General features: G+C 42.5%; 1 long non-coding RNA gene and 2 other non-coding genes across 3 annotated transcripts; 1 reads left to right on the top strand and 2 right to left on the bottom strand.

The window, feature by feature from the left end:
* Window positions 1-47,599: 47,599 nt before the first annotated feature.
* LOC126014132 (uncharacterized) lies at window positions 47,600-129,927 on the bottom strand. The gene is made up of 3 exons (XR_007497565.1): window positions 129,866-129,927; window positions 111,911-111,981; window positions 47,600-47,690 (listed from the first exon to the last, which is right to left on the bottom strand). It is a non-coding gene; the product is annotated as an uncharacterized LOC126014132 (long non-coding RNA).
* Window positions 83,483-83,589, bottom strand: LOC126015005 (U6 spliceosomal RNA). Its single transcript, XR_007497915.1, has one exon. It is a non-coding gene; the product is annotated as a U6 spliceosomal RNA (small nuclear RNA).
* LOC126015159 (U6 spliceosomal RNA) lies at window positions 100,554-100,660 on the top strand. Its single transcript, XR_007498052.1, has one exon. It is a non-coding gene; the product is annotated as a U6 spliceosomal RNA (small nuclear RNA).
* Window positions 129,928-144,179: the final 14,252 nt, after the last annotated feature.

Genomic DNA, 144,179 nt, shown 5'->3' with positions numbered 1-144,179 from the left:
GTTGGTTCGAATCCCGGTGTCCCATATGGTCCCCTGTGCCTGCTAGGAGCTATTTCTGAGCAGACAGCCAGGAGTAACCCCTGAGCACCGCTGGGTGTGGACCAAAAACCAAAAAAAAAAAATAAAATAAAAAAGAAATCAATGGCCTTTTTATACACCAATAATGAAAGGGAAGAGAAGGAAGTCAAGAAGGCAATCCCATTCACATTAGGGCCACACAAACTCAAATATCTTGGAGTCAACTTGACCAAAGATGCGAAGGACCTATACAAAGAAAACTATAAAGCCCTGCTCCAAGAAATAAGAGAGGACACACGGAAATGGAAACACATACCCTGCTCATGGATTGTCAGGATTAACATAATTAAAATGGCAATACTCCCCAAAGCATTATACAGGTTTAATGCGATCCCCTTAAAAATACCCATGACATTCTTCAAGAAGTGGATCAAACACTTATGAAGTTCATCTGGAAAAATAAACACCCTCAAATAGCTAAAGCACTCCTAGGGAAAAGGAAAATGGGAGGCATTACTTTCCCCAACTTTAAACTGTACTACAAAGCAATAGTTATCAAAAACAGCATGGTATTGGAATAAAGACAGACCCTCAGATCAGTGGAATACACTTGAGTTCTCAGACATTGTCCCCCAGGCATACAATTTCCTATTTTTTTTTTTTACAAAGGAGCAAGAAACCCTAAGTGGAGCAAGGAAATCCTCTTCAACAAGTGGTGCTAGCAGAACTGGTTAGCCACTTGCAAAAAAGCGAGCATAGACCCCCCAGTTAACATCATGTATGAAGGTAAAATTCAAATGGATTAAAGACCTTGATATCAGACCTGATACCATAAGGTATATAGAACAACACGTCAGTAAAACACTCAATGACATTGAGACTAAAGACATCTTCAAGGAGGAAACTGCACTTTCCAAACAAGTGGAAGCAGAGATCAACAGATGGGAATACATTAAACTGAGAAGCTTCTGCCCCTCAAAAGAAATAGTGTCCAGTATACAAGAGTCACCCACCGAGTGGGAGAAACTATTTACCCAACACCCATTAGATAAGGGGCTAATATCCAAAATATACAGGGCACTGACAGAACTTTACAAGAAAAAAACATCTAATCCCATCAAAAAATGGGGAGAAGAAATGAACAGACACTTTGATAAAAAAGAAATACAAATGGCCAAAAGGCACATGAAAAATGCTTCTTGTCACTAATCATCAGGGAGATGCAAATCAAAACAACAATGAGATACCAGCTCACACCACAGAGATTGGCACACATCACAAAGAATGAGAACAATCAGTGCTGGCGGGGATGGGGAGAGAAAGGAACTCTTATCCACTGCTGGTGGGAAAGCTGTGTAGTCCAATCTCTATGGAAAGTGATATGGAGATTCCTCCAAAATCTGGGAATTGAGCTCCTATTCGACCCAGCTATTCCACTCCTAAGAACTCTTGTTCTTAGGGATATACCCTAAGAACACAAGAATACAATACAAAAACCCCTTCCTCGCACCTATATTTATTGCAGAACTATTCACAATAGCCAGGCTCTGGAAACAACCAAGATGCCCTTCAACAGACAAATGGCTAAAGAAACTGTGGTACATATACACAATGGAATATTATGCAGCTGCTAGGAGAGATGAAGTCATAAAATTTTCCTATACATGGATGTATATGGAATCTATCATGCTGAGTGAAATATGTCAGAGGGAGAGAGATAGACACAGAATAGTCCCATTCATCTATGGGTTTTAAGAAAAATAAAAGTCATTTTTGCAACAATCCTCAGAGACAATGAGAGGAAGGCTGGAACTTCCAGCTCACTTCATGAAGCTCACCACAAAGAGTGGTGAGTGCAGTTAGAGAAATTACTACACAGAGAACTTCCACAGTCATGTGAATGAATGAGGGAACTGGAAAGCCTGTCTAGAGTACAGGTGGGGGTTTGGTGGGATGGAGGGAGATTTTGGGACATTGGTGGTGGGAATGTTGCACTGGTGAAGGGGGTGTTCTTTACATGACTGAAACCTAATCACAATCATATATGTAAGCAAGATGTTTAAATAAAGGAAAAAAGTTTTGGATTTAGAAAGTTCATATCCTTTTAGTATAATAGGATAGAATAACTTGATGGTTTCATTTGTTGACTTCTTTTTCTGAGGTTTGATTCTTTGTAAAAGCATATATTTTCAAACTGTTCCTCTTTTCAGGCCAAAGCAGCGGTATTTTCTGATCATGCTCAAATATAGACATAAGCCTGCAAGTTTAAGGCAGCAGAGGTGGGCATGGGAGATGTCCTGTGGACACTTCTCTTAGAGAAACACTGATTTTAAAGAACAAATATGACCTTTATTAGAAGAACTAGCATTCCTATTTAGACAAGAATCTCTACGTTCTAGTCAGTCCTCTGGAGCAGGACTAAGGAGCTGCCTTTATAAACTACTTCCTTCTCTTTGATTCTCACCTAAATGAAAAGTTGAGACTCTGAAATCTAAGAGATGGGGTTGTGTATGGAAAAAGCACACTTTCTTCTTGAGTTTTGATTCCTATATCCTGTCACATGTGTTTTAATTTCTCTTCTGAAAACACACAGAGCAGCAGTGGAATTAGACCCAAAGCCAAAGGTTAAACAAAAAAAAAGCTTCATATTTGGGATCAGAAAATTGGCTTAGATTCAACAAGTTAGGGAGGGATGTGGCCCTGATTCTAATTTTTAAAGTGATTATGGAGTAGAGTTCAAAAATCACATGGACAGTTTCAGCTATACTAGAATATTCAAAGAAATGCTTGGGCTGGGGAAGGAGGTGGGAAGAAAGGCCCAACTTTAGGATCTCTTAGCTCCTCTAACTACCGATAACAGTATGTTTGCTTTGCTCCTCAATTTAAGGGACCTTTAGGTTGGGGTTCCAGTCCCACTACAGTATTAATGTTGACAGTGGACCATTATTTTTCAGTAGTGGAGATGGTGAGATCTGTGGGTACAGAGGAGGTGAGTACTGAGGCTTTCCCAAGGGCAGGTCTCCTTATTTTTTTTTTTTTCCCTAATTTCTACCCCCTCTTCAATCATAAAATTCAATGCAGACTGTGTGTTTCCAGACACACCTAGCCAATGATCTGACAGTGCAGGCCTGAAAGAATAGTGCAGTGACTGGAGAAGACTAGGGACACACCTTAGATTCATGAAGAGGCTGATTTTAATTTTTTTGTCATTGCATATTCAGAAACCTTCTCCTTGGCCAGTTTTTATTTTCACCACCCACACATTTAGTTCTATGATAACCCCTCACTCGTATTGGAACTTAGGTTCTTAAGTTTAAGAAGCAAAGGTTTCTTTCTCTTAATCTGGGCTGAAAGAAGGTGCTGTGAGTCTTTTGGTGAGGGAAGGAAATGTTGACTGCATTCTGGTGTCAAAATCTGCCCTATCCAGTGTAACTGCTTCTAGGATATAAAAAAATTCTATTAGAAAAGTGTAGCCAGGGGCTGAAACAGTGACACAAGCCATAAGGTGTCTGCCTGCCTTGCATGAGCTAGCCTAGGACGGACAGCGGTCCCATCCCCCGGCGTCCCATATGCCCATTTGGTCCCCCCTAGACAGGATTGGTTTTTGAGCACATAGCCAGGTGTAACCCCTGAGCATCATTGGGTGTGGCCCCCAAACCAAAAACCAAAAGAAAAAAAAAGAAAAGAAAAACCTAGCTAGAGTCCAACTTTTCAAATGTGGTTGCAACCAAAATGGGTTATGTAACTAGATATGGGAGCCATAAAATTTTCTTTTTTTATGTTTTGGGTCATTCATGGTAGTGTTTAGTGTTTACTATTGACCCTGTGATCAGGGATCTCTCCTGATAGGGCTTGAAATCCAGATAAACCAAGTGTCCTAGCATGAGATCTGTGGATTTTACCTCCAACTCCTAACTACATTGTTTGAGGCTCCTTTTGCAGAAGCTACCACCGGGCCACTGTGGCTGGAGAATCGTGTCAGGCAGGAAGTTCTGAACTGTCTGTTGCTCTTATAGGTGACTTCTTCGGAAAGTCATGTAGCTATGGATGGGACCCTGACGGTAGGTAACGTTTCTGCTTGAAACATGAGAAAAAGTACTTGGAAGTTTCTAGTAAAGTTTAAATTCACCTATGTGCCTGATCTGCTGGACTGAAACATGGCGTTTACCTTTTAGAAGAGATTACACTTGGTGGAGGGGATAGTAGGACCTGGGGCTCCTTGATTTCACTTCTACTTTCAAAGTGATGCCATTGGCTCTCAGAGAAAGGAAGAGCAGCCAGTGCTCTAACATGGTTCTGTGTTATTCTAGAACCTCCTCTCATCTCTGGGTCATTCCTGGTCATGGTACCCACAGACTGGAATCAGTCATAGAGTCCTCTCCACCCCCATAAAACCTGTAGCCTCCATAGGCTTTCATCATGGGAACTTCATTTCTAACACAGTCAAAAGTCTTGGCTACCTCTAAATACAGTTTGTACAACTTTTTGATTGGGGTTTCTTCTTTGGAGTTCCAACAGTGTTGGAAATATGGGTAGCTGGGAGGGTTATGTACACCAAATCAAGCCTGGGGAGTGATGGTGAGGAGACAATGAAAGATAAGAAATGTTCTGTAACTAATAGATTTCTCCCCAACTACCTGCAAAGCCAGAACAACACACAACCCCAAATTTTCTTCCAACTTGGCTTCCGCACGCACTATCACCAAAGTACCACCATTGCCCTATTCCCATCCCAAGTGATCACTTCTATATGTGATGTCTGAAAGCACAAATTTAAAGATATATCTGAGTTGAAGTCTCAACTCTACTATAGGTTGAGGACACCAGTCTCTCATGATGAGCTTTCTCCCAAGGTCATTATGAGAATCAAAACAAGTCAGGCTGTTCTGTACAAGAAGTGTTCAGTCAGTGGACATATTGATACTATTATAACCATAAGTGTATCATAGAGTTCTTTGAGGGGTATAGAGGGGCAGTGCAGATCAATCATTTGGTGGATGGTCCATATCCACTCCCTAGAATAAAGTTCAGAACAGCTCATTTTTAATTAGGCTGAATCACACAGCCCATGGCTTCTTCCCATTTTCTTGTAGGTCTCCTGGGGACACACAGGGTTCCTTGAAGTCACTGAGGAGTTCATGTGAACATGATGGCTATATGCTCACCAGGAAGTGTTGGAATCATTGAAGAGGTTTAGATACTGAAATCCAGCACAGGGTCAGAGACTGCATGTGTGGTGGGTGGAAATTACTAGAAGGAGGATTCCTTTTAGCCCCTGAAAAACTCCTTTCCAATGTTTTCATTTCTGGCTCAGGGATGCGCTCCAGGTGGCTTATTCTACCTCATCTTCCCTGGCTCTTATGGCAGGGTCAGGCCTATAATGCTGAGTTCTATAGATGCCTTGCACTGGATCCTGTGTTGGAAAGCTGAGCAGGGCTTCCTGTTGCTCTCATCACCCAATGTTGGGGCAAAAATCTTGACTCAGGGAAGGCTCATTCCCCTGGAAATTTCTGACCTCCTAGTTGTAGCTATAGGTTGCAAGACCATAGGAGCAAAGAGGGTATCCTGCATTCCAGGATACCTCCCTAGTCTTCCTCTGCATGTGCAGTGAAAGTCCTGGAAGGCTTGGGGGATGTGGGCAGTAGCTAAGATACCCTGTGGATGGGACCTGGAGCTATAGCACAGCAGGTAGGGCATTTGCCTTGAACGAGGCCCACCTGAGTGCAGTTCCTAGTATCCCATATGATTCCCAGAGCCTGCCAGGAGTAATTTCTGAGTGCAGAGCCAAGAGTAACCCCTGAGTGCTGTTGGGTATGGCCCCCTCAAAAAAGATACACCCTGTAGGGTGTGGTTTCTTGTTTCCAGGAGGTGCACTTGCAGTTGGGTTCTCTGGACTGCTCTCTTATGGGATCTCTCCCTATCCCTTCCCTAGGGTATTTTCTCTGCAACTTAGAATAAGTGGATATTACCATGGTAACCAGTATTTTAAATAAAAATAGTCCTACACCCCCGGTAGCCTGTCAGTGTGAAATGCGCCTATAGGCAGTGAAAGGCTGTTGGCATCTGCATCCAGGCAACTCCCAGCAGCAGCCCCCTGGCACCTGCAGGCCCAGTTCTGTGCAGAGGCAGCGTTCCTGGGTAGATTCAAAAGGAGGTGAGCAATTTGCACAGGTAGCTTGCCACCCCACCCTTGGCCAGGACACTCTGACTGTAACACTGCCAGATGCAGCAGAAGGATGGCTTACTGTTTTCAAAGTCCTTTTATTTTTATTGCACGGGAATTTTAAAATAGGTTCAAGGTGAGCTTTGTCTTGATGGTCTACTCTCAGGGGACACAGTGACAACAAGGTTTTCTTTATATGCCAAGTAAATGAAGCAGTAGGTAAAGACCTGGCAGATTGAGGAGTAGTTCTGGGAAGGCACACATTTACCAAAGTGGTGATGATGTGGATAAGGTATGCTTAGCTTTTTTCCTGGAACTTTGGGAGATCACCTTGTTCTCCCAACGGGAAAAGAAAGCAAGTGTATTGGAGTAGCAATTTCCTTCGCTTTGAACAAGGGCTACTTTGGGCAGCTTTGGTTCTTTATACTCTCAGTTTAACCTGGAAGCAATCAGAACAAAATAAACAAAACCACAGCCAGTGCTGGAGCAGTCACAGGAAAGCACAGGCTGTTGTTTTTGCACAGAAAGGGAATAACCCTTGCCAGGAACTGTGCACAGGCAAGACTGCATGACTGCATGACTGAATGACCTTGCCTATTATGGTCCCTACTCTGCTGTCAGCCTACTCTCAGCCTTCTCTGTCAGGAAATTTCTCTAACTCTTGTAATGACTTTTGGGATTAGATGCTTCATCAGAAGAGTTCAAGTGGGAAAGAGTTTTCAAAGGTATCTATCAATCTGGAGGTTTTTGAAGGGTTCCGCCAAGCCTCATGGGGCCTGATGAGGGGAAGTCTCTTCCTTCATCATGACAAGTGGAGAGCTGCTCCTTTTTGGAGAAAAGGGGGGCAACTACTATTCATCTCAAGCAAGGATTTGTTTTTATTTTTGGTCCATATTCGGGGTGCACAAAGATTATTCCTAATAGGGCTCATGGAACCCTATGCGTGCCAGGGTATCAATTTCAGGTGGGATATATGCACGACAAACACTCTTCAGGTACTGCACTACCTCTCTGCCCCCCAAGCAAGAACTTTTGAAAGAATTTGGGTTTTGTCTGTCTTGACTCCATGTCAAAGACTTTGAGAAAATTAAAATCATTCAGATTAGACATCATGATTGAATGAAGGTAAATTGGAGAAGGGGGTGATGGATGGTGATTTAGGTGGGAGAGTTAGGGAACATGCACTGGGGATATGGTGCTTTGAGCTCCTGGCAGAAATTGGGACAGGGCAGGCAATTTACCTTCTGTTAGTTTCTCTTGAACTTTATAGCAATTCAACTGCTGTGAGGTCCGATGAGATGACCTTGATGTTCTTTGGACAAAGAGCTGGCGAGTCTAATGGAAGAAAGAATTACTTCTCAAAAGCCCTACCATCTCCTCAGCCAATTAGATGCCTCTTCTTTAGAATTTGATTCCTAAGTGGGGTGGTCTAAGGAATAAAAATGGGTTGGTGTTTATTGAGGTTTCCAGTGCTGTGCTTAAAAAATGCCCTGTGAATTTTAAGAGACAGTGAGGTCTCAGGTTTCTAACCTTTAAGAGTTAAATTCTCCTGGCTGTCATTCAATTCAGAGATTCCCACAGTATTCCAGTAAATTCTTGATTTTTTCCTACGCGTACATTGACTCCAGCACTACAATTTATGTTAATAAAGCCACATTCAAGTGTGAGCGACCAGTGGTACACATTGGTGTCGATGTGGCTTAATTAATCCGAGTCTATAGAGTCCTGAGTGATTCCACTTGAAGAATTACACTAATATTAGGAGCACAGGCATCTTCAAATGCAGCCTGGTGAAATCCTCTCTCTGGTGCTGTTCTGTAGCTCAGCACATCTATTCAGATGGAGGGGAAGGAAGAAAGATGATGTCGCCTCATCTTTCTAGAGAAACCACCCAAGAAGAAAGTGGCAGAGGTCTGGATTTTTGGTGGGTGGGTTGGTAGAGGAACAGCTTATTGGAAGGTTTCAGAGGAGAAGCAGGACAGGGCCTGGGGATTCTCAAGTATCAGTTTGGTCTGTGGGAGAGTTAGTGGACAATTTTCATGCCAAGAATTCTCCTCTCAAGTTCTAAACCAAAGCATAATGTGGTCTCATCAGGAAGGATGCCCTCTACCCCAAGGGCACAGCACATCTTAGAGCTCCACAGTTGGAGGGGGGGGGCTATCAGATCAATGCATGCTTTCAGAGGAACATGAACACGTTTTCAGTCCACATGGAAATCCAAATGGCTCAGCTCTGGCTGGTTCAGAAAGGGCAGTCTTGGGGCCATTGGCTGGGCCGCCATCATGCCAGGTGCTTTCTCCATTTTCTCTTCTCTGGTCTATCCAGGCCCACTGTGGGCCCCCCATCCCCCAAGTCAACTATAACATTCAGTTCCATGGTGGATGGACAGAAAGCTGACAAGTTATTTGCTTCTTGTAAGTGGCCCCTAGTGAATGGCAGTGCTGGGATTTAAACCTCCTGCCTGGATATCCTGTGACTACATACAAGACTTCAATAAACCCTGGCCTAGCCCCATGATAAGGCCTCTGTTGATGCTCATTGTCTCCAAAGCACATGCTCTGTTGGCGGTCAGGGTTAAGTAGATTTGTGGGGTCTTGTTTGGGATTCATAATATGGTTTCCTTCCCTATGGGCCTTCACCTGAGCTTCCTCAAAGGTGGGTGCTGAAACAAAAATTGAGTGAGGAGGCATCAGGAAGCAGAAGTTGGGTGAGGGTAGAAGTTAGAGCCATCACCAAACCAGTCAGCCTAGGCCTGTGTGTCCCAGAGCTGTGGGGAATGTTTGCGTGTCTGTGCAGGACATTAGGAAGGTTTCAATTTCCCTTCCATCTCTGTGGAAGGCAAACCTGGGGCTGCTGCTCCCCATTCTTTCCAACAGGTCTAACCTACACAAGGCTGGTCTGGAACAGCACTGCAGACAGCATCTGAGGAACTGTACTTTTATTTGCAACTTTTACTTGCAAGAGAGCAAGTATACACAGTTTATGGCAAGCATCCATCTCCTGTTTTCAGGGTAGGTGCTCCTTAAAGTTTTGGATATAAGAGCAGAAGAGATGATTGCACACCAGCTAAGCCATTATGTCTACTTGTACTGTCATAATGAAATGACCACAGTCCACGGGGCCTTAGGAACATTTACTTTCTCCCTGTTCTGAAGGTCAATGTCATCATCAAGGCATCATTTGGAAGGCTCCCTGGCTTGTCAGGCCTCTCTCCTAAGTCTGTAAATAGCCAATATCTCACTGTGTCTGCAGGTGGTCCTTCCCCTGTGCTTGCCTTCCTGTGCCTCTCCTCTTACAAGGTCACGAGCCCTGTCAGATGAGAGGCCCAGACTTTGACCTCATCAAATCTCAATCACCTCTTTAAAGATGAAATCGCTTCTCTAAATTCAGTCCCATTCTTAGATATTGGAGATTAGGACTTCCACGTGAACTTCAGGGCACATAGTCAAGCGCATAACAGGTTATAATGAACAAAAAGCCTGGAGCTGAGTCTGCTTACTGGTACTGAGGTGGAGATAGATGGGGCCCCATAATTGGGAGTCAGAGACAAACCTTCCCTGAATGACTCCTAGAGTGGGGGTGTATTGGGCATTTTTTTCAAGGCACAAAGGAACTTCATGCCTCCAAGATCTTTGACTTTGGCTTCTCTCCATGGAAACCCAACACTAATTCTGCTTCCTGATATTTTTGTTTATCCTACTGCTGCCTGCTGCGGTGCTTAGGGGGGCCTGGTAGGCAGTCCTGAAGTCCTGATTGAGCTGTGTGACCCAGTGCTAGTGTTCCTCACCTGGGAAAGGTGGGCACTATGTGAGGTTCCTTTCTGTGTCCCCCACCTAGCTACTTTGCAGTGTTGATGAAATGCTGGTACATATATTTGCCATAAGGATTGGCCATTGGAACTACTGAGTCAGAACCATAATATTTACTCCTGTGGGTGATCTCATGCCATTATTATTATTATTAATTATTATTATTATTATATTTGGTTTTTGGGTCACACCCGGTGGCCCTCAGGTCCTCAGGTCCTCCTGGCTCTCTGCTCAGAAATCACTCCTCGCAGGCATGAGGGACCATATGGGATGTTGGGATTAGAACCACCATCAGTCCTGGATCGGCTGCAAGGCAAATACCCTACTGCTGTGCTATCTCTCTAGACCCATCATGCCATTCTTATAAATCTCAAAATGCCCAACAACAGGAGGCTGAGCCAATAAAGTGGGCTACCTTTTTCAGGGAAACATGCAGACACAGAAATATGGTCTTGGAGAGAATATTTTAATAACTTGAAAGCTTTTTCACCTTACACAGTAAAAAGACTAATAACAGAGCAACTTCATAATTGCTTTATTCATACTGAAGAATACAAACATCTGGAATAATAATAAAGAAGGAATAATGATTATATCTGTGTGATGAAATTGTGGATCTTTTCAATCTTAATTTTCTCAATGCACCATGCATAGTTACTGCTTTTGTGATAAGGCAACCCACAAAAACAAGTTATACTGAAAAAGAATTGACATTGTTTTGGCAGATGTCACTCTCTGGCTGGGCCAGGCTGTGCTTTTCCTGTACAGCCTCTGCATTGCATCAGCTTTTTTTGCCTTCTATGACCTGTCCTCACCTTTCTACTGAAGGTGGACAATAGATGGCATACGTGGGTGAGGTTTGAGTGAAAGCCAGATGACTGAAGGTGGAAAGGTTGCTGGGAAGACTGTTAACTGATTAAAGGAGGGGTTTATCATTGGTCCCTCTATCTCTTCCATCTTCTTGGAATCTTGCAACAGCAGCAACCTTTCTGTGGTCATCAGGCAACAAAAATCGTGGGACCAGAGAGGCAATGCCTGAAATTTTGGTGGTATTTTTGATGATGTAGTTCACTCTAAATAGCCCATCTCCAGCCTCCATGCTGTCGATAACACCTGGTACAACAGCTCTGGCAATCATAATTATGGTTGTTTTGGGCCCCAAATCTCAGAGATTAGGTCTCTCTGGTTGGTCTAGATTGCCCTTTGCCTGACTCTCTGGTGGAAAACAGGGGTGTCCTGACTATGGGGCTACTAGTTGACATCACTCTCTGATTTTGTTTGATGCTTCTAAGAGGAGAGGGGGTACTTTAAAGGTATTTTGCAGAGGGGTACAAGAACTAAAGGGTAGTACCTTTGCATGCCAACAAAGAGCCAGGCACTAGATGAGGCAGTCAGCTACCCTCAAAGCATCTACAGTATGCTGGGCATTGTGCCAGGTGCTGTAGGGAAGGCAAAGACCTCCACAGACCCCAACCCTGTGCATATGGAGGATAATGCAAAGTCATAATTCATTCCTTACTCATGAGTGCACAAGGTGCCAGGTGAGTGTGGACTGAGAGCCAAATTTGTGCTGGGACTCCAGAAAGGCAGACTGCAAACTTTTGTGTGCTTAAACTCAGCAAAATGTACGCAAAACCCCTGGTCCCAGCCCAGCAGCACAGTGTCCCACAGGAAGTCTTCCTTATGAAAAGAAGGGTGTGGTAAGGGGAAATGGAGGCTGCTTATTCTCCAGCGGTGACAAAGTGGACCCCACAGTCTCTCATTTGACACAATCTCCATGCTAAAGAGTATCTGGGTGCTGCAGTAGAGCATGTTTATCCAAGTGAGGAAGCAAGAGTCAGAACAGCAGGGGATTTACTTTTAAAATTTAGAAAGTGAGTCTTCGATTATTCAATATACAGTTAAAGCCCTAAACTTTCTACACTGCTGTCAATGGCAGGTTAGGCTCTTTGATAAGTTGGTACTAAAGTTATCTTTTCCCCTGTCTATTAGTTTTGTTTTGACTCTATTTTAGTGGTTTTCAAATTCAAGGATGTTAACATCCCCTGGAGAGCTGGTTAATACAGCTTGCTGGGCCAGATTTTCTGATTCAGCAGAGTTGGGAGAAGAGACCTGGAGGATTTTCATGTCTAACAAGTTCCAAGTTGATGCTGATACTGGTAGTTCAGGGGCCACCCTGGGAACTGTTTCTCTTTTTGATCTTAAGTACAAGTTTCTCTGCTCTCATGAAAGCAGAGCTCTGCTGTGAAAGTTTATGGGAAGGTAGAAAGTGAAGAATGAATCACCAAGAATTTATGTGGAATGAGGCCAGAGCGGTGGTGCAGCGGTTGGGTGTTTGCCTTGCACATGGCTGACCCAGGATGGATCTGGGCTCGATCACTGGCGTTCCATATGGTTCCCCAAGCTAGGTGCGATTTCTGAGGAGCAGAGCCAGGAGTAGCCCCTGAGCATCACAGGATGTATCCCCAAAACAAAACAAAACAAACAAAAAATAATTTATGTGAAAAGTACGTTGAACTATCACAGTTCCCCCAATTTATTTATTTATTTATTTATTTATTTAGGTTTTGGGGTCACACCCAGCAGGGCTCAGGGGTTACTCCTGGCTCGACGCTCAGAAATCGCCCCTGGCAGGCACAGAGGACCATATGGGATGGCAGGATTCGAACCACTGTCCTTCTGCATGCAAGGCAAACCTTTACCTTCATGCCATCTCTCCACCCCCCCAAATAACTTTCTGAATTATAGCCTCCACATCCCCACTAATATACAGTCAAAACAGGATAGCTACCAGGAACACACAGTCCATGGAAGTACCTGGGAGGGAATAGGGTGAGGTTTAGTTCAAGATGTGTATTGTCTTTAAAAGGAGCTGCTGCAAAAACTCAAAGAAAACCTCTCAAAGTGAACTTCACTTTTGCTACACAAGTGAAATGACTGAATTTCTTTCAGTTAGTCAAAAGAGGTACTGGCGTAGGTCTTTTGTTAAAGCAATATGACACAAATAGAACTTCCAAGAAGTGGGGGATACTTGTACTCACTCAGGAAATTGTTTCTTTTAAAATTTTATTTTATTTATTTATTTAGGCCACACCTCAGGAGTTATTCCTGGTTCAGTGCTCAGGCATTATTCTTAGCGGTGCTCAGGGGACCATATAGGATGCTGGGGATCAAACTTAGGTTGGCCATGTGTAAGGCAAATGCTCAACCTTCAGGTCCCAAGAAACTGTTTCTAATCCCAGCTTTCCCAAAATGTATTGATGGGGCCAGCCTATAGTATTCATTTTGAGAGGATAAGATGGTTCATGTATAAATGTGTTTGACATGTTCTGGACAGCACCAAGACTTTTTTTTTTTTTTTGGTTGTTGTTTTTGGCCACACCTGGCAGTGCTCAGGGATTACTCCTGGCTCTGTGCTCAGAAATCTCTCCTGGCAGGCTTGGGGACCATATGGGATGCTGGGAATCGAACTTGGTTTGGCCAAGTGCAAGGCATAAGCCTTATCTACTGTTTTATCACTCCAGTACCAGGACCAAGATTTTGAGAGAGTCCTGCAGTTTGGAACAGAGCTGGGTGTAAATGTAGAGAAACCAAGGCACTTGCATTAAATAGATGTGATAAGATCTGAATATAGATTCTGAACTCAGAGTTTCAGACAAGCTAGATCAGGTCATCAAATTTTCAAAACAGTGTCAGGAAGATGGATACTGCAGAGTCTCTCAGACCAAGGGAATCAAATCTACTTAAGAAGAGCATCTGGAATATGGGAACATTCTGGAGGAAAGCAGATTGTTCTCAGCAAGGCAGGATGCTTGGTGGGAATGCTGCCACACTCTGTGCAAGTTTGGGGCTTTGGTGGGGCTGAGATCTAGGAAGGCAGGCCTAGGGTTGTGCTCTCCCAGTCTGGTCCTTGGAAGTAACTCAGTTTTGGAGACCTCTACTGCTGTCTCCAACATCTGGAGGTTGCATACATCTCAAACAAATTTATCAGCTTAACTGCAGAATTTGGTAGAGCTTCCTCTGGATTTGAAACCATTCTCTTTCTCTCTCTTTGGACTGAACCCATTTCACATTTCATTAGGGTTTTAATCAGGTTTTATGATGACATGCTTTAAACAAGGTTAGATTCTTACTTTTTAGAAAAGGCTCACATGAGTAGAATTGCCTGGTCTTCCTGTTTGGAGAAACCAGACCAAGGAGTGAGAACAGATGCCCCAATAGACCTAAAGGTTCATCCCTTTAGTGACCCTTTTGTGTCCCATAAGGAGCACACTCAGTGGTGACTCAGGGCATAGACTCTGGGGCCAGACTGCCTGGATCTGTGTGTTCTTGTCATGGGGGCCACATGTCAGAGAGTTATGGGCTCTCCCATTCAAAGACCCTTGCTTTTCAGGATCATCTCAGGGTACATACAGCTCTATGACAGAGACTGTCTTCTCTCTAGGAATGTCCCCTGGGATACCACTTGTATTGAGTACCCCATGCCCGGCACAATGACTCTATTTGAAGTTACATACATGTCACCACATGTCAAAACAAAGGCTTTAGCCACCACACTGTGGTGTGTTCCTGGCATCTAGGAGGACATGCTTGGTTTTGGGGCCCATATTCTGTTCTCACAGCAGGAGGCCGGCACTGCACACAGGTCTTGCTTTGCAAGTGCAGGAGAAGGTATGTGGGATCCGGTAGAACGAACGGTCCAGACGCAGACACGGAAAGCCAAAGATGCCAGGTTCTGGAGATGCTTGGAGGTGCCCGATGTGGACCTGATGGATATGGGGATCCAGCAGAGCTGCTGCCCAAGATGTTGCATATGGTGGGGTACGACCCTGGTGTTGTGAAGTAGCCGTTCTCTGACAGGCAACGGCCTGATTCACAACACCAGCTGCCCCGCCCCACCCTGTGGGCTCAAATTCTCACAGGAGGCCAGGAGTTATGAAGTCATGGTGCTTCTGCATGAATACAAGTGGGAGAGGAGATGGAAAACAGTCACAGGTTATAAGTGGCAGTCAAGCACTTGATTCTCCACTTGATCTCCCCTCTCCCATCCAACCAGCTTCACTTTTCTGTTGGTTCTTAGCCTCTCTTCTTTGTCTCTGGGATGGGCTGGGGTGTCAGCAGTTTCAGGGAGCCCTGGGCATAAATGTATCCCTGCACTGGGAAAGGGAGGTTCTCCTGCCTTCAACTAAGCTTCAAAGGAAAACACACTCCACTATTTGTAAGTTTCTGTCCTGGAAGGCATGATGGTTTCTAACATGCTGTGTGTGTGTGTGTCTCTGTGCGTGTGAGCTCCTAAATAGTGCTCAGGAAGCCTGGGGTCCTTTTGGTGAATCTCAATCAGGATGAGATGCTGCTGTGGACTGTGTGGTTCTGGGAACTTCTGGCCACCCCAGTAGATTATGCAGTGCCAGGGGCTAAACCTGGCTCAGTTTAAGGCATGCCTCAGTATAAGGCATGCAAGGTACATACTTTGTATGATCTCTCTGCCCCTAAAATCATTTCAAAGCCCAGGGGTAACCAAGGTCAGAATCAAAATCTTAAAGGATGAGAAGTCACTTTCAAACTCAATCCTCCCAAAGCAGTGAGGGACAATCCAAACACAATGGCAGAGGGTTTAGTCTAGTCATGCAAATCAACTATAGCAGAAAGAGGCTGAGAGATTTGGGCAGTCAAAATGCACAGCCCTGCCTCTTAGAAATCCCACTTTTCGGATGGGACCCAGGGACTGAGTGTTCTCAGGAGCATTGAATGGAAAAAAAATGTACCCAAACCAAAGTTAATGACAATAGAATCAAGAGACCCAAACTATAATAAGCTATATACAAAAATGCACCTATTACACTAGCAGTCCAGGGGGCTAAGAGGGGAGGTATGGAAGGCATGCTGGAAACTATGATGCAGGGAGGTCAACACTGGTGATGGGAAAGGCCCTAATTCACTGTCACTACATACCTGAAACACAACTGTGAAAGACTTAAAATTCATATTGTTTCCAATACAAAAATAAATAAATCCCACTTTTCAAATGTACCTGGATTCTCTCACTGTTATGAAATTACGATACATAAACTGACATGAATAAACAATATTTGAAGCTTAATCCCATTTCCAGGTGCTGTTAAACGCTCTGAAATGAACAGTTCTTTGGCCCCACAAGATTCCTGCCTGCTTGGGGGTTCAGTTACCCAATCAGGAAAAGCTGCATTTTCCACTCTCTGCCATCTCTCTGGGAATTGGCTTTATTTTAAGGACGCGGAGCTGGCAAGTTTCTAATACTGGAGGTGGCACAGAAATTCTGCCAAAGTTCTTGCATTTGGAGCGGGTGGTGGGGGAAGGCAGAAACTTACGAGTAATTCATTAATCATAGCTCAGTGCTATGTGGTGGAGGCCTTCTGCATGACTGAGGAGCTCAGAAATGGCTGGAGTCTTCTTCTCCAGTCAAAGATGCCCTGTTGGGTTGTGGGGGCAGCCTTTTCACTGCCAAGTGGGGCACTGCCATCACATGTGTGCGGCTCATGGCTGGCAGACACTCTGTGTTGGGCAGGGAAGATGTGGAGACTGAGTCTCTGGGGCTGTTCTAGACATGCCCCAAGCTAAGTCTTGAGTTGGCTGCACATTCCCTGAGCATCTTGGTCTGTTATAGGTCAAAAAATGGGAAGCGTGTGAAGGGATATGCAACTCTGGTTGGTGAGCAGCAAGAGAAGCCAGGTTAAGGTGTCACTTGCTCCAGTCCAACTCAAAAGGTAGTTTCCCAGAGTAGTCTTAGCAAAGGCAGGGAAACTATATTCATTTAGATACCATATCTGTTGAAGGGACATGAAGCAAAGCTGAGAATCTTGAGGTCTCCAGTTCCGCAAGTGAGGCATCAATTCTCTGGAATGCAGTATGGAGCAGGAATTATTTGTGCTGGTTGAACCATGAGATTTTTGGAAACAGGTTGCCCTGGGGATGCATTCTGCCTTTCTTCCTTGCTGCTGGTGTTTCCAGATCAAGTATTTGTGTGTGTGTGTGTGTGTGTGTGTGTGTGTGTGTGTGTGTGTGTGTTGTTCTGGAGAAGCAAGATAGTTTTTATTGAAACTTATTTGTTGTGTATGTAAATATTTTGGGGGATTACTATGTTACTCACCCTAAACTGATTGATGATTGTGCCCTACCCTAGGGTGTGACCTGGCGGGTACCTGATTCTGCTTCCACCATTGGTTGGTATCTGATCCCACCATTGGGTGGTACCTGACTCTGGGGTATAAAAACAAGGGTCTGTGGAAGGCTGAGGCTTTTTGGCTGGAACTGAAGCTGAGTCTTTGGACTTCAGTTTTGTCCTCCGAATAAAGCGAATATTTCCACGAGCCTGACTGTCTGCGAGCTGTTTACCCACCGTTTCACCTCAGAACCGTGGGCTAGACAGGGTGGCAGACGCGTGCTCCGAGCTGGAAGAAAGGGCCTCATCCTCCATCCCTCCATCAGTCAACCTCTTCAGGGGCTGAATTGCTACACTTATTTAGAAAGATGTATTGGTACAGAAAAAGAGAAGTGTGTGATCAAGAGAAAACAGGCGTCTCTAGAGAGGAAATAAGCAAGCAAGGAAACAGGAACAAGTAAAGGAAGTAGTAGGTGTTCAAGGAAGAACATCAAGCCTCCAGGGCAAGTGATTGAACCTTCTGAGTCTTTTTTTCAGTAAGTGGAAAACAAATCATGGAAAGACTGGAAAGCTTGAGGTGACAAATCCTACTGTGTCTCTGCAGTAGGTGTCGAGTTTTGGTAGCTAGATCCGCAGCTGTCAGGGAGTCTTCAACCTTTTTACTTTTCCATGTGGCCGAAACTTCTGAGAACTGTTGAGTTTCAGAAAGTGGCACTTAGCTCCTGGTAAAGAAAGGTGGGAGTCTGAATGACCACAGAGAAGGGCCCAAGTGTGTGGCAAAGTTAGGAGCTTTGAGGTTCAGACTGGAAAGGTGGTGCAGATTTCAATTGCAACTCAAACAGTCATGAACCCATGTGTAGGCTCTGCTTCTCTATCCTCACTTCTCACCAGGGTGCTCCCGCATCTCTGGGATCTAGTCTTCACATAGCAGCCTATGCAAACCTTTTAAGACATGAATCCTTGCATGTTACTCACTGGCTCCAAGCTCTCATTCAAACCATTCTCTCCCAGAATAAAGCCCCAATATATCCTGCAAAAAAAGTAAGAGTCTGGGGGTTCAGGACCTTCCACCCTACTCTGTGTTGTCTGTCCTATCTTTCACATCTGAAAACTCAAGGCTAGATCCTATCTGCAATGTTAACAGTCAGACCTTTCCTATGGGAGTTGCCTTCAGTGAACTTTGAAGGTGCCCTTGCTCCAGGACCGGCAAGGGTGACCTAAAGTGTGTGACCAGTAGGGGTGACCTAAAGTGGCTTTTAGCTGGATTGCAATTCTTACTTGTGCCTGAGTGGGTGCTTTCATTATTCTGCCATAGGTTCGACTTTACTAGAACTTAGCTCGTTTTTTTCCATTTCAGGCTAATCCCCCTCACCCCAGGATCTCAGTGGAGAGGCAATTTCTAGGAGAGATTAGATTTCTGGGGTTCCCAAATCCTACAGCATTTGAAGCAAAGTCTTTTCTATTGTTTTCCATGCTGGCCTGCGGCTGGCTGTCCCCCGCCTCTCCTCCACTTCCTACTCAGCAGGGGACAGCCAGCTAAAGCTGTTGTCTTTTTCTCAACATCATATAATGATTACCTGGTGTAGCAGTACTGAGGACATGACACTTGTCTAAGCTTTATAATAGCAGACATCTCAGTCCACAGGCTCTTTTTCCTGCCATGGGGAAAAACAGACAGAAATACAGGCTGTGTTTCCTCCTCAACCATCTCCCCTGAGAATCGAGGGCCAACAAGAAATTCAGGAAATGTTTGACATCTGCCTGGAAATCTGGCTGGCTCAGAATCTGGGGGATGGAGAAGGGAACTCGGGGCCCCACCCTGTGCTACAGCCTGCTTCAGTCAGCTGAGAGGAAATGCACCTGTGGCCCCTGGGATTTCGAGAAACCAGATCTGGGGATTGCTATTCTTCAAATCAGGCTGTTAAATATGCAAATAATCCCCCTGTGTGCTGGCAGCCTTATGTAGAGTCAGAATCTTTAGAGGAAGATGAGATCTCCCCCATGGGGCAGCACCAGTGTTCCAGGGTATATAGAAGGCAGCCAGGCATGAGTTTGGGGCTAAAGGGTCAGTGACACAAGGAATCTGGAGGACAAACAGCTGGCTCTTTTGCCCACAGCACCTGGCTGGGACCCTACATAGCCTCCAGAAGGACCACAATGGATAATACCAACTCACTTTCTCCCTTCCTTCTCACCTTGCTAGTCTTTTCTCTGTGCTTGCTGGACCCTTCCCGACACAAGGCTGCACTAGTGTCTCTAAGAGTAGCCCCATATTTTGAATAGGTGTCACACAGTTACTTACTTTCAGCAGGAGGAGGAGAGTGAAGATACATGCTCCCAGGACCTGGGTCCTCTCTTGTAGGAGCAGGGCTGTAGGCACCACTTGAAATTCCATGCCTTGGGTATCTCACTTGCTCACTCTGGTGCCATCTTGTCATTTGGGAATTCTGAATACAAAAATCAGACCAAATAACCCATTCCATGTAGGTATTTTCTGGTGTATTATACTTGTGCTTTTTAGTACTATTTTACAGATACTCATCTGCTCAATGGAGGAAGGACCTTGTGACACCTGGACTAGGCAGAAAACACATTATTTATTCTGCTCTGCTGGTGGTCACCTAAGCTGTGAACAGCCATTCAGGACTATGTGCCTACTCAGAGATTTTTAGCACAAATAACCCATCCAGGGCAACCTGGGAAGCCTGGTTGCTTTAGCCTATCTAGGTGATGCCTTCTTTTTTTTTTTTTTTTAATATCTTTACTTAAACACCTTAATTACAAACATGATTGTAGTTGAGTTTTCAGTCATGTAAAGAACAGTCCCCTTCACCAGTGCAACATTCCCATCCCCAATGTCCCAAATCCTCCTCCTCCCCACTTCACCCCTGCCTGTACTCGAGATAGGTTTTCTACTTCCCTCATTCATTCACACTGTTAATGATAGTTGTCAGTGTAGTTATTTCTCTAACTGCACTCACCATCTTTGTGGTGAGCTTCATATTGTGAGCTGAACCTTCCAGCCCTTATCTCTTTTGTTTCTGAGAATTATTGCACAAATGTCTTTTATTTTTCTTAAAACCCATAGATGAGTGAGATTATTCTGTGTCTATCTCTCTCCCTCTGACTTATTTCACTCAGCATGATAGATTCCATGTACATTTGTGTAAAGAAAAATTTCATGACTTCATTTCTCCTGATGGCTGCATAATATTCCATTGTGTATGTGTACCACAGTTTTTTTAGTCATTCATCTGTTGAAGCATTTTGGTTGTTTTCAGAGTCAGGCTATTGCAATGAATATAGGTGTGAGGAAGGGATTTTTGAATTGTATTTTTGTATTCCTAGGGCATATCTCTACGAGTGGTATAGCTGGATCATTTGGGAGCTCAATTTTCAGTTTTTTGAGGAATCTCCATATCATTTTTCATAAAGGTTGGACTAGACGGCATTCCCACCAGCAGTGAATGAGAGTTCCTTTCTCTCCACATCTCCGTCAGCTCTGCTTGTTTTCATTCTTTGTGGTGTGCGCCAATCTCTGTGGCGTGAGATGGTTAGGTGATGCCTTCTAAATGGCTTTTAAAATGAGATCTCCTGGTTCAAAGAGGCCCACTTGGTTTACTGAGCTTGTCCTAGAGTTTACTGGCACAGTTAATATTGCATGCAATTAGATTTCTCCGCTTCGGTCATGCCAGTCCATTAATTCAGCCTCTTGTCTGCTACATCTTTATCTTTGGCAGGTTAATCCTGCCAAATGCCTTTGCAGTAGCACATGTCACGCTGTGCCTATGCTCAACAAGGCAATTTTGCTAATCCTGTTGTATCAGCTTTGTGGTCCTGTCTGGTCAAGGCAATGGGGGAGAAAGTACATAGAAGGTTTGTGCCATTTTGATAACTCCGCCCCATTTTGTTTGATTTTTATCTCCTCTTTTTCTTTCTATTTTATTCCTTCCAAACAGAACCACATTACTTGAACCATCTTGTTCTGCCTCACAAATTGAGGGGGAAATAATGAAGGGCACTAAGACCAAATGGGTATATGAACATTGAGTAGAAATAAAAAATGATCAGACTTAAACACCAAATTCAAAGCCAATGACAACAGAATCGAAACCCAATCTACAACAAACTAGACACAGTGGGGACCACTTATACTAGCAGCCCAGGGGGCAAAGAAGGGGGATATGGGATGCATACTGGGAACAGGGGTAGAGGGAAGACAACATTGGTGGTGGGAATGCCCCTGATTCAATGTCACTATGTCCCTAAAATATTACTGTGAAAGATTTGTAATCCACTTTGGTCAAAATAAAAATTTTTTAATTAAAACATTTTTTAAAAAAGGTTCAATTAGATGGCTTGAAAGTTAACCACAGTGTTTGGACAGTCGCCAGTGCCAATGTCTTTCAGTCAAGAATGTCAAGTCTCTCAGTGAGCCTTCCAATCTTTCCAACAGCCTCACCTCTCACAGTCCTTGTGCTGAATAGGCACAACAAGAACTGCTGAAACAGAAATACTGCTAAATATCTCTCCTCAGTCATTACCTTTAGTCCCATCTTCTCTGATGTTTAGTGAAATCATTAGGGTGGAGCTATTAAAAGTGCATTCCTGAGGCTGGAGAGATAACACAGGTGATAAGGTGCTTGCCTTGCATGCTGCTGGTCTGGAGTCAATCTAGATCAGGGGTCTCAAACTCGAGGCTCGCGGGCCGTTTGCGGCCCTCAGTACAACATTTTGTGGCCCGCGGCCAGTCTTCAAATATCGCAGTATTCGCGATTATTCGCTTACCAAATAATCGCAATAAAAATCGCATTAGTAAGAAAAAAAATCGCATTAAACATTTGCATACCCCGAGCAGTTCCGTTCGGGGTATGCAAATGTTTAATGCGATTTTTTGAGATTTTTTTCTTACTAATGCGATTTTTTAATTGCGAATATTTGGTAAGTGAAATCCCTTATGCGGCCCTGCCTCACCCCGACTTTGCCTCCTGTGGCCCCCAGGTGAATTGAGTTTGAGACCCCTGATCTAGATACTATGAGCACCACTAAGGTCTAAGCCCTGAGCACAGAACCAGGAATAGCTCCTGACCATCATGGGGGGCTACAATCCCCAACACCCCAAGAACACATCACTTTCTGCAAATACCTTTCAAGTTTCTACCTGAGAAGTATCTTCAGGCCCCAAAGATGCACATTGCTACTACAGTTTATGGCTCAGCAAGGTATAAAACATAGATCCTGTATCCAAATTTGTCCAGGTTCAGATCTCATTTGGATTATCCTCTGGACGGCAAGTCTCAGCCGTACTTTATTCATGCACAGAATGGACATTGCCACCATACCTGCCACAGATGCCTAGTTTCAAGGATTTCAGTGAGTCGATACATGGCAACCATGCAGATATGGCGGCACACACAGCTGCCCTGGGTCAATGTCAGGTACTATTTGCACATCGTGTCATTTGCATATAGTCAAATTGTCATCTGCAGCTTGCTACAGTACAAATGCAAAGAACATGACCATATTCCTCTTAGGCAGGTCTTTCTGGTTCTTCCTTCATGAATGATACTTTCTCACCTACAAATTTAAGAAACGTGTCTAAGGAGCCTGTTATGCCTCCTCCCCCCAAACACACACACACACACACACACACACACACACACACACACACACACACACACACACACGAGTTATCCTTTAGAGGACTAGAGGAAACATTCCAGGGCAAATGAGTATGAAGATCTGTGATTAAATTATCCTAGGGACTGCCTTTTGGGCATGCTACTGTCACTCTGGGCAAGATGCTTCATCTCTGAATCCCTTACAATCCTCACCTTAGAGAGAGAGGGTGACTTGTAACTTGGTTCTACATGGTGAGATTATAATGATTAAGAGAAGAGGCACATGCAAGGTACTTGGCACAAAACTGAGAACTCAGTAATTGCCCAATAAATAAGGGCTATTATGGTTATAGAGTCTCCTACAAGGTGCCAGGGCTTCCTTCTCCAATCCTCCATCCATCTGCCTCCTAATGTCTCCACAGTCTTCCTGGAGGTGGTGTGAGAGCTACGTGAGATCCTGTGGGTAAAGCTGTTAGCATCAGGCTCAGGAGATGCGGGTTCACTTAGGGGCTGCTGTGAATTCACCTCATCCTAGCTGGCTTTTCTTTCCTCAGAGTTTGTGTGCATTCATCTAAGCCCAATTCAGACCTATGAGTGGCTCTTAAAACAAAAGTGTTCATGTATAGATTTGAAACTTCCCTTAAGCTGTGCATGGACAGCTGAGTATACATCCGGGTGTAAACGCATAGACACTTTTATGCTAACTTCAAGAGAGGAGGATTAAATCTATTGGGTACTAGAGATGTCAGAAGAGGTTTTTCCCTCCATGTGAGAGAGCATTTTGTTCCTGGGAAGGGCTGTATGCTTCCTTGGCAACCCAGCTGCCACTTATGCCATATTTTTCTGAGTTCTGCTTGATCTCCAAATAACTCAAGTCCTACCATGGAGAATCCTCCAGACTATCCTAATCTGGCTTGACATTTTGCACATCAAAATGTTAGTTCGATGGGGCCAGAGTGGTGGCACTAGAAGTAAGGTGTCTGCCTTGCAAGCGCTAGCCTAGGATGGACCACGGTTTGATCCCCTGGTGTCCCATATGGTCCCCCGACCCAGGATCGATTTCTGAGTGCACAGCCAGTAACTCCTGAGTGTCAAACGGGTGTGGCCCAAAAAAACAAAAAAAAATGTTAGTTACCTCACTAATGTCCAGTTGAGGCTCGACAGTATTGCTTTATCTATTAAATCTATTATTAATTTTAAATTTTATCATTTAATTGATATAAATTTTAATATTAATCTATATTTAGTAGTAATACACTTCATAGTAATATATTTAATCTTAATCATATTTAATATTAATCTATATTTAATCTATATAAATTGTATCTTTATCTAAATTTATCTACTAAATCTATTTATCTGTTAAGAGAAATAACAATGTGAAAGTACTAGAAAAAGAAAAGAACCTGGAGGCTTAGAAATGACAAAGTTGGAAGCTAGAAAATGGAGTTGCAGTGCAATGAGGGAAGGCCAGATCCACTGTTTTTCTGGCTACCTGGCTATGTGGTTGGTATATGGTTCCCTCTGGCATCAAAGTCAAGGGTTATCCTTGATAATTAGAACCCCATCAGCAGTTATTTGTTCCAATTTATTTTTCTTTTCTTTACAACACACACACACACACACACACACACACACACACACACACACACACACACACACACACACCATACCTCGCCCCACCCCATACCAAAACCATTTCTAGCACTTAGTTTTCCTTGAAAGGGAAGTCATTATAACAAACTCTCATCACCCCCTCAAAAGCATCAAGAACCCTAATACTCCTTTTCTTGTAAAAGTTAGGAGATTCCAGCATCTAGCATGCTCCACACATGAAAAAAAAAAAAAAAAAAACACCACAGAATCTAAGTCTACTTCCTTGCTTTTAATCCAGGGTGGGTTTGCCAACCTCTTGGCTAGAATGGGTTTGTGATATTTAGTCTAATTAGCACAGGATGAAATCAAGTGCTTAGCTAACTGAGCCGCAGTTTGGCCCTCTGGCCTCCATGGCACTCGCTTGTGCACCGACTCACCCTCTGTGTTGGTTTTGGCGAGAATTCCTGCTGAGAGGGCAGTCCAATTGGCATGGAACTTGGGACAGCCATGCTTACCTGGCAGATCATAAACATCTCTGAACTTTGCTTACTGAAGTAGTGGCAGCATTAGCTTCCCATTTTCTTTCCTGAGGCAGACAGTTTTCTGTTGGCAGAGGTGATGGCTCCTCGGCTGTGTGGATTGTTGTCTGCCTGCAGCCTTCTGGGAGTAGGGGTGGGAGAAAAATAAAGCTGGGAGTGGAATAATAAACAGCCCTGCAGACAGCCTTTTTGTGGTTGATTCAAGTTCAGATTTTTCCCTTTCACTGTGGAGGCCACAAAGCTTCTTGGAAGGCTTTGCTTCTTTCTTTCTTTTCGCTAGAGGTGCCTTTGATGTGTTACTTTCTAATTTTGTTGTAGTTCATTACCCACATTAGAGCTAGATAAATTCTTTTCTGGAGGTTCAAGGGATGTGCTCAAGTTCTGCCAGAGGGCTAGCAAGTGCTGAGTTTCTCTATTCAGAAGGGTTTAATGGGACGCACTTTTGACTTCCCTCTCAGCATTCTGCTTTCGGAATTCTTCAGTGAATTTGAAAAATGCTCAAAGATCGTTGAGTTTTATTCCTTTTTGAAAAAAATTGCGGCCATCGCAGCCAATCTACTTTTGGAAAGCATGGAGAAGTAGGAGTGGAAGCAGGAAGGTAACAATTCCACAAGCATTTATCAGAAGTGGCTGAGCCTGGAGGTGCTAAGCACTTCTAAAAGGGCTGCCTTTTCTCCCAGATAAAGCTGTTGTGGCTATTTTTAGGAACCAAGCGAAATGCAGTGAAACCTCTTTTTTTCTTTCTTTCTTAAGAAGCCCAAGATACATAAGCCTTGATTTATACAAAAAACATCAAGAGATCTAAGATGCCATTAAGAGCCATGTTTCTTTGGCACGCGGATGATCTGTACAAGATGACAAGATGTGACACACTTGCCAGAAAGATGTATTTGTTGTAGAAAAAAGGCACATGTATGGGGCTGGAGTGGTGGCGCAAGTGGTGGGACGTTTGCCTTGCATGCGCTAACCTAGAACAGACTGCTGTTCGATCCCCAGGAGTCCCATATGGTCCCCCAAGCCAGGAGAGATTTCTGAGTGCATAGCCAGGAGTAATTCCCGAGCATACCGGGTGTGGCCCAAAAACCAAAAAGAAAAAGACACATATGATGAAGGCAGAGCACTATACAGTACAGAAGGTAAGGCATCTGCCATACATGCAGCCAACCTGAGTTCGATTCCTGGCACTCCATATGGTCCCCTGAGCCTGCCAGGAGTGATTCCTGAGCACAGAACACAGAGCCAGAAGTGACTGCTGAGCACTGCTGGGTGTGGTCCAAAACCCAAAGTAATAATAGAAAAAGGAAACATGTGTACTGATGTGTCAAAAAGGATTTTTTCTGAAAAAGCCTCTGCCTCTCCTGCCAGCCCAGAATCCATATTGACAATAGGAGGATTAAGTCATGTTGACAATGGGAGGATTACTTCCTACAGGGGTGCTTGACAAGAGCCTATTATTAAGAACAAGACAGTCCCCTGGGCAATTTCTCTTCAACACCAAGTTAGCTCCCTTGCACACAGGTCAGGAACCTTTTGGTTCCTGACATAGTTGGCCAAAGTGCACATGCCGTTGGGATTCTGGTCAGAGCCCCACTTTTTCTCGGAGGGACATTCTGGGTCCTGGAGCTTCATGTCCTCTACAGGGCTCTCTGGCCATCGTCACAGCCAGGTCTTAGGTTCCTCTTCCTGGTTTTCCTGGAGGAAGAGGGCCTTGCAGAAAAAGGTTGGTTCCATGCACTGGTAAAGGGAGATTCTGTTTTTGGATGGAGGAGTACACTGCCTTAGGGCACCAGTCAGGTGCAAGGAAAGATGGTGAGGTGCAGACTTCAGGAGAGGATGAATTACCTCCAAACCCACAGCCCTGACTGACTACTAAGTACTCACGCAGGGCCATTTGGGATGACTTTACCCAGTGTCTTCCAAATATGCAACACTGCCCCAGGAATCTTGAGTTTCCCTCATGTTGCCACTCCTTATGAGAGCAGCTCAGTGATTCAACACTATCAGCTGCTAAAAGAGATGAGGGTCAATGAAGCTGTTTCCTTTGGGCCATAGATCACAATTTTTAGGTTTCTGCCCAGTAAGTAGAGATACCATCCAGCCATGGAGAAGGGGTAGCTGGTTATTCAGAGGTGCCTGAAAGTGGGATGGATCCATGTAGAGGGTAAACTTTGATATGTGATGTTCTTGCAGTGACTTTGGAAACACTATTTCAAAAATATCTGTGCAGGGCCAAGAGCAATAGTCCAAGGGGTAGGGTGTTTGCCTTGCACACATCCAACCTGGGTTTGATTTCCGGCATCACATATGGTTCTCCATGCTGTCCAGAAGTGATTCTCGAATCCAGAGCCAGGAGTTAACCCCTGAACACTGCCAGGTACAGCCCTCAAAATAAATAAATAAATAAATAAATAAATAAATAAATAAATAAAAGAGAATAAGGAACAAAGACCCCAAGCTTTTGCTCAGAGAATTGCTTCATGTTGGAATCCTGCAGGTTTTCCTGAGAACATTTAAATCTAGCACTGTGGTAAGTTGTCTTCCACCAGAAAAGGTTGTGAAACTCTTGCCTATGTTTCTATGTGGGAGGGTAGAAATCAGCATGGACACAACAAAACAGGCTTCCTCCAGGTTTGTGGGTACATCTCAGTTGGCAGACCTAGGATACCTGGTAATGAGGCACACATGCTTCAGCCTCAGTTTTTTTTTTTACTAATCAAATGAAGGCAGCAACACTCTTGAACCCCAAAATTAGACCATCATATGTCATATCTACAGCAGCAGCATTAGACAACTCAGCACCCCATCATAGGACTCAGAAATATACAACTGACCTATAGATATGACTGATTTCGTTCTGTCCTCATTCTGGGCATGAAATAAGACATCCAGTTTCATTCTCATTTTGTAAAAAGTTTCCAGAAAATGCACATTGTTCCAGTCACTCTAATTACCCTAATTTCACACTCAACTGATCATCAGGGTGGTGATTCGACCAACAGACAGCACCCAGTCCCAGTGACCTATTGTCTTAAATAGGAGGGGAAAAGGCAAGTGTGTTTGTGGGGGCTGCACATGTTGCCAGAGAACTGGTTTCTGGGTGTGGCTCCATCTTCTCTGGCATTTGCATATTTTTAAAGATGAGCACAGCAAGCTCTTATTTGACTCAATGCTTCTGAGCTGCATGCTTTCATGCGTTTTCTTAAATGCACTCAAGGGGACAAGTAAGGGCTTCCTGTTTGGGGGCTGAGGTGCTCTCTGTCTTTCTCCCACAATCCCCTCCCATTTACACCCTTAGAAAGAAAAAACAGATGGGATAATGGTTCAGAGCTCTTTCATCAAAGCACCAAGTCCCCATCTTCGCTGATGCAACTCATGCATTCCTCATTCTTACAGCCCTATGTTGGGAGAAGTCAGATGAGAAAGAGGAGAGGGAGGATAAGAAAGAAGTGATATGAGAAAACTGCAGTCTGTCTTCAACTGAAGATACCTCAGACGATTTCCTCCCCTTGTCTTTGAGAGGCACTCAAAAAGGACAGAAGAAAATGGAAAATAGACTGTTGTTTTGCTTTCTTTTTGAAGTAGGTGGAAAACAGAGTAGGTGGGAAACTTAAGCCATAAAGCTTAAGCATTTCTGGGGGTAGACTTTTGAGCTTTTCTGAAAATCAAAGATTAAGGAGGTCCAAGAAAATTTTATAAATGTCCTTAATTTCCCTTTAAAAGAATATTTGTTTTATTTATTTAGTTTTGGGGCCACACATGGCAGTGCTCAGGACTTATTCCTGGCCCTGTGCTCAGAAATCACTTCTGGCTCATGGGACTATAATGGGTACTGGGGATTGAATCTAGGTCAACTGTGTGCAAGGCAAGTACCTTCTGTACTATTGTTCAGGATACTATTTATTTACTTTTGAGTAATTACTTGGGCAACACCCAGTAATGCTTAGGGCTCACTCCTGGCTCAGTGTTCAGGGAATCATTTTTGGTAGGGATCTGGGGAGCTTAACCCCTAAATTATCTCTCTGGCTTCTCAAAGAAGTTTTATTTCATGGTTAATGCTTATTTTCTTGATTCCTGTGAAGGGCTCAGACCAATCAAATGAAAAGGTGATGTAGTAGACAGTGGTTCATAACACTGAGTGGAAGGTGGCAGGAAGGGGAGATTTAAGCGAGTGTGCTGCAGACCAGAGAAGGCTCCTCAGAATACCAGAGGCTTTCAAAGTCTTTTCTAAGTTAAATGGCCTCTGATGAGTACCCTGGACAGCATCTGGAAGCATCATAAAATTCTGATCTTGCTTTTTTGGTGGAGTTCTGGAGTCTAAAGGCCAGAGCTTCTCCTATCCTGGGTCTTCACTCTTCTACTGTGAGATACATCTGTACTGTGTCAAATAGGGGACTGGGTGATGAAAACCCAGCAATCCAGTGTCTCCATGAGGGGAGTGGTGGGCTCTGACTTCTCTCAACGCTCCTCCTTCCTATATACCTCCTCCAGCCTTATACCTTTTGGGTCTGGTTCAGAGTTTCTGACCACCAAGCATTCCTTAAGTGAAGGATGCTGTGATGGTAGATCTGAGGGACTCCCATGAACAATGGAGGGAATAGAAGGGTCATTTCAGTGAGATAGACTGTTGATAAATGCCTGAGATTTTTTTCACCTGTCAGGAGGGGATACTAACAAGAACCTCTTCTCCAGCTGTTGGAGAGAAGAAAAGAGATCAGCCTTGGGATCAAGTCATAGCTTTCTATCACCATTGTCATCATCTTTGGGGGCTCACTGTAGGAATGCCTCGATCTACAGCAATAAGCCCAATGAGTATAGAAGGATATTCCCACAGCTTACTGTGTCTTGGTGAAAATGGATGCCACCATTTGGAACATTATTCCCAAATAATGCCTCTGATCTCAGAGATCATTATGGCATCCAAAAAAGATGTCATGTTCATAGAGGTTCTTGAACATAATTTCCTTCAATATCAAAGATGAGAAAGAATTTATTTTAAAAATAATGAAAATATTTGGTCAATTACTAGCCAAGGGGAAAAGACACACTGGTTAGCATGTATGGTAAAAGCAATTATTTTTATGTTGGTAGGAGAGCTAAAGAGCAATGTAGGGTTTCCCCACTACTCCAAGAAGGTTCCTAAGTGGTAGGATTTGAGAGGTTGTTTTAGGAAACCTCAGAGAGCTCTTTACTGTGAATTTACATGGAAAAAATTAGCATCTCTAGACCTCTAAAGTAACCTATCCAATCATAGCTGACAGTGGGGAAAAGCTGTAGAAAGCCTTTTGATAATCATATAGGTAACTGTGCTCACCTTGTCCCTGGAGGGTAAGTGTTAGTTCTCAACCTTGCCAGACAAGGACCCTTCGTTCCCTTTGAAATAAGAGTCCACTACTATGTCCCCCATGTCCAACCTCAGGACTCAGTCATCCTAGAGCTCTTGCAGGCAGTGGATGTCAACTCATAGACAAAACTTCCAGGGCAAATGTGGGCAGAGGATCTTCAGAGGCTGCTCAGGAGACTAGTGCACCGAGCATGCTTGGGAATTCTTTCTTTGATCTTGCCTGTCCTGACTCTGCTTTCTATATTTTGCCAAGGAAGCTCAAAAACCTCATGGAACACAGAACCCCTGCTTGCAACTTTTAGTCGACCAGCCAGCAGAGCTATTACTAAGAAACATTTTCAGTAGCCTGAAATAACACATGAAATCCAGGATCTCTTTATACCATCCCCGTAGCGATGTATTCTAAGAACCTATTTCCCCTCATATTCATAAGGTTTCACAAAGAAATACTGCAAAATCCTTTGGGATCAAATTTTCTCTCTCCATTCTTGTTACCTGGGTCCTATAGCCTGGAACCTGACACCAGCTGTCTACCCCAGGGGTCAAGGTAGAGGCTAACTGATAACTCCCCTAGTCAACATCTGTTTTTTTTCTGTGCTGACTGCTCTTTGAGATAAAAATAAGTGAAGTCATGATGTTCAACTTGAAGATCAAATGCAATCCTCCCTTGACAGAGACACTCAGCTCCATTGTGATGTGTTGCCTGAGGTTTTCCTTTGATTTTGAAATGGAAGATTCCTTCTGATCATGAAAGGGTCCCTTAGGAATGAGCATGAGGAAATGCCCCAGCATGCCCTGAACCAGCAGTGTTCTGACCTGCAGAATTGCTTCTCAAATAGTCTTTAAAGGCAGCCACTCAACACTTCCCTGCCAGAGCCAGGAAGATGGCTCAAAGAGCTTAGTACCTGCTATGCATGCTGGAAGCTAGAGCATCATCCCTAGTACCCCATGGATCCTGGAAACAACTGAGTAAGAAGTCCAAATCAAATGCAAAATAAAACATTTGCTTTAAAACAAATAGAAAAATTAATTTATCAAGCATTATAAACTCCTCTTTAGGAGTTTGAGTTGTTACCACGGACAGCCTATGAGTTTGGTGCCCTGGAGAAGAGACAAAGATGCCTGAGAGCATCTGGCTTGCCAGTGTGGCAGTAACTGCTTCTTGTCTCTTGGGAAACTCACAGGGATCCAGGAAATGGTGGTTTTATTGACAATGCTGTGGATGAGGAAACGGAGACCTGGTTTCTTCATGAGCTGCTGGACTTCCAGGAACAAAAATGATAAGCAGGATAGTCCACTTTTGCTAGAGAAGGAAACCATATGTGTGAGGGTAGGAAGTGAGGTCAGGGACAGCCAGGGGCAGGAGGTGACTTGGCCTTGGGGCACTGTCTTCTAGCCCCCAGACATCAGACAACTGAGAGGATGACTGCTTTTTGCTGTCTTCCCAAAGTCCACGGACTCAGAAGTGAGATAAATTTAGCTCTTCTATCTTAGTCTCGCTACAGAGCACCTTCTTAAACATTGGTTTTTAAGAATGCCTGGACTTGGCAGCAAAATGAACTGCTCTGATAGTCTAGGAATTTGAAAACTCATTTTACATTTATCTGGAAGTGTTTAAATGGCTTCTGGAATTTACACAAGCCTGTGTATGGTTCCTACCTGCAAAATAAGCTCAGTTGAGTTGATGCTGCTCTCAGAAGCCTTGTATTAACTCAAAGTAATCAAAGCTCCAAAGCTTAAAACAGTGCCAGTTACAGAGATGAGAACTATCTGCCCAAACAATTTTTTTAAGGTAAGTAAGCTCTCTCTCTCTCTCTCTCTCTCTCTCTCTCTCTCTCTCTCTCTCTCTCTCTCTCTCTCTCTCTCTCTCTCTCTCTCTCTCTCTCGACTGAACCCAGATAGGCTGTGTTCAAGGTAGGTGCCTAACCTGCTATGCTATCTCTCCTGTCTCTATTTTTGGAAAATTTCTAAAATTTCAGGCTTGCTGATAAAGCTGGGGTTCAGTCAAACAGAGTCCTAAATCTCATTTTTCATTCTGTGAAGTCTTTGGAAAACCATGCCTGTTTCTGGAAAAGATTGGGATGGTGTCCTCTCTGAGGGAATCCAATCAGACAAGCACAGTACATAAATGCTTTTGAGTAGTGGTGTGAACAGCTGAGCCCAGCATATCACAATTGTATTCTACTGGTCCTTGAGACCCATTTTGGTCATCAGGAGATTAATTTTCTACATGCCCCAAGAATTGCTGCCAAGGTTTCTTTTGGCTTCAATATCTAAGAAAATTGGGTTGGGAACAACAGAATAAAACCAGCAATTAAAGAAACCAACAAACCCATGTAAGTGTTGATTTATATTTAATAAACGGGCATTTGCTACACCAAAGGAAAGGCCAATTTAATTCACAGGGCTTTAAACAGAGATTCTCACTAAGTAGAAGGCTGGACAGAAGAGTGTAGTGCCCTGTAAAATAAATCCCAATGGTGTGAAATCACCCCATGTGCTGTATTTCTAACCCCAGGTAGATAGGTCTGATGCAGGTAGGGTAGCCATAAAGGATTAGAAACCAAGCCAGTCATGGAGTCAGTCTTTTTTTTTTTTTTTTTTTTTTTGCTTTTGGGCCACCCCCGGCGGTGTTCAGGGGTTACTCCTGGCTGTCTGCTCAGAAATAGCTCCTGGCAGGCACGGGGGACCATATGGGACACTGGGATTTGAACCAACCACCTTTGGTCCTGGATCGGCTGCTTGCAAGGGCTGTGCTATCTCTCCGGGCCCATGGAGTCAATCTTTACCTCATGGTCTCTCTGCCTGAGCCCAGCAAACCTAAACTGCTCTTTCTTTATTCTTCTAGAACAAAATTTACCAGAGTGGGGCAGGGCAGAGTGACCCAGGTGAGCTTTTACATTTCAAAGAAAGAAGTTTGAGGGAAAGAGGAAGATGGGGGAATGTCTTTGTTTGGACTAATAGCTGGATGTCATCTTATAATATCATTCTTTCTGTTCAAAATCAAACCAAACAAATTTAGAAAGGCTACAAAAATTTTGTTCTGCTGTTCTCTGTCAGATTCAGGAACCTCATATCAAAAATTATAAAAATGATTGTTATTTAGCATAAGCATAGTAAAAGTTGGCTGTCAAAGTGTCAAAGGCTAGATTGAAACAACATTCTCAAAACAATTGGCTCTTTCCATATCTTTGTTTACTACATATCACCATTTTTTCATAAACTTAATCTGAAACATAAACATTAGAACATTTCTGTAGATATACTTAATTTGAAAATTCTTTAACATTTCTTAAACATTCTTACACCGAGCACTGTAATATGAGTCTATAGCATCCAAGTTCCTTTTCCATAGACTTTTCTAAACAAAATTCTAAGAACATATATATATATATATATACACACACACACACACACACACACAGTTTGAAAATAAATTTGCTAAAACATTCTTATAATGAGCACTGTAATAAGTCTATAGTATCCAAGTTCCTTTTTTTTTTTTGGTTTTTGGGTCACACCCAGCAGTGCTTGGGGGTTACTTCTGGCTCTACGCTCAGAAATCACTCCTGGCAGGCTCGAGGAACCATATGTGATGCTGGGATTCAAACCACCATCCTTCCGTATGCAAGGCTAACACCTTACCTCCATGTTATCTCTCCGACCTCCCAAATTCCTTTTTATTTTGGGTTAATATCTGGGTGTCTTACATACTATACAATCATCATATTAGTCAGTAATTTTCAGATAAAGCTCCAATCCAGAACTTGGAGAGTTTACAGGAGATGAAGGGCAAGCTGTGCATGCACCCAACATGGTTCCATCACTGATACATAGTCCTTCAGAACAGCTGGAGTGGCCTCAACAATCCCTGGTGCCACAGGGCCTAGGCACAGCCTAACTTTCAAACCCTAAGACTTGGCCAACCGTTTGCTGGCTGGCCAAAAATCACTAGGAATGTCCCCCTGAGCCCCCTGAGCACTGCTTGAGAGCCTCTTTACTCTCCTTGCAAAAGCAAAACCAAAGTTTCTGTTGCAAACTGTAAGTCTCCCCATTGTTCAGAGGAAAAGAGAAATTAGTTTACTGCACATGCCTGTCCTGAGGAAGGGAAGGATTTAAATCCTTGGGTGACCAAATCCTGCTGCACATTCTATTCTTCAAATGTACCCCACACAGGGGGTTCAGAATGTTGTCACAAAGGCAGTGTGTGTGTGTGTGTTTGTGTATACTTGTGTGTCTATTGGAGGGGTGAGATAATATGACTCAATCTAGGTTTTTTAGAGGGCTTATTTCTGTCAGGATAGAAAGGTGGGAAGAGTGGACAGAGCACAGATTTTACAACTGTTCAAAGACTTGCTGCAAATATTTTAGCTGTTCTGAAGGCTTAGACTCCAACTATGCAGCTGGCCTCTTTCCGTCCACGGAAATAGAATCTGCCTGACAAAGCATCCTGAGCCCAGAGAAATCCTCCTCCAAGGGAACTTAGCTCTTGGAAATCAGAGTTAATGCTTCGAGCTTAACAAACAACAAAAGGTCATCTTGTCTTGGCACCCAAGTTTTGTTTTTGGTCCGCTTCCAATCTGGGTGATGAGGAATGAGTTGGAATGAGTTGGAAAGAGATTATGGAGCAATTTACTCCCTCATCCTCACCCCAGCCAGACACACACCCCCTTCCCCATGCCTCAGTTCTGGCTGCTGGGACTTAATATCCAAGTCTGTAAGAGCCATTAACTGACACTCATCAAAACACTCACCATTGTTCACAGACATGAGCAGCCAAGAGGTGGAAATTACTTGGCATTTCATTTTAATCTGTATTGAAGACTTGCCTGACAAAACATATTTAGTCTAAGAATTGCTGGCTAGGGAATGAAGCTATGTTTATGGCTTGCCCCATATTTTTCTGTTCTAAAGGAAAGGAAATGATACTAGCCTTCACCTTCCCACCAGCTGCCCGTTCTCAGTCTCTATTCACTACCTTACTGTGTTCTCCCTCATGGAAGAATAGATTAGCAGGTTAGGGCATGGGTTAGCAGGGACTATACAATCTGTGGCTATGCACCAGCACTTGAGTTTAAAACAACAATAACAACAACCCCCAACAAAACCTTGAAAAGCTCTGCATATAATAGGGTGCTATTACCCCAATCTCCCTGTGGCAACTGCTGTGGCAACTAACTACTGGCCATAGGGATTGTGTACATCTTTGGAAAAATACAGAGTGGATGTCTTGTTAATGCAAGAACTTCTTTACCAGGGGCCAATGTTACACCTTGCTGAATTCTGATAGTGGATGAGCAGCTTCTGCACCCCTGGAAGAAGAGAACTTGCTATATACACTTTTTCTTTGGCTTCTCAACTTTGGATTTTTTTTTTATCTTTCAGGACACTTTTTCAGAGTATCAAAACATAAGAAAGTAAAGAAATCATTGTAAGGATGGATAGTGAATTTTTCTTTTCTTTTTTGGTTCTCTCTGGGTTAGGAGGAAATGCTCAGGATAGGACATCAGGTGTGTGTCCCCTATGGAGTGCTACAGCTGTCCATGTGGGGAGCAGGGATCAAAGAAAAAATAGACCTGGAATAAGTGTGAGCAGGAAATTGTGTATCTGGGTCTTGACAAGTTTATACTTCTGGGCATTGTAAGCTGTTCCTAAGAGGGCAGAAGAGATGGAATAAAATCTGTGCACTGGTCCTTTCAAAGTCCTCTTATTTGATGAATTTTATTTCATTATTTTTCTTATGTATTTAATTTTGGAAATGGTCTTCTAGGTATTGTGTGGAGAGCCAGAGGCCCACCCATCCTGGAGATTCTTTGCCAAATGGCTGGTGGTTTAATGTGAGGATTGGGGAGGTGATACTTCGGCACTTTGGTGCTGGGGATAACCCAGCGGTGTTGTGGGTTCTCCAGAGATGTACCCAAAGTTGTCTGGTAGACCTTGTGGTTCTAGGGAGAATCTTAATCCTTATACAATCTGGTCCCTATAAAATTTATTTCTAAGCTTTGAAACATCATAAGATTTGTAAACAAGAAGGTTGCCTGTCCTTGTTTTGTTAGTCTGGGTGTGGGGTGATAGAACCACAGTCTCTCCAGAGAAGCCTCTGTGGTCCACCACTGTGGGCGAAAGGCCAAGAAATTATGGGATTTCTGCAAGCTGGCCTTGAATATCAAAAAAAAGTCTCTGTTTAGAAACTCGTGTCCCTGCTGTTATGAATGAAGGATGAGCTAAAGAGAAAGTCATCAGGTAAAAAAAACCTGTCTAGGCCAATAGTGCCATAAGCATTGCAACCGCTATCTTTATATATTTCCTGATTCCACATTCTGTCTCCTGCCTAAAGTTTACCCTTAAAAGCCTTGTTTCTACCTTCAATAAATGAAGCCTATTGCTCTGATAATACTTCCTTGTGAGTGGTCTGTGGCTCACAGTCTTCCCTTCCTTTCACGAGTCCGGCCTCCGAGGCTACCGGCTGGAAGAGACCCTTACCCACCTTTGCATGGCCCTGATGCCAGAACCCTACATATCACCTAGAAATACAAAAGCAGGACTTACTCTAGCACTTCCATAGGGTCTTTGTCATTTGTAAGATTTTTTTGGAATCTGACATTGAAAGCAAAAGAAAGGACAAAGTTGATTGGTGAAAATAAGTGGAGAGAAGGTCACACTAAAGGTCAAACTTGAATGGTGGAATATTGAATATCTGAATGCTTGAAGCAACTCTATTATAAACAACTTTGTAAATCTTGATGTCTGAGTAACAAATAAACATGACTCAGTAATTGGCACTAATGGTTCCAGTCTAGAGGGGCTCTTCCACCCTTTCAAACTGTGAGCCCATAGGTCAAAGATGTGCCTTAAGTGGTAGAGCATATCATATGCCTTGTAGGTATCCATGCCTGATTAACATGTCAAATGATTGCTATGGCTCCACAGTAATAAGAGTCAAAAACCATTTCCCAGACAGTGTGAAGGAAGGCCATAGAAATCCCAAGAGTCATGTGACAGAGCAACTGTGGAAATCATTACAGAGTCATGAAAGTGCACAGTGATAACTGGTAGCTTGGTGGCTACAGTAGGTATTGACTCTACAAATATCAGAATCTGCTTGGAGTCCTTAACTTGGTGATCTTAGGTCAAGGCTGGATGAATAAACATGAATATGTTGAAGACTGTATGAACTCCTCTATAGTATAGATAACTGTCTACAAACATAGTGCAACCTGGACAGGCTGGTCCCAGAGGAAAAAAATCTATGTGAGGACCTGAGGCTGTTATCAATCTAGTCCTGGGCAGGTTCAGCCCACGTTCCTCACAGTCCCAGAGCCCATGACCTTGATGCATTCATTACTCATACTTTATTAGCCCTTTTGAGAAGAGGAAGACTACGACCTCTTCTGTTTTTCAGTCAGCAATTCAGTGTTACCTTTTGATGGGAAAGATAAGTGTTATTAGGAGAGACTTAAATATGGCCCGATTTGAGGAGCAGATGAAGAGACTGGAAATGACTTGCTAAGAGTTACAATCATTTAAGTACATGGCACAGTCACATCTGGTCTAGAAAGCATAAACAAGACTGGAACCCATCCTCAATTTGTAGTGTTGGTTTTTTTTTTATAAAATGATTTGATTAAACAAATAATAAAACTATATAGTTTCCCCTAAAGTGAATGAGTTGTCCTGTAAACACCATACTCCGCCACCACCAGGAATTAATTTCTTTTCTCTCTTCTTTATTTTTTTTTTTTTGATTTTTGGGTCACACCCAGTGATGCTCAGGAGTTACTCCTGGCTATGCGCTTAGAAATTACTCCTGACTTGGGGGACCATATGGGATGCTGGGGATCAAACCGAGGTCCATTCTGGGTCAGTCGCATGCAAGGCAAATGGAATTGTTCTCCAGTTCCTACTTCAGATTCAGATGATAAAATGTGAATAACTTATTTTGTGACCAAGGAATCTCAAGTTGCTTAGCATGTCCCTTTGATCATCAATAAATGTCTAGGTAGCCAACTGGCCTCTGTAATATACCCATCCTGGGCCCAATGGGAAAGAGAGAAGCACCAGAGTCAGAGAGGACATCTCTCAGAGGACAATGGGGGACAGTGATGTGAATGTCAGAACCATTTAATTTCTCACAGGCACATTCCCAGTTAAATTCTTCCTGCCTTTACTCACTGGAGAGTGGTTAAGACCCTTCACTACAGTTGGGAATGGGATCCAATCTATTCATCTCCGAACCTTTAGCTCTAAAAGGCAAAGAGTAGATATGCTTGGCATGAAGGAAGGAGTAAATGAGAAGCAACATTCATTTAACAAAATTGCCCAACTTGACTTTACCTTGATCTTGACTGACAGAACTTTAGCTTTGCACAGGTCAGGACTGTTAGGAAGATGGTCATGGAAACCCAATGAGAACAGGTCAGAACTAAACTCAGAATTATGGCTAAGTTGAGTTATTTATTAGAAAGATGTCCGAAGTTTTCTGGCAAAATGCCCAAGGACTGTGGAATAACAGCCTAGAATAATTGCTGTAATGTTTCTGGACTGCATGTTTATGAAAAAAAAATGCTGGAAATAACTTCAAAAATTAGGAAAGGGGGAGAAGAAGGGATTGCTTGTAGAAAGGAAGGGGGTTGGGCATTAGAAACAAAAAAAGACAGGCCAAGTGGAACTGCATTGTTCCATCCAGAATTCTAATGTGTGTGTGTGTGTGGGGGGGGGCATGGCAGCAGAAAAGTTAGGCCCTAGAAGGCTTAGACATAAACCTCTTTAATTTCAAGGACAAAGAACAGACTAGTTCTATGAATATTTCTTCCCAATTCAAGCAAGTGTAAACATAAATTCTGGCTCAGACATGCACTGGTCCCACCCAAACCTTTTCTAACCTAATTCACCATTGGAAACTTGTGTGCGAAGTAAGAATTTACTTGAAGCCAAGCAGGCTATAAATTTAATTTAATGCCTGAAAAGTGAACTTCTCATTTTCAAGTTTTGCTTAGTAATACCTTTGCATTTACAGTGAATTGACTCATATACTTCAGTCCTTAGCCCTTCAAGCTTTAAGTCAGCCTTTCCTTAGTTCAGAGCTAAAACTGGTATCAGTTAAAATAATCAACTTAGTGCATATTAATAAAGGCTGATATTTAAAATGCAAGCTTTCCCTTTTTGCTAAAGTGGTTTTTATGAGTTTTGCATTTCTTAACTATTTTTTTAAAAGGGAATGAGGAGAAAGAAATGAGTGTCAGACTCAAATGATGGCTTTATGATTTGAGAATGAGTCCCTAGATGCTGTGATAGCAAAGGACTGCTGTGTGCTGGGTGATGACATAAGGAGTTGAGAGTTCCTTGGCACATAGTATCTGGGATGACAGACTGCCCCTGCTCCCAACAAGAGCTACACTTGATCCTACCACACTTTGAATGACCACATCTTGAGTTTTTTTTTTTTTTTGTCTTCTACTGAATGAAACACTTTGGCACTAAATTATCTAAAATAATTTTGTATTTCATGATAAAAAATTGTCTTCATGTAATCCAAAGGAAACATCAGAAAGAATGCACATAAGAGAGATTCTTTGTTTCTTAAGAACTGTCAATCTCTGAAAGGCAAAAAAGGATGGAGAACTGTTTAAAATACCACTATTGGGACAAATGACAAAATCCATGTACTAATTGTGATGACATACCATATAAATAAACTAATACAATTGCCCTGATACAATAATGTTTTATGTGCTATTGTATCATTCCACTTGAATTGGAAACATGCATATAATTCGTTATGTTTTCAGAAAATATTAGCTGAACTATTTAAATAGGATCTATTTTTTAAATAGCTTAGAAAAATGTGTCTGTATATATGTTCATATGTGTATAAGTGTCCATATATACACAGACATATATACATGTATTTATTTTATATTTTGCATTGTTGTACTTGGGGATATGATTTTTCATTTTATCCTTTGTTTGAAAATAGGTACCTGTAAATATATTCAAGTATATTTCTTTTTCCAAATGAGAAAGCAAAAGTAATATTTGAGGTAACTGACTCATAGTTAATACTCATTTACTAAAATATTTCTTTAAACTCCAGTATTACATGATCACTGTAATTTTACTGTATGTTTCCTAATTGTGAACCATTTCCTCATTGTCAGTGTCTTTCTGAGAAGCCTCTTAGTAGGAAAAATAATTATTTTATAGGAAAATGGGTAAAATACATGGTTGATACTTTTCTCCTAAGAATATAATATGGGTACATTTACAGTCTAAGTTACATAATGCCCTTTGGTTTTTTTTTTAATCAAGTCAGACATATAAATTCTTGGTAGTTAACAGAGCTTCGTTCTACTCCCCCTTACTTGGCAATTCTGGAGACTACTGTAACTTGAAGTTCTTGGGCAGCCTACCTATCAATTATATATGGTCAGTCATCCAGGGGACCCCACTCTCAGTGAGCACTGTCAACACAAATATTGCCTATTGGACAGGAAAACACTCGCTTCCATTCAAATGGCAGATGATCAAAAGGCTGCAAGCATGAATATTTTGCTTGGCACATGGCCTAAAAATTCTAAATTTATGTATTCTATTTCTGCTTCTCTCTCAGATTGGATTAGTTACTAGGCAACTGAAGTATTTAATTTCATTTGCTAATAGTTACATTTTCATAGAGGCAGCTAGTGTATCTGACCAACGCTGCCAATATAAGCTGCCCAGTACCCAGCCTTTGGGGGCCTGAGGGACTCACTACTTCTGTCTAGTTACAAACAAATAATTCTCATTTTCTTGTACTTGACTTATTTGATGGAAAATGACTGTTTCTTTTGGAGTGATTTGCAGAGAACTTAAAAAGTTTTTTCTAAAGAATTTTATTAGATTTTTAGACCCAAAATGATCAAACACATCTTATTTATAGAAGGTAAAAGAATTCTTGCATTTGATTGTTCAGTGAAAGACACTGTAAATTGTTGATTCTCACAGGCATATGGTTGAGTGTGAGCATGAAGCCGGCAAATGGTCCTTAGCTTTCCCATTATTACAGAAAAAATTTTTTTTGTTCTTTGTTTTCCTCGCTTAAAAAATAAATCTTCTTTGTGGAGCATCCTAAACCCTAATTCCAAAAGCCAGACTTCTGGTTGGCGATGAACTGAGCACATACATTTTCTCTGTCTCCCCAAGAAAGAAAATGCTTAGCAGTTCTGAAAGTGCATTTTCAGCACTCCAGATATATACCACTGGAGACATAGAATGAGACCAATGCAAAGGGGGTAGACAAATGAGGAATGGAAACAGCTATTCAAAAATAAGGCCAGGACTCTGCTTAGCATAAGTCTGTGTTTTTTTTCCAATGTTATGAAAACCCCAAATTTGGGGGGATAAAAAGGACAGGTCCTGCAGCAATCAGAGATATTGGTTACGAGGTTTATCTACACACCTGCCCAGAACCTGTCCTCTCCTCCCCTAGGTTGTAGACAGGCTTGTTGCTTTCTGCAAGATGGGCCTGGTATAGAGGGTGTAAAGGGCAGTCCTTTGGGCCTGCTAAGCAACTGCACAACAGACAGAGGTGGGGCAAGAAGAGAAAAAAAAAAAAGACATCACATCCTGGAAATGAGTTGCAGAAACTGCTTCCTTAGGGAGTCCCAAGAGTCCATGCTGGCCTGTGGTTTTCTTCCCAGAGGTCCTGAAAGAGAACCTGCTGTCATGCACTCACTGAACATGAATTCTACTCCCACCTGCAGAGTGCAATCCTGCTGACATGCTGTTTGGGAACTCTAGCACACCACAACCAACTGTGAGCAAGCAATAAAGTGTGTATCCCCTGAAAAGCACTGCATCAAGTGTGCATGCTCTGCAAGCCCTGTGTGATCCCCTTTATTCCACAGTTACTGCAACAACAAAACAAAGGGAAGAAAAGAAGGAGTGGGAGCAATGATAAAGTATGGGTACATTGGGCTAAGGAGATGAGTCAACTGGTGGAGCAAATGCTTTGCATAGGGAGGCCCCGTTTCAATCCTTAGCACTGCATGGCCCCTAGAGCATGGCCAGGACAAAACCCTGAGAACTGATCTGAGAATAGCTCTGAGATACTGCTCCATATAATCCAGTGGGGAAAAGTGTACTACCCCTCTTTTATTTTTTTCAGCTTTCTAAAGTAGATTTTATCATTGAAACAAAATGATAACATTTTCCGATGTGGTTCTAAATGTAAAGAGAAAATATTTTAGACAACAAGTGAAGTGTAAGGACACAAAGAGAAGTAAGGTTTTTTTTTTTTTATAAATTCAAACTCACAGAATGTTATACAACACACTGATAAACTACACACATGTGCACAGGAAGAAATATTCAAAAGCATTAGATGAAAATGGAATTCTGAAACATGTTCAAATAACAAGACAAGAAAAAGAGCATACAAACTGGAAAGAAAAAGAAAATGGGTAACTTAAAGTTTGATATATCAATAACTACATTAAATCTAGATATATCAGTTGAAAGAGTTAATTGACTTAGGGAGCTAGCTCAAGTGGAAAAATACATGCCTAGCATTGCTAGACCCTGAGTTGGATCCCTGAAGTTGTGCACCCCGCACACCCCCAGGCACAACCAGGACTGACCCGTGGGCCCCCAAGCACTGCTGAGTGTGACTTCTATAAAAAAAAGTCAGAGTGAACCCAAAGTTGAACAACCAAACTTAAAGAAGTACCTAAAATGATGGCAGTCTGGGGCAGGGTGGAGGTATGGGAGGAACTCTGGGAATATTGGTGGAGAGAGGAAAAAACTGGTGGTGGGATTGGGGCTGAGACATTATGTGTCTAAAACTCAACTATGAATCACTTTGTAAATTACAGTGCTTTAAATAAAAATTTTTTAATGTCAGAGTGGATATAAAAAGCATGATTGAACTATATAATATTTACAAAATACTTCAAATATGAAAAAGTTAAATGAAAAGTCAATGGATAGAAAAAAAGCATATCTGGGGCCAAAGAGATATAGTAAAGGGGTAAGGTACATGCTTGCACATAGCAGATCCCAGTTCAATCCATGGCACCAAATATGTCATCTGAGTACTTAGAGGAGTGATCTCTAAGCACTGAACCAGGGATAAGCCCTGAGCAAGTTGGACATCGTGTCCTCCGAAAGATATGTTATCAGTATTAAAATGATTGTATGAATGGTTATACTGATATTAGATAAAGTGGTCATCAGCAAAGAGAACTTGCAAATATAAAGGATTTTACACAATGATGAAATGGTCAACCAAAGTACAACAAATCCTAAATGTATATGCACCAAACAACACAGAAACAAGCGAAAACAAAAACCTGATGGAATTGAAAGAAGGAGCCTAAATTTACAACTATAGCTGGGGAGACTTTGACATACTTCTTTCACAAGTTTAAAGAAAAATGACCAAAAACCAATAGCTGTAGTACTTAAGTAACATCCACTTAAAGAATCTAATCAACATTAATAGAACATTTCACCTGAATTACCAGAAGATACATTCTTTTCAAATGCCCATGAAACAGAAAAAATAAATATTTATAAAGAATTTAAAAAGTCTAAAGAATCATTACAAAAAAAAGTCTAAAGAATCAAAAGGAAAACATAATATGGCCTGTTTCTATGAGATTATTAGAAAATCCCAATGAACCCAAAACAAAACAAAGAATGAACAGTTAGAATTTATAAGGAAGTTCAGCAAGGTTACAGAATACTAGAAAATAATCAAAAAATCAATTTTTCTCAGTTTCTGTCACCTCTGCATATTTCTTATTCTTTTTATTTTATTTTATTTTACTTTTTTTGGGTTTTGGCCACACCCGGCGGTGCTCAGGGGTTACTCCTGGCTGTCTGCTCAGAAATAGCTCCTGGCAGGCACGGGGGACCATATGGGACACCAGGATTCGAACCAATCACCTTTGGTCCTAGATCGGCTGCTTGCAAGGCAAACACCGCTGTGCTATCTCTCCGGGCCCCATATTTCTTATTCTTATTTCCCTACTATGATTCTTTTTATCACATGCATGAGAGAGATCATTCTGTGTCTATATTTCTCATTCTGACTAACTTCACTCAGCATGAATCTGGATCTCTTCAGATTCATCCGTATCACAGCAAATTTTGCATGATTTCATTTTCTCTTATAGCTGAGTGGTATTCCATAGTGTATATGTACCATAATTTATTGGACATGTGTGTTGTTTCCAGTCCTCCATCTATTGTGAATAGTGCTATAATGAACGTAGAAGCACAAATGCCTTTCCTGAGTAGTTTTGTGCTCAGATTGTAGATGCCAAAAAGTAGAATTGCTTAGTCATAAGGAAGCTCAATTCCTAGCTTTCTGAGAACTGTCCCTATTTAATGCAATATTAACAAGAAATTATTTTATTTTCTAGATGCAGACAACGTCATTTTAAATGATTCATCTGAAAATAAAGATATTAGAATAGCAAAAAATTTACGCAGGAGAAAGAGAAACGCAAGAATTCATCATTTGGATTTCAAGACTTATTATAGAGCTTGAGTAACCAAGAGTAAGTGATACTTGTGAAGAAAGAGATCAATGGAAAAAAAATAGAGAATAGAGAAGCCAGAAATAAATTCACATTATTGCTCACAATAACTTTGACAAAGGTGCAAAAAAGTAAAGATTGCCTTTCTGATAAATGGTGGTGTTGAAACAACTGGACAGACATAAGTCACAACTTAAATCTCACAAACTTTAAAAAAAATTAAATGTAAAACTAAAAAACATAAGAGGGTATCTGGAGTAGGTATGATATGATATGGAGTAGTCATGATATGATACTATATGATAGGATACTACAAGAAAACATTGTTCATTGTACTTTAACAAAATTAAAACCTCTATTATACAGGACAGAAGAAAATATCCAAATGCTCCATATTCCAAAAAGGATCATTATCTAAAATGTACAAGGGCCTATCTAAGCTCAATGTAATAATAATAACAACAATTAATAATAATAATTCAATTAGAAAATGGGCAAAAGATGGGAACATACTCACTTTTTGTGAAGAAGACTTAGGGACAGCAAATGCATATATGAGTCATCGTTCAGCACAATGATCCATTAGGTAGATGCAAAACTGAGACCATGAGGAGCACTAACCACACATTTATTAGCACATACAGACAGAACATCATACACAGAGATAGCACAGCATGTTGGAAAACATGTGGCTAAATCTCTGACAATGCCTATGGGAAAGCAGGATGGCAAAGTCACTTTGGAAGGCAATCTAAAGGTTTCTTTTAAAAAATAAACATATACACAAGTACTAATTTCGAAAAGAAAACAAGCTGCCAAATTGTCCCAGGTAAATAGATCTGTAGGCTGAAAACTCTAAAGTCTTCTTGGAATAGGGGCAGGCAGATTTCCCTCCATTTCAGGGCTGCCATATCCAACCTCCTCTGATATATTCAAGACCCAGTATTGGGCCGAAGCAGTGGCACAGCGGTAGGGCATTTGCCTTGCAAGAGCTAACCTAGGATGGACCACTGTTTGATCCCCCGACATCCCATATGGCCCTCCAAGCCAAGAGCGATTTCTGAGCGCATAGCCAGGAATAACCCCTGAGTGTCACCGGATATGGCCCAAAAACCAAACCAAACCAAAACAAAACAAAACAAAAAAACAACCTTAGTATTATAGCTCCTGGAGCTCCACAGCCTGGAGCATATGCAGTTGTGATGCACTCATCCACATTTACAGTACTAATACCCCAGAAAGAATACAACAAAACTGATGGAAGAGTTGCAGTAGAATTCCACCAAGCTCAATAAGCAAACACATTAACACAAAAGTCTCCACCAGCAGTAACCAGCTCAGTAAATTCTCAATGACTTTAATCATGTCATTGTGAGATAGAATAACTATCACAAATTGACTTTTATTGATCTGTGTTATGAAGATTTTACTTGAGATTTTGTTGTAACATGATATATGAAGTAAATCTGTTTGTGCCTGCGAAGGGGACAGGTTTGGAAGGAGGGTGGGAAACTTGGGACACAGGTGGAGGAAAGGTCACTTTGGTGGTGGAAATTATATGGGAATATTGAATGTCTAAATGCCTGACAACTCTATTATAAACAACTTTGTAAATCTTGGTGTTGAAGTAACAAACAGACATGACTCAGCAATTGTACACCTGGGCATTTGTCCCAGAAAAATGAAAACTTACGTTCTCAAGAAAACCTGCATATAGTTGCTCAGCAACTTTACTTATAATAACTCTAAACTGGCAACAAGCAAAATGACCCTCTGTGTGTGAATAATGACACACAGTTCAGGCCATGCCTACCACTGAATATGACTCAACAATTAAAAGGAACAAACAACAACTTGCACAGATCTCAAGGGAATCGTGCTATTGAAATAAGAAAAGAAAGCAGTAATGGTCACGTACTGTTTTTCATTTATATAGCTTTCTTAAAATGACAACAATAGAGAGGTAAATGGGAGAGTGAAGACCAAGGATCATGAGGGGAAGGAGGTGCACGTAATTTATAAAAAGATAATATGAAGATCACTGTGATGATAACTTTGTCTACATTCGGTTTGTGGTGATGGCTATACAAATCTAGCCAGTTGATTCCATGATTGGTTGGTAATGGACTATGGTGATATAAAAAAATATCTTCATCCAGGGAACTGAATAAAGGTACATAGGACCCCTGTGTTCTATGTTTATAATATCCTGGGAACCTATCATTATTAGAATGAAAAGAGTTTTTAAAAGGTTACTAAAATATAAGCTATGTGAAATCAAGGACTTTATTGATTCTTCCATGTTCTCTCCATGGCATTGAAACAATATCTTACTCCCACAGCACATGCTTAATTAATTACTATTTGGGAACTGGATAAAAACTTATGTGATAGTATTTAGGTTTTTTTGTTCCAAAAACAATCACAGGATTATAAATGGAAAATATGTGGAAACACACACTGCATGTTGATCAGTGGTTATTTCCAATGATGGGACAGAGATGGGGAGGGAAGCAATTAGGAGGAGAGGAAGAAAGAAATAATGTATTTACAATTAAACAATACAGAGTAAAGACCACTTTCCCCACTCATTCACTCCTGTGTATCCCCAAAAAGGACCTTCTTCATCTGTGTAATCTTAAAACAAAGCATTATATGCTTATCTTTCAAGAGCGAATAGTAGATAATAAAAGAGATGTTGTTTCTCATGTGTTCATCCCACCGCTCTGAAAGATCTCATGTGGGGGAGATTTGGACAGAGGAGGAGATAGAAGAGAGAGGATGGATCATCAGAGAAACTCAGCTCACCATACCTGATATTTTCCTGGTCCTGGAAAATATCCAGAAATCTGCTGTTGAGGTCGATTCCGAATAGGCACAGATCAGCTTCCAGTTGGAAAATATATGCTACATGCCAAGCCAGTCCACGTCACTTGAAAAATTCTGAAAATCATTGATAAAAATTATATTATGTACTGTTTATCTCTCTGAAAGCCCCTCTTGCTTCCCAACTCCCCCTTGCTTTTCTGTCATGAGGCACAGTGTGAGAAACGTTTAAAGCATCTCCATCAGTAATAGTCCCCAATGCAGCCTATTAATTGCCCTCTGCAGGTGGCTATGCACATTTCCCTTGCCATTAGGGGAAAAGCACTGAAAAGTTCTCTTTTATATTATTCATCTTCCTGTTCACTCCTGCTTGGCTCGATCATGTCTTCGAGGTGCCTATTTTAGGTCACTCCTGAACTCGTGGACCAAAAGGCCATAGCCGACAGGGAACCTTAATTAATAACATTTTAATTTTACATGATATCAGATAGCACTTGAGGCTTTTCAGAGTGTTTTCCCCTCTATCTCTGCAAAAACCGCATAATAGCCCAATGAGGTCGGTCATAAAAACCTTCTCAAGGAATAAAATATTAAACCCATCATTTCATGTTTGGGAAGCGGATGAATCAGACACGAAACTGAGAGGTCTGTAGCCTGTGGTATCAGCCATGTGCGTGTTGTAGGAGTTGGGAAATAAATGATTTGTGACAGTCTTATAAGAAAGGAACCATAGCTGCATGAGGCATGTTCACTTTGTTCTTTCTGCTGCACATAATACCTCACCTGCGCACCTTTTCTTCTCCTTGAAAGTCAGTGAAAGAACTTGGCAGATGTTTATGAAAGTACCACTGTAATAATTTAGAGACCCAGCAATTCAGTGGTAGGAGGGCTTTACTCACTTTCTAAAGAAATTCTGCTGTGATTTTTTTTTCTTTTAGAATAAAGGAATCTTTTGGCACCCAGAACATCTATGATAGGATATATATAGCCTTTGGAAAAGTGAAACCCAAACACATTTTTGCTTTTAGGAAAAAGAAAACTGAAGAAGTACCACAAAATGACACAAATTTTACCATCGTTGTTAAAAGTCAGCAAATGGACTAAGATGGACAAAGGTTATGAAAGCACACATCACTTTGAACTTTATACCAACTTCTTGGTGGGAAACATGACTATTAACAGATGTGTGGGGGGGCTAGAGAGATGGCATGAAGGTAAGGCGTTTGCCTTGCATGCAGAAGGACCATGGTTCGGATCCCGGCATCCCATATGGTCCCCAAACTTGCCAGGAGCGATTTCTGAGCATAGAGCCAGGAGTAACCCCTGAGCGCTGCCGGGTGTGACCCAAAAACCAAACAAACAAACAAACAAACAAAAAAAATCAGATGTGCCAGCGTGGGATGGAAATGAAGCCATAAAATAAAATGTGTCAAAAACACACTAATAATTTAGGTATGTGTACATGCATACACAGGCACAGAGACATACACCACACAAAAGTAAATAGAAAGGAAGAAAGAAGTCCAGAGGAAAGGTGTGGACAGCATGGAAATTCTACCAAAGTGAGAATTAGTGAGGACAAAGACACAGGAATGAAACCTTCCCCAAATCTGATTTTAGGTGGCCATCAAAAATCTGTGGTTCTCCAAAGTGGCTACAACATGGTCCCTATGGGCTGCTGAAAAGAATGGCTGCAGTGCCCCCAGAGAGTCTCTTAATTGGTGTGGGGCAATTTGAGAAGACAGTATCTTGAGTCCCCACCCTCAGTCAAATCTTAGGAGCAGCAAAGTTTAAGTCATCCCAGTACCCCACAGACTTCTAGAGCAGCATTTTCAATCTTTTTGCACTGCATGCGCCTGTCCCACATACCTGCCCATGGAAAGACAGTTACAACTAAGGCAAGAGATTAGTGGTTTTCAAACACTTCACACCTGTGGACTGGCATAGGATCCACAGACCAATAATGGTTGAAGACCATCATTCTAGATACTATAACTTTGGGTGGTCTCTGTGCTTGGTCTTTGAATTACTGCAAACCTGGAACATAGGGAGTTGATATGACAGGAGACAGAAGGCCAGCTTTTGGGAGGGGTATGTGTAAACATGTGTTTACATGTGCTCTGAACTCTATCTTACAGGCCCTGAGAACAAGTGAAGACAAGAGTGTTGGGGAAGTTGGAGAAATGGCGAATGTGCCTAACATGTCTTTTTCAGTTTTAGAAACACACTCTCATTATTTTTTTAAGGAAAAAAAGACAATCTGAAAGAAACAGGGTTCACCAGAGCCACAATCACAGAAGTTGGGGGTGGGAGAATCATGTACTGCTGGGAATCAAACCTTAGCATTAGCCCTTTGCTCCCCCCACCCCTACCACAATACGCCTCAAATCTCTTGCTTCAAACATTTAGACATGGTCTATTAGGAACAAGAACTGAAGATGAGGATAGACAGAGGTAAGATTTTCATAACAGTTATCAGCATCATCTGAGTTATCTAAGCAGGAGAAATTCGACTTCTGGTGAGGATTTTCAAATATTAAGGCAAAAACCATCTAAGTTCTCATCACCCTCACGTTTTGTTGTTGTTATCAAGCCCTCTATCCCCATTACTTAGACAGTAATTAGAAAATAATTCAAGATTATTAACACTGATGATCATCACTAATGATGATCTCAATTGTTTCCATTTCAGGGGATAAATGTGTCTTCCGTTCTGCTGGTGTCAGTCTCAAAGAGCACCCTGAAACTTGCTATGCACTTAACTCCTGTAGATTTTACCTTTTCTGATGATTACTATTGTGTCTTCTATGCTGCATTATTCATGGAGCATTAATCTTCTTAAAAGGGATCTTTGTGGGAAGACTTTATTTTTTAAAAATCAATATGTGTTTCATAAAGGGAGTTTGGTTCCCATATGGCTGAAGGGCAATTGCCTTCATATAGACAAAGCTGAGGGTCAGCTCCTATTCCTCCTGTCACTTGGTGCAATCCATTTTCTGCCTCACTTTGCTAATAGACTCCTTCAAAAATGGAAGTTAATCCTTGGCAATGCCACATTAAAGCACTCAAGGAAGAATTAAATATTTCAGAAAAGAACATAGTGAAAAATGGAACTGCTATTTTAGAGTCTTTGAAAAGTTAAGTACAAGAGTGAAAAATAGAGTCACTGGAACTTGATAAAGTGAGTCTAAGTTCACGTTGAAGAGAGGATTCAAATGCAGGGAATCAACACACACCAGGCATATTTGTTCATAGAGCCTGGCGATACTCAAGGTAGGTGATTTCACCCCTCTCTAGACAGAGACAATGTGTTGGAGTTTGAGGGGCCCACTGGCTATTTGGATCTCAAAGGTGTGACAATAATGTGTGATGTGAAAATGAAACTGACCTATTTTCCTCTCCCACACAGTAACATAATGTGAAGCAAAAATTTTTTCCCCTGGAGGGCCAGAGAGACAGTATAGTAGGTAGGACATTAGTCTTGCACATGGATGGACTGGGTTTCCCCAGAGTTAAGGGTGATCCTTGGGTGCAGAGCCTGGAGTAAGCTCTGAGCACCTCTGGATGTGGCCCAGAAACAAACAAACAAAAAAAGCAAAAAAGGAAAAATAAAACCCAACTAACAATAAAATATTTTCTCCCTGGTGATTGGGAAGGAATTGGTTGTGCAGTTACACTTTGAATAGGGATATAACTCCCACAGTGACTGCCCCCAATATAATTCTACTCAGGCTCTCTGCACCTCAGCTGTCTGGTGACAGCAGAACAGGATGGGTGTGAAGAGAGAGAGGGGACAGAACTCCAAGTTTGGTCAGTGGTGCTCCCACCAGTTTGGATCACCTGATGGTATAATCATGAGATAGACTTAACTTGAATCTATTTTTTTTTATTTTTTATTGCTGAAGTCTGAAGCAAAAGCACTCTTTCCTCTATGACTTGGAGAAAAATCAGGTAATTGTAAAACGGCTGCAATCATTTTTCTATCCTGTGCTTTTACCATCCAATTTATTGCTTGGCTCCTCACAGCTGTTTTCCAGAGGCCACAGAAGGCGGTTTTAACAGATTAGCTGAGTCCAAAAAGCAGATTTGAGTATTTACATATTTATGGCTCATCTCCAAGAGGCAGGAGTGATGGGACTTCGATTGTTTTAATTTGCTGTACCTTGTCTTGCTCTGCCTTGAGGTGCTCTGAGAGCCAGGCGTTCCATCTGGGGAGGGGGGAAGAGGGGCTGTGATGAATATGCTTTGTCCCTAGGACACCTCTATCTATGACTTTATACTTGGACAGCTCAAAGCACTTTCAACTCTGCAGTTCTATTTTCCTCACCCTCAGGGTGAGGCAGAATGCCTAGGTAAGGGGGCTTCTGGACAACCCTATCTCACTTTGCCTTGAACAGGTCCCTCAGATTTTGTGGGTCTCCATTTGTGAAATGAAATGATAAATATTGTTTCATGGGAAAGGGAAAGAAATAGAAAGAGTCTGACTCCAAGAACCAGGAGGTTTTTATATCTTGGTTCTGTTAGAAAATTTAGATGTCTGCAAGCTACATGGATAATATAGCTCTTGACCCTCAAATGCTAGCCCTGAAGAATGATTTTTCAATGTCAGAAAGAGGACGCTTCTGCATGGCTCTACCTCACCCACATGTGGAAGATCTTGCCTATTTGAACCCTGCTACTTATTACTCTTATCAAATGCCATCTCCTTTGTGTTTTTTTTTTTATTTTATTTTATAGTGCTAAGCACTGAAACCAGGGCAAGTTAAGTCTTTACCACTGAGCTACACCCTTGACCCCTCTTCTATAAGATCTTTTCATTCTCTGCCTGCCAGCAACTTTTTCTTCTTCTTTGGCCTCATACTCCTGTGCATGATAAAGCCCCATGACCCACATATCTATTGGCATGATTTGTCATTGCTGGCCTCTGGATGGGCTATGTTTTATTATACCTTGTCTAGCCCTTCTACTAAGCCATATCTATGCTTTGGACTTAGAAAGTATTGAACAGTCTGGCTGAGCTGCCAGCTTGTTTACTCAACCCAAATAGCCCCATTTTTCAAGATTTCCCCAAATCTGGGTTTGGGGGTTCATAAGGAAGTGCACACCTCATGCAGTCCTGCATCAATGTACCCAATCACATGCTCTGCAAAGCCCTGCTGCTGAGGGAGCTGAGGAAGGATCCCTTAGCAGAAGTTTTGTTGAGGACCAAAACCATACCCAAGCAGGGCTGAGACTCTTCACTAGAGGACAATATTTTAACAAAAGCCCATAGGTGGCCTGGAATGGCAAACTGTCACACCTACCCAATAAGACTTACTCCAATTAGAACAGATGTACAGATGTACATTGCCTGAGACAGATGTACTTGTATTTCCCCCCTAAAATAAGGGAATGATTCTTCTGGAAGAGAACTAAAGCTCTATAATCTAGCATGAACCATAGGTCATGACCTAAAATCTATTTTGCTGGTGAGTTTGGGGATGGAGAAAGTCATTCAGAAAGAGGGAAGAGAATGGAAATGAGAAAAGGTATATTCTAGATAGTGTTTTTTCAATATTTAGGTGCCTACCCCTCTAGCCTAATGTAATAGGCTCCCGTGTACACATTCAATTTTCACATGTGGCCCATTGGGATATTTTGGGGGAACTATAGAGTGGGGCATAAGGCCCTGGCTAAGAAATACTGATCTAGACTAAATATGCTGACAAATGCTTTTTAAAACATAAAGTTTAAGAAGAGGCAGTGGTAGGGGCAGGGATGGAGAGCAGAGGAAGGATGCTGAATGCCATATATATATATATATATATATGCCTATATATATATATATCTATATCTTGTGACCTTAATTTTCACTTCATTGCCCAAAGGTTAGAACTAAGTAACAGGTAAAGGACAAAGTAGGTCCCAGCTTTTAACTGCCAGGAGCTGAGAAGCCAGAAAGACAAGGTTGTCTATGAGTAGACTGACATTTTGTACATGTGTGGTGCTTAAGTGGGGGTCTGGGAAATCTACATCTGCCCGAGTCTTGGAACACTTGACATCTAGGACAATTACAACTGTCCTCCAAGTTAAGAAGTGAAGCCTACAGAGGGAGAGCTATCTTTCTTTTCCTTCCTTCCTTCCTTCCTTCCTTCCTTCCTTCCTTCCTTCCTTCCTTCCTTCCTTCCTTCCTTCCTTCCTTCCTTCCTTCCTTCCTTCCTCTTCCTCCCTTCCTTCCTCCTTCCTTCTTTCCTCCTTCCTTCCTTCTTCCTCCTTCCTTCCTTCCTCCTTCCTTCCTTCCTCCTTCCTTCCTTCCTTCCTTCCTTCCTTCCTTCCTTCCTTCCTTCCTTCCTTCCTTCCTTCCTTCCTTCCTTCCCTCCCTCCCTCCCTCCCTCCCTCCCTCCCTCCCTCCCTCCCTCCCTCCCTCCCTCCCTCCCTCCCTCCCTCCTTCCTTCCTTCCTTCCTTCCTTCCTTCCTTCCTTCCTTCCTTCCTTCCTTCCTTCCTTCCTTCCTTCCTTCCTTCCTTCCTTCCTTCCTTCCTTCCTTCCTTCCTTCCTTCCATCCTTTCTTTTTGGGCCACACTCACTGATGCTCAGGGGTTACTTCTGCCTATGCGCTCAGAAATCGCTCTTGGCTTGGGGGAATCATATGAGATGCCAGGGGAACAAACCACAGTCCGTCCTAGGTTAGTGCCTGCAAGACAATCGCCCTACTGCTTGCGACACCCCTTCAGCCTTGAGAGCTGTCTTTTCTAAAATTTGTTGGTACCAACAAAGGGGTAGGGAGCAATGTTAAAGAGGTATTTAAAGGAACTCATGAATCCTCTGCTTCAGTTCTTGGACTCAAGTGATCCTGAGAAGGAAGAAAAAGGAGGAGAAAGAAAGAGGAAGAGGTGGAGGAAGAGGAAGAAGAGGCGGAGGAAGAAGATGAAGAAGAGGAGGAGGAGGAGGAAGAAGAAGAGGAGGAGGAAGAAGTTAAAGTTGAAGAGCACTTTAATGTGTGCAGGGGAGTAGAGTGGAAAAACATACAGTATGAGAAGAGAGTCTTTTAAGAAAGAAATCAGCAAACCACTAGGCCTATCTATTTACAATGCCCTGCTATTTACAGGCAATTTACAATGTGCATGAGAGGTTTTGCCTCCAGAAGCATCTGCTTTTAAGCAGCACCCAGCATGTACCTGCAAAGAACATCTCCTGGAAAAGCAGGTTTTCATGTATTCAGAAAGGATGTCAAAGGCGATGGGCTGGCGTAGGAGTGACAGAGTTGCTTTGAAATGGGACTTTATTTTCTTTAGTGGAATAGATGTTTACCTTTGGTTCTCCTATCTATGATCTCCTAGCTGCTACTGCTGCTGCTGCTTCTCTCACCCACCCTGTCCAGCCATCATTGGAAAAGGTACCAGCGACCTTAAGACTTACAGGGGCTACAGAGAATAATAGCACCATATCACGGAGCTGGTGGAAGAGAGAGCCTGAGGCCCACCCTGGAATCTATCAGGATTAGATTCCGTGTGTGTGTGTGTGTGTGTGTGTGTGTGTGTGTGTGTGTGTGTGTGTGTGTGTGTGTGTGTGTGTGTAACCATGAGGATTTCAGATCTGAGGCCAACCTCAATGACATGCAAATTTGGGTTTATTGAACAGAAATGAGAACCAGGCTTTTGCCCACCGGACTGCCTGTCCAAGAATATTACTCACAAGCACCATTTTGGTCTGACTTTTAGGGAAAAATAAATGAAGGTTGGATAGAGTTTGTGCTGATTAAAAACATAATCATCAACAACAAAACCCAACAAAGGAGATCCTTTCTAGTAGAGAAAGGATCACAGATCCTTGGACGCTCAGTTATGTTCTTCACCTTTGTGGGTTATGAAATCACTTTTTCTTTTCTCTTTAATGGTGTTTTTTTCCTACTGGGCGAACTGATCAGTAACATAACCATGTGTCTGATTGCAAAGTGATGGAGCTCACACCCACCCCATTCCCATTTTTGTTTTCCCTCTGGCTGCCTCTCAAAATTTCTCCCAGAATGCCCCTGATTACAGGCATGCCCAACTGTGCTCCTAACCAATAACCATGGTGGACTCAGGTTGCCTAGTGCTGTGGGTGTGCAGTGTCTTTTGCCTGCTTCTCTTCTCTCTCCTTGTTTTAACACCGGAATACTGGAGATTTGAATGTGGAAGGGTCTTCTCCCTTCATTGGTGAACTCAGGACATGGATTCCCTCATTCACCCTCTGCTGGCCTCTCACCACACACACTGGACTCTCTCAGTCCTTGTGACAGTTCTTTCCAGGTCCCTCAGGCCAGCTGCCACCCCGGGTACCATGCCAACTTCCTGGCTCCCTACTGCCACCTCTGTCCTTTGATACAATACTTCTCAAATTACCCAAATGATTGTGCCATCTGTCTCTTGCTGGGGCCCTGACTACTGATGCTGTGTTCTGGATGGTCATAACCTTCTCAAGGAGAACTCCAGAGGCGCCTGCTTTTTCCTTTGTTCTTGTTCTTCTGCAACTGCTTTGATTTCCTAGCAATCCTATCCAGAGTATCTAAAATGCCTTATTTTGCTCTCCCAATATTTCCCCCATTAACTTCCAGGGACATCAGTCCAGGGTAATTTCCTCTCAGCTCTCACCCCAGCATCACCTGGATAAAAATCTGTTATGCTAAGGATGGCCTAAGACCTCTAGGTTCAATACAATAGTCAAACCATCTGTGCATGGTACCTTGGCTATTCTATGGCAAGGGTCCTCAGGCAAAAAGATCAGGTTCCTTTTATCCTGCTGCTTTTTTCAAGACCCAGAAGTCTCTGAGTGGCACAGACCCCAGCCCAGTGATATACTAAGTCCATTTCAGGTCTAGACGACACCTCCTACTCCCGGCCTCACTGTCTCCCTGAGGCAATCTTCATTCCATGAAGCGATTTGATTCTGGACAAGTTGATTAGCTCCATAATACTATTGTGAACCTATTACCCACCGGTGCAACACTGATGCTGATGTCTGCATTGGCACAAGCCTCTTACCTGGGCATGAAATCTACTGTCTACCATCTTTCCAGCTATAGGTCATTCCCTCTCCCATCTGTAGAAGTCCTGCCATATACCCTTGCTGACATGGCACTGGTGACCAGGTAGAGATTTTCTTTTTTTTTTTTTTTTTTTTTTGGTTTTTGGGCCACACCCTGTGACGCTCAGGGGTTACTCCTGGCTATGCGCTCAGAAGTTGCTCCTGGCTTCTTGGGAGACCATATGGGACGCCGGGGGATCAAACCGCGGTCCGTCCTAGGCTAGCGCAGGCAAGGCAGGCACCTTACCTCCAGCGCCACCGCCCGGCCCCAGGTAGAGATTTTCTACATTTCATATCTAGTTAGGAATTTTCAGAGAGGTCTCTCTGACCCTTCATTTTCTATCCTATTTGTGATTAAGTCATGAATCACATCTACTTGCTGCCTTCATTGCCTACAAAACACATGTTTTACTTTTCAGTTGCCCTGACATGCCCTGCAGGTGTGACTGACTGCGTTGTCTGCATTTTTCTTAGCATCTAGCAGAGGACGATACACAGGGAAGGTTCCAGAAATAAAAAGCATAGTCTTCCATTTTGTGATATTTTCAGATACAAGATGGTGAAGGCCATTCATTGTGGGGTCTTTGTGTCCTGGGAGTCAGAGGTACATTGACATGCCAACCTCTGTTGTCTTCCAAATAGCTTGAAGTGAACTTCCTAATTTCTGGTTTCTATATAAATCTGGCCTCATTGCAACTGATGAATTACATTGCAAATAGAACTGGAATATAGGTTATGATTTACAGGACATTTTTCTTCAGAGAAGCTGAAATCTTTATCTTTCGATGCTTGTATAAGGTTGTCGATATCACCGTGCTTCGGTGTCAGGATCCTCTTTTCACTCTTCCCAGACTAATCTATACTCTCTAGAGCAGCAAGAGGACAGAAAAAAAATAGCAGAGGGATCATACCATTCTCTACCTCTCCAGCTCACTAAGACAGCACTAGGGCTGTCCTCCTGATAATGCCCCTCTTCTTAATCTTCTCTTCATCTTGCAGCACATGTGAATCCAGCCTATGCATTTCTGCTCCATAATCACTCAAGTTGCCCACAACACAGGAAGGACAAGAGCTATTCTTCTCAGCTGCTGGTAGTGCCCAAACATAGTTCATCTTTGAAGTGTCACTTTTGCTTTCCTTCAGGGAAAATTAACCCAAGAAATTTAGAGCAATGTGAGGCATTCCAAGGACTCATTTCTCAAAAAACCAAAAGATTCATTTTTGTCTAAAAGTTCTCAAAGCTATAATACCCAGACAGACCACTCTGCTCCCACTGTGGACTCCTCTGCTGGTGAGGAGGTGATAGGGCTCTGGCACCCACAGTGGCTGCAGATTTTGTCTCAGATTACCAACCTTTAGGCTACCCTCTCTACCTTGGGGACAGCTGACAAAGGGAAAGTTACTCTGATGTTGGAATTTGGCTTATCTTCTTTTAAAAGATATTGTAGTAATCCCAGAGTGATAATATTGGGGTTAAGGCATTTGCCTTGCATTAGGATGACCTTAGTTTTATCCCTGGCACAGTATATGGTCCCCAGAACAGGGCTAGGGGTGATTTTCTGAACATAGAGTCAGAGTAAGTCTTGCATATTTCAGCTATGGCCTATACCCTTCTACCCCCAACTTACAGTATAATATACAACTGTCATTAACTGTATTTTGTGGGGTTTGCCCATACCCGGTGGAGCTCAAGGGTTATTCCTGGCTCTTCTCTCAGGGATCACTCCTGGGTAGCTCAGAGGACCACATGCAGTGCAAGAGATTAAACCTGGCCAGCACGTGCAAGAAAAATATCCTACTGGCTGCAGATAATATAGCTATACTGTGGAAGACGTACTGTATTTTTCATACCATAAGATGCCCCTTTTCCCCCCCAAAGATGGGGAAAATGTCTGTGTGTATTATGGAGTGAATGCTGCCTGGAGCTGAAGCCTGATTATTTAAAAATGTTTTATTTATTTTTATTTATTTATTTTTATTTTTAAAAAGTTAGGTAAATGTGTTTAACCAGCTGTGGACCAGCATATTGTAAATATACTTTGGCCTTGCAGGCTGGTTGTTCCCAGCTGCCGTCTCTTGACAGTGTTTTGCATTGCACCATTTGCTTAGAATTTTTTTCCTTGTTTTCCTCTTCTAAAAACTATGTGCATCTTATAGAGTGAAAAATATGGTAGTAAGAGCAATAGCTCGAACCCCAGACCATTAGCTTTTAAGTGCAATTTCTGTGTCACCGAAGTACCATTATAATGGATGAGACCTTCACCACCATATAGCTCCTGAAAATTTTCATCTTTGTAAATGAAAACCCTGTCTCTACTATCCCTCAGTCCCATTCTTCATTCTGTTCCTAGGATTCAGGAACCTTTCCTGAGAGGAATTCTTTTGTCCTCTGTGTCTCATTCACATTGTGACATTGTCAAGGTTCATCCATGTGGGTGCAAGTATCAAAAGTTCCTTTTATTTGGGGTAGTGGGAATTCCAAAATGGTGCCCAGATGGTCTGAGGGGCCCCTCCTGATTCTCAGCCAACTGGGCGGAAGTTTCAATGTGAGGACCTGAGGATGTGGCGATGTTCACGGCATATGTGCCTTGACCACGTAGACAACCCCAGTAATACTGGGGGGGGGTGCAGGGAGCATGTGGAGCTGGGGACTGAACCAGGTTTAGGTCCCCCTACCTAATTAGTATAGACTAATTTCCTGGCTCAAAAATAAATTTTTTTTTGGGCCATACTCTGTGACGTTCAGGGGTTACTCCTGGCACTCAGAAATCGCTCCTGGCTCAGGGGACCATATGAGACACCAGGGATAGAACCAAGGTGGGTCCAGGATTGGCCGCATGCAAGGCAAATGCCCTACTGCTGTGCCATTGCTTCGGCCCCACCAGAAGGACTTTTAAAGGCAGAGTTTGTGGCCCTGTGTGGGTTGTCCACCTAATCCTGTTTATCTTCCCATCTATTTTCGTGATGTGGCTTGCTTCCATCTTTGATTTTCCCTCCAGTTTAACTTAGTCTGCCTCAACATAAATCTTCCCATTGCAGCCACTGAAGCAGGTGCTGCTGCCTGTGGCCCAGACTCCAATGATAAGTCTGATTCTTGCATGAATCTCACTTTCCTTGAGGATTCTTCAGCCCCATGACAATGCCCAAAGTGGCAGTCTATCTCTCCCAGTCCAGGTGGCCATGTGAGATGCACACATGTGAAAGAGCTGGTCTTGTCCCCGCTGCTACACTGACCAGGTTTCCCCGCTGCCCTAGCCCACCTCCACAACAAGGCTGAAGATTCACGCTGGAGCATCCAAGAATAGGCGACAGACAGGCTGCCTGCTGCTGCTTCCCAATGTCAAGGTGCTTCCTGTCAACTTCCCTACAAACTGCAGAAGATCCCCAGAGTTAGCCACAAGCATGGACGGCTCTGTGAGCAGAAAGAAGAATGCCAGGATGAATAATTTTAGAAGAGTGGCTGTTCTTAGGCTACTCCCATTGCCCTCATGCTCAGTGATTTCATGCGGTTAATGAGGTGGCAACACATATTCTCTGTCCTGCTGCTGTGTTTGGCACTCAGAGGGTGACATTATCATCCTCTTCCAGCTACAGGTCTCCCACTGGGTTAGACCTACCATGGTCACTGACTTGGCAATCACTTGCCAGTTTGACTTGACTTTGAGGGATGTGTATGTACATGTGGGGGCTCACAAGCATTGCTTTAGGGATCCAGGGTCACTCCTGACAATTTCTAGTCAATTGTGTGTGGGGGGGATTCAATGTACAGACTCCAGCTGCAGTACTGAGGCCTGGTGATTGATTCCCCCTCAGCCCATTGATGCTCCGGATGGTGCTATGGTGCTGCAAACTCTAGGTCAGCCACATGAAAGCCATGTTCCCCAACCCCTATTCTATTTTCTGATTAGCTTGCTTTAAGGAAACACTCCTTTATTTAAAAAAAGTTGATTGATTGGTTTCTGGGCCACACCTAGCAGCACTCAGGGGTTACTTCTGGCTTTGCACTCAGAAATTGCCTCTGGCAGGGTGGGGGACTATATGGGATGCCAGGAATCGAACTAGGTTTCTCCTGGCCTCATACAAGGCAAATGCCCTACTGCTGTGCTGTCTCTCTGGCCCCAAGGAACCACTTCTGACCAGACAGTGGAGTGCACTTGATTTCATGAAAACAAAGGTTTCCTCTACATTATCTGCTGGGAACAAATTTCAATTGACCTCTGAGGGCTCACAGCCATTTACTCTGTACAGAATTACTCAATATTTCCTCTCTGAAGATTTGTGCTTGGGTTTGGGAGGTGCAGAGAGGTTTGACACCATGGGAAGTTGTGTTCTGGAATCCTCCAGTTTCACAATGACCCAAAAACAAGTGAGCACTGACTGTTATGTATTGTGACATGCTGCTACAAATGTCCCACTTTTAGAAATCTGGTTCACCTTCTCAGAGTGTCAAGATGAAGAAACAATTGCACCCTATGAACTCAGTTTGCCCTAAGTCACCTGGTTATCAAGAGGCTCTCCCACCGAGAGTTGGGCCCAGCAGACAATGCTTATCAATACCACACAACACACAGCACCAAGTTCCAAGTGCCTCATGGAGCTTTGGAACCATGCCTGTATCTTACTGTCATGAGAAGTCACATGAGAAAACAAATGTTTTACCTTTCTACACATGCTGAGCTCTGCTAATCCCCATTCAGTTTTGAATGAATGTTGACTAGAGTCAGATTTTGATGGAAAGACACAAATCTACTGGCATTTTAGGAAACACAAAGGAGAATATTGGAAATCTTGTTTTATCTCCTTCCTTCCTTCCTTCCTTCCTTCCTTCCTTCCTTCCTTCCTTCCTTCCTTCCTTCCTTCCTTCCTTCCTTCCTTCCTTCCTTCCTTCCTTCCTTCCTTCCTTCCTCCTTTCCTTCTTTCTTTCCTTTCCCCTTCCCTTCTTTTCCTGTCTTTCCTTCCCTTTCCTTTCCCCCCCTTTTTTTCCTTTCCATTCCATTTCATTCCATTCCTGCCACACACAGAAGTCTCAGAGGTTACTCTTGGTTCTGCTCTCAGGAATCACTCCTGGTAGGCTCAGGGAACCATATGGCATATTCTGGAGATTAAACCTGATTGGCCACATTCAAGGCAAGCATCCTGCTCTCTGTATATCACTCTGACCCATCGGGGTCTGAGTTCTGATAGAGATGGTCTCTGTCACCAGGTGTAGCTGCCTACAATAGCCTTGGCCTCTACAAAATTACATATGTTTAAGGTGAAACCATAATAGAATATGGATGTATGTGGAGATACAGCCACATATGTGAGCACCTTCCCTTGGCATCATTCTAAAGTGGATTCCACATATCCCACATATTAGGCAGGACATAACGTTCTCTGACTCAATATTCTTAGAGTCTAATGAGGAAGGCAGATAAACAAATTCACTTTAAGACACTTTAAGAGGGTGGCTCCACAAAGAATAGAACCACTAAGTTATTGGCCTGAACTAGAGACCACTTGGAGCCAGGGCCAAACCCCTAGAAGGAAGGAAAGGCCAGTAAGTGGGTCTGGGACAACCAGGTGGGCATAATTAGCATATTTAAGGAAAAGGCACTAAAGCAAAGGGCTTACTTAAGGGGAAGGAAAATTTCCTAGTCAGGAATGTGAAAACTGAGTTCAGGGGTTAAGTGAGGGAGCAAGTTGCCTGAATGTGGACCCACACCTTCATTTGTAAGGCCTAGGAGTTTGCACAACTTTCTCCAGTGTCTCCTAACCCATAGGACAATGAATACAAACTCCTAATAGTGCAAAATCATATTTATAGGACAGTGAGTTCTCCTCTTATTCTCATACCATGGAGATTAGCCTTCCCAATATTTGTTTAAGAAAATGCTTCATGTTTTGAGGAGGTGACTTATGGTGTTTTGCGTGTGTGATCACTGCATGATCTGGAACAATGTCACATGGCTTAAAAGCCAAACACTACCCCCCAACCCTGTCCTCCAAAAATAAAATGTTTCATGGACTGAGCAGACACTGTGAACTTATTTATCTTGCTTTCAGTTAAAAGAAGGTTGAAAAGGACTCCTGATCCAAGGTCTGAGTTTTGCAGGGTCTCTGGTGCCCCAAATAGGCCTTGAAGCATGAAAACAAGATGATCTACCCTTTGGTTTTTTAGGCCCAAACTGCTCATACTTCTTGGTAGAAGATATATGAGAATGCATCACTGCTGACAGGCTACCATGAAAAAGCAGAGTATGTCCAGCAGGCTGCATGTTGAGCAGAAAAAGCTTTTTCCCTTTAGGGGTCTGTGATTTATATGCAGCTATAGTGTGATGCAGTGGGATGGGAAGCAAAGCTTGAGGAAATGGGTCATTGTTACCAAACTAATATGACTGATTTTAGGGAGTAGCAGAGAACCAAGAAGAGAAATCGGTTTCCATAAACAATTCACAAATAAATTGCCAATCGATGCAGCTCCAACTCCACAGCAAAGGAAAGGAGCTAGGGAAATACATAATCTCTTTTTCCTGAGCACATGTCAGCCTAGATGTTTGACAAGCAGGAATGGCAAATGGGTTTCCTGCATGCTTCTATTTCTCCTTGCTGGTGGTTCTCTATTGTGCCTTCTGCTCTTCACCGCTCTCCAAACATTCAATCTAGTTTGTGATCTGGACATGTCTAGTTATCTAGACAGGCATGCAGTTCACTTAGAATTTTAATCACTGTTCTCTTCATGGCTCACAAGCTTCTCTAGTTTTCTTTGCCTTAGTCCCTTGGCACAAAGAACCATAAAGTTCTAGACAATGTCATCGGGAATAAATTGTCTTTAAGATAGGCATCCACAAAAGTAATTGGGGAGGCAGGGGCCAATCACAGGAAAGTTATAACAGAATAACACTGGTTTCAAAGAGACTTAATTTGAGGTTCCTATAAGGTCCTTGATAAAACTTCTAGAAAATTGGCAATGTCAGGGAGCCCAGCCTCTCCTACACATGAAAATTGATAAATACACAAGAATAAAAATAGATCCAGGAGAGAGCTCTAGAGGCCACATAAGAAATTATAGCAACACAGGAGACAAAGCTCCTTATTCCCCACAAGAATAAAACCCTTTCAATAACAAGAGAAGGAAGACAGCTTGGTTTTGCCTGCACCATCCAATTCCCTAAGTTGGCACTGCTTTGAACCAAGAGAATATCCCAGCTAGAATTGCAGGAATGGAATGCATGACCAGCTTCTTTATAAAGCCTTTCAGAAAACACTCAAGGTCCCATATCAGTCTCACCTAGAAGAAATCTCACAGAACAGTGCTTTTATGTGCTAATAAAAATACCTGCAGATTCTGATTCAACAGATCTAGGATGGAATCTCAAATTGTGTGTTTCTCTGCAGACACCTATGGACCATGCACTGGGTGTAGGACTCTAGAGAACCTTCTGGAGCTGCCTCAATTTCAAATAAAAGTTTTGAGGTATATTGGGGCCGGAGAGATAGCATGGAGGTAAGGCGTTTGCCTTTCATGCAGAAGGTCATCGGTTCGAATCCCGGTGTCCCATATGGTCCCCCGTGCCTGCCAGGAGCAATTTCTGAGCATGGAGCCAGGAATAACCTCTGAGCACTGCCGGGTGTGACCCAAAAACCACAAAAAAAAAAAAAAAAGTTTTGAGGTATAGTATGAAGGAAGACAGAGGAGGAAAATTAGGTCAGAGTAAGAAATGAGTTCAAATCCAAGTCTGTGAGTTCTGACTCCAGGCTCTTCTAAGAGAATTGTGGAATTAGCCATAGAAAGGACAAGTAAGATGGTTGCTCTCTCATTATTGTCTTGGATCAGACTTTACTTGGAGTTAAGGCTTGGTTCTGAACCTCACTTCTGAGTCTATGTGAAGAATCTAAAACAGGTAATAAGAATTTGAAAAAATCTTTTCCAAATTGAACTTCTTTTGGGGGGATGGAAGGGAATGGCTCTTGAAGGAATCTGAGAACAGATTTTATGAGCCAACGCACTTAGAATCAGAGGAAAAGAATGCTTTCCTGTTTCTCAGTCACACAGGGACAATAGGAGTCAAACTTTGCAGGCACGGAAGCCACTTGCACTCATAAGATGTTTGATGATAATGCTCTTAGCACTCTTTAATGTCATCATGCCTAGCTGATCAGGGTCACAAATCATCAGAGGGGCATCGGGTCTCAATTTCTGGACCAGTCTGAATGACATTCCAAGTGGAGAAAGGAGAGTAAGAAAGAACCTCATCCTCCTGCTCTGCATCTCCCCCGCCTCCCATTATCAAGTCCAGATTCTCAATGCAATTCCCCAGCTGGTACAAACAACCAACTAGTTTTAAGTAACAACAGATTAGATGCCCCACTCTCTGCTTGCCTTCCGATCTAAAATGCCTTCCAGCAGGAGACCAGAAGGGACTAAGGAGGTGATTACAAAGAGAGAAGGGAGATATGCTTTGAAACTCCATCTTGGAGGATCAAACTAAAAGTCTGGTGGAGACAGACTTTCTTTGATGATATAAACTGCATGCAGGTTTCACTGCTCAGTGCTGGGGTGAGAGCACAGCTTACAGAGGGTATGCAGGAGTTGGGGAAAATGGAAGGTGTGTCCCCAACTACTAAGAAAAAAAGTGTTGTGGAAGGGAAATTTTTATTTTATTTGTGGATCACACTGGGCGGCACTCAGGGATTACTCCTCGCTCTGTGCTCAGAAATTGCTCCTGGTAGGCCCAGGGGACCATATGGGATGCCAGGAATCAAAGTCCATTCAGGGTTGGCTGCGTACAAGGCAAATGCCCTAACATTGTGATATCGCTCTAGCCCAGAAGGAAAAATTTTAACACTGAATCTTACCTCCTACATTTACCTTTGTCTCTGAATAGGCAGAGGGGTCCTTACTTACGCCTCCTGCACTGTAGGATTGGTGTGCAATTTGCTTTGGTCATTAGAAAGTGGTCAGGTGGAATGTATGTTCTGTGCTTGGGCTTCAAAGGGCCTGATAATGTGTCCCCTTAACCTCTGACTGCTCCATTACCCTGGGTAGAGCTACCTTGGGACCTCATCAGTCTCTGCAGAAAGAGAGACTTTTGAGAGAAGACCACAGTCACCCAGTGACCTCGGCTGAAGCACCTACAAACCCACCATATCTGCAGTGCATGAGGGGAAAGACTATGCAGCAGCCTAGCACATACTGGAGATCATGTGAGTGTTGTTTAAGCCACTGGGTGGCTCTAGGGCACCTAACAGGATGGGGTGAGTGGATGAGGGTCCATTCCTCATGCACTGTATCAGGCAACTTCTCCTTTCAGAAGGTGGATCGCTGCATAGAATAAGGAGGACCAGGCAACCTTGGAAACGGGTCACTGCAAGATCCCTTCTGATCCCTTCTGCACTGCAGCTCTTTGCTCCCAAGAGAAAGTGGATTTTTATTTCCAGAGGTTGGGTAAGGAAAAGGAAGACTTTCGCTAATTAAAAACATGTGGTTATCACCTTTTGGCTATGTAACATGCCCTTTGCCCAGATGTCCTGGGGCTTCGTACTTTCTCATTCATTATTTGAAGATTGGAGATTTCTACTCACTCATATAGCAAAGACAGGTAGTCCCCTCCTTGGAAACTTTCTCTAGGTTAAATTTCTGGCTTATTATATTTCTTTGGGGAAAGCAACATATGAATTGCCCAGGGCCTTGGTATAAAAGCAAAGGCACTGGGGGTAAATAGTTCCCTATTGGTTGAACCGCTTGTCATGTTAGATCCTGACTGGGGTCTTAATCTAGTTCAGATGACTGCTATTTTAGGAAATCACATTTCCTGAGCCTCTCTTTTGCCTGGAAACATGATGAGTTTCTGTCAGGGTTCTAGACCAACATTATATAAGAGAAAGGTCTGGGGCCAGAAATGTGCCTTGCTTGGTAAATACATACCAAGCATATATGAGACACTAGGTTTGATCCTCTTAGATCTCCTTCCCTGGCCCACCCCAATTTGGATGTTACCCCAAATTCTACCACCACCACCAACGCCTAATCTAATGCTTACTACTCAGAGGTCCTTGAAGAAGGTTAAAAACAATTATTTTCTAATCAAAACACATTCTGAGTTCTACAGGCCAAGCCTTTCCTCCTGTGTGCCCCAGAAGTCCAGAAAGTAGTGTCCTGGTTTCTAATTTTCAAAAAGGGTCTATAATTACTTCTGAGGGTAAACCCAAGGCCAAGAGACTTGAAGAAATATTTGTGCTGAAATGTCTCTCAAAGAAAGCAAAAATAAACAAACAAAGACAGAAAATGTTAACAAACTCTCCAACATTTAACTGAGTAACTTGCACATAATTACCTAGCTTTAGGGGAAAACAAGGAGTTTTCCTTTCATCCTGGAAATCTGAGTTTTGTCCTTCTGGAAAGAAGCCATGGAATTGGTGCTATGTCTTCAAGATGGGTCTCACAAACACATTTAAAGACTACTATGATGCTTCTTTGAATCCATCCTGGGCTCCGAGTGTCAGCAAAACAGGTAAGCACACAGGAAATAATCTCCAGTATTTAAACTTTAAATCCCAGGATGAGGAATCTAGGGTTAACTCTGGCCTTTGCTAACAGGCATTTCAATGGGCTAAGGTTTCTCAGTGGTTGGGGAGAAAGAGGTCGGGTATGGAGTAGGCCAAGGGGACAGCGTGGGAGGTGGCAATGTCTCTAACAAGTAGCCTCTGATGCTATAATGATAGGAGGGAGCTTGGCCACTGAAGGCAATTACAGAGGATGAGACATCACACAAGCCAGTGAGTCAGGGGACTAAGGGGAATCTTATTATCTCTCTGTCTTGCTTAATGGGATCTAATAGTTGGAAGAGAATAAAAGAATGGAGTGTGAAGTTCAGTGCCAATACAGTCTAATATTCATGCTATGTTTTTATTTCAAAGAGGATAAAGGCTCATATTTTATACTGAAAACAAATGTTAAAAATTAATTATAAAGAAGACACCAAAGGACCTTGAGCATGTTCCCTGGGTGACTGATTAAATGCCTGCCTCATTTAGACTGGTATAAACTCAATCTCTTGGAAGAAGGCCAAAACTATTTGCCAATGTCCACAGAGACTCTCCAAGAAAATGGTTCTGGTGCCAGGAAAGAGAAAAACAGTCACTGCCTCTGTCCCGAGCCTGCCTCTGCCACTGGATAGCACTCAGGCATGTTAGGAACGTGGCATCGTTCTGTCAGGTCATTGGGGCCACATGGATACTTCAGCACCTGAAACTGATGATTTCTATCAATGATTCTAAACAAATGAGCCTGCCAGCCCTGCCTGGGACGATGGAGCTCTGGAGGACAGAGCCAGGAAGGATGGAGCCTGGGAGGAATCTCTCCTCTGCATGCTTGAAGCCAGAGAGACTTGTGTTTTACTTTAATTCCTGAATCTTGCTTGATTTCAGAGAATATCCCCCCAATTCTCCCACTTGCAAGTTCTGACTGAAAATCACTTCAAAGCTAAGCAGTAAGCCAAGGTGTCCATTATCTTTTTGGACTTTAAAATTAAGCTTTAATGACGATTAAGATTTTCTGTGTTAAAACTCAACACTCACCCCTCAATGCCCAGGTCCCTCTTTGGCACTCTCCCTCCACCTGTTTCCTATGCTAGGTCTTTTTTTCATTTTCACCCCAAAGACTGTTTAGCTTTCTTTTAGAATCCACCAGAGTTGTTTGATTTAGTATTTTTCCACTGGTGATATCATACAGGACCTATTCATCTGCACTTTGCGTTTTTCATTGAACAACAGGTCTCAGAAATTGATTCATGTTGCTACATATGCTAACTGCTGCGTATTATCCCCAAATGTGGATACAATTACTCATCTTACAGAGGCTGGTATCTGTGTTCCTAATAAGGGCGCAACCTACATTTCCTGTTTTATTTTTTCACAGGTCTCTGGCCCTATTCTCTTCAGAAAACTTCATGCAAACCAGAAGAAGCATTTATAGGTCCCTGCAAGAGAGGGTGGCATTGCAGTGGAGATGCCTGTGGGCCTTTGTCACCAGTTTCCAGTAAATAACCACTGTTGGGACATCCAGTTTATTCTCTGTGCCCTGAGTAGAGTCCTAGCACTTAACTGTCCAGAACTTCTCACTGTCTCTCCAGTAGTGAGTTCTTCTTTTACTTTAAAAATTCTTTTTTAAAACTTTTATTTATTTGATTGTTTTTTGGTCACACCAGGCGGTGCTCAGGGGTCACTCCTGGCTCTGTACTCAGAAACCGCCCTGGCAGGCTGGGGGGGCCATATGAGATGCCAGGAATCAAACCGGGTCCCTCCCAGGTCAGCTACAGAAGGCAAGAGCCCTTCTGCTGTGCTATATCTCTGGCTCCAAGTAGTGAGCTCTTAATGGTAGACATGGAGTAAATGCTCAAAATATTTTTTGTTGAACTTCTAAAAAATGTACATTTTTGTTGCATTTTAAAAAAATATGAGGAAAATAGACTTAAAAGTTTTATTGATGATCTGCCTGGAGGAAGGAGTAAAAATATCAGCTGAAAGTTGAATTACAGAGACAGTATTTTTCTATCATATGAGCTTCCTTCTTTCTTTCCTCTCATGCATCTTTGGCTCTGCATCTGCTCTTTGCGGGTATATGCATTTCAGCCCTTCAGACATGGGCAGACAAGCACAAGGAAACAGAGATGGACTGATTCATGCAAAGACAATGGGCAAGGGTTCAGCATACCCTTGGTCTCTGGGAGGTGTGACTGTATTGACAATTATAGCTGCTGTGTATGGGGTTCCATCAGGGCCACCCTCAAGGATGCCCATTTTCTGCCACCAGGTACAGGAAGGTCCAATATACCAACTCAGCTAAAGACTATTATAAATATTGCTACTTCTCTTTCTCTTAACTAATGTATAGTCTGTGATTTACAATATTGCTAGTGCTGGTTTCCCATGCACATAATTTTGAAATGTTGCTTTCTCAAGCCAGATTATGCTACTCAGAAATGATAGGCTCCCATCTTTGAAGTCTTAGACCTTGAGTTTCCAGAGTATTGTTGGCCTCTGTTTCATTTTAGCCAATTGTTTCTGGCCACAGGTCTTTGATCTAGTCTAAGAGAAATAATGGGGCTCCCTCTTTCACTTTTCTGCTCAATTCATTGTAAACAACATTTCCTAACCAAGAAAACCAGCTGATGGCTCAACCTTTGTTTCCAGTCACCCAGGTTCTTCCTTCCTTATCTCTGAATGTAGCCCCTTATTCCTCTTTCCCTTCTGGCCTATCTCCCCAGAGAAAAGAGGAACCCCCCAAGGACTACAGGCAGGTTGTGGCATTGTCTTACAGGGTTGCAAGAAAATATGGAAAGCTAGACTACAAGTTGCTGGAAGAGTTGATGGGCTGAAGAATGGTGAGCCCGCCCTGGGCCCTATCCCCCACCCTCCTGTCTGACCTCTGGTGGTTATCTATTGACTATTGTTGTTGATCTCATGGATTGCCTAATGATGCCTGTTTCTCAGATTCCTTCCACGTTTGTTTGAGGGAAAAAGCATTGAAATGCATTCCTGTTCGTCAGCATCTTACCAACCCTATTCCTAATTGGCTACTTCCTGATTTTTATAGTTCTATTCCTATCCTCTATGTCAGAGACTTTTAATAGGACTTCTGAGTCCTCTGCTGAGCCACCTCTGTGCCTTTTTACTTCTGTTATTATCTCTCTTGGCTTCTAACTTTCATTCTTTCTTGTGTGGAGGGCTGCCCAAACAATGCTCAAAGGGCGTGGGGCCATTTCTGATGATTCTTGGTCAACTGGGCAGGTGGGTCAATGCAAAGATCCAATCATGTGGTGCTGCAGATTACTTAGTTCTCTTCTGTGGTGCTTGGGTGGCCTCCACAGCTACACTGAGTGATGTTTGGGGAACTGAACTGGGATGAAATTGGGATCAGCTTCATACAAGGCTTGCACCTCAATACCTGCATTATAGCTCTATATATTGAACCTTTATTCCTTTTTATTTCTTCTATTTTATTGACCTTTATTCTTTACTTTTCTCACTGACCAGGCCCTAGCGTCAGTGCACTGCTGCCTATTCAGGAAACCACCCTGCTGGGATCCCTTTTATGATGGCCTCTCTCTAGATCTGCCCTAGCATGCCCCATCCCAGGCCATTCCAAACACTTGGTCAGTTTCCAGGGCAGCACTTGGTATATTTTGGTAAATAAGATCCTGAGAGCCAGCTTGGGTGTAATTGGGCAGGAACCAGCAGTTTGGAAGAATTGAAAAAAGAAAAAAACATAAACATGAACTAGCCAGAGTGTTTATAGTGGGTAAATTTGCAAATAAAGGGAGTAGGTCTAGAGAGAGTGAGAAAAACTAATTTTCATCAAGTTTATTTTTCCACATCCCAATAAATGAGCAATGGATGCTGGTCTTAATGTGAATGATGATACAAAATAAGTGAAATTCAAACTGTTTAGTTTTATGTTTAAAAGCCAGAAGTACAGGGTAAGAATAATAGTACAGTGGGTAAGGGGCTTGCCTTGCATATACAGTTAACAAAGACTCGACCCTATGTACCCCTATCTGGTTCCCTAACTGCACCCCCAGGGTTGATTCCTGAGCACAGAGTCAGGAGTAAGCTCTGAGGACCACCACATGTGATTCTAACCAAACAGAAAAGTCAGGAGAATATTAAATATCTTCCTTTTTTATGGTTAGCATATAATTTAGCATTTAAGATAGAATTAAGATAGTTGGGGCTGGAATGGTGGCGCAAGCGGTAGGGCATTTGCCTTGCATGCACTAACCTAGAATGGGTTGTGGTTTGATCCCCTGGTGTCTCATATGGTCCCCAAGCTGGGAGCAATTTCTGAGTGCATAGCTAGGAGTAACCTCTGAATGTCACCAGGTGTGGCCCAAATAAAAAAAAAAAAAGAAAGAAAAAGATAGAATCTGAAAGTAAATAATTTCTTACATTTTTCAAAAAAGCAAAAGAGAACTTTCTCTCTGTGGACATAGAAACCTGCCTTCTAATTCCCCAATAAGAAAGATATTATTATTTAAATTAATATTCATAGAATATTCAATAGCTAATAAAATGTTCACCTTTCTAATTATTATTTCAAACTATAAAAAAATAACAACCCACACTCTGATCTTGATGTGAAAAGGAGAGAGATTATGTTGAATCTTCACTTTTTTTTTTAGTGAAGTAAGATAACAAAATTTACTTAGAAAGACATGAGAGGAGAAAAAGAGAGGAACTACACATTCAAGAGAGAATAGGACTTCTCCAGAGTGGAAAAGGCCAAGAGAAAGATATCTGTTCTCCCTCAAACATATACGTCACTTACTTGCTCTTCCAAGCCTGTGTTCTACCTGAAACATAGGCTTGAGGAGCAACTGAGCTTCGTATTCAAGGAGAAGAGCAGATTTGAAAGAGCAAATATGTGAGATTTGTGTTCAAGGGAGAACATGGGCTTGAAGAGCAAGCCTGTTTTGCCTTTCAGATCACTGCAGAAGCCCATCAATAATGTAGGCCGTGTAGTGCAGCCCTCCCACATACTCATTCCAGGAAAGGTCCTGTCCCCACCTCTGATTTTATTCTTCTCCGAGGAGACTAAGACATCACAGAATCCCTGGAGGAAGAGAAGGTGACAGCTACATTTGCCCTTGCCCTTCCATCATTATCATTCCAAAGTAACTGCATTTCAAATGTGACTTGCCCTGTCGATGGAGCAGGGAATTCCGACTTCTCCTATCCAGTGATGAGATTATATCAGAGCAACTCCAAAGTATGTTCCAGAAGCCTCTGGTGGTACAGAGCAGTCTTTGTGCAGACCTGGATGGGCAGGACCTAGTAAATACCCATCTTTTTACTTCACAGCTAAAACCAAACTGTCCATCCTTGAAACATGGAAAATTAGCTGATAATTAAACTGGCAGGCTCGAATATTTCCTCTCCCAAGCTGCTACCAATCTGGGGCACTCTGCTCTCTTTATTAATTCACCTCACAGTGACCCTTCTCCAAAGCGCTGGTGATTTAACTAGTGCGCTTCTTGGGGAGAAGGGATCCCCCTTGTTTTCCCTAAAACTCAATCCTAAGAACCTCTCAGCAAATGGTTGCCAGACTCCTGTTCCTGCCAGAGAAGTCAGGGTTTCAGCGAGCACAAATCTTAACTCATGTTAAGGTCATGCACCTCCTTCAGTCCACCCTGATTTTCAGGAATGAAATGCAAACTATGGTTATGTACATAACGGGAGTTCAATGTTACCCTGGGCACATTATTTAATCGGGTTTAATGCAGATATCTAATCATGTTATCTCTGCGTTCCCAGTTCCAGACGTCTGTAATTTAACCTGATCACTTGTCCCCGAAGTATGAATTAGGTCCCGCCACTATCTCTCTTAACTTCTTTTGTGCTTCTAAATTAGAAAACCTGAATGTCACTTTTCTCAGATAGAAAACAGACTCAAGGTCAATGGAAAAGAAGAAGGCAATTAACTTCCTGGGTAAATTTCAGTACAGTATGAGTGTGGCGGGGCTGAGACCTTAAGAAGTGTTTAAAGATGGAAACTCTTTCTACCAAGGTTTTCCTGTTTAAGACCAAACGATGAATGCAGCACAAGCAGCTCCTGTCAAATAAACAAGGTCTTGGGGAGCTGGTTCTCCCCTCTGCTGCCAGCTCCTGGAAAGGGCTATTCTCTTACTGCTGAGCACACTGATTTGTTGTTTGATAAAGCTAGCTGATCTGTGCTAGTTTCCTTGCTTTTATTTTGTTCTTTCCCTCTTTGATCCTGTCTTTCAAGTTTTCAAATAACACAAGTTCCACTTGTGAATTTTCAGTGGGGCCATTATGGTCTGCAAATGACATGAATCCAGGACATGCACTCAACCTACAGTATTTTGTGAGTAAATCTAATAATTAAGAAGGAATAGATTTACACAGAAATAAAGCAATGGAGAAAAGATTCCGAGTAGTGGCCCAAATCTTAATACATCCCTCACCCTCTGGCTTGAATCGAAAGGGGAGAGGGATGTCTAAAGCATGCTGTCTCCTGCTTCTGCTGAAATAAAAACATGCTTTTCTCACGGTAGCCAAATTGTGACTTGGAGGGTGAAGGAAACCTCCTGCTTCTCGTGTTGGAGTGAATTTCTAACCACAGTGTATAGAGTGTGCTGGGTTCAGCCTTGGACAGTAGAATTCCCATAATCACAGGTGGTAGGAAGGATGAGTTAAGGAGGTCCCAAGTGCCTCCCCACCTTGTACTATATTTCCTAAAACCTAGCCAAGTATCTGTACTTTTCAATAAGAATTTGATGTCACAATGCAAGACAGCCCGGAAAGCTCAGCTGCACCCGGCATATCCAATGTGGCTGTGTCCGCCATATTGGCCAGATCCTTCCCCAAAACAGTTTACATTAAGGCATCAAGGCCTCTGCTGGGGTCCTGTGAGTGCTAGGAGACCTTGGAGAGGCTGAAGCAAGAAAGGTGTGACTGGAAGAGGAAACTACTTCTTGCCTATTACAAGGGGCATTGACCATGGGTTCTAATTACGAGTGGAGCTGCTGCCTCCCAGACTGACCCTCTGAATCTCTCTTTTCCTGGGATTCCCAGTTATAAATGTTCCTGGCCATGTGGCAGGCACTTTTCTTATTTCTCCATCCTGGGCAGTACCTCAGCAGCCTGCAGTTTCCCTGAGCTGTACTGAGCTCTGTGGAGCCTAGTACAGTCACTTCTCTCCTATCTGCTCAGCTTATAGAGCAGAACAGTATTGGCTGGTTAAAAAAATCTTTAGGATTCAGAGAAGCCCAGCAGGGCCTGCAGTGGGCCAGCCCCCTGGAGTGTGGGGAAGGTGAGGAGGGAGATGAGGGAAGGATATAATCACACCCAGTCTGTGTGCGAGGTGTGAGCAAACAAAGATGCAGGCCAGGAGCACCACAGCTCGATGTTTCAGAGGCTCTGGCAGGCTGGTTTTCCTGTGATTCATCCTGCTCCATTCTCAGGACTTCCTAATGTCTTTTATCTGCCACAAATTTTCAGGATAGTGGGTAGGTGTTAGATCTGCAGGCAGGCTCAGGGGTGTGATCACGTGAGTGCAAACACACATATGCACACACGCACATAACACACACAGGCATATTTTGAAAAACACATTTGTCTCACTTGAAAAACAAACAAGAATAACACACCTGCCTGTTGTAAAGTACTTCTCTGGGAATGAGTCATCGGCTTACAATGTGCAAGCCTCTAGTTTTGCTACATGGGATGAGGGTCTTCACCTCCTAAGGCCCGTCCTAGTGTAGACCTCCAAGCTCAGCCTCGCTGAAGCAGGATGCTGGGAGTAGGGTCATAACTGACTACCAGAACATTCTTCCAAGAAGGAGAAACAAGATAGAGCAAACGTGAGTAGAGCAAAATGTGGTCTGTAAACAATGTTCTCTCGGGCCCAGAGAGATAGCAGAACGGCGTTTGCCTTGCAAGCAGCCGATCCAGGACCTAAGGTGGTTGGTTCGAATCCCGGTGTCCCATATGGTCCCCCGTGCCTGCCAGGAGCTATTTCTGAGCAGACAGCCAGGAGTAACCCCTGAGCACCGCCGGGTGTGGCCCAAAGCCCAAAAACCAAAACAAACAAACAAACAAACAAAAAAGACACATAAAAAACAATGTTCTCTCCTTTGACCTCTCTCCTTTGACACTAACCCCACGGGGTGAATGACCACAGCTTTAAGTCAACAGAATCATACTCTGTGAAGCCCCAAAATCTGCATGGAGGAGAGAACCCAGCTCAAAGGAGCAAACATGGAGAGACTGGAACAGTTGTTTCCTTTAGGAAACTGTGAGCTTCTGGAGGCAAATGTGTGAGTAGGCGAAGGAAACAGGATGGAACTGATAGGGGACTTTTTCTAATGGCAGCACCTACCTGGGGCCATATAGGACCACTGAGGTGGGGAAGAAGAGGACTGTATTCAAGAGGGTACTTAGTTTGGGAGGCCAGTGCAGGTCAGTCACAGTGTTTGACCTAGGGGTCTAGGGATCTAGGTGGAGCCCTCTAGCTGCTGATGGACAGGGTTGTCTGAGAGGCTTGAAAAGGAGGTGGGAGACTGGAATGGTGCTAAGACTTGCTTTGGAAGAACTGGTCACTTCTAGAAGTCTTTCTGATGAAGAGGATTCATTCTGGTGTAGGAGGTTGACGAGGGAGGGGGTCAATAGGAATGGGAAATAAGGAACAGGCGTTTAGGGTAAAGGAATAGGAAAAGAAAAGCATTGTGAGAGTTGAGGGATAATAGGAAGGCAGAATTGACCAGCAAAATGGTGTAATGGGAGATTGTCTGCAGGGAAAGGCCAAAAATCAGTGCTAAGATTTGGGGTCTAACAGACTTGGGAACTGGAGGGAAGACAGGAAAGAAAATGAGAAGAAAGGAGAAGCAACTTGGATGCAGAACCTAATCCTCCTAATTCCAGTCCTTCTTGGCTGTACCCTACATCCCTTAGCACTTTGTCGAGGATCCAGGAGGTGTGAGAGGCCATGGTACCATCTGACCATGCTGAGAATTCTCAGCATCATGGAATAAGCAAATAGGAGGAAAGGGCATCAAGAAACTAAGGTCTGGTAATAGTTGAAATAAAAATGGGGGTCCAAGACATACCTGTAGAAGCCAGAAGCCAGCTTCCTGACAGAATGGGCATTTCCAGCCACTTCTAGAATATTGACCTTCTCAGCACAGAGCCACAGTTTGAGGCTTGGTCCCAGAAGGACCAGAGAGAAGTAAGGAAACAAGCTCTGTCTCCAGGAAGTAACTAGTCTTGCACAGGCCTTGTTTTAAGATTAGTGTGCTGATGTTATTGTGAGCTCTGGATTGCCAAAAGAAAGGGACTATGGAAGCAGACGTGCCTGCTGTCTGTTTTCTCCCTTCAGCTTAGTATCCGTCATCAGGCCAGCCCCCCACAAAAGAGCCTCAAGCCTTTGGTTTAAAGTCATATCCCAACTAAGCATCCTGTCCCGAGGGTCCTAGGCCCACTCCTTAGCTCCTTATCCTTTACCAATGTATGGCTCTGAGGGAACAACCTTTTGGGTGGAACCTTGGCATCAGGGGATTATTGTACAAAAGAAAATGAACTTCCTTTTTTATTCAAATTACAAATAGTACTTAAAATGGGGAAAAGACAAGAAGGAATCAACAGACGTTTTTTCATGGTATGGGCTAGGCTTCTGGCAGACTCACTCTGCCTGTCCTCTCTCTGCAGAGGAAAGAAGCAATGGTGAGGGAAGTTTACATTCCCACTTCATAAAGACACTGAGTCTTATACACATAAATATACATACAAAAACATACACACATACTAGACACATACTTTCTTACTGGAATATTTAGTCCATCTCATCCATTTCACCATTGCAGGATACTCTATCTCCAGTTCCCAAATGAGGTAAATACCACGAATTTGAAAACTCAAGAAGCTAAAAGGGCAGAGTCTATCTTCAAATTTACAGACTACTGATGTCTCCAGCCAGTTTCAACTGATTGAATTCAACTCTAAAAATTTCAACTTGGAAATTCATCAGCTTCAGAAAACACCCATGAATGTGTTCCATGGATTTCATCAAAGGTCTAGATATTAAATGCCATCGCTCCTTCAAGGGCTTTCCCCACTTTCTTTATCCAAAACATGTCTTTTTGAGAGAAAAAGACTTGTTAACACAACAAAAGCAAACAAATAAGATCTATAAAATGTTTATCAGGTATTGAATGAAGAATAGCTGTAAAACCAATAAACTCAATTTTGTGTTTGTTTCCCTTTGTGTTATAATCAGTGGCTGCTTGTTTTTTTATAATCAATTATATTCAAGTTCTATCTCTCTAATTACAAGAGGAGAATCTTGAAGTAGCAACTGTCTTTTCTTGCATAAACTTGCTGCCAGGCATTTTCTTTTTCCCTGCAGCACAGATGGGTTGAACCAAAGAGCTTACAAATGTGGGCATTTGTTTCTGAGTCACGCCCCAGGTCATACTGGGCATCTCCTATTACATGTGATAAACTTCCCAACGAACAACAAATGATGAAATATCTGGCTTTACTGCAATTTAGTATGTTCTCCCTCTTCACATTATTGAAAATCTTCTGGGGGGGGGGAGTAGATGGGAGGTTTCGGGAAAGAGTGATCAGAAGAGATGGGAAATGCCTGGCACTGGAGTCCACCCTCCTTCTTCCTGTGCCCTTTGCAGACATTAGTAATCAATTACAGGACTCTTGTTGAGTGTTGATTAGGTCTCAGATTTCATCTCAAATGCCAAGTCGAATCAATTGGCTATATTATCTTAAGTGCTATGGAGGAAAAAATCTATTTGCTTTCTTTCTCTGTGTTTGATCCAGGTTTTTAAAAGCAACTCTTTACTGAAAATGAAAAAACAAATGCAGGGTTACTTTTCTGGTTTTAATGGCACCTCTTTCATTTTTAAACCCTTCATTCCAGCCTCAGTGTTTTTTCCTTTGATATTTTCCCTCATCCTGATTTTTTAGAATTGTATCTGATAGGCCAGATGATTTTCCTTATAGATGCTCTTTATTCCAATTGGCGATAAACCCCTCTTCCTCATGGGTCTCATTACATCCTAGGTATCTCCCGATAGTGGGGGAAATTCAACAGTGAAGCTGGGTGTTAACAGCAAGAACGCCAGATTATTTTCCTCAATCTATAAGTGCTCCTGTTTACCTTGAGCTCTCATTCTAGAACCCTAGATAAGATACTCAGCACAGGGGCTGGCGAGGTGGCGCTAGAGGTAAGGTGTCTGCCTTGCAAGCGCTAGCCAAGGAAGGACCGCGGTTCGATCCCCCAGCGTCCCATATGGTCCCCCCAAGCCAGGGGCAATTTCTGAGTGCTTAGCCAGGAGTAACCCCTGAGCATCAAATGGGTGTGGCCCGAAAAACCAAAATAAAAAGATACTTAGCACAGAGGAGTTCCTTCATTTATTAGGGCTTGAGGGAGCCACATGACTCCTCCATTGGAGCTTTCATCATTGCCGCTTTGAAAGTTATAGCCTGATTATGATCAACTGTCTACGCTTATCCAAGGGTCAGTCTGCTTCAGCAGGCAATTGGAAACTGTGTGTGATTGGGACATACTGGAAGGTTCCTGCACATAAGCAGATATATACAATAGGGGCTGTCAGCCAGGAACGTAGGGAATGCGATGAGTAGAAGGAAAGCTAACAAGACCTTGCCCCAATGACGCAGATGATACTATGGGTCCGATGAAGCAAACCCAAGATATAGAAAGACCAGACTAAAGCATTAACAGTACCACTTCCTCTAGCCAGAAGGAAGACCACAAAATTATAAGAGGATTACTGTCTTTGCTCATGGGGACTAGCTGGGAAGAAGATCTGGGAAGAAGATCTGCTTTGTTTTTTACAGTATCTGACAGAAATTAGAGTGATTTAATAAAGAGGATTTCTGATTGGTATGCTTTTTAAGATCAAGATGGAAAATGCTCAATGTGAAGTCAGTAGACTTCAAAAGGCCTGAAGGCTGAAAGAAGGTCCTACAGTTGTTTGGGACAAGGGCTCCACTCCCTGATGCAGTGTGGGCCTCTGGGTGGTGGTGTGGGGGCTGTAGATTGATCTGATCAGGGAGCTATAGAGAAGGCTTTGATCAGCGTTTATGGTATTTTGCTCACACAAAAATATTAAGTTTAACTGAAATATTCCCCCAGGTCCTGCTAGTTCAGCTATGGGGTTAGACTGCTTGTGGGAGTCCCACATCTACCGAGGAACTGATTTTCCTCATTACCATCAAGCCCACTGGAGGCTATGCACACTCCCCTACCCCAGTATCAGAGAAAGAACTGAGGGGAAACTGGGCTCTAGAATGTTTTGTGGGTTTTTTGTTTGTTTGTTTTTGGGCTACACCGGCAGTGCTCAGGGGTTACTCCTGGCTCTACACTCAGGAATTGCTCCTGGCAGGCTCAGGGGGCATTATGGGATGCCGGGGATCAAACCCCGGTCTATACCCAGGTCAGCCATGTGCAAGACAAATGCTCTACAGCTGTGCTTTGATCTGGCCCCATGGGCTCCAGAATGCCAAAGCATCTGCTCAACTGCATAGCCAGGAAATGCTGAATATGGCTCTAAATCCGGGGGATGGGGTGGCTGGATGTGATTTCTTTACCATCTCACCCGCATGCCTCCAGTTCCTAAGTGGCACCAAGAGTGGATGTTTATGGAAAGATCTTGGAGGAAATTTCCTTATCTGGATGAACACTTGCTCAGAGGAGGGATTAAGGGCTCCTAGCAGTATCTAAGCCCAGTTTAAGTCTGGCTGTGTCTCTCTATTTGCCATGTGATAGGATGCAGTTTCTTAAACTATGGCTCATGACCCAACTTTTGGGGGTAATGTAACTTTAAAATAAATCTATTTTAAAGCAAATTTCCTTAGTCTTTATTATCATTAAAGTAGGCCTATTTTATATACCTACGGAGCTGAGTTAGCTGAAGATGTGTGAGGCAAGTGGAGTGACATATCTGCTTCCTTTACCAAACTTGAGCTGAACTATCTTGCAGAACATGGTTACCAGCTCAGATGGAAGGGACTTGTGTGTTTACAGACACTCTGAAGGACTGGGGTGGGATGGCTAACCAAGACCTGTGCTGCCAGCTACACCTCCTGGGAAAAGCCCAGACTTCAGAGACTACATGCACACTTGCTGGTTTTTTTTTTTGGGGGGGGGGGCTGATGGCCAACCCAGATTCAGGATGACTAGCCCCTTGAGAGCTAAGGACCCTGACCAGGGGAAGACTATAAAGTGATGGAGATCCTTCCTAGAGCCAAGTGTTCTGGGTGCACCCTAGTGATATCAAAAGGAGAGGCCAATCTGGTGTTAGGAAGGGGACTTCATGGAACCAGTATAGCTTCACACCATTAGAGTGAGGTGCAATAAGGGAGGTCTAAAAGGGGGAGCTGTTAAGCTGGAGAGTGTCTCCAGAGGCTAGTCACCTCTCCAGATGGAGAGATAGCATATTTTGTTTTGGTTTTGGACCATATGTGACAACACTCGGGGGAATTACCGGTGACATCCAGTAATGCTCAGGGGCCACATCTGATGCTGTTCTGAAATCTGGTGCTTCTGGTGGTGCTCAGGGGATGATTTGGGATGCCAAAAAGTAAACCAGGGTCAGCAGCCGTATGCAAGACTGATGCTGTAATTGCTATACTAGCCAGTCCTCTCCAGATGGATAAAAATAAAGATGGTACCCTGGCCATGAAGAGAGCATGAGGGGTTTGGTAGTGGGTGGAGGAACTGTGTAGATGCAAGGCCTGGTCTACCTGGGATCTGGCTTTCTTTTCTGTGACAGGCATTGGACTATTGAGCAGGGTTTCAGGGCCCAAAAAGGCTGACTTTAGAAGCAATCCCAGAAAGACAGTGGGAGCAGAGTATGTCCCCATTCCCCAAGCCCCAGGGTACTAGTATAAAGGAGCTGGGAACAGGTAGGAATGAATTAAGCCCAGCAGCAAGCCCAGGCAACATAGACCTCAGAAATGCCTTAGAGGCCCCCATGCCCTCTTCCCTGTACTTCAGAGCCTCCTGCTGACTATGTTTTGGGGCAGTGGATGAAGGTCTTAGAGGACTTGAGCTCTTTGTTGAGCAGGGTGCTTGAGTTATTCAGTACAGCTGCTATCTGGCTCCAGCATTTGTGGCCACAAGAGATTCTTGGATCTGGTATCTGACAGCAAGAAGCCCACCCTAAACTGGGGGCTCCCCCTGCTCCCCAAATGCCCTAGGCAAACATTTTGGCCGGAGAAGAACATAATTGCAGACTAAACTTATTTGGCTAAACCAAAGTCTCCAATTTCTCCCTCTGTGGGTGTTCTGTGGCCATCGTTTCCTTGGCTCTCCCTGATTGGGGGTGGGGGTATGGGGTGGAAACCCACCAATGCATTAACCTAAGCTTCCCTGTCCACTGCACACAGAGCTCAGTCTTGCCTTGGGGAGGTCACAATGTTTTCTTGGTGGGCCATTCTCTAGTGCCAGCACCTCCTCCTCATTTCATGCCACAATGACCTAAGATCACCTTCCCACCGTTACCAAGGCTTGCTATCCCCCAAACTTTAAACCTCCCAATCTTCTCCATGTCCTGCTCCTTTGCTAGCAGGGCCAAGTTCAATAAAGGATTCCAGAATGTGCAATCCAGAGTAGCGGGTTGTCTTGGCTTGAATTCTTTGAAAGTCAAAAGGCAGAGTCTTTATCCTTTACACCAAATCTAATTTCATTTCAGATCATGCTTCTGTTTGCTTCTCTATCAAGCAAAGAACCAGGCTAGTCTAGGAAAGAGGCCGACAGTTCTGAAATGGCTTTCATAACCCACGCACTGCTAAGGCTGATGAAAAAAATTAAATGAAAAGTGAGCCCAAGACTAAATGTGCTTCTACAGATGCATGGGGCTTGTGGCCATGGCCGCAGCATGCACACAGCGGTGTTTTGTTGGACAAAGTTTTATTAGATTCTGCCCAGGGCCACCTGGTCACCCCCACCCTCTGCTCTGTCCTTTGTGCTAATCACAGTGCAGATGTGCTCACTGGAGAGGGGTGGGGTGAGTGGCTTCAGCAATGTGGGAGAAGTCTGAGTGGATGCTAAGGACTGATTCAGAGCCATCAGTGGCTCCATGGAAAGCCCTTTGTGCCGGCCCTACCCAGGGGCAGGGCTCTCCAGGAGCAGAGATGAAGGACCCATTTCAATGCAACAAGAATGCACTGAGGTCCCACCCCAGGTGCAAGGCGCTGCAAGAGGCTGGCAGCAGGGGCAGAGACAGATGGCCATGTCAAATTCATAGCTCCATGTAGCTAAGGAAGGCGAGTCCCTGGCATTGCACTGCACCAATTCAACAGTGGAGCTCTTTACTCCCATTGTCCAACCACATACTCAGAGTCAGGGGGAGCCATGGACTTTGAGAGTCATGGAGAACTAGGTGGCACACTTTTGCTCTTTGTCCAGGGTGGCCTGCTCACAGCATCTGTGGTGGGCTTCCCTAATGCAGGTGGCAAATGCATATCTCCCTATATGCTCTCCTTGACACACTTAGGTAATCTCCAACCCCAGGAATTGCAAAGGGCTTTTAGGGTGTCCTCACCCCATCTGCCCTTGTATTTCCATACATAGAGCTCAGCAGTTTAATGCTATGTTGATTTCTGAGTGACAGCAAGTGGATGTTTGAAATTGGATTAAGCATTGCAACACTCTAGAATGAAACTGTCCTTGAAATGTAAAGGAGTAGAAATGCTATATAATAAGTCTGGGAATGTAATTCTACTGAAAAGTAGGAACAAACTTTTTACCCTCCACCCAAATGAACCCTTCAACCTGGGTGCATTCAAACACTCATCACAAGAAAATAAGTTTAAAAATATCCATTGACACTAGGTGTTTGGAATTTTCTGCAGAAGAAGGCTGAAATCTAAGTAAAAATTTCTCCCCAAATCCTCTTATAAAGACTATTTAGTATTGCTAAAGCCAATATCTGGGTGACATCATGTTCAAGTATAAACTATGAACGTTGATGGTCTCTTGGAGTTTTGTGCTGTGGGATTTAAAATTCCAATCCTGACAGAGAGCTATGTGGGGGAAAACCCTGATTAAATCAGAGAATTCTGCCTACAGAAATGCAATCATCTCAGGCACCTGCCTCTGGAAGTGGCTTAACAGAACCAGTTTTGTACTACTGCAAAGACCCTGGAAATGCAGGAAAAATAGGCTTCAGGTGGAAAGTGGCCTTACTCTTGGGAAAGAAGTTCTTTGATCAGAGGGTGCTCATAATCAACCACTGTGCTATCTCTCCGGCCCCTGTAATCAATAGGCTGAGTTTGGGGCTCCATGGAAGTACTGTGCACTTAGAGAACCCCCTTTTTTAATTTAAAAATATGAAACGCTTCATGGATTTGCATGTCATCCTTGCGCAGGGGCCATGCTAATCTTCTCTGTATTGTTCCAATTTTAGTATATGTGCTCCCGAAGTGAGCACTAGAGGACCCTTTTTCTGAGAAATTTTGAGACTAATTTGAGGTGCAGAGGTAGGACCATATACTGCAGGTTAGCTCTGGAGTCACAGAATAACAGAAAGTTATCTCCTGTCATCTTTGCCTATGGAAAAGAGTTCTAATCAATTATAGACAAACTCAAACCTCATCCCTGATTTCATTTTTGCTTTCATCATAAAGTTCTAGGATTAATGACCAGAAAAATTCCCCTTCCAAATCCAGAAATCTACTTCCTCATCTTTCAGACCATATGTCCAGGGTGACTACTAAGGAAATGGATGACAAACATTTTGTGCTTAGAGATAGCATTCAGATGTCTACCAGCAGGCATGTTTAGAATTCCAAGAACGGATGGGTATAAAAGGAGCTGGCTCAACAAACTTGGTAAAGAAAAAAAAAACCAACAACACACACACACACACATATGCAACTAAATGTGACACAATGGACCCTTTGTTTTTTTCTGGGCTCTTCATAGAGAAATGTCCCAATTCAAAATTACAAAGGGCTGAAATGACCATTCATCAAAGACTTCTTGGATTGCTGTGCAGTGATTAACCACAGAGAACTGGTCACTAGAGAGAACTGATAAAACCTGAATTTATTTGGAAGCCAGAACCTTCTTGTCAAACTGCATTCCAAAGACAAGGAAGGAAGTCACACAGGCTGTGAAATGACTCTAGAATTGGCAGGATCAAATCCTCACCTTCCAACACACCCTCCTTCATAGGAAGGCAGAATCCAGAGATCACTTAAAGATGGCATAAAGCCTCCTCTTCTTTCCATCCTGGGTCTGGGGTTCTTAACAGAGACACAGAAATCCATGACTTTCTACAAACATGCCCATGTTATTAACACAATGGTGTGTAAAGAATGCAGATGCTGGGGCTAGGAATGGGGCTCAAGTGGTAGAGCATATAGCTTCAACAATGAGCATCACTGGGAGTGGTCCACACAACCACAAAAGGAAAAAAGAAATGTGAATGCCAAACACATCATGGGACACTGAATGGGCTGAGTTCAATACGGTGCTTCCAGTTGCTTTGTTGTCCCCCTACGAAGGTGGAGGGAGTTTCACTAGAGATTCAGTAGTAGAAACTGGTGATCAGAAGAAAATTTGCCACATCCATGACTTTAGTGAATATATCTTGAAATCAATTAGTTCATTAAGTATTTCAATTGCAAGTAGAAGATTGGCCTTTAAAAAAAAATAAAAGCACTGTCAGCTCTATCTCTATGGTCATACCCCTTGCATTTACTGGTTGCTAAAGTGGAAGAAGGGTGACTTTTGGTGACTGAGAAAACACTCATGGCTGACATTGCATTGTCTCCATCTTTACCCTCAGTGAGTACCTGTCCACCCCATCCTACAAACTGTAGTGCAAATTACAAAGTTTACTAACTAACCAGGACCAAACAGTCATATGAACATTGAGTGGAAATAAAAAATGATGACAAACACCAAGCCCAAAGTCAACAACAACAGAATCGATACCCAATCTACAACAAGCTATACACATAAAGGACTAGTTAAACTAGCAGCCCAGGTGGCAAATGAAGAAGATATGGAAAACATGTAGGGAACAGGGTGGAGGGAGGACAACACTGGTGTGGGAATGGCCTTGATTCATTGTCACTCTGTACCTTAAATATTACTGTGAAAGATTCGTAATTCACTTTGGTCACAATAAAATTATTAATAAGATTACTAACTTTGTGATTACCTCTTAAGCCTGGGATGTTTAGAAATTATGGATACTTGTAGAAGGAGAGTTCACACATTCATTATTGCCTAATGCCTGTATTGGGGACAGGGTGAAGGGATGAGAATGGTCTCTGAAGCAATAAGAAATCTTTTGTTTTTGGTTTGGGGGTCACATAAGGGTGTACTTGGGGCTGATTCTTGTTCCTTGCTGATAGATCATGCCTGGTGGGGCTTGGTTAACTCTAAGCAAATGTGCTGGGGTTGAACTAGGGTTAGTTGCAATGAAAGGTAACACTTTACCTTTCTACTATCTCTCCAGCCAAACAATCAGAAACCTTTTGACAGAGAACTTGAAAGTGGACATAAGGGGTTTCTGTTTGAAGATGCTAGTTATAATTCAGTTGGGGCCTCAGGTCCTGCCCAGATGGATGGAATTTCAGGTTCAGGTTGAATGTAAGCATCTGGCAAAAGTTATGACTTAATATAATGTAGCTTTCTGAAGTGCTTCCTGACAGCAGGGAAAAGAAAGCTATGCTTCATGTACCTAAATTGTGGCTTGCATGAAGCTATTCTCTCTGCAAAGTCCTGCATAGTTTTATTTTGTTTTGTATTTTTTGTTTGTTGTGGTTTTTGTTTGTCTTTTGAAACACCTGATGGTGCTAAGGATTTAGTCCCGGCTCTGTGCTCCTGGTGGTGCTTGCTGGGGGTGGGTATGGGGTAAACCACATGCAGTATTAGGGATCCAACAGGAGTTTGTGCAAGCAGGGCAAACACCTTCACTCCTATGCTATCTCTCTGGTTCCTAGAGCACATATCTTATACTAACATATCAATATGTTAGTATCAATATCAATAAAATATCAATATCAATAAAATATATGAAGAATAATTGGTTCTAGTAGCCGCCCCATAGGTTGTCCCATGTGAACTTTAGAGAACTTAGTTTACACATTGAGACAGAAAGCAATTGGCAAGACGAGCAATTTACCACCGTTGATACTGCCAGGGAGAGGCACAGAGAAGCCCTTGTGTCCTTCTTACATGGAGCAGAATTCTGTGGGCCACCCTAGAAACTTCCAGTCAGATGATAGGAGTGGCCTCAGTTAGCCACATGGCAGGATACCAGCAGGTCACACCCCAGGGCTAAAAGCCTCTTCCACAGCGAGGGTTCTGGGACCTCCATGCAGCTGGCTGAGATCCAAGGAACATCTGAGAATAAAGCACTTCTCTATTTTTTTTTTCAGATGGCTTGTCTAAAAGATGATTAAATAACATGACTTTTCCTGCTGTAAATCTGGAAATATAAGTAGACAGCTGTCAGCATAGTGACATCAGAGGTTTCTAAATGTTTTGATAAGATCTGATGTCAATTAGGACATTAGGAAAAGTCAGAACACTTTCATACAAGGCTGCATTCAGATTTGTGTTTAAAATAGTCAATAAGAGGGCCAGAATAATATTATGGAGGGTAGAGTACTTGCCTTGCATGTGGCTGACTTGGAGCAGAACCTTAAGTACCATATGATCCCTTACACACTGCCAGGAATAAAACCTGAGAACCGAGCCAAAAGTAACCCAAAATTCCCCAGTAAATAAAATAGCAAATAAAAATGCTGATAATCAACCTGTTTTCTATTTCCTCCTTCCAACACATTCTAAGTAAGGAACCAAATTAGGGGTGGGTAGGTCTGATGGAGATTGGAAGTTACAAAGAATTAGTCCTTAATGATAGGCATGTCTCAATCTAATGCTTGTTAACATTGATTTCATTTCTTCCAGGCATAGGCCCAACAGTTGGGTCTAATATGCAAGATGCAGCAGAAAGTAGGGATGCAGCGCCTCTGATGAGGGACATAGGAAGGAAGGATTCCTTGATATCTCCAAGTTCTTTGCTGAGGTAGAGCAGAGCTATGGACATGTGTGTTTGTGATTTGGTTTACAGGCTAACTCTGTTTAGCCAGAGGCCAGAAGGAAGATGTAAGGAAAAGTTCCTAGGCACTCTGAGATCAGGGGAGATGCTGGCAGGAGTCAATCTGGGGGATTCTCCTGCAATTTTCTAGGGTTTCTGAAGGAGATTGTGAAGGAGAAAAGCAGAAAGGCTTTGGAGAGGAGCTGGCTCCCAGGCCACAAGGTGGCCTGGTAAGGGTGGATGCAGAGTTGGGGATGTGGATGGGTGGGTGGGTGAGTTTTCAGCATAGAGATTTGACAGTGGGATGTGCCTTAGAGGCTAATATGATTGATTTCATGTCATCCAGAAGATACTGAGGATACATTTGATTTTTACAAAATACATAGATATTTCCTGTAGAGTTTGAAAATGTTACTGGGGTTGAAAAGTAGAATTCTACACTGAAAAAAAATGAAGAATACTGTCTCAACTTGAGTATGTGTAAATATCATTTCTATTCTCTATTCATATCTCAAGTTCCAGATCATATTTAGGGCAGAGCCTTCTTTGGATGAGGCAAAAGGAGACCAGTCTGCCAGGGGGCATGCTCCAATGACAGCCTGCACTGTGAACACTTTAAACTTAAGATTTAGAAAGGACCAAGTTCAAGAGTCCCATCTTGAGAAACACATCACTTAAAAAGTGTTATGGGAAAGAAGAAGAGGAAGAAGAAAATGAAGAAGAGGTGGAGAAAGAAAAAGAAGAGGAGGAAGAAAAGAAGAGGAGGAGAAAGAATAAGAGAAAGAAGAGGAGAAAAAAAGAAAATGGATTGAAGTTTATTTTTAATTTATTTTCTTATAATAGTGTCTTTATTTAAAAACCGTGATTACGGGGCCGGGCGGTGGCGCTGGAGGTAAGGTGCCTGCGCTAGCCTAGGACGAACCACGGTTCGATCCCCCAGCGTCCCATATGGTCCCGCAAGAAGCCAGGAGCAACTTCTGAGCGCATAGCCAGGAGTAACCCCTGAGCATCACAGGGTGTGGCCCAAAAACCAAAAAAAAAAAAAAAACCAAAAAAAAAACAACCGTGATTATAACATGTTTGTAGTTGGGTTTCAGTTAAAAACAAATACAGTTGGGGTGGAGGTAGGACATCACTGGTGGTGGGAATGCCCTTAATTTATTGTCACTATGTACCTTAAATATTACTGTGAAATATTTGTAATTTACAAAAAAAATAAATTAAAAAAAAAGAAAACAAAGTGCTATGGGGCCGGAGAGAGAGCACAGCAATAGGGCAATTGCCTTGCATGTTGTCTACCTGGGATGGTCCTGGGTTCAATCCCCAGCATCCCATATGGTCCCCTAAGCCTGCCAGGAGTGATTTCTGAGCACAGCGCAAGGAATAACCCCAAGTGCTGCTGGGTGTGACCCCCCCAAAAACAAAACAAAACTGCTCTGAATGATGTTTTCTGGGAGAAAGTGGAGGGCTCTAAGCATTGCTCAAGTTCAGTAGGCCATTTGCAGTGATAGTTGTGGGTCAGAGAATTCAATAGTTGAATCCAATAGTGCTGGAGGCCACTAGGGTCACACCTGGGGTGCATGAGAACCAAGCAGTGCTGGGGATTAAACTCGGGCCTCTGCATGAGAAGCATGTGCTCCAGACCTTTGAGCATCTCCCTGCTTTCCTGAATAAAATTTCAATGGCAATTGTTGATTAATAATGACGTAAAGGAGCCATAGAGAGAGCACAGTGGTAGGGCATTTGCCTTGCATGCAGCTGACCCAGGACGGACAGTGGTTCAAATGCTGGCATCCATATGGTTCCCCCGTGACTGCCAGGAGCGACTTTTGAGTGCAAAGCTAGGAAAAACCCTAAGCGCCGCTGCTGGGTGTGACCCAAAAAAACAAAAGCAAAACAACAACAACAAAAAAGACTTCAATTTTCTGAGGATAAAAATTGATATGACAAGATTTGTTATATTAAAAGCAAGAATAAAACATCAACATGTCTATGAAACATGACAAAAATGGCTTCCCTCCCTCGGTCCTTCCACCACTAAGAGAAAAGGAATACCTATCTGAGTAGGGTGTGACAAGCAGAAATGCTGTGACCTCTGGGCTGGAAAAAAGGTCATCAGAACTGGGTGGTACTGAGGAGGAAGCTGGTACACAAATTTCAGGGCTAGTGGATACTGAAATGTATGGGATGGGGGGTATTTAAGTCCTCCATTTTTTTTGGGATGAGAGCAGGTATGAAGCAGGTATGAAGGAGGTATGATCCAACCTGCCAGAAAGGCTCAGCTCTCAGAAGAGGAATAGTGTCTGGGATCTGTGAGGAGGCCAAAAACATAGGCTGCCCTTGGTGGGGTTAGGCCATCATTTAATGTAGTGTGGGCATAAGACCAGGGGAACAATGGGATCTTTGCTTCTATGTCCCCCCTTTACCACATTCAGGAGGGTCACAACTGGCTTCTTCCCCATTGTGAGTAAGGGGGAAATCCCATCCAGCTGACTTTCACAGACCACATGTTCTCCAGGCAGATGTTAATGAAAAAGTGTTAAGTGGATTTTTTTTAATCCTCACACACTGACTGGCTTCTTACAAAATCCGGAAGTAAACAGAAGTAAACCAGGGAAAGCTTGTTATTAAGAGAAAAACAAGGAGATAGTAGGAATCCAAGATGGAGCTTTTCTTTTGATGGCTGAGACAGCTGAGAGGTGGTACATTCCCTTCAATCATGAGAATGAACTCAGAATAAAAGCCACATCACCGAACCAGAGCTGCATGATGGCTGTGGTGGCATGAAGTATGGTGCCTCTCTGTGCATGAAATCCACCTGGCAAGGGTAGATTCTCCTCACTCCCCATGCTCTGGGTTCACTATAGGAGAATCCCCTCCATAGGGTAAGAAACAGGAAAGTCCCTCGGCTTTGTTTCAGGGGATGCCCTCCAGAGAAAAGGTTGCATACTCTACTTGCAACCGAGGCCTAGCATGCTGGCCTAAATCACAGAAATTTCCAATGAAAATACTCTCCCTTTGTTTATTAGGGAAGGCATACTTTGGATAAGCCATTTTTATCTGAATGAGCAGAGCAATATGGCTGAGAACCATCTGCTCCCAACCACTCTTGGTCCAAACCCATAGTCTTTTCCCACCCCTCTTGCTTGGGCATGTAACTAGGGTCTTGTTGCTCCACCTTCCAACAATGGCACTGTTGTCAGACTTTGACTTATATAGGACTTGTTTGAAAAGAAATCAAAGCTATCCTATATTAAGAATTACTGGGAAGGCTGATTTCTCTTTTTTTCCTTTGGCTATTGTCACCTACAGTGGCCAGGCCAAAAAAGACCTCAGTCATCTTGGACTGAGAGGCACGTTCAAACACTGGGAAGAAAGTGCACAGTAGTTGAACCACACCTGCGCCTGACCTTTCCTGCCAATGAACCCCTTTTGTTGAATGGTGGTCTTGGAATCTGTGAAAAGCTTCATAAACATGAGAAAGGTTCTGGGTGGTTAAAAACATCTAAATACCGAAAACTCAATATTTTTTTCTTTTTTTACAAATGTTCACAGTATTTTATGTTTCATTCCTGGGTACAAAATCAAACTTTAGATTTGATTTAGATACACACCAGGTTTCCTTTTAGGTCAGGGGTCTCAAACTCAATTTACCTGGGGGCTTCAGGAGGCAAAGTGGGGGTGAGGCAGGGCCGCATAAGGGATTTCACTTACCAAATATTCGCAATAAAAAATCGCCTTAGTAAGGAAAAAATCGCAAAAAAAATCTCATTAAACATTTTCATACCCCAAACGGAACTGCTTGGGGTATGCGAATGTTTAATGCGATTTTTTTCTTACTAATGCGATTTTTATTGCGATTATTCGGTAAGCGAATAATCGCGAATACTGCGATATTTGAAGGCCGGCCAGGGGCCACAAAATGTTATACGGAGGGCCGCAAACGGCTTGCGAGCCATGAGTTTGAGACCGCTGTTTCCCTCTCCAAATACAAGCACAACCCTGAGGTTGGCAGGTAATTTTCCCTTCATTTCTGAATATTTATACTACTTATACATTAAACTATGTGTCTCTTCTGCTTGTATATATATCTGTATTTTATCATTCACTAATATATACACATTTTAATTATAAGTAGCAACTCCAGTCACCAATAATATATACATATTACTTATAAGTAGCAACTCCAGTCACCAATATACTTTTGAGGTTTATCCACATTGATCCTTATCACTTTAACTGCCACTCAGAATTGTACTGATTGAATGTACCAGAAAGTAATTTTTTACTTCCTATAAAGAGCCATTTGTCACAGGTGTTGCATATAATGCTCATAAGAAATGAGTAAAAGGGGGCTGGAGAAATAGCATGGAGATAGGGTGTTTGCCTGGCATGCAGAAGGATGGTGGTTCGAATCCCAGCATCCCATATGGTCCCCGAGTCTGCCAGGAGTGATTTCTGAGTGTAGAGCCAAGAGTAACCCCTGAGCACTGCCGGGTATGACCCCCAAACAAACAAACAACAACAACAAAACAAAAAATAAATGAGTAAAAGACTCATATGTTATTAAAGAATTCATATGAAAGAAAGAAAGAAAGAGAAAGAAGAAAGAAAGAAAGAAAGAAAGAAAGAAAGAAAGAAAGAAAGAAAGAAAGAAAGAAAGAAAGAAAGAAAGAAAGAAAGAAAGAAAGAAAGAAAGAAAGAAAGAAGAAAAGAAAGTTTCTTGGATGGTTTCGATTAGTTCTTTGCTCCATGTAATATTGAAAATATCTTTTCCCACTTTGTATTGCGACCTTTTACAAATAGTTTCTATCTTTATTCATTAGTTTAATTCTTTATATCTTAATACTTATCAACTTCATTTATGATTTGCATTATTATTTCTTAACTAAGATATCCTTTCCTTCCTAAGGTCATAAAGTTATTTATTTTTCTTTTAATATTTTTAAACTTTTGTCTTTCACATTTAGGCTTTCAGTCCATCTGGAATTTATTTTTTTTGTATGAAATGTGAGAAATCTAAATTTATAGTTCCAGATAGGAAAAAGCAGGCATTCAGCACAATTTACTGACTTGGCTCTCTTTTCCCACAAATCGATAATGTCATTTCTAAAATGCAATTGATAGGTACAGAGGTTAAAGGATCAGATAAGAGAACACATACAAAACATCTTTGCGAATATCACTTTTAAACAATATAATAAAGGCCAAAGGAAGGCATTTAAAAAAAAAAAAAGCCCATGTCATGGAATTGAGAATAAGTATAGTTTAACTCTCCAGGACATAAAATCTTAAACCAATCAATCAGGAATCACTTTATTAGCATTAGTTGCCTGATAAGGCCCATCATTCCTCAAGGAAAATAATCCTGAAATAACTAATTCAGTTCCCATCTTGAATTGCTAGCTTCCTTGTTTTAGCCTACCCTCTGGTTATACAGATATTTTGTATAGTTCATCAAAGTTTTTTATATGCTATATTGAATGCTGTCCATTTGGAATCAACTCATGAGGTTTTTAGTATCCCTTAGTCTATCTTGTAGTTGTGTTAACTTAATAATCATCTTTACACATAAGCCTATTTCATTAGGCAAGGATAATTTCAATTCTTTGTCTTGATTTTCTTGGCCCCTTTTCATATGAAGTTTAAGGTCAGTTCATTAAAATCTAAGAAAAGTTTTAGCAAAGATTTCATTACAATTATACTTCCTACTAATTTGGGGAAAATCTCCAGATTGGTTTATGTCTCTTTCTTAGGTATATTTCTTTCTTCTTCAACATTTTTTTCAAAAGTATATCAGACACATTTCATGCCTTTGTCCTTAATTTCTGAGATGCTTAGTTTTCATAGCTTATAGGATCTTTTAAATGTCATTTTCTTTTCAAGAAACGGATTGGAGGAGGAGAAGAAACACAAATATGAAAGGATGCAGGCTAGGGGTCAAGGAGTTTCAGGTGCATTGGTGGTATTAAGGAAGGACAGAACTGAATAGTCAAGCCAAAGATTTAACAACGTTGAAATTGTGAGAACCAAAGTTAAAGTTAAAAAGGTGCCTACATGTTGGGGCAGGAGGGTGATATGAAATGAACTTGGGGAGCATTGGTAGTGGGATTAGATTGTATGACGGAACCTTAAATATAAATAAATTTATAAATCATAGTGCTTTAAATAGAAATTTTCTTTAAAAAAAGATGGAAGAGAAAAAAAAACAACATTTTTTTTTTCCACATCTGGCAGTACTCAGGGCTTCTGCATGATTCTGCTTGGGGATCATTCCTGATGGGGATTGAGGGACTATATGATCCAATAATTGAATGTAGGCCAGCTGTTTGAAAGGCCTTACTTACTGTACTATCTCTCTGGTTCTAAATATATTTTTGTAATTAATAAAATAACAGCACATAAGAGATGATTCTTTTTATAAAATTATTAGGGGCCACACCAAATAATGCTCAGGGATGAAACTCATGGCTCTGTATATTCTAGGCCTGTGCTCTATCATGATTCATATCTTTGATAGAATTCCTTTTATATAACATTTTCTTAGGCTTATTATAGAGCATCAGAAATTCTTACAGAAAATATTAATTATATAATAAGTGCTTTAAAACTATTTCCATAGTAAAGTTTTACAAATCCATATAAAAAGTTTAATTCTAGAAAGGAGCTAAAAATTCTAGAAAGAAGCTATTATTTGCTGTCAGACTCCAGAGAAAAGGAGGATTGGTTCTCACAACCAATGGTGTTTTCAGACAGAATCAACCAGCCTAGCTACCAAAGCCACATTTCCAGTCCCTGGTTCTCACCCACGGGCTATGGCAAAAGGACCTGATGCTGTCCAGGTCTTTTGTGGATGTGTGCCTGAACCTTCATTCTAAGCATCCAGGTCCAATTCAGCCAATAAGAACTGCTGATATTCCTTCAACTTATTGGGATAGCACAAAGCAGAAGGGATGCAAAACCCTAGCAGAAAGCCCTAAAATCAGAAAGTCTGTGAACTATACTAGTTCCAGTACTCTCTCCTCATCCTTTATAACAAAGGAGCAGAGGCAATGAATGAGGAGCTCTGTAAAAGACCATGATTCTTTTTACCTTCTCTAGAGGACAGTCAGTTATATTGAAAAAGGGATCTGAAAAAGCAGACAAAGCAGGGGCAAAAAGAAGAGCATCCCACATCTCTGTATAATCTGGTGAAAGCCACTGGTCAGAGCTGCCTTCCAGACTTCCAACAATTACACCAGAATTTTAAGCCTAGTTACAGACACTATATTGGCATTACTGAAAAATACACACAGAAAGGAAAGTGGCTTATTTCTGGGATCAGCACGAAGTTCGCAGAGCAGCAGACCTGAGTCTGCTGTTAAGAATGCAGGCATAGAGATCTACTACTCTAGAAAATATTAGGGAGAGAAAGAATGAAAAAAAGAAATGTTAGAGAATGAAAGATTGGAAACAGCAAAAGGAAAATGAAACCCACTCATTATCTTTGGCCTGGGCAGATTTATAGCATGCCCTTTCGTTCACTTGGTTCCTACTCAACCCTGTGAGCCACCAGCTCACAACAAAGATAAACACTTGCTGAGAGGTGCAAGAAATCCAGACTCTTAATGCCAGCTCCATTCCCCCAAGAAATTACCTCAAGAAAGCAGCACTCTCCTGTGATTACCTTGGGCTAAAGTGAGGATCTGGAGATAGAGGCATGTCATTGGCTTTGGACAAGTTGATCATTCCCACTAATTTAAGTCATGACCTTATATATTTGATGTTCTCTCTAAACATCATTCAGCAAGGAGGTTTGCTGAGAATGATGGTGGTGGAAGTCAGGGACCATCCCTGCTGCCTCCCCACTTCCTAGAACTAGTAGCATCACCGTCCTCAATGGTCATAATCACTATCACTATCAACACGAGCAGCATTAATCCAGATAAGGAATGAGGATGTCTACTGTGACATATGCTACTTCAAACATTTCCTACTCACATCTCAACATCTTTGGATGTTACTACTATCATTACTAGTTTATTGATGATGCCCCTCAAGGTTTAATTATCCAAACTTCTGACCAGGAACCAAACCCACCTACTCTATCTAAATTACCAGATATAGACAGTCCCTCATGAGGTTACAGATAGTTCCTTACTAGGTTCAAATAAGCCCAAAGTTGTACACAGAAAACCAGAGTCCTGGGATGAACTGGCTTCACCCACTTTGTACCACACATCATCAATTATCTATTGTTATTCTCGCCTGCTTTTCGAGAGAGTTAGAGATTTTTATCTCATCCTACCCCAAATGACTTTTCCTGAAATTGCATGCAAGCGAGCGCGCGCGCGAGCACACACACAAACACACACACACACACACACACACACACAAACACACACACACAATTTTGGGAAAGGCAATTTTCTCCGTTTTGCAAAGTTTTCCTATGAGGAGGCAACCTTAGTGTCGTTACCTACCCTTAACTTGGCTTTACCATAGGCCCTTGCTGTCCCTTGTAGCTCTAATATGCCTCATGAGGTGCATGTGCCCCTTGCTTGCAACAGAAAGCTTTGGTTTTTGTCTCAGGCCTGCTCTTTGCAGGTTTTCTCCCTAGGAAGACAACGCTGCTAAGCTCAGAGCTATCTTCAAAACCTGGACAGGTTGGGCAAACAGAAATGGAAAGTTCTGTCACATCCCAAATGTAAAATGCGGTCCTTAATCGCGGCTTCAACTCTCCATGCTTTGGCAACCCGCCTGAGCAAATGTGTTAACTGGCTCTTCTAAATGCCTGTCCTCAGAATTGCTCCTCTTCTTGGTTACAGAACTGGGGGAAGCCTGAGCTGTGAGGAGGGGTGTGCGTGGGCACGTTATGGCTTGTAGCTGGATGACAGCCATCAGCACTTTCCAGCCCAGAGCAAAATGTACGAGCAAAACGCGACCCAAATAGAGAACAGTGGAGGCAGTTCTTTGCCAATTTGAAATGGGAGGCACAACCAAGAGAATGAGTATGGTCACTGATTGCCCTCTGTCTTAGTTTGAAAGAAAAAAACCCATCCCTACCCACTAGTTTGTGTCCTCAAAAAGGTTGCCAGCTTTTAATTATCTTAAGAGAAAATTATCACAGGGAGATCCAGCTCTGAATGCAGTCAAGTGGGGGGGACGGACCCATTTCCACCTCTACCCTCACTTGCTCTGAGACCTGGGGCAACCTACTTAGGTGTGTGGAGTCTCTGTTTTCTCAACCTGAAAACCAAAATAGCAGCATCTCCCATCACACAGCGTCCAAGAACACTTAATGAAATCATCTGTGAAAAGTCCTTGAGAACTGTTGGTGTCTGAATACTTGCGAACAGACCATCCAAATGCAGAAATTACTGTCTAGAAAAACACAAAAGGTGCTTCTAAATGTGACATCACACCAGTGTACCCACAATTAAAAATGTTCACCAAAGTTGTGTGTTTTAGTATCTGCCTATTCAGTATATGCCAATTACAAATGGTTACAGGATCAGAATTGGGGAGAGCCAAGTTCTGTGTGAAGATTAATGATGAGGTTTAAAGAACCACTATTCACTCCAGAGGTAAAAAAATAACACAGAAACGACATGGTCTTCCCCTCCACAAGGGAACAATGAAATATAGGTAGGTACTTCCACATGGTAGAGTATTGTTTATCGATGAAAATTGTGTTTCCACAATAAGTGACAACATTTATTGTCATAAGAAGAGGCTGAAAGTAAAATGAAAAGTGGAGTGAAAACAGGATATGAAACTGTGTCTAGTCAGATTCCAATTTCTAGCTAGTAACAGCACAGGCCATAATGACGAGAGACATTGGATACCGATTTTATCAGCTGTCATTCCCCGAGGTACAACCGTAGGTGGCATTTGCTTTGCTTTTATACTTTGCTGCATTTTCTAAATCATCTAAACTGAACATATATTATTTGAGAGTCAGAGAAAAAAATCATAGTAAGAAATGAATGCTTGCCATATAACATTTATAAGAAGTGGTGCTTTTATGGAAATAAGGCATCTGCTAAGGCACTATGCTCCCCAAAGGGCATAGAGGTTGTTGTGGAGAATAGAGCTTGCATCTCATCACTAAGTAAAATAGTCTTTGACTCCAATTCTGTGATGACAAAGCTTGGGGAACAGGATTCTTAAGAGAGTCAAAATCATAAACTAAAACCCAATATGTTGCTTTGGACACTGACTAGATAATAGTAAAAAACCTTTCAGGATTAACTTAGGATATCGATCCTCAAGGCACAAGAGAAGTTTCTCAATTAGAGCTTATTGCTAGATATTAATAACAATTTTAATTGGGGCCACTCCCAGGAATGCTTGGGACTTGTGAAGTATAGGACAGTGTGGGGGGGCATTAGATTTCTGGGGCTTGTGGGGCTGGGGATCAAACTCAGGGCCTTCTACTTTTTACGCATGTGCTTTGCCAGTTGGTTTTGAAACAATTATTTTTATACGGCATACTTAAGAGATGCCCTCAGAGATTGCCTTACTGTTTTGTTATCATTACTCTGACTATAAAATCATTTTGTAGAACCATAAAGTGTCTAAAATGTGGGAATGGCCTTAGATTATTTTTTATTTAAAGATAAGATAACGGAGTTTATCTTGAAAGATAAAAAATATTAAAACCCTGCAGCAACGAGTTCCTTTTTTTGTTTGGAATTGTATATTTGCGATCTTCTTCTGGGGAAAAAAAAAAGATCTGAAATAGAATGTCAACTTTGATTTCAGTCTTTGTCTCAAACTGTCTAATGTTGGTGAAGGGACAACATGAAAGAAGATCCCAGCATGAGTTTTCTCTTATCCCAGCAGCAGCACTGTGTGATGCTATGGGATAAAGTACTATTGAATGACTGAGGAGGAATGATGAGCAACAGAAATTCTATTGAGATTAGAACTACAGCCACTGCCAGGGAAGATGCACCTCAAATGCCACTAATCTTCCTGAGCCAAGGCTCATCATCCTGCGGCCCAAGCTACCATGTGCCAGCCAGCCAGCTCTTCTCATAGGACACTGCTGGTGTTGCATTGTCCTTCCTTTGCTCAGACCTCTATTCAGGCAGAGCCTGAGATGGGCCACTCTGGGCCCAAAGAAGAGGGCAGGGACTGATGGGTGAGGATGAAAAATCAGGAACCAGGAAACAGCGGGTACCTAGAATTTCAAAGATGGGGCAGGGCAGGGCCAAAAGTAGAAGGAACCAGTTTGCAAGTTGATGTCCCATCAGGTAACAGTCGATGCAGGTCATGGAACACATGAAAAAGTAGACCAGGTGAGGATATAAGGAATTAAGCACTGGGACAGCTAAAGCTAATTGGAAAAACAAGGTAAAAGACACAGTGGGGACTTCTTGGCATCTTACTTTGGGATTACTCTCATGGCACAAAAGGGTCAACTGAATATAATATATTCAGAGCTCCTGGTGTGTTTCTTGTCCTTTCTCTTACTCTCACCCACTTCCTTCCTTACATCCATCCACCCAGTCATCATTTATTGAGCATGTGACACTAATAATACTGTGTTCTGGACCCATAATTCTGGTTGAAGTGTATTAACTCCTTACCCACAGTATGAGAGTTAAACCCACTGTTTTGGCAAGTCTACCTTTCTCATTGCATGTTTCCCAGGGCCTTTCTCCACACACTCATTTGGTTCTGCCAAGAATCTGTGAAATAAATGCTCTCTTTTTAGGGATTATGAAATTACTCTCATTTTAGGGATATGGAAAATGAATTTAAGAAAAGTACCCAAGAAAAACTGCTAAAGTAACTCGAGTGCTCGTTAAAATATGGAATCCCAAAACTCACTCTCAAATCCACTGAACCAGAACTTCAATCTGGAAAAGGGGCCTAGAAATCTGATTTTATAATGATCATTTATAGTTTTATTTTTTTTGGATGAGGAGGGGAAATACTACCAAGAAGTATTCAGGGAGTCTGGAAGTCACTTCTAGTGATATCTGTCAATCAGGCCAAGTGGTATGATATTGGGGACTGGATGAGGAGGTGCTACTCAAGTCTAGAGTTGCTGAGGTGGGGGTTGGCTAAATTAGTCCTGAGGATCAAACCTGGGTCTTGCCCATGCAAGGATATACCTTTGACTCCTGAATTATAGTCCCAGACCTTTGTTATTTTATTTTATTTATTTTTAAATTAATATCTTTATTTAAACACCATGATTACAAACATATTTGTAGTTGGGTTTTAGTTATAAAAATGAACACCCCCTTCACCAGTGCAACCTTCTCACCACCAATGTTCATCTTCCTCCTCCTCCACCCCCTGCCTGTATTCGAGACAGGCAATCTATTTCTCTCACTCACCACCATTGTCATGATAGTTGTCAGTGTAGTTATTTCTCACCTTTGTTATTTTAAATAATCTTTTTTACTTCGGTACCATAAAGTCCCTGAATGATCATAGTACTGAGAAGCCCATCTGAAACTCTCCTCTTAAGGATGTCTTCATCCAAGTGTTCTTCTCTGAGATGACTGTAAACAACTCTCCATGGATAACTGATAACTTGGACCAGATTTAAATTACTATTCTGGCAACTGAGCTAGCAGATGTGTATTTATGGAGTCCATGTGAGGCATCTAAAGCTAGCAGGCTTTATTTTTTCCATCTCATTGCAAGTTTGTAAGGTTATTTATTTCATTCACATTATTTTGATATTGTTATGAATTTTAATTTTAAATCAATACCTAAGAGGAACCAATGGATTTTTAAAATGGTATATGCTCGATTCAAATGGATGAGAGACAAGAAAGTCAACCACTTCACATGCAAAGTGCCTTTCATTTGAAAGCAATGAGGAAAACATTTGAATAAATTACCTTTGGCCCAATTATATATGGCTGTGGTTGTTCTACAGCTTTATGCTATGTTTTGTGTTCTTGGTAATTTTGCACTTCTAATCTAAAGACCAGTTAATAATTTCACCTTTTCCCATTCTTTCAGCTCCTTACTTCTAGGATTTTAGAAATAGGAAAAGTTGGTTAAAAAGAAAATGAATGAGGCTAAAATGCAAATATTCAGCTTAGGTCTCCCATGGGGCTTATAAGCACAGGGACATTTCCATACGTAAGATAGATGATAGAGTCATAAATATAACTAGACAATAAAATCTGGAAAAGAAATGGTGCTGGTTACAGGCAGATTTTCACTGATGGTGAGGGCTTTGCATCCTATCTATTGGCAGAAACACAGCACTGTTAATGACATACACACCTGGCAGAAGAGGGGAAGGACAAACTTGCCTTTGAAAATCCCAACTAGATATGCTTTAATAAGAAAATTTTTAATGTAAAAGATTTAAGATAGTGCTTGCTTCGGCAGCACATATACTAAAATTGGAACGATACAGAGAAGAATAGCATGGCCCCTGTGCAAGAATGACACGCAAATTTGTGCAGCGTTCCATATTTTTTATAGCGTCAAAATATTTAAGATAATATGAAAGGGGACAAGTTCAGAAAACAGGGCTGGAAGAATAATACAGTGGGTATGGCACTTGCCTTGCACATTTGAGTCCTGAGCTAAGTTTGATTTCTGGGACCCCAAATGGTACCACCAATCCTGCTGGGAATGATCCCTGAGTGTGAGATCCAGAGTAAGCCCTGAGAACTGTCAGTGCTGGAGGGAAAGAGGAAAGAAGGGAGGGAGGGAGGAGGAGAGAGGGAAATAGAGAGAGGAATAAAGAAGAGATAGAATGGAAAAAAGTAGGAAGAAAGGAAGGAAAGAAGGAAAAAAAAGGAAGGAAGGAAAGAAGGAAGGAAAATAGCACAGTGGCTAGGGAATTTGCCTTTTATGTGGCCAGCAGGGTTCAATCCCTGTTATTTTATATGGTCTCCCAAGGACTGCCAGGAATGACCCTTGAGCTCAGAGCCAGGAGTAACCCCTGAGCAGAACTGGGTGTCACCCATAAAAATGGAAAGGAAAGAAAAAGGAAAAGGAAACAGGAAAGGGAAAGGGAGAGGAGGCGAAGGGTGGGGAACGGAGGGAAAGGAAGGCAAAGGGAGGGGAGGGGAGAGGAAGGAAGGGAAGGGAAGGGGAGAAGAAAAGAAAGGAAAAGAAAGGAAAGAAAAGGAAAAGAAAAGAAAAGAAAAAGGGAAAATAAATTAAACAATAGGGTGCCACCTGAGTTAGCTCTGCAGGATTTGCAGAGGCCTAATGGAATAGTGAAAAGCTATGGACATGAAGAAAAATGTCTACTCTGGTACCTAGTGCTCAAGAGCCACTTTGGTACCATTTTTCACAGCTTGAGGACAAAGATTTAAGGATTCACTTCTCAAAGTGCAATTTAGTTTTGCATGTAAAATTCAAAGTAGTAAGATCACAATGCAAATCACAATGATGATTTATTCCATGCTTATTTAAAGACTCTGATATTTCCCACAGGAAGGATGGACAAGACAAGCAAATTTCTTTTCCACCTCAGTCCTGCCTCAGGGCTGGTGACTGACTGGGGTTTGTAAATACCATCCACTATTTAGAATTTAGAGCCACATCTGAAATGCTTTGCACTTCCACGCATCCCTGCCTGCCTGTGTGGACAGGAAGTGCTTTTTTCTTCAAGCTGAGTGTGCTGCATGGAGGGTGTCTGCACTGGCAAGCCTTGCCAATGATGCTAAAGTGGGCAGCCTAAGGGGGTACCATCTGTTAAAGTCACACAATACTGTGTGCCTACCCATTATAGGTCATGCCCAGGGTAGAAGAGGAGGCTTTGACACTTGAAAAATCTCACAGATTCCCTCTGCTTCCTACTGCAATTCTGGGTGAGTGACACCCTCAGCATAAAATCCAGCTTGAAAATTCAAGATAGCTTCCCCTCTCATTGGGAAACATGCGATTGAATCTCCACCAATGCAGATGCTGAGTGGAACGGGGAAAGTTAGGTATTCTGGCTTCCCCTTTCATGGGTGTGGAAGGCAAGCCTGTCTTCCCAGCGAGAGAGTAGGGGTGCTTGTAAGAAATGGGGTGAGCCAGAGTATGGTATTCTACCCAGTGTTCTTTCCCTCCATGAAGGCAACGCGGAAAGGACTCTGGAAGCATGCAGGAACACAGAATGACTCCCAACCATGCCAGTCATACCATTGTATTGGGGGGCAGGATCAGGGTTGAGCTATAATTCTCTAAGATAAAGCCAAGACAATCCAGTCAGACAGATCTGAGTTTTCTGGAGCAGAAGGGGCACCACACATCTTCTGCAGTTATCCCAAGGACTATGAAATGAAACTGGCTGATGTCTAGTGCTCTAGATGCCCAGAGTGAAAAGAAATTGAAAGCAGGAACAGGCAAGGTCATGGGCATTTTAGGGGGGAAATCAAGGTCAGGGGCCAGTGCCTTCAGCTCCTGGGACTCCTTGTGATGAGGGAGAAGGTAAAGGTATTTTTCTCCATCCTAAGGAACTGTCAGAAGTCGGTTCTTCCTTGGATCTGTTTCACCTCATTTCTCTCCTTACCTCTTAACAGCTACTATAAATAGGCTCCTCACACCTGCCACCTTTGGGAGCTTCCTGAGGCCAGTAGAGGTGTACTTGGCACATTGCAAACACTATCTCATTTAATTCTGAGAATAACCCTGGAAGCAGGCATTTGTGATGCCAGTGGAGAAACCAGGGTCAGAGAGGACCCAAGTATCTGCCTAATCCTCAGGACTATTGGGACGGTTCTATCTACACATATGACTTGGGAACTGACCACAGAAGCAAACCCATAGAAAGGCAAGTTTACTAGCTAACCAAAATTTTAGGGCCTTAGGTGGGGGCTCCTATTGACCCCCTTCATAATGAGCACAGTTGGCAGCAGGGCAAAATGAAGCATTCCCACTTGATTATGGTCTTCTAGCATCACTGGGTAGCTATGCCACTGAGATACTTGGGAATTCAGAGAGAGAGAGAGAGAGAGAGAATTGAGCAAAATATGGAGGGGCTGGCAAATGTCAGTGGCAGCAGGAGAACTGGGAGAATGTGGTTCATGTGGGAGGGGGGTGGTCAGAGCTAGTCCTGGGTGGGGTACACAGGTGCTGAACTCTGCAGCTGCCATGTACCACTGAGTCAGTGTCTCTGTGTCACTGTTACTGTCTCATCTGTTCATAGGAACCATCTCCTAGGGTTGCTGTAAGGATTCACTGATCTGAATCTCACACCAGTCCTTCTTATTCACTGTTTCCAAATCCACTGTGTGATATAATACTTATTGGAGATATTTTTAAATCAAAAAGCCCACTGCACCTACAGAAGCTGGGTTCCTCCTAGAAGCATCTTCTGTGACAGGGCTTTATGTTTTTTTTTTTTTTTTTTTGGTTTAGGGGCCACACCTGGTGAAGCTCAGGAGCTACTCCTGGCTATGCATTCATAATCGCCCCTGGCTTGGGGGACCATATGGGACGCTGGGGGATCAAACCACGGTCCATCCTAGGTTAGCGCATGCAAGGCAGAAGCCTTACTGCCTGCACCACCGCTCAGGTCCCTGTGACAGGGTTTTAAAGAAAGCTAGTTCAGCAGTAGAAAGAGGGGAAGAAAAGCAGGGCAAGCAGTGTGGGTTGATGGAATCTTAGCCAGGAAAATTTGAAAAACTCAAGAAGCGAACTGGAGATCTATGGTGAAAGATTGAATGGAGAAAAGCACTGAAGAAGGGTAAGCACTGGAGAAGGTGCTGTCCTGTAGGTGGACAGCTTCCCCTCATGTCCAGCTGTACATGCTTTAGACTGAGAGGATTGGCAACCTCCCACTAGTTCCTCCTTCAGTACCTGCACAATTCCTGCTGTATGCCAAGAAGGCACAGCAAGAGAACAGGTCAGGATGGCTCCATTCTCCAGAGGCATGAAAAAATAACAAGAAACAAGTTAGGCAATTTCAGGGAGAAATAAAGAACTTGGAAGAAAATAAAACAGATTAATGGGGGGGGCAGAGTGATAGCCCAGCAATACGGTGTTTGCCTTGCATGCGGCTGACCTAGGATGGGCCTGGTTTGATCCCCAGTATCCCATATGGTCCCCCAAGCCAGGAGTGATTTCTGAGTGCATAGCCAGGAGTAACCCCTAAGCGTCACCTGTGTGGCCTCAAAACGAAACAAAATATAAGCTGATTAATGGGTTTGGGGTGGAGATAACTTCCATCAGACATAAGAAGGGGGCTCTAAGGATGTGAAGTCTGAAGGACAATGGCTGCAAGGAGCTGTGCAAAGACTCCAAGACCTGCAGGAGCAGTAAGATCTAGAAATAGGGTGCAGGCCCGGGGAAGGACAGGAGCTCAGGGACTGGGAGCAGGGTAGATGCAGGCCAAGTCCTGAAGGACCTCAGATCAGGTTAAGGTAAAGAGGCTGGTTTATTCTGGGCGCATTGAAGAAGCCTCGGAACACTTTCAGACAGGGGAATTACATGATCTGGTTGCTTGTACAGAAGTAGAGCAAGATTAGAAACAGGGAATGAGGAACTGCTCTTTTTATAGGTCAGAAATAACCGAACACTGATAATTTCATGGGGTTCAACCTGATTCCTTCCCCGTGAGACTGTCATTGAGAAAGTGATGAGATCTGAAAGGGATTGTATGTCTGCCTGCTGCCACCACCATAATCTTTTCGGAGAGAGCCCTGGGTGAACCCTGCTGAACTAGGAGTCACCTGTTTTGGAAAGGGGGCTTCCTCTACCCCCCTTATCCCCCAACCTTATAGGAAATGATTTCTCAGCTCATTTCCCTGCCACCAGTTTCCTGGGTGTTGGTACTCATGCTCTACCAACACGTAAACTCCCCACTCAAGTCACATTGCTCATATCTGCTTCATCACAGACACAAACAAGGGAAGGACTCTCAGCAACTATTTCCCTCTCTTCTTTGATTTCTCCTACTCCCTCCTGTTAGTTCCTAAGAAGAAGGAAAAGTTTTCTGAGCAGGCAAGACGGTTCTGTGCAGGAGATGACCTTGGCATTTGAGTTGTGCTGTTTTGTGTGTGAATGCCTCTGAATGTACCCCGGTGGGTCCCTGTCTCAATAATTCTGTGCTAACAAAATTTAGACTGCTTCACGGCCAAATCAGATTTTATACTTAGACCTGGTTACATATTTGCCTAGTTTTCTGCCCATCAACATTTTACTTAGGTGCATCTGGAACTGGATTCCACAATGCTGTGTAAGGGCCACTTTAAAATATGTGTGATAACATCACAAAAGTGTACCTTTGAGTTGTGCGGTCATATCTAGCATCCAGTATTTGCCCTATATGCTTAGATATTTCATGATTCTATTCCTTCTCTTAACTTCAAAAAATTCATAAGCTCCTTAGCAATTAAACAATACCTCAATGCTATAGCACACGTCAATGCTCACATTGTTATCCATAAAACACAGAGGGAAAACTCTTGCTTAAGTAAGCTCAGTCACCTGGATAATGTTCTGAGTTCTTGAGTTAGTGAAACTTCAATAGAAATCAAGTTTCATATGGATCATTATTAGTCAATAGAGCACGGTATTTGAGATCAAGTTTCAAGACAAAGCCAAAGTATTTTCTCTTCAATTCCATGAGAAACTAGTTACTCAAAGCCTTCGGGGCTACCCAAACTCATTCTTAGTTTATTCTTACACTTAAGACATACTGATTTTGTTAAGATTGGACCAATCATCAAGAGTAGCAAAATAGGGCACCGACCTGAAATAAAGAGCTTAAAATATGTAAATTACATAAAGACAAAACCACTAAGGTATTTTACTGTCTCCATAGAACTAGGTTCTACAAAATAATCTCCAAGTCAAGTTCTTTTCAAGTTCATAGAAGATATAGTTCCTCTAGAGATGGGGGACTGACATATCATGACCCCAAAATGATAATAGTATAGGAAGCCTAGAGACCGCATTAACAAAACAGGGAGTTAGAAATGAAATATCAGAAGTCTCACTACCCTGGAGAGGGGCCATCCTGCTCCATCTCCTTGATCTGGGGGGTTAAAGACATTCCTGTGGGTAACCGGAATGCCCCATGGCCCATGAGGCCACTGCAACAGTCACTCCAGAATTCCATTCTGCTACATAAGCTACATTTGAAACTACAGAGCAATACAAAGGACAGAGAAGAAAATATCTTGGTAAACATCTGTACAAATAATCTTGAATAGGTCCCAGAAATGTCCTACCAAGTATCCTGGCTGAGTAATCAAATTGAATCAACAGTATTGCAAAATGGAAAGGTCTCTTCCCTGCTTCAGGAACAAGCCATGATACAGGACATTTTGCCCAAATACAAGCATCTCTAGTCAACAGTTCTCTTTGAATTATTTATCGAAACAAGGGGGAAACATATATATATATATGTATATATATATATACATATATATATGTATATATATCAGTGAATTGCATCAAATAAGATACTTGTCTCAAATGTTTCTGCTACTGATTGATAATCCACATGGTATATCTTCTAAAAACAAAAGTCTAAATAAGTAACCAAAGCAAACAAATGAATAATACCTAACCAAAAAATAAATGGAACCTCTTTTAAATGATAATGAATATCTGGTAAATAAATTGTCAAGGTTAAACACACGCACTTAGACACACACAGAAAAACACAAATAGAAGGGTAATGGAGCAGAGCTTATTTTTTGTTGTTGTTTAAAAAACAAAAGCTCCTTTAGAGCCTTGGAAAATAACTTAAAGAGCTTTGTACAAATACATGTGTGTCGAAGTTATTGTCTAATACATTTAAGTATATCTATTTTGGAGCATGATGAAGCCCAATCATCAGTAAAATATATATACATATACATATATATGTATATATCATAAATCCTCACTCTGGATTTAGTGCCAACCCTACCTAGAATAAGCAAAAAGCCACAAGGAGACAGTGGTATTAAAATGAGTTAAAAGGAATTAAGGAGTTGTTACCCTTCTCCCCAACTTCTGGAGTTAGGCTTTCATTATCTACTGAAAAGGAGAATACCCACCTCACAGGAGAAAAGACCCTTGGCTTAGTGGAGTCAGGCTAGCTCCCTTTAAATCTGTCCTTGCTCATGGTCTCTGTGGGAAGTTTCTGCTCTCCCTAAGCCCTCCAAAAGGGCTATATGCTGCTTATTCCACTAAAATGTATTATCGCTGTGTTAAATGGTTACACATTCATTCCCTTGTCCCATGCCTGGCTGGCCATTGCAGCTCAAACAGTGGGAGCGTGTGTCCTAAGAACAGGCACAAAGACACATCATACACATTACGTGTCCAGATGTCAGATTTTTTCCCCTTCCACTCAACCAGTACAACCCAACTGCTATCTGCTAGTGCTCATGCCAATCCAGTTTTGCACTGTCTTCAGAACACCAATTCTATGATTTATTTTCAGTAGACAATGAAGGCATTTCCTCCAAACTCTGTAGTAAATATATAAAATAAAAACAACATATTGCCTAGCAAACGTCTCTGCCTTCTTGTTTTAACTCAATCACTCCGACACGAATATGATGCCACCGGGATAAGCCACTTCAAGAATTCAAGTGAAAAGAAAAGCTTTTCTCATCCCCCTTTCATCGTGATTACTTATAAGATATTGATCTGGGGAGATTTCTCTCTTTCTAGAAAGACACTTTCATTATTCTCTTCCTAAGGGCTATCATTTCTACTCATGGATTAAATAATATATCTACATTTGCACAGTGTAACTCATCTATTGTATGAACAATACAAATTGGCAGTCTACTGAAATTTTAAATTTTTTTAAAAAGTGACATAGCATAGCAAATCAGACATTCAGAAGTTATGAACCCCAAACAAATGCGATTATATTTCAGTTATTTATGAGTTCATGTCTCCTTTTCCCCTAAAATATTAGAAAAGCATCCTTTTTCCTACAGTCCAGAATCAAAGTCTACTACACACGGTGGTGACATTTCTATTGTTAGATCAGCTGTTCCCACAAAGGAAACTTATAATGATTTCATCATTAACCATAAGAACATCTTTTGTTAGAAGCATATTTTACATTGATTCAAACTGTTGGAGCTTTTAAAGTGCTGAACCTGAAAATTGGTCTAGCAGACTCTGTAAAGACCTTTTATTCCCCCCTAAGCGTTTACTGGTCTAAAAATATTTTTCAAAAACAACTCAGATACCAGGGCCAAGGATTTCATACGTATATATCTACCCATAGGCTATGACTCCCTGTATAACCGAATAAACCCACCAATTTGGTGGCATAATCTATGTCAAGTGTGTAGACATAACAGAGTTCCTGGAAGACATAACCAGTCCCTGGGAATGATTTTTTTTTTTCTGAACACTATGGTTTGTGGATGAGGATGAGAGCCAAGTATACAAACAGATGAAAAACAACTTTGACTAATAAAATCAGGACATAGGAGATCCAGTTGAGGCCATTTCTCCCTGCAGTCTCCTTTTGTAACGAGAGACATCACTTATTTTCATATACCTGAGCGGGAAGGCACATCTCCTAGCAGAATAGCAAAACCAGGCAATACTTACCACACCATCCATTCTCTACTGCACATCCCAGAAGTTGTTACTTAGCTAATATGGTGGGTTTCAAATAAAAAATACCTGCCTACTTTTCTCTATAAACACTAACATGCAATTCAAAAATGCTTCTTCTGGAGGACATGCCTGTCATTCCTGACCAGCTTCCCAGAAAACAACAAAAGTCAATGTGTCACAAGTAGCCAGGAAGGCAGAGCAAGCAGGAGGGGAAGATGGGACCAACACCTTTTGTCTTTCCTGACCAGGACTGAGTGCAGCTTCTTATGCAGGCGGCGCTGAGGATGCAAGATCGCCTAATTACTGGAATGAGACACACTTGATACATGAATCTATAAATCAGCCTTCAATGGTGGGAACAGGAGGCTGGTTTCCTAGACAAAAATGCATATGCGTGGGCCCCACCTCTGAGAACAGTTTCTGCATCTGGGTAGGGGCATAATTCTGAGAGGAAGGTTCCTGGGAAGCAAGCGGGTGGCAATGTCCCTGGAGAAATGACATACAAGTCATCAGGCAGAGAAAAAAGCCCTGCAAAGATTGCAAGAGGCAGGGGGTAGGGATGGAGAGTGGTGGAGAGCAGGGAGGGCAAAGGCTCCTTGCAGGGGCTCCGGTGAACCCTTACCTTGGTGCAGGGAGGAGCAGGGAGTCAGCAGTTCCAGTGCCCCCCAATGGAGAAGAGCAGACAGACTCTGCCACTTACCCCATCAGGGCGGTATTATTAAAGGAGGCGAAGGGCTCCGTGAGATCAAGGAGAAACCTTTCTTTTTTGTCAGATGGAAATTCCAAGGGAAATAAAAAAAATTTTTTTTCTTTCTGCAGCAGCAGTGGCTCCCGCGCTAAGCTAAGCTTTGTGGATGCCAGTCCGCACCCCGCCCCCAGTCGCCTGCACATTCCTCACCAACCCCCAACTTCAAGCTGCAGCGGGGGCAAAAATCAATCCCAAGCCGGAGGAGCGATCGGGCAGGCATACAGGCAGACAAAGACTTCACCCCGGGCAGGGCCAGAGTCGTTTTGCTGTCTAAGCTTGTAATCTGCAAGTGGTTCAGCAGAAAAGGGGTCCTGGGCATTGTATATCTCCAGATCATTCTTTTAGGACTTCCGAGACACTGGAAAGTCCCAGGCACTGGCCCCCAGGATTCTCTACCTATCCCTTTGTACAGGCATCGACCACAGTCACCCCCAGCACAGAAGACCTTTCCCAATCCTGCCATAGAAGAGCTTTCAAAGAACCGTTGGGACCTAGGATGAAGGCATGAGGGAGAGAAAGAGAGAGGGAGGAAAGAAGGAAGAATGGGAGAGGAAAAGAGGAAGGAAATGAAGAAGGAAGGAGGAAAGAGGGTGGAAAGGAAGAAGGAAGGGAGAAAGGAAAGGAGGGTGACAGGAAGGGCAAAGGGGTCAGAAGGAGAATAAGTAGGAAGGAGGCACTAGTTTAAACTCATTTAAAGGTACCATAGGTAATATCAGTCCTCCATAGTTGCTTTTACTTCTAATATAACTTGGTTTTTGTTATATGATATAAAAACATTTTTTTTGGCCTGGGTCTGGTTTGGTCTGAATACACCACTGCAGGAGAAATACAAGATGGTGCTGCTTGTATTCCTTAGATGGGTTTCTCCACATCCCGGGAGGGCCAGACAACTATCCTTTAGCTAGAAAAGATGCTGGAAAAGGAGGTAGTTTAACTCAGTGTACCAATTTTGAAATTTGTGTGCCTCGGGAATCTTTGACTTAAAATTTTCTTGATAGCCAAGATCTTCATACTTTGTGTGTGTGTGGGCGAAGGTTGTTGATGGGGATATGTAAAAAGCTTTTGTTTCTTCAATGTCTCCTAGTTCTTGGTCCAAATAATGCTAAAGGACCTCTGTAATCAACATATAATCATATTAAACATGCCTGTTGTGCATTTTAATTATTTTAATTAAGTTACCTGTTCTGTATCTTAGGATTCATTCATGACTGTGTTAGTCTCAAAAGTAATAAGACTCCTGTACTACAAACACTCTATTTTAATAAATCAGATTGGCCTTCTCACCACGACTCTCAATCAATTGTGTGAAATAATGATACGGTAACTATAGATACTGTAACTGATGATACAAGTGAGAGAATAATCGGGAATTTCACTAGAAACTTGGAGTCATTTTTCTAGTCCTTTACTCTTTTTTGCTCTTCATTACCAAGTACCCTACAAAAGATGAAGTTAAAATAGAATAAAGTTTCAGAAGAATGGGTATTTATTTATAGGGTAGATAGAGATTTATAGAGTTAGATATTATAGGGGTATATATTTAGAGAACCAACCACCAATCTTTCTTTTTTTAATTGATTTTTAACGACCAGCTACAAAAGTTCAACCGCAAGCTATTAGCAACTACAGGGCCTACTTTATGAGATATGTGAACTGTCAGCATAGCCCAGAGCCCTGCAGATTCCAGTAAACTCGGGCGAATATAGTTTTTAAAATAAACCAACATGCTTGAGCTTTTTAAGTCCTGATGGGTAAGGCTGATGCAGAGGAAGGCGCACACAAAAAAAGCAGCACCTTCTAATAAGCAGATAGGGGTTCCCCAAAGCATGAGAAATATGATGAAGTCTTTCAGGACCAATACAAGCAACTTGCTTTGTTGCTTTTTCGCCCTCCTTCCCTCCACCCCCCACCACTTCCTTCCATCTCTCTCCTCTGCCTTAAGAGAAAGGCGGCAGGAAGCTTGTAGCAGCAATGGAATCACAGGGCTTGGTTAGATTAGCAGAATCAGGAGAGAACTCGAGAGATGCCTTAGCTCTGCAGCTTTCTAATTATTTACCCAGATCAAGCCTGACTGCTGGAAAATCAGCTCTCTCCAGGAGGTAAACCGAGCTGAAAGGTTCTTTTCACTGAGAAATGATGGGCTGGTGGCTGGCATCCAACCTGCAGGCCAGTACGCCCTTGTGGGCAGTGTCAGGAAATAAATACCCAGGAATACACCATTTTCCTTCTTCATTCAAGAAAGTACAGTCAGTTGAAGAAAATGAGGTAAGACGCGCAGATCTTTAGTGCGGCAAGCACGAAAACGATGGGATTCCCTGGAAGGCACTCTATTTAACATTAATTTTGTGAAATGAGGAAGGGAAGGATGCCGAGATGGTTGGTGTTTGATAGCTAGGCATCCCTTGAACGTCCCTATATGCAGACAAAGCAGATTGCTTCATTGTTCTCACTTACTGGTGCTGTTTTCTCCTCCAGGTCTCCTGTAAACAGTGTTCAGAAGGCCACACTTATGTTCTAATTTGCTTCTGAAAAAGAAAAGAAAAAAAAAAAAGAAAAAACTGAGTCAGCTCACAGGCTTCCCCCAAGCTTTGGAACACTCACTGGAATTTTCAGAACCGCCCCCAAAATAAAGATCTAAAAAAAATCAATTTGAATCAATCAATTATTATTTGTATCTATCTCTAAAAGCTTGGTTTAAAATGCACCTTAGTGTAAATGCTTTACCATTTACTTTATCCGCTTTTTTTTTTGACAATGTAAAACTATTGTTATGCACATGCAAATTTTTAATTGATCAGGCCCACTACAAGGATGAATCGCTTTTGGATTCCTTTATTTTTCACCGCTCAGACGAACATGGCTGCCAGCATGGATTGAACCGAGAGTCAGGCACTCACATCCCACTGCTTACTTACCGATCCCTTCCAAAGGCACCACCATGGCTCACCCAACAGATACGTCCCAGATTTGAGGAGACAATCTATGTATTTTTGACTGGCATTTCAGATTCATGCAGCGTTTAGCCTGACATTAAAATCAATTTGTATCTCCCACATATACAGCCGCCTCTTAAAAGCACATTTGAGGATTCTTTTTAGCCTGCTTCCCAGTCAAGACTGAAATTCAAAATCTGCCATGGCTGATTAGCTTACTAATTTTTAAAAGTTAATTTCCCTTTTTAAAAAAAAAATCTCTCTCTTCAGGGAAACTGACATTCTACCTCGAAGACTGAGAAGGGGTGGCATTTTCGTCCTGTGTTCAAGATCTAAGAGAAACTACTTCCTTCGTGTTCAGCAGGGATTTGTCATGTCTTCATCACATTTTCATCATGTACTATTTGCATCTGTACTCTAGCTTCTGTGTTTCAGAGGAGAGATTCCAAGCATTTATTTTTCAGAAAGTTATAAGCACGGCTTTGCTACAAGCCTGTATCAAGCTTCTTTTCTGACTCCGTAGAAGTGTATGAAGCATTCCATAGAGCAATGCATTTAGAGAAGTTTCAAGAGGCAATTAATTTCACCAGGTGGGAAAACAGAGTTCTTCATATTGCCTGCATAAAAACTACTGCTTCTGGTGTCTGCGATACTATTTAAAAATAGGGAAAATTCATCCTCGAGGACCTCGAAAAAAAAACTCACTCTACTTTAAATTATTTAATTGGGAGGGAATAGAATCACTCTATATTATTCATCATGCAAGTAAATATTAACTCTAAGCACTTTCCACTTTGGTATTTAATAATATTTTTAAATAAAATGTAGAGAAAATCTTTATAATCCTGGTGGGAGAAAAAAATCTCGCTATTCTCCCAATTGACTGAAAATCGACTAAGTATTTACATATAGTATTTATATGTAGTTCTTATATAGTATCTTATATCAAAAAATGTTTGTTGCAATGACTAGAGTTTAAAAAAATTTTTTTAAACCTCTTAGGGTTAAAAAAAAGAGGATTGCAGCAAAGGCTTATGCCCATTTTAATATTTTGAGGTTTTGGGGTCTCAAATACATTTGTCCTTAATCATACCCAAATCAGTTTCTTCACTGATCTGTAGAACAGGCTGCAAATTTTCTTGGTAGGGCTTATTCATGATCCTGAAACTAGAGTTTCTCTCATTTATCCAACACTATAGGGTATAGTTATTGGAACTAAAGGACTGAGGCATGACCACAGGAGCATGAAGAAAAGCCAGTTGAGTCTCTTTATGGACAAGGAGGATGGAGGATAAAAGGGGTGCTGTCCAATGGGGTAGAGGAATTCTGTGACTGTTAACTTGGGGAATCACGGGAAGGGTGGGACAGCTAGTCTCACAGCCAGTAACTTGTGTTTTTTTGGTTGAGAGTCCTTTGGCTCTTCTTTGCCTTGGTATTAGCTGTGTGTGATTTGCTTGTTTGCACAGCAGCAGTCCAGCTGGCCCACAAGTGCTTTGAGTCATTCCTGAGGACTCACAAGTTAGTAATTATAAAAACCAACACGATCTTATCGGGTTACAGGGTCAGAATGGCTGGAACTATTAAAGCATTTGAGCTGAAAGGGAAATACAGGTGATACAAATGTGGTTTGCATTTATATAAACCTGACATTTGCAGCAGTACAGTCTGTTACAGGGGACAGGTGGTGGTTCTCTTCTGCAGAAGAGGCAAAGTGACCGGACTAAGAAGACCCACTAAACAAACAAATTCTCTCTTAATTTCAAGGTGTTCTCCCTCAGAAGCATGAAGAGTTGACTGTCTAGCTGAAATTGGGATGGGCGTGTCAGCAAGGCCTTTCATTACTCTTGACCATAACTTAGGAGATAGAAACTCAGGCCCCATATATACAAGGCGTGCAATCTACCACTGAACTAACTCCCCAGTTTCTTATCTCCATTATATTTTAACCCCAGTTCCCACCACTCATTCCCTGTTGGGGCTGGTAATCTCATGGGATGCTGCTCTTTGAAACTCTTACTTGAAGCAAAGGTAAAGGTGACTCCTGGGCAATGTCATCCCTTCCCCAAACTCCATCTGTGTAGAGAATGGCCCTAATGTTTGTCCAACCCGCCTCTTGAATGGGGGCTTGTCAAGAACAAGGACTGTGGGGGCCAGAGAGATAGCATGGAAGTAAGGCATTTGCCTTGCATGCAGATGGACAGTGGTTCAAATCCCGGCATCCCATATAGTCCCCCGAGCCTGCCAGGAGCGATTTCTGAGAGTAGAGCCAGGAGGAACCCCTGAGCACTGCCGGGTGTGACCCAAAAACAAAAAACAAACAAACAAACAAAAGAACAGGACTATGAAAGGCAAATGAATGGTCTCAGGCTAAGAGAAATGCTGGAACTATCTTTTATCAATTTTTGGGGGGTGTTCGGCGGTGTTCAGGGGTTACTCCTGGCTATCTGCTCAGAAATAGCTCCTGGCAGGCTCGGGGGACCATATGGGACGCCGGGATTCGAAGCAACCACCTTAGGTCCTGGATCGGCTGCTTGCAAGGTAAACACTGCTGTGCTATCTCTCTGGCCCCGGAACTGTCTTTTAATGTCTTTTCAGTTTGGGTTTTCTCCTTCAACTATGTCTCCCCTTTGACTGATATCTTACTCTCATGTTCCAGTAGAACTATTTTATCCAAATCCTACCCTGTTTAATCTATCTCAAGACCAGTAGCTATAGAGAAGGCCCAGGCAGAGGGGGGTGGTTTATCCTGCCTCTCTTCCCACTTCCACCACCCTTGGTTTTCCAGACCTACTTATGCACCACCTGGAGGTTGGCAACAGCCTTCCTTGTTTGAGCTCCAAAGCTCCAAACTAAGTATGTCTTTATCCCACTTACACACATTGACAAATTTGAACAACTGCTTCCAGAACAGATTCAGAAAGCTCCCAGATTCTTTAGGTAAAATCTGTCCATCTAGGGAACTGAAGAGGAATCTCAGAGGGCAGAAGTGCATGCTCCAAGTTCCATCCCTGGTACCACAAGATCCCCCAAAGCATTGAGCCAGGAACATCCCCTGAGCACTGCGAGGTGTCCTTTATTCCCCACCCAGCAAAATAAAGCTAAAAATCTCCTGTCTGCCTGGCTTAACAGATCATCATCTCTGAATCTTACTATATGACCTCATCTTGGTTGATTCCTGGAGAAAAAGGGCTTTAGTCCTATTCAGGCAAACCCAGGAGTTCAAATACTTGCTTCTCTGTAGTACTGTATTCCATTCAGGTTTGGCTGAGAGACCAGGAGAGGAGAGGACAGCAACTAGCTCAATGTCCTCAGTGTGTTCAATAAGAAGTTAGATAAGCAATCTCAGAGTTGGGTAGAGATCTATGAAATTTAGCATCAAAGTACTGAAGCAATCTGTTCATCCTCTCTAATCTACTCAGTCTTTCACTCCCTACCTTTTTCCCAGTAAGAGGAGAACCCTCCTCCTTCAGGCCCCCAGAAGCCTGTGCAGCAGTAGATAGGAGAGGCAGGTGGGAGAGGTGTGTGGGATGAAGTGGGTTTTTAGTGTCAACTGCTAACATTAGTCCCATTACCTATAATAGTTCCTCCTGGATTCATAGCAGATGGTTTTCAGACATTTCAGTCTCCAGACACTCTCTCAAGCTTGTCTTTCTCTTCATCCCAAAGCCATGACTTTCAAGTCATGATAGATACTGGCAGACAGAGATGAATATGTCCCCCACATCTGCCGCATGGCCCTTACCTGTGTTTGGGGACAGGAAGAATAAAGATGCCATACCCCCAAAATACATAAGAAGCTTTATTGCTTCAGATCATCCAGTAGTTGCCATCTTGATGAGCCCATGGCAGGGGAAGGGTCATGGGAAGTGTGGGAAAATCATATCAATGTTTCCAAAGACTACTCTAGGGGCTGGGGTAAGGAAAACCAGAGGACAATCAATGTAGAGGTCCAAGAAGGCAATAATGGTAGTTCTAGAGATGAGGTCAATATGGGTATGAGAGATAAAAAGGTACCATAGATGCAGCATAATTGGGGGTTTGTGCAGCAGTTTCCTAAGGTTCCAAGTGTCTGGCTACGAGGGATATTTATGCTTCCCTGAAATGCTACAGATTAAGAATATCCCATAAAGAAAGCTGGAGTGATAGTGCTGGAATTAAGGTTCTTGTCTTGCATGTGGTTAATTTGGATTCAATCTTTGAATCTCTGGTGCAACAATATGGCCCTTTGAGAATTGCCAAAGAGATCCCTGAGCATAGAACAAAGAGTAAAAAAAATTACCACAGGGCAACAATTGAGAATAGGTTGAGCAGGGCCCAAACCATGCTCACAATTGTAAGAATGGTCTGACCTATCCTCTTTATATCTGCTTTGTGCATGGCACTGACTTGGCAGAAACATTTTGAGGAGCTTTACTACCAACAAGGCACCCCTCTAAGGGTTGTACTTCTTGGGAGGGGTGGCACAGAGAAGCTTTCTGAAGTAAAAGGAGGAGAAAGAAGAGGAAGAGCAAGTTTGCAAGTGGGCCCTGAGCAGCTCTATGCTCCACACAGGGAGGTCACAGCAATGAATCAAGTGCAGATATGATGAATACAGGAGATGTGGAGAAGACCTGTGTGGCTTCCAGAATGGGGCCAGTTTTAAGCTTAATCTCATCACCATGAAACAATAATCCACACAGATGGAAACAGGTTATACAGTGACATGAAACTCAGCCTGGTGCTATCAATAAAATAAACCATACATCACAGCATCTTCGAGCCCTGAGAGGTGGCTAAGGCAGCCACTTCTAACATCAAGTGATGAAGGACTGACTACTGCCTTTGGTTGGCTAGAAAATACCACTGACACTGAGCTCCCCACAATCACCCTGGGGGAGTTTACCATTAGAGACAGACTTTGGAAATGAAGGCATAGAGAAGGCAACTGGCTTGAAGTCACAACACAGCAAGCAAGTAGCTTAGCAGGCTGGGCCTACTCCAATGCTGTTCAGATCAGTTTGTGCTCTATCGACCTCCTGAACAGGCTTACGCTAACAGTTTGGCCAGAATGCCTCAATCTTTCAGCCTGCCCATTTGGCTCTGCCCATTCCAAGCCAGAATCCTAAGCCTTGGTTCCCTTTCTTGCCAACTTGGGTATATTGGGGCATTTGGTGTGATAGAAACCATGCACCCCTGAGCAAGAACCCAGTCCTCAGTATCTCAGTGTTTCTCGTACCCTGAGACAGAACATTTCATTATTATTATTATTATTTGAATAAATTAATTTTTTAAGGTGGATACTCCACAGAAACAAACATCTAGAGCTGTGACATCTGATTATTTTGCAGGGATGGAGAGCTAATATTAGGAATTTCGAGTTTTGGAAATCTCAAAAAAAATCTTCTCAGGCATCTATAAATTATGAAGGAAATGTTTCTCTTACAATAGAATAAAACCCTGAGAAAAGTGAACTAAGGAACTGATTCACTGATGTACATGGGGACGAGAAAACTGAATCTAGGAGCCATGGAGAAAGGGACCACAGAGCTCCTCCACATGAGGAGGAGACTAGGGCAGGAAGATCCCATCCACCAAACAGCAGGACAGAGCTAGAACCATAAACCAGGAAGTTAGAAAGAGGAGACTTGCACTGGTGAGCCCTGTGCCTTTATGCAGAATGTTCCTGGCCAGGCAGGATCTGTCACAGGCTTGCCTCTATGTAGCAGCTTACTGCCCCATACCCCCAGCCCCCACATCTAGATTCTATAGTCAGGGTCCTGCCCCCAGTCTCTGCCTGCTCTCCATAAACCCTGACAAAATCCCCAGTTGTCAGGCTGGGCCACCGGGCTGCCAGGGGACAATGAGTTCTGTCAAATGGTCTTTCACCCCAGTGATGGAAGCCCCTACACAGAGCAAGGCTCTTGCCCATTCTCAAGTACAGTAACTCCTATAAATAGATATCAATGGTGCCAATGTGGACATTGTGCCGTTCTTGGGGGAGAAAAGGCTTCTCTGTGCTGGCACTCTGTGAATTGGTGTCCTTTTTTCAATGGCTTTAGTAGAGACTGACTGTAGAGGGGTACAGGAGTGTGTTGAGGAACTGCTCATAGGGATCCTCCCCCAGAGTGGCAGAGAATGGAGTAGCCATCAACCAGATCTGGGTGGGGCTGTGACGGGAACGAAACCAAGGTGGGGACAGACTCTTTGCCCCCCCACATTGCGAAAGAGTTTTTGATTCTTGCAGGATGAGTTTGGAATGTGCCATCACCCTCTTCAGGGCCTCACCGGGGTTCTCCTGCGGTGTCCCTTGGAATTATCCTCTTTTTGCTCTGGAGGCTGAAATGGGCAAACTTGTCAGGATGTCCGCTCCTCTCCACAGGAGGTGGAAAGATGGCCATAGCAGCCTGGAGGTGGGCTTTTCATGTCCACGTCTGCCCGCAGACCTCACAGCAGAGGGTCTTCAGGGTGAATTCAGGGTGAGGTGTTCCAGACCCAGCATGGAATGTTAGTGTGGGGCATTAAGGGGCATATTTCCAGGTAGAAGCGGAATAAAAGAAGGCCCTGGAGGTTCTCCAGAAAAGTGTAGGGCTGCCACTGCTGGCTGATGAAATCCTTATACAGGCAAGACTGGTCTCCACTGCCCCCTCCCTCTGTGGCTGCCCTTCATTGAAATGCTTGGCATACTTACCATGCCAACCCTGCCTTCCCTCCCTCTCTCAGGCCCCTGCACTTGTACATGGAAGGAGCCCGTGGCCTGTGGTATCTTCTTTCTCCTACCTCAAAATTGCGGTTTTGGAAGCTTCTCTACTGGGTCCTCCATCTTTGAGATCAACATTTCCCAGCATGAAACTTTCCACTGAAGTGTTGACACCCCTGCACCCCAGGGAACTGTGCAAATGTGGGGAAGGGCCCTGAGGAGCCCTAGATTTCCAGAAGCAATTTTCTGGAGAATGGCATTGAGAAGGGCCTCAGCCATGTGAGATCACCCTCAAAGCAGGAGATGGGGACTGTGGGTCTAGTCAAGACCAGTGTTAAGATGAAGCAGCAGTTTCTGCTAGACTTTTAGCAGGTTACCTAAGGTGGAGACTGGAATCCTCGGGGAAAGGATAATTAGGAGATGGTTCTCATATTCCCCTCTTGGAAAGACTCACCAGCAGTAGCTCAGAGTTCTCATTCTTCCACAGAATCTTTGGGTGGGGACTAGGGGATACACTGCCTCATGGAGGTTGGCTTTGCCTGTAATTTTCCGGTCTGGGACATTCTGCAGAAAGGCACAGGGCCCAGAGGTAAAAGTGTTTGTTGGTGACCAAAGGATATAGACTTGAAAACTAGAGTCTTGGATGAGAAGGACAGTACTACCAAAGTGCCTGGGAGGGTATATGTATGTATGTGTACATGTGTGTATATGTGTGTTGATGGCGCAGTGAGAAGAGTAGTAGCAGCAAAATTAAAGGGTCTACCACAAAGGCCCAACACATCCACCCAAGCACAGGGGAATGTCGAAGGCACTTGGTAACTGCCCAGCCCGGAGAGATAGCACAGCGGCGTTTGCCTTCAAGCAGCAGATCCAGGACCAAAGGTGGTTGGTTCAAATCCCGGTGTCCCATATGGTCCCCCATGTCTGTCAGGAGCTATTTCTGAGCAGACAGCCAGGAGTAACCCCTGAGCACCGCCGGGTGTGACCCAAAAACCAAAAACCAAAAAAAAAAAAAAAAGAGCATTTAAGGTACAAATTACAGGTGCCTGAGCAGGGGAGTGGTGCTAAAAAAGCTTTTGCAAAGGGAGAGCCGAGGGATGAGGGGGACTGAGGTATGACCAGGGCTTCTGCTGCAGGAAGGACTTGGGAATGGTGGCTGATGTTGAGGGATGGAAGCACCTGGATATGAGTCAGGGAAGATGAGCTGGAGAGAGTCAAGGACTAGAGGAACAGAAGGTGCAGGGGTCTTAGCACTAGAGTTTGACCCCAATATCAAAGAAGCTTGAAGGTGGCCTGAAAGTCAAGGCCTTGAAGAGCTATAGACCAACAACACAGAAGAATGCCAAAAGGATAGGTGGATTCTGCACTCAGGTCCGGGCCCACCTCTATTTACTGATAGGTCTGGGCAGGTGTCAGAAGCATGGTTGGGGCTCACTAAGAAGCCCATTTAAGATTTCAGTATTGAGAACTGCATGAACAAACCTCCTCATTAGCTTCTGGAAAAGAATGACTAGAAGGAAAAATCATTTCAAGGAGATAGGGATCAACTCAGAGCCGTTTCCATTCACCAAGACACCAGACACACAGACCTGAAGCAGGGTTAAGTAAGCAGTGGAGTGACTAGAAAAATGGGATATGATTAATAATCACAGGACTGGTGGGGGCAGAATACACACTGGAGGGTAGGCAGTGAAGGGCCATACCCTGAGAACAGGGCAGTGTGAGGATAAGGGGTACAGGCAACCTTTTGATGAACTAGCTCTGCAGATCCCTGGGAGCAGGATCTGGATAGGTCACTACTAAAACACAGGCCAAGGGGCCATTTGCTCTGGGTAGCTAAGAAATATATATGAAGCCAAAAGTACAAAGTCTGGCACTGAGCAAGGAGAGCCAGGCAGGAAGTGGGACCCTCATGTAGACATCCCCTGAGCTTATGCGGGGGAGTGTGGAATGTCCCAGCAGAAATGCTTAGTGTATCTCTGCCTCAGAAGCACGTGTGGGCTTGACATTTGTCAGCAATCCTAACTCCCTCTGGGGCAGAGAGTCTGGCATCAGCAGGTTTGGAAAACCCTTTAATCCTGCAGACAGAGGTGAAAGAATGAAAAATGTTCTCATGTTACAAAGAGAAGGTGGGACCAGAAATGTATGTTATATATTTTCCCCATAGAATCTCTTTAGTATTTCTGAGGGAATTTGGATGGTGTTGGAGGCAGGGGAAAATGGTGGGGTCCAGATTCTGAACTTTTTGCAGCCTTTCTCAGGAAGTTCCTAGGACAACAGAGCACCTATCTTTGCCCACATAGCTCAAAAACTTGGGGTATGTACTGGCTAGTTATAATGTGAATCAGGGGGCAAAGCCCCAAACAGTTATACAAGGGTGAGGTGATGAGAAAGCAGTTGTGAAGGAACCTTCTAGAAGGAGAAACCCAAACTTCTGTTCTTCTTTCCTTCTCTTCGAACTAGCATTTACTTTTGGGGCAGTGGAGGTGGGTGGATAAGGGTGAATGGGAGCACACCTGGCAGTTTCAGGGTCTATTCTTGGCTCTGTGCTCAAGAGTGAGTGACTCTTGCTCATGCTTGGTGACCTTACACAGTGCCAGGGTTTCCAACCTGAGCCAGTTGCTTGCAAGGCAAGTGCTTTAACCCCTGTGCTATCTTTTTGGCATCTCTAAAGCCAGAATTTCTCTGAAAAGTGCCTCAGATGTGTTCTAAGCCCAACTAGCCAGGACCTGAGAACATCTGGGATAACTGGATAACCAAGGCTACCCTAATGGGGACTGAGATTCAGAAAAGCAATTATAGTCAAACTCATAGAAGCCAAGAAAAGAGTGGTGGTGACCAGGACTGCAGGGTGTTATAGGTGTGGAGATGTTGATCAATGGGCAAAGAACCAACTTATGCAGGAAATGCATAATAATAAATAATAATAAGTGCAGGATATATATATTTAGTCTGGGGCCACATCTGGTGACACTTAGGGGTTTACTCCTCGCTATGCACTCAGAAATCGCTCCTGGCTGGGGGGACCATATGGGACGCTGGGGGATCAAACTGTGGTCCATCCTGGGCAAGCCGCATGCAAGGCAAACGCCCTATCACTGCACCATCGCTCTGGCCCCATAGGATAGATATTTTTGAAAAATCTGCCAACCCTTATCACTCACAGAGATGACAATGATGCTTTGGATGAACAGCATCTGCTAAGAGGGCAGATCACACTTGAAAAATTCTTAATAATTAAGAAAATAAATTTTAATTCAGTAAAAATAACATGCACTGGGGCCCAACTGGGAGGATTTAATTCTATTTAAAAATGTAAGACAAGGATATGACCAGAATTTCCAGGGTTTTACTCTTGAGCAGGACTCTTAAGCAGGACTCCTCAAGTTGAGAACTACCCCCTGACACACACATTCTGCAGGTCAACACTAAGCAACTTCTAGTTTCTGGAGATGCTCAACATTCAACTCACATTTCCTCAAGAGGACAGTGATCCTGATTCCCTTTTATCCCAGCCTCCAGCTTAGAGATGACTCTGTCCAACACGTAAACTGGCCATTTGTAACTTGCTATGTTTCAAATTTTTATTTTTTGGTTTTGGGGGTCACATCTAACAGTGTTCATGGCTTAGTCTTGGCTCTATACTCAAGGATCACTCGTGGCAATGTTTAGGGGACCCTGTGTAGTACCAGGGATAGAACTCAGGTCAGCCTTAAGTAAGTACCTTAATCCCTGTACTATGGTCTCAACTTTATGCTAGTTCTGTTCCAAGCCTCTGGTGCTAGATAGAATATTAGAGCCTACAGAGTTTTTTTTTGCATCACAGAAGAAGCCTTTGAACAGCACTGCTCAGGGAATCAGCTCTACAAAGAACTCCATCAGCCTTCCATTTAGATCTTAAAAAATTTAGGTGGTTTAGTCCTCCCGCAGTAGTCCCTTAATTATCCCAAAAGGAAAAGCCAACAGACAATGAAACAGAACCCTGGAATTTTTCTGATTTTTTGCATTTATAAATATCACCAAAGAAAAAGCAGCAGCAATTTCTATCTCTAAAATTGCTGAGCCAATGCTGTTGATTTTCAGTAACTGTACACTTCAGTCATAGCCTCAGAGGGTGGCTGTTTATTTGAACCCAGCATCTAAGCTGCCTAAGCATCCAGCTTAGATCCAGCTGCTAAAATATGTTCAGGTTGGCCACAAATTCATGTCCTTTCTCCGTAATTTTCTCAATATGGGGACTCAATGCGACTGGACTCTATGAGACTGAAAGAGTCTGCCAAGGTGGATCTAGATAATTTTGGGGCTCTAAATCTTATTTTAAACACCTATCTTTATTTTAAACATATAAGATAAAAGGTTGTATTTTTTTTTTTCATGAGCTAGAAAGGTCTTTCAAAAGCATAGATGCACCAAAGAGAGGAGCAGTTAGCTTGCTGGAGATTTGTAAGGTCAGGACACAGGGTCTGCATATTCTTAATTTGGGGACAGAGTTTATAGACAAAGCAACCCCCCTGCTTGGCTGAGACAAGATAAAGTTCATCAGAGGAAAGGGCTTGTGTTTCTAGACTCACTAGTGACTAGACCAGTCAGAAGGGGACAGTTCACAGCAACATAAAGGAATTTAACTTGAAAATGGCTACACTGGAGTTTGGGATTTTATTTCCAAAACAAGACTTTCATTTCATTTCATTTCATATTTCATTTCTTTTCTTTTCTTTTCTTTTCTTTTCTTTTCTTTCTTTCTCTCTTTCTCTCCCTCCCTTCCTTCCTTCCTTTCTTCCTCCCTCTTCCTTCCTTCCTTCCTTCCTTCCTTCCTTCCTTCCTTCCTTCCTTCCTTCCTTCCTTCCTTCCTTCCTTCCTTCCTTCCTTCCTTCCTTCCTTCCTTCCTTCCTTCCTTCCTTCCTTCCTTCCTTCCTTCCTTCCTTTCTTTCTTTCTTTCTTTCTTTCTTTCTTTCTTTCTTTCTTTCTTTCTTCTTCTTTTTGAGCCACACCCAGCAGTGCTCAGAGGTTACTATTGACTCTGCACTCAGAAATTGCTCCTGAGCTCTGTGGACTCTATGGGATGCCAGGAATCAAACCCCAGTTCGTCCTGGGTCGGCCGCATGCAAGGCAAAAGCTTACTGCTGTGCTATCTCTCTGGCCTCAAGATTTTCATTTCTAAAAGTCCCCTCCCTGATCTTACTCTATCCCATCCCCCTTACACTCCAAAACCAAAATAACCCCTCCAAACTACCTTACATTACTCATGAACTAAATTCTTATACGTATATAGAGGAACTGCTTACCAAGATTGATACTGACACAGTATCTGCCTCAAACAGAAATGAAGTTGGAAGATAGATAAACTTATTTTCTTTATTGTTAATAAGACACTTGATTACACCTATTTCTCAGTAATGGGGTTTGAATTAAACTCGAATGGTTTAGGCACATTTAAAATGTAATATACATTTGCCAATTAATAAGTATAATATAATATACTTATAATAAAAATATGATATACAATATAAATGAAATGTATGAAGTCATCTGGCTGTTTGTGACCCACAAGTAATTGGGAATATAAGAGGCACATGAGCATTTAAAATTTAATAAATGATTCCTCTGTGTTCTTATATTTCTCTTATTGAAACTAACTTAAATAAAAAACTCAACAGTTATATGCCCTAAGAAAATTGTCTGCTGTTTTTCTCTTAGCATAAGCAATTAAATGAGAAAATAATCTTTTTATTAAGTACAAAGCTAGATTTATTAACAGTAATATGTACTAAACCACTACTTCACAGATAATTGAATTACTACAATGCAATTTTTCTTTACTTTGCTTCAATGTGTTTTTTATTAAAGTGAAAAAACCAGTAATTCTTTAAAAGTATATTATTCTTAATTCATTATATCAAACTACTTTTTATTTAAATAATTATTGGAAGAAAATCAGTCCCACTGCTTTCTTTTATTAAGTGAATATAACTTTAAATATTTTGCATCATAGAAGCAAGCTATTATTCTTTAGTTCTGCTGATGGAGTCATATCAAGGGGAAAATAGCATCTTTAGTTACTTCTTAATTGTCATTTGGCATTGATAAAAATTAAAATGAAAGAAATTAAAACCTTAGAAATTATAATGTCCATTTCTGTAAAGAAGCTACAAATTCTACTGCTTTCAAATTTTGTCTAAAAGGGTTTTATTTTTGGGGGGGGCGGTGGTGACATATACTGCTGAATTTACTCCTGGCTCAGTGCTCAGGGAACACTCCTAGAGTTGCTTAGGAAATTGGTGATTCTGGGAATCAAATCAGGACCAGCCATATAAGAATCAAGTGACTTCACCTCAGTACTCCCTACCAGTCCCTCTTATCTAAAAGATTTTTTTTAGAAATAAGTTTAAAACCTTCAATTCAAGAACCTAATGAGTATACTGATTTTTTTAGTTCTAGTGACAAGATCAATAAAAGATATGTGCTTGAGCTGGGGCAATAGTATAGTAGGCAGGGTACTTGCCTTTCACATAGCTGATCTGGTTCGATCCCCAGTAATATATATGGTCCACTGACACCTTCCAGAAGTGATCCCTGAACCCAGAGCGAGGACTAAACCCTGAGCACCACTGAGCGTGACCCAAATAAAAAAAAAAAGGCAAACAAAAATAAAAATATAAACTAGAAAAGATATTTGAATTTGTTTTTTCCACATACACTCTCACTCATAAAATGTTAAGGATTTACACAAAAACAACTTCATCTATCATAAAACTAGTATATTACCAAATTTGGTACTATAATAATCTTTAATACTTTGTCATAAAATAGCTTATGTAATTTTTATTTACTTCATATTAAATATTTCCCTTCAGTGTAGTATTAAAATAAAATAGTTTAAATTTTATTTATTTATTTATTTATTTATTTATTTATTTATTTATTTATTTATTTATTTATTTATTTATTTTGGCTTTTGGATCACACTGGTAGTGCTCAAGAGCTACTCCTGGGGGCCGGAGAGATAGCATGGAGGTAAGGCATTTGCCTTTCATGCAGGAGGTCATCGGTTCAAATCCCGGTGCCCCATATGGTCCCCCGTGCCTGCCAGGAGCAATTTCTGAGCCTGGAGCCAGGAATAACCCCTGAGCACTGCCGGGTGTGACCCAAAAACCACAAAAAAAAAAAAAAAAAAAGAGCTACTCCTGGCTCTACGCTGAGAAATCGCCCCTGGCAGGCTCGGGGGACCATATGGGTTGCGGGGATTCAAACCACCAAGCAAGACAAACGCCTTACCTCCATGCTATCTCTCTGGCCCCGATTTTATTATTATTATAATTATTATTATTATTATTATTATTATTATTATTATTATCATTAGCTTTTGAGCCATACCTGGCAATGCTCAGGGGTAACTCCTGGCTCTGTGCTCAGAAATCGCTCCTGGCTCGGGGGACCATATGTCCCATGTCCATCCCGGGTTGGCCACGTGCAAGGCAAATGCCCTTCTGCTGTGCTATCACTCTGCTCCCTATAAAAAACCATTTTAAAATGTGAACAGCAAGGCTTGCAAATGCAGGTTCCAAACTTGTATTTGGAAGAATGCACTTTTTCTTTTCCTTTTTGCTATAGGATTTGATTCCCCTTTTTATTTACAACACTCATAAAGCCTCATTTTGAACAAATATCATTACTTTTAACCTACCAAGAAATGTATGTCTGCAAATGTTTAGTCAACTCCTGAATTTTAAATTCTCATCATGTAAATAGCTTTTACTAAAATACCAATAGCATAATTCATCAAACTTACAGTATCAAATTTGAATGCTTCTCTTTGTACAAAAAGCAACACATACTGCAAATAGTTTCTAATTATTATAAAACTAACATTATATGATCGTATTTGATTCCAGTTCAAGCTCCAGAATTATATACCGAATTTTGAGCCGCACAAGGAGTGATCCCTAAAACCAGAGCCAAGAATAAGTCCTGACCACTGCTGGGTGTGGCCCAAGAGAACAAAACAAAAAAAAACCCAAAATTCCTGAAATTATCTAGAGAGAAATATAAACTTTTGCTTGTAAATTTTACTAAAATAAAATCCATAGTTCTTCATCTTCATAAAAATGGACCTTTGCAACTGGCTAATTTTCACATAATTTAGTTTCTCAACAAACTCTGTGCTTTTACTGGTAATCAGAAATCTTAAATATTAGAAGCATTTGAACAATGTAAATGGATGAAAACAGGGAGGCAAAAATTCTCAAACCCCTCTGATTAAACAATAGCTATCACCAGGGCTTAACGTCATATCTTAAGAATGGCCTCACTCATCTTGTATTTCACACACTTTGAGATAAGTAGATTCTTTACCCCCCCCCCTTTTTTTTGGCATGTGAGCTAAAATTTAGAAAGTAAAAACGCCATTATAATATACTTTAAAAAATGTGAATACTGGGCTTTCTGGGCTGAGTACACTCATGTTCTGTACCAAGAAGCTATGCGTTCAGTAGGATACCATGGCCCTAGAACACCACTAGGAGTGATCCCACACACAGAGATGGAAGAAAACCCGGATGTGATCGCAAAAGAAAACGAAACAAAAATTGATTACTGACAGGAACTTGGAAGAGACATTTGTTTAGATTGTGATCATTTTTTTTTTGCCATAAAAAGGCAAATGAATACCTGATCAGCAGTTCACTGTTTGATCTCTACAGCAAAATTAAAAGTAATGATTGAATTCCCCATACACTTATCTGTGAAAGCATAATGTACCCCATAATTTCCTGGAATGAAGAAACTGTAGTATTCCATATTCCTTCAGAGCCAGAGTCGACCCAGATAACCAGCAGTAACAGAGTGAGCTCATAAGTCAGCTTGCAAGGCAAGCAGAAATATTACTTTCCTAGCAATCCTACTATCATTATCACCATTCTTTCAAAAAACAGATTTTTCGAAATTATTTATACAAAACTTGAAGACTGAGGTTTCTTTATTTACCATAGAATGGGAAATTTTAAAAGATAAAAAAAGGTTTAGTTTAATGCACGGCTACTCCTCTGCTCAGTAGTTTTTAAAAATAATTTATGTAAAGCAGCCTTTTTTTTTCTAAATTTACTTTTCTCTCTCATCTACACATTGAAAACGTTATTTGCATACAGTGAGTGTATGCACTGATACACACATGGTAAAAAGTTAAAAAAAATATGGACTGCATAAATCAGTAACTGGTTTTAAATATACACCAACTTAAACAGATTTGTTTGCTATTTTTGAATTCTTCAGGTAGAAGAGATCTTTCTTGCTGGCTATGGTTCTAGAAGACATTTATACACTGTAGTGAGTATAAAAATGCCTTCCTCTATAAACAAAGAAAGAAATGTTCCAAGATCTTGGTATTCTAACCTTTCCTTTGCTATTAAATATCCACCCGAAGAATGTGATGGAGATCAGCGAAATCAGTCTGTCATGCTACAGTAAGCACGGTATCTTGTGTGCTGCCCAAGACATTTCTCCTCATGAATATAAGTTGCCTGCCATTTATTATGAGATTTTTTCCCCCGATTGACACCCCATTATGTATATTCAGTCAAGCTCAAACAAGATTTGAAGTGATCAATATACTATTTGTGCTGAAAGTCTATTAGCAGCTCTAGCATTCAACTCTGCAGAGGAAGAAAAATGAGATATTTAGTGCACTGAATTACATGGAAATTCATGTTTGGGGCAAAGAGATGGAAACAGGAAGGCAGAAAAACCAGGGGGAGAGAAGGTAGAATAGATGTGTCTTTTTTTTTTTTTTTTTTTTTTGCTTTTTGGGCCACACCCGGTGACACTCAGGGATTACTCCTGGCTACGCACTCAAAAATCGCCCCTGGCTTGGGGGACCATATGGGACAGTGGGGGATCGAACTGCGGTCTGTGCTAGGTTAGTGTGTGTAAGGTAAATGCCCTACCACCTGCGCCACCGCTCCGGCCCCTGAACGTGTCTTCTAATTAATACATTTTTCATGCTTTCTGAAGTCTGACCACCAATGGAATGTATTCAATGCTTAAATTTTTAAACACATCTCTTTTAAATTACAGGTCTCTAAAGTGGCAGGGAGGACTCTAAAACAACAGTCCTTTTCTGAGACCAAATAATTCCCTCTGTAAAGAACCCTGCTTAGAAGTACTTGATATCTAGAAATGAAAGTGAATCTATTCCCCCCGAAAAGCTGTGAAACCCCACAGAACCCTACCTTGTTGCTAAAAAATAGCAATGTCATCCCGCATAAAACTTTACATTTTATAGCTGAATGTATCTGATCACTGCAGTATGACCTTCATCAGCTGAGCTAAGGACACATTTTGGCTAGTGAATGTGGCCGGTGCAAAATAGCCCACTAGAGATTAGCCATAGGATTTCAGCTGGCATGAAAAAACTACTCTAGAAGCTGGATGTGTCACATACTAGAATCTGTCGCTTGATTCAGATTAGGGTATGCAATGCCACTCAAAATGATGTGACATCTGGAGAAATGTCCGTAAGCAATATCCAAAGTTCAAGGGTTGTTATAGTGTACTGTTAGAAAAATTATGTGGCAAAAGGAGTAAAGAAAAAATCTCCCAATCCAAGATTGATGATGACTTGTAGAGCCTACCACTGTGCAGTTTCAAATACTAGTCTAGTTAGTCTCTGCCCACCCAATGTCATGACTAGATCTTCTCCTAAGATTCATTTATGACACTTGAGTCTCACATGGGAAAACCGGGAGGAATTGCTGTGCACAGGCTATAGAATAATCAATATTTGATTATTTGGTTTGCTGAACTTACATTTGAACCACTCTCAGGCTGAAGAGCAAAGTCACCATGTATGTCAATCAAAGGAACACCTGCAATGCCAAAATATTTAGAGGATTAGCACTGTAGGTAGTTTCCAAATTCCGTGAGTAGCAAAGAAGATGCGTAGTCTTTTGATAAAAGAGATGCAGCCTGAGTCACTTCTGAACAAAGGCCATGTCTCATATTTTTTGTTACAAGGACTACAACATGCATACTTCTATGTTGACATTGCAACATATATACTGTTCTTATAATATGAACAATTGTATTTTATCGCAGCCTCCTTTTGCTGTTCCTAAAGACTAAGACAGCCCAGAACAGTGGAATCAGAGCCCAGCACCCACCAGGAAAAATCCTCCTCATAATCTAAGCCTTCTCAAAATAACAGAATAACCCAAAATGTATTTTGTGTAGGATGCATGTATATATGACAAAATGAGTATATCAACTGCATTCTTGACTCTAGAGATAGATATGCGAACATTAAATTTTAAGGGAGTGGCAGTTTCCCAATATCTTTAAATGCAATTTTATTCTTCCCCAATAATCACACCAACAATATCTAAATTGATTATTCTTAAATTCTGAAAGGAAACGATATCATCAATAACAATGATCTTACAATTCCTTATAATCAGTGAAGTATCAAAGTATAGGATTTTTTAAAATCAATTTCTTGTGAAATATATAATCTGCCACCCCCCCAAATAAAGATTTTTAGGGATTGACTCTAAAAGAAGTCGGAAATTAGATAGTGATTCTTCATACTGCAAGTGTCCTAAAACTTTCCAGAGTACATAAACAGTCTCCCAAGGTGATAAAAAAAATTTTTTTTTGGCAGACTAATGAAGTCCAGGTGTTTATTCAGCTGGCACATGCACTTTACCAGGAGGTTCTGGAATGTTCCTCATATAATGCTGTGTACATATTTACTGTTCAACTCAAGGAGGTACTGTTCCGGAACCTTCTTACATTATAATTGTGTTAGGGGACAGAGCTTGCACTTTCATGTGACTAAAATCACAGCAAGTTTTAGGGAGACCATAGGCTGCCAAGGCTTCAGCATCTGAGCAAAGAAAGCACCAGAGACAGCGGAGCTTGAAGCCATAGCTGAAATCTTTTTCAATTCAAAAGGACCCCAAATCACAGGCAATTATTCTGATTGCGTTCCTGGTGAAATTTCAAAGACTCTTAGATGCTATGGGTTTGTAGGTGTGACTTAATAAATTCAAAGGAAAGATGGTAAAAGGATAAGAAGATTCAAAAAAAAGTAGAAAAGCGGTGTCAGCAGTGTTGAACTTGCATTAGATTCAAACAAAAAAAAAACATATATAGTCTTCACCTGAATCCTTACTTCAGATGGCTGCTCTACTATGAATTGGTTACCACACCCAGATTTAGAAATGCTTCCATTTCCTCTGGCCATTGTGGCAAAGTATCATTGTCTCTTCTTTAGATGATTTATTTTGTCTTTTGAAATAAATTGTAATTTAGTGATGGTCTTTCTGGACATCTTTTTTTTGTATTTAAAAAAAATTAAGTATCTTGGGTATTCCATGGTCAGACCCAGTGACTGCAGGAGATGATGCGGCAAAGCATGGTTCTGATAATAATGAACTGGGAGTTTATAGAGAGTGCCCCTTCTGATCAAAGATCAAAACCATTTCTTCCCCCACAGGTTTTCAATGAGATCAGAAATCTCCTTATCTTCTAGCAGAACTGACCTTCCTCCAGTCTGAGATAGCAAGATGGGATTCTGATGGAAGGACCAGACGGCACAAGGCAAACTCATTCATTTGTTTCCTGCTCCACTGAGGCATCTGATCTGAGACGCCATCCCTTGCCTATTCCGCAAGTAGGTTTACTGCCTGAAAATGAACTCCTTCTTTCTATAAAAACTTACTTTTAAAAGAATTTTATTCAGATCACTAGAGCAAAAAGAGAAAGAAAAAAAAAAAACACCAAAACTCCTTTTTTGGCTTCGCTTTACGCCCTGTTATTTGCCCTTCCCATCATTGTCTTTTAGCCCCAGAATCTGAAAATATGGAAGCAGCTCCCACTTCGTATCCCTTTTCTATCAAAATCAATGTCTCAAAGTTAAAATCGCCATTTTAGCAAGCTGACAGGTGAAACAGAAGTGTATTGTGCCTTTTAAGATCTACCTATAGAGGAAAGCTTATCCTCCAATATGACTTAAATATTATACACCCAAGCCTAGAAATGGCCTCACTCTGCACCACTGCAATTGTGGAATTCCGTTCCTGGCCTTTCATGCAGATGCTCAGAAACAGGGTGGGGCTCTCGGGTCTGGGTCTTGCATGTAATGTTAAGGGAGTCCATGCTGCAAAGAAAACACAGTGACTCCTTCATTTTCCAGCTTCTCAGTCTCCTTCACAAATACCTTTGAAATAACAGTATTAATCTGAGGGCCTCTCTCTATTTTTAACGCTCAGCTTTAGATGCAAATCTTTGTGTCAGACCAAATGCTGTGCATAAGCATGGATGACAGGTATTGAAATGAAGGTGACAAGTCAAGGAACCAGGAAAAAAAAATTTTTTTTTCCTGAAGAACTGTAAGGAGACAACCTTCTCTGCTTGATGGATATCCCTGTTGAAGATCCTCTCTCTCTGCTCTTTTTTTTTTATTTCCTTTTCTTTTCTTAACAGGTTCAGTTTTTTTGAGTCTCCCAAGTAAAACCCAACCCTGCTAAGCCATGTCGGTTGCCTTATGAGTCAGCAGGGGCCGCTGACTAGTTCAGATAGTGCAGAGCAGAGAATATGGGCAGGAGCTGCCTATGGACACACCCATTTTACTAATCCTGACTGATATTTAGCAAAATCATCTGGAAGCTACTTGATCTCTGATCTCAGATTTTGAGTACAAAACTGCACTCCACCACTCTACCAGATTCTACTCTAGCTCCCATCTTCCCTCCAGCTCTCTGAGTGCAATTGGATTAAGGCGTCTTTCTTCCTCCTGGGGCAACTCCTGTTTCTTTTTCTCCCCAGTCTTCATGTTCTCAGCTTGACATTCCCATTTAGTAGCATATGACAAATCAAATTGGCCATCATTGTACTCATCAAAGATGAATGGACGCTCCTTATTTCTGAGGGTATTTCTTCCACTTTATAATCAACAAACCGATTGAAATTTGGACACAGAAGACAAATACCTTCGGCTTTTGTGAACACTAGTCTAAAATAATGGATACAACACAGGGCAAAACAAATCATCTAAGAGCCAGGGAAGCAAGTACCCAACTCAGAATATGATTTTCAATAACTGCCGGCTACTTCTTAAACGTATAGCATCCATAGATTTTTCCCCAAAAAAACTTTAGTAACAAAATCATTTCCCCACATCTTTTCACATGATTCAGCACTTTCAAATACTAACTTCTCCAAGAAGTTAAAAGATTAAAAAAAATTTTTTTTTAATCTGGATACTTAAAACCCTCACACACTCTTTTTAGAGAGCCACTGCAGGGTCATCTAAGAAAAGATACTGCTGCGGGTGTCGCTGGTTTGCTGCTGCAACATTCCGAAGTCCCCCACCCACCCCAAGCGGCGCGATTTCCCCTCTCTGGCCTCATCTAAGAAGCTTTGGGGGGACAGAATCACCACCACCGTTGCAGAGGCTTTAAGGGGTACACACACAGACACACACACACCTATCTACTATACTCCCTATCAATGACAGGTGCGTGCTCCCACCTGTGTCTTTTCCACCTTTGTCAAGTATCGCAAGACCAGAATTTCCCCCAAATCAAGATTCCTTTCAGTGGGAGCCCCCCAAAACCGCACGAAGAGCAAGATAATAGTAAAATAAAGCAACCTAGCTGGAGAGAACCCCCCACCCTTTCCCTGGCGCATTCTGCAAACTTAACCTGCATATCCCACTGACAGGCATCCATCCATCCATCCATCCATCCATCCATCCATCCATCCATCCATCCATCCATCCATCCATCCATCCATCCATCGTCCCGCACGCAGGTCCCCAAAACCTAATCCCAAAGCCCCGCACAAGACACTCACCTGCGGGCCGGCGGGGAGGCTCCACGCGCGCTGCCCGGGGATGGGCAGGAGGGACCTTGGGTTGAGCAGCCCAGCTTGGGACGCCTGGAGCTGGAGGAAGAGGAGGAGATGGAGGAGCGCACCCGGGCGGGTCTGGCTGGAGAGAGCGCAGAGGAGAGAGCGAGCAGGCAGGCGATCGGGGCGGGAGGGGCCATTTGTAAGCGAGCAGGCGCTACCACCGCCCCTCCGTGGCGGGGGCCCGAGTGGGGCGGGCAGGTATGGGGGGCCCACCCACCACCCACCCCGCGCCTCCGAGCCGGGTGGTTCCAGCCCGGGAGGAGCACCCCCCTGGCGCGCGCTGATTGGAACTCCCGCCGCAGCGGTGGCAGGGGAGGGCGGCACACGTGATGGCAGGCCCAGCTGCCCGGCGCGCCCCACCCCCGCCGGGCACCCCATCTTCCTCCCGGAAAAGCCGGGGGACACAGGGAGCGCGGGGAGGGGCGAGGAGAGGAGCAGCGCGGGGAGTGGGGGAGGATTCGGGGCGCGGAGGAGCTTTGCCACTGCAGAAGCAGCAGCAAGCAGCTGAAGCTCGGGGCGGGGGGGGGGGTTCCTGGAACTGGAGCTATTGCAAGGGATACCCTCTCTTCTGCCCTTGGCAGAAAGACACCCCCTTTTCCTTTTCCCCGACACCCACCCACCCATCTACCCACCCACCAACCTAGGCAAGGGGCGCTCTCAGGGTGCCAGAGACATTTGCGCGCCTGTGCGGATGTATTCTGCGTGTGGACATATGTGTGGTTGTGAGCGTGCATGGGAGTGGGCTTGCGTGTCAATGTCTTGGATGCATGTATGTATGTGCTAATCTATCTGGGTGCTGGTGTGAGTGTGTATGCCTTACCCAGAGAGCATATGTGCGGAAGATTTGCAGACACCGCCCAACTCCAGGTTGGGGAGACCCCAACCACACCCTTGGGTGTATCTTATCTGGGCTTCCAGCTCCTGTGGCTGGGACCCCTAAGATCTCTCTCTGGGTATTAGCACCATGGGGAGTTTAGCACTCCCCAGTAAACCGGCTGGTGAATGGGGGGTGGGCAGCGCCCCAATGGGGGTGCAAATGCAATTCTCTCTCACCTCGCACCCTCTGCGTTGCAGGAAAGAAAACCGCTAAGTTAGCTAGCTGTGCGGCTTGGGGACGCACCACATGGCCGTGGGAAGCCTGGCTTTTTTTTTTTTTTTGGAGTGGGATAAGAGGCCCCCCCCTCCCATTTCGTGGCTGTCTTGGAGTGGCTGCACCAAGGAAAAGCAGGAATTTGGGAGAAAATGCGGTGTCACGTTCGCCTCTGTGCCCGAGGGCGCGTCTGCTCCAACTTCAGCAACACGTGGGGGCGATTCTGGGTACCCAGGGGCTCTGGTGGCAGCTGTCTTTAGGATGGTCTAGTTAGCACCGCTCCGTAGGACTGGGCTGGTTCGACCTTGGATTCTTCCGAACTTTGGCCCCCGGGGGAGTTCGGTCCTGGGTTTGGGCAGGGCGGTTTCCAAGGCTAGCGCTCCAAGGGGCTCCAGCCATCTGTACCCCACTTGGACCATCTTTCATTCTGGTCAGAGACTTTCCTCCAGGACTTGTCCCTTAGAAATTTGACTAATTTTGACGGGTGTGGGGCAAATGATGGGAAGTTTATCCCCAATTAAGAGAGTTACCCCTAAAGTTTCTGGTTCAGATGCTATAAAGGGAAAGAAAACCTTTGAGAATCCAATCATTGTAATCTGAGCGGGGGGGGGGGGAGGCCGGGTGGTATCTGATGTCAAACAAAAGCTTTGCTACTTCCATACCCCCCCACCCTTCCCATCTCTCCAAATGGCAGAGATAAAGTGGATGTTGGGTGGGGCAGGAGGAAATCAAAGACTCGCTTGAAAGAAGACACAAAACCTCTTTAATAGCAAGGTGGCTGTATTGCCTATTTGAAGGTGTGGATCTTGATACAGCCAAAATTGGACGTCTCAGCACAGGACCCAAGAGTTTTCACAATTAAAAAAGAAAAGAGACTTCTTTTTCCCCACGCATTTATCCTCCACTCCCAACACACACACACACACACACACACACACACACACACACACACACAATTAAGAACTGCGGGGTGGGGGCTGGACCAGTTGGGAGGCTACTTGTTGCTTTTCACCCCAAGAGGTCATTTGCAAGAGGATATTAAGATCTACCTCCCTTCTGGAGGTGGGCACCGCAGAAGCCATAGAGGGGCGTGCACACACACACACACACACACACACACACACACACACCACTATTAATTCAGCTTCTCAAGGAAAGACTTTAACAATTGAACTTGGGAACATATTTGCTTTGCTTTGTCTTGCATATGTGGGGATTTCTCTGCACAGTGAAATGCAGCAAGGAGATCACGCTCAGCTCACACATGCCCCAGGGGTGTCACCTCGCCCCTGGGGTGGAGGGAGGTGAGTGGCAGGTCCCTCAGACTTTTTTAGTGGACTCAATTCTCTGAGAAGCAAAACGGGGGTGAGGAGGGGGGAAGGGAACCACTGGAAGCCTTATAGGTAGGTAACTCAGAAAGGTCTCCAACCACTGTTTATCCAAAGAGGAACGGGGAGCTGAGGTCCCTGGGTCTTCCAGGGGCAGAGATCAGACACCCGCAGGAGAACCCGTTCCCACGATTCTGAGTTCATTGTCTCCCCGGCTCCCTCACTAGGGCTTTTCGCCATCCCAAGAGGAGGAGAAATTAGTCTACAGACACCAAGCGTCCGCGAACAAGCCCGACCGCCTCTCAGGAGGAGTTAGATGGTGCTGGAAAGGCGAGGCTCGGTCCAGGAGCCCGGTGCACCCCTAAAACCCACGAGTTTGCATCCTCCTGCTCCTCGCCTTCAGCGTCTTCCTCCTCCTCCTCCTCCTCCTCCTCCTCCTCCTCCTCCGGTTAGGCTTTGCGAAGCCTAATGGAGCCCCTGGTACCATTCACTGTGGATCTAGAGCGACCTGCACTTCTTGGAGCGACGACCAGCTACGGGCCAGGGGCTCAGGGAAGGGAGAATTGGTGAAGAATTTGTGCTTTAAAACCAGCAAAACCATCCCTCGCAGCTAGCAGCGCAGAGCCACAGCTTTGACTGACAGCGGCAGGAATTTGGAGAGGTGCAGGGGTTGGGAAGGTGGCGGAAGAGGTTCTTACTGGGGTTCACTGCCACAACGTGGGGGAGACCCAGTTCATACACACACACACACACACACACACACACACACACACACACACACACATACACACACACACATACACACACACACACACACCTGTGTCTAGGGTCGCGCTCCCCAGAGAGCTGGACCAGGATGAAGGTGCCACCGCTGTTGCTTGGGACCACTTGCCCGCATTATGACACCTGCGGTGGCCCTGCCACTCCCGTTTCCCCAATGGGCAGTCCGGCCCCCCCCTCCACTGTGCCAGAGAGGAACAGCTTACCTCCAGACCCGCCCTCTCCCCCTTTTTTCCCTCTCCCTTTCACGCCCAGGACTTGCAGACTTGCAAAGACTGCAGTGCCAGTTGCGCGCAATGCCCACCTCGCCGCCCCCTTGGCTGGCCGCGCCTCTGCAGCAACAGCAGCAGCGGGGCCACCGCTTCCCCGAGTCCCCCATCCCCTCCTGCAAGGCCACGCCTCAGTCCCGGGGCCCTCCTTCCCCCAACCTACACCCACACCCACACCCACACCCAAACCACCGCCTTCCCCGCAAACCCATTCTCCCGCACTCGCTGCGCCAGCCCCTCCGGAGCCGGTGGACTCTGGTGTCTGTGCGTCCGCGTGGATGTGCGGGCCATGGGGAGCCCCCATGACAGCCACTTGTCATCCCATTGCCGGGGTCCACTATAGCGTGGACTCCCCACCCCACTGTCTCACCAGGTCCCCGGTTCCCTTCCATGCCAGGAGCTTGGTTGCCTGCAAGAGCTTTCAACCCATCATGCGTGTTCCCTAGGTTTCCCCCCAGGATTGAGCTAGAAGGGAAGTCCCTGGGCACCCCGACCTCCTGTAGACAAAGCCACTAGGTTTTGCACACTGGACAGGGAAAAAGGCCTGGGCAGGCGCGCGCGTGGACAACGCCTTCAGGCGCTGCCTGTTCTCGCTTGGGGTCCCCTCCTTCAATTGCACACCCCACTGAGGGCAGAGCTGGGGTTATAGGGAGCTTTAGGAAACCCCCCCCCCAAACCCTCCCCACTGCTTCCCCAATGTCGGGATCAGAAGGGCTGTGGCTCAAGCACTGCGGGAAGGAGGCCGCGGCGCGGGTGTCTCCACACCCATGTGCCCTGCGTGTGCGCCCCCCCAGGCTTGCAGATGCTCTCCAGCTGGTACCCCTGGAGTTTCCAGGCTCCCCCACCCTTCTGGGTCGCGTGGAGTTGTGCTAGGAGCATTTTGATTCTCCTGGGCATCTCTACCGCATCCCTGGCTGCCCAGAAGCCGCACCCCGCCTTTACCCGCACTCACCGCGTCCCCTGCACGTTGGCTTGTTTCACTGCACCCGACTCACTCGTCGACCACCGCCCTCCACTTCTAGAGGGTGTATCAGGAAGGCGTTCCCAATTGCGTTCCCTCATTGCACCTTTCCTAAGCTTGCAGCCCCTTCATCAAGTCCACCCCACACACACACACACAGTAGGGGAGACCTTGCTGTCGCTCTCCACTTTCTACACGTCTGACACTTTCGTGACCCCCACCCCACAGCTAGGTAAGGAAGTGGCACTCAGCTAGGTAGGTGGCTTCTCAAATGCTGTCAAATAGCCATCTGCCCCATGTCTGCCCACAACTTTGCTCAAGTGTATTCTACTTTATTTTTGAAAAAAAGAGAAGTGTCCTAGGAGGTTTCGCATTTTAAGACATGAAAGTATTTTGAGATGTTTATAGATTTCTATGCAGTTGATAAGAAACCATAAATCCAGGACAAGCTTTCCCAAGTTTCCCACGATGGTTATAATCTCCATCCACTGCCCCCAAGTACACCTGCCCGGCCAGAATTTTGATCTGGATACAATATACTCATCTATTTATATTTCCCGGGTTTTGCTTGTTCACATGTGTGTATGTGTCTGGAATTCATATGTTTTATGTAGATATGTGTAGGCTCATATCTATGACCACAGCCAAGATGCAGAAGGGTTGGTTCCTCCACCACCAGATCCTGCTCTTATTTCTTTTATGACTACACTTATCCAGAAAAACAAGGCCCTGGCCACCATTGACCTGTTTTTGCATAAATTTTGCTACTTGAAGAATATTGTGTAAATGGGATTATACAGCTATTCAGTCTTTGAGGATTGCCTATGTCCATTCCCTCCACAAATTGCCTTTGACATTTGTCTAAGTTGCTGTGTGTATCAATAGCTATTAATATTAACTATCCTTTTTATTAGCGGTAGTATTCCAGATTAGGGAGACATCACACAGGTAGGTGGTTTTTATTTATTTTTTACTATTCTCTATCAGAGGGCATGTGGGTCCTTTCCAAATTTGAAAATGAATGTGCTTTGAACAGTAATGTTTTATAATAGGGACTTAAGCTTTTCAGTTCTCCAGAGAGTAATCAGAGGAAATTTCTGGGTCACCTGGCAAACACAGTTTTAGTTTTATAAGTAACTGCCATACTCTTTCCCAGTTTCTTTTAACCTTCCTAACAGCAATGTATAAAAATTAGTAAGTGGTCTGGTTTCACCACATTCTGGATAGCATTTGGTGTGACCATTCTTCTACTTAAGTGATTTTGATAAGCAATAATAATTTATGCTGGCTTTAAGGTGCATTTCCTTGATGATATATACAATGATACTCAATTTCAAATTATTTTACATCTCTGTACCCTTTCTTCATGAGATAAACTATTTGTTCATAATGAGAAATACTTATTTTTGCAAATTTTCTAGAGTCCCTTTTTAAACCTAAGACTTTTTTTTTTTTATAAAAGAAAAGAAGTTTGTTACTGGGTTGTTTTTAGAAAAAAAAATTATTTATGTTGTGCATTTTTTGTTTGTTCAGGGGTTGTACCCTGCAGTGCTCAGAACTATTCCTGTTTCTGTCAAAGCTCAGAGATCACTCTGGGAAGGCTTAGGGGACCATATGGGATGCCAGGAATCAAAGCCATGTTGGCTGTGAGCAAGGCAAGTGTCCTACCTGTTGTACCATGGCTTTAGCACCCTGTTGTTCATTTTCTAATTGAGTTGTTTTACCTGTTGCAAGAGTTCCTTTTATATTTAAAGTATTAGTTTTTCTTCAGGTATATGATTTGCAAATATCTTATCACATTTTGTAAGTTGCATTTTAATTTACTGAATTGTTTCCTTTGCTGCACAAGAAGCTGTTTAGTTTCATGTAGCTTCATTGAATCTACTTTTTTAAATTTTACCTGCACTTTCATCATCATATCTCAAAATCATTACCAAGGACCAATGTCAATAAGGTTTCTCCCAATTTTCTTTTTTGATATTTGGTGGTATCTACTCTTTAATTTGAAAGAATTATTTTTAAACCTTAAATAATTTGTGTATAAGTAAAAAATGAGGCCTCAATTTCTTTATATGTGGATATTCATTTTTTCCAAAAATAAATATTGAGAACATTCTACTTTTCCTATTGTGAATTTTTGGCACCTTTATTAAAAATCAGTTGAACATATATATATGTTTATTTCTAATCTCCCTATTATGTTTTATTGGTCTATATGTCTGTTTTTATGTCACTACCATATATTCTAATTATTGTAGTTTTGTAATATATTTTGAAGTCAAGAAGTATGAAAGGCCTCTGACTTTGTTGTGGTTCTAATTACTTTGGCTATTTCAGATTCTTTGTATTTCCTTATATATTTTAGGCTTGTTTGCCTAAATTTGCATTTGATTTATAGATATTTTTGATTGTATAAACAATTAGATAATATTGATTATTCTTTCAATCGGTAATCATGGAATATCTTTTTAATTGTCTGCTTTAGTTTTTATTGGTGTTTTAATAGATTTCAGGTATAAATATTTCATCTAGTTCAGTTTATTTCTAAGTATTTTTTCCTTTTTGATTCTATTTTAAGTTAGATTATCTTCTTAATTTACTTTTAGTTTGTTGATAATATATTGAAATACAGTTGATTGCTTCGTGTTGATTTTGTAAGTTGAAAATTTAATATGTGGTTATAAGTTCTAATAAATTTTGGGTGTATAATATTTAAGATTTTATATATATATATTTAATACATTATATTATTTGTATATATACTTCATTTGCAATAGAGACTAGTTTCTTTCATACCTTTGGATGTCTTTTTTTTTTTTTTGCTTAACTGCTCTTACTATTACTTATATTAATATGTTAAATAGAACTAAAAAGTGGATATTTTTACCCTATTTCAAATATTAGGGAATAGCATTCCTAAATAGTTTTTCACTAGTAAGTATGGTGTTAGTATTTCATAATATATACAAATGTCACATAATTTGTGTTGACCTGAAAAAGAATATACATCAACTATATATATTCATTTTTTCAAAATCTGGTATTAGCTGAGTATTTTTCATATGTATTATTTATTGTATTAATGTTTTCTTTGATCTTTACTTGCTTGAGGGATTTTTGTTTTATCTATTTGTGTGGTTTGTTGGGGGGTCAGACTCATTGGTGTTTTGGAGTTGCTCCTGGCAGTGCTTAAGGCAGTGCTCAGGTTTGAATTCAGGCCTCATGAATGCAAAGCATGCACTCCAGTCTTTTGATCTAATTCCTTGATTCCCTTATAGAAGTTTTTATTTATCATGAGGGTCTTGAATATGTCAAAAGCTTTTTCTGCATCTATTAAGATAATTTTATGCATCATTTTGTTAATATGGTATATCATATCAGAAGTCAAACCAACTTTATATTCTCTAATAAATTTAACTTGATCTCATAATCTTGTCAATGTTTTAATTAAATTTGTTGATATTTTATTGAGGATATTTACACCTATGTTCATTGGAGATAATATGGCCTACAGTTTTCTTTTTGTGCATTGTTTTGTCTGTCCTTGGAATCAGGGTGAGCATAATGAGTTTAGAAGAGTTTGAAAAAGATCAGTACTAATTATGTTTTCAAGATTTTCTAGAATTCAACCATAAAATTATTTTGCCTTGGATTTTTCTTTGTTGAGAAATTTTTCTTTATTTGTACATTCAATCTATTTGGTGCTGCTCTTTTCAGGCTTTCTCAAATGAGTCTTGGTTACGTGTATGTTTCTAGAAATTTATCCATTACTTCTAGGTTTTTCAATGTGTATTTTAATTGTTCAATTTTAATTTTCAATTTCAAACAATTTTAATTGCTCAAAATAGATATTTATTTTTATTTCTGTGGAATGAGTTGTAGTGTTTCCTCTTTTATATCGCACTTTAGTTAATTAAATTATTTATAATTTAGACTAGCTATGAATCGTCTATTTTGCTTTTTTTTTTCAAGAAATAAATTCAGTGTTTTTTTCCATTATTTTTATTCCTGTTTTAAATAATAATTCTTTATATAAGGACCATGGTTATAAACATGTTCATAATTGGGTTCAACCATAAAATTCAGACCCTCTTTACCAGTATAACTTTCTATATTTAATTTCTGCTGTAGTAGTTATACTGGCCCTATGAATAATGGGAGGGTATGCAAAAATTATATAGCTGCTGTGGAAAAGAGTTTGTGGTAGTTCCTCAAAGAATAAATAGAATAAAATAAAAACCATAAATAAATATATTGAAAAGAACTAAAATTAAGAGCTCAGAAAGATACTTGTATATTAGTGTTCTTAGCATTACTTACAATAGTTAAAAGGTGAAATTAACTAAAGCATCCACCAATATGTGAAAGGATAAACAAAATATCGATATATATCACATGAATATTATTCAGTCATGAAAAAAGATAAAAGTTCTGATACATGTTATAAATATGGATACATCTTGAAATCATGTTAAATGAAAAACTTGAGACACAAAAGGAGAAATATTTATGATTCCACTTATATAAGGTACTATGGAAATTGAAAACAAAACAGAGGTTAGCATGGATGGAGGGAGTGGAGGGAATAAGAAATTAATTGTTCAATGAGTAAAGAGTTTTTATTTGGGTTGAAGAAAAGTTTGGAAATGGATGATGGAATGGTTGCACAACACTATAACTACTTAATGCACTAAATATCTACAAAGAATACATTTTATGTTAATTAATATTTTATATAATAAAATTATGTAAAAGGTCTATGATTTTGTCAGAAACACACTATACTACAAAAGTGTTTCCATGCAGCTTGCAATAACTCACTGTTAAAGGTTCTCTCATTCCCATCTCGAATCCAGTGCTGTTTAGGTTTACTTCTGGTGACCTCAATTTACTTCATTGAATTTCTTGATGCATCAATTAGGTGCAATTTTTTTTCCATTACATGATGATGATAAGAATGAAAATAGTCAAAGCATCTATCTTGCCCTCCTTTCTCCTCTTCTATGGTCACTGAAGAAGACACTATTGACCTTTACAAATAGTCACCTTGCAATATTTATTGACTTGCCTCTTCAAAGACAAATATGTGGACTAAGTGAAATACTTGCCTCTTATATTTCCTTTTATGTCTCGCTTATATTTTTTTTCCAGGTCTGTTTTTAAACTATCACTAGCATCATGGTGGTATCAGCACAATGATAAATCACAATTATTGAAATATCTCGTTTATGCTTAGAATGTTAAAAAGGCAGATGCCATATTTTTGACCTACTATTTTCTGATGCTGAGACTATATGTGGGGTTATTGAATTTGCCTACTCTGAGTTTATTGAACCATTTCTCAAAGGTAGACCATCTGTAATCTGAGCAGGTTGAATAAGAGGATCCCCAGAGTTTCTTTCACGTTAAAATGAGAAGACAAACTCCCTTCTTACCACAGAGAAGATATCACATTTTGCAACGAAGATATTCTTTTTATGGCATTTGAAAATCATACCTGTTAAAATATCACTCATAATGACAGAAAATATTTTAGAGATAAATTTATTCATTGTTTTCTATTTATGACTCAGTGAAAAATGAAAGTGCAGACTCCTTCTTTAAAAATTAAGACTTGGGGCCGGAGAGATAGCATGGAGGTAAGGCGTTTGCCTTTCATGCAGGAGGTCATCAGTTCGAATCCCGGCGCCCCATATGGTCCTCTGTGCCTGCCAGGAGCAATTTCTGAGCGTGGAGCCAGAAATAACCCCTGAGCACTGCCGGGTGTGACCCAAAAACCACA

This window comes from Suncus etruscus, chromosome 7 (genome assembly GCF_024139225.1).
Source record: "Suncus etruscus isolate mSunEtr1 chromosome 7, mSunEtr1.pri.cur, whole genome shotgun sequence".
Taxonomy (NCBI): domain Eukaryota; kingdom Metazoa; phylum Chordata; class Mammalia; order Eulipotyphla; family Soricidae; genus Suncus; species Suncus etruscus.
This window is presented reverse-complemented; position numbering and strand designations above follow the sequence as displayed.